The sequence below is a fragment of the Pinus tabuliformis genome, chromosome 1_2 (assembly GCF_031772625.1).
Source record: "Pinus tabuliformis cultivar Carrire ecotype Pingquan chromosome 1_2, CPIR1, whole genome shotgun sequence".
NCBI lineage: Eukaryota > Viridiplantae > Streptophyta > Pinopsida > Pinales > Pinaceae > Pinus > Pinus tabuliformis.
This window is the reverse complement of record NC_142298.1, coordinates 591,174,464-591,318,642: the sequence shown is the minus strand read 5'-3', so window position 1 is coordinate 591,318,642 and position 144,179 is coordinate 591,174,464.

The following is a 144,179-nucleotide window of genomic DNA, read 5'->3' as shown; positions in this document are numbered from 1 at the left end:
CTTCATTCTCAATTCTCTGTTCTTTGCTGAGCGCCAGTCCCATATACATCCCAGAAGCTCGGTCACTTTCAAAAATCTTTTCCAAAATCATTTTTCACTTACTAGCCTAAGGTAAACATCGCATTGTAAGTCATCTCAGACCATTTTTCTTATCCATTCGCTGAGTGTGACTCGGAGAGAGCCCTCTCCTGCTCTCGTAGGGCTAGCTACGAGACTGAGCGTGGTTTGTGGTTACCCTAATTTTTGCCTTCCTTCAGCCTAAGGTAGATTTAGGTGCTAACATAGTGGCGACTCACATTGGGGACTAGTTGAAAATCAAATCCCCTTGTTTCATAAGAATTCTAGGCTTCTGGATGATGAGCTTAGGATTGGAAAGGCTGAGTAAGTTGGTTGTGTCCCGAAATTCCTCTCAATAGCACGTTGGATTCAAGACGATATACCAGAGTGAATCCGGACCCGGACCCTCCTCACATTTACGAAAATCCAAATTTGATCCCAAGATTCCATCGTCAAGAAAGCACCATAACCCTCGTGTTCAAATCCCTTTCATGTCCCACTATTTTTGAGTATCTTGAAGAGCTTGAGTTTGACAAACGATTTGAGATATCACTGTTTGAATCTAAATCCAAAAAGGCTGTTGATTACACTGTCCCCGATCCGCAATTTCTTGTAGATCTTGAGACGGAAAGAGCTAATAGATTAATCGATAACTACATTGCCACACAGCCCCAAACTCCAAGTGCAAGCCCCTTGCAAACTGTGCACACTTCTCCAACACCTCCAAGGCCAAATCCACCGAGAATGATGGCTGCCCGTTTCGCACCCCTTGTTCTGCCCCAAGTCCTAGATGACATGCCAAATGATTATCAAAGTAAAATCCCGTTTTTTGATGGCACTCCTAATAGTATTACAGCTCAACAACATGTGGATAAAATGGCAGATTTCTATGAACTTCATGAGATCGATGCGGAGAACGTGGCAATGAGGCTCTTTGTACAAACATTTGCAGGTGATGTGAGGAAATGGTTCAGAGGTTTGACGGCTGCAAGCATCACCACCTTGGCTGAGCTACAAAGGAAATTTTTGAACAGGTGGGAAGTCAAAAAGAATCCCCTTCAAATTCTGGCCGAGTATGAACAAATCAAGCGGAATGTCGGTGAGTCGGTCCAAGATTATTGTGTTAGATTTAATGCAGTCTACAACGACATCCCAGACCATCTAAAGCCACCTGTGGGACTAGCAATGATGAAGTTTCCGGATGGTTTTGATGCTAACATGGCGTACCAATTACGAGAGAGAGAACCGGCTACAATGGAAGATATGCAGAAAATTGCAGTCAGCGTTGAGGCTAACCTGCTGTCCAAAAGAGCAAGAGCGAAAGCAGAGAAGAAAACCACGGTGAAAGAAGAATCTTCTTCAATGGATCAGCTGCTCAAGAAGGTAGAATAGATGCTTGAAAGGGTAAAACTTGACAAGCCAGAGCCACAAGTTAGGAATCCTAACTTCCGTGGCCAACCGCAACCATAATATAGGATAAGACAAAGAGATCAGCGGACTCAAGAGCAGACAGCACAACAGCCGGTACAAACACCTTTGCAGCATAATTTTGTACCTGGACCGGAATCAGATGAGGACAGGAATGTAATAGGCGAAGAAAACCATATTTTTACTCCAGATGAGCTGCCTACTTACATCACCGAAGAAGAAGAATGTGCAGTGAATTCAGCTACACACCAAGACACTGATTTTATCCTAGCTAACGAAACCGTGTTGGAAGAAGAGTCAGAAGAATATCAAAGGGGGTATATGAATGCTTTGTCCACACAACAACAACGATATTCCCTTCGAAACAGAGATGTATCAGCTAAAAAAATTCAGAAAAAGAAGGAGGATGAAACAACAAAGAAAGATCTATCAACTACACAAAGAAAGGGAAAGGAGGCGGTTGTTCCGGAGAGCAGCAAATCGAAATCAGCAGAACAATCACAGCAACCGGCCACCTCAAAAGACAAGGAAAGGAAAGAGATCCCAGTCAAAGAGGTAGAAAGAACTCCCGCTTTCAGCCTAGAGAATGAGATTTCTAAGCTAAAGGTATCCATCCCTTTGACTGAAATCATGAAGAACAGCAGCTATAGAGGACAGATTTCTAAAATGTTGAATTTGGACCCAATGTCCGACATGGTAAACGTGGAAGATGATCAGCCTGAAATGATTTTTGGGCCAGCGACAAATGGTGAGTCTCCTGAGAGCGAAGTGCCACCCTTCTATATCAGTTTACGATTGCATGACTTTGTGCTACACAATGCCATGTTCGATTCCGGAGCCTCTCATAATCTCATGCCCAAGGCTATCATGGATAAGCTTGGTCTGGACATCACCCGCCAATATCATGATCTCTATTCATTCGACTCCAGCAGAGTAAGATGCATAGGGCTCATCAAAGACTTAGTTGTGAGTTTGGATCAGCTCCCTATGAAAAATGTTCTGATGGATGTAGTGGTAGCAGACATTCCTCCAAGGTTTGGCATGCTTCTTTCCAGGTCTTGGGTAGCAAAATTGAAGGGGACACTATAGCTGGATTTCTCCTATGCGACAATCCCGGTGTTTGGACAAATGAGGAAATTATATCGGGAACAAAAGATGAAGTATATGATCACAAGCAAGGAGAAACCGATAAATCATCCTATAAACTATGTACATACAGATTTAGAGTCTTTTGTTTTGTTTTCAGATAGTTTAAATGAAATAGATAGTCAGATAGTAGAAGCAGACGACATTCCAGAGATAACAGAAAATTTTAGAGAGATTTTGAAGAAAGAAAGACAAGAAAAGCAACAAAAGATTGGGAAATCAGTTGAAAACGATGGACAGCAAATAAACAATGGACAACAAACAAACGATGGACAACAAACAAACAATGGACAGCAAAAAGATTTTCAGCACTTGCAAGAGGAAGAAGAAGGCTTATGGACCATGGATTTTGATGGAGCAGTAGGGAATGATGGAGCTGGTATTGGTATTTGGGTACGCAGTCCTTTCTCTACCCCAAACAAAGTACCTAGCAGCGTGAGAGTTTGCTCCTACAAGCTGGCCTTCGAATGTTCCAACAATGAAGCCGAATATGAAGCTCTGATAGCTGGCCTGAAGATTCTTAGGAAGATGATTGCAAAGAGGATTTCAGTATATGGCGACTCCGAGTTGGTGATAAAACAGGTCAGAGGTGAGTACCAAGCAAAACATCCTAGGATGCAGGCCTATCGTAATGCAATTTTGGACATTTTGAAGCTATTTTCCGAATACACCTTGACATGTGTGCCACGAATACAAAATAGTATTATTGATGCTCTTGCCAAGGCAACGAGCAGCTTGAAGATCCCCATGAACTCCAGCAACAAATTTGAAATCCATGGCAAGCACCGTCCAACCATTCCAGACAATCAGCGACATTGGCAAGTGTTCCAAGATGATGAGGAGATTAAGGATTTTCTGCTCAACAAAGGCAAGTTCAAAGAAACCTTAATCGATGTGGAAAACGATGAGAACAAAGGGAATGGTACAGAAGAAGTACAAATCAATCAAATGGACATATTGCAGTTAAAGAACAACATCATTCCGAAAGGCTTGATACCCTTAGAAGAACTTTTCGATCAGGATGATGTAGCCCGCAAACCAACTTTGCAGCCCACGGAGAAAAGTGTAGAAGAAGTCAACATCGGTACAACAGCAAATCCAAAATTGGTAAAATTGTCCAAGACACTACTGCCAAAGATCAAGGACAAATATATTAGTTTGATGGCTTCATTTGCAGATGTATTTGCTTGGGATTATTCTGATTTAAAGACCTATGATACAAACATCATTCAGCACACCATACCTATCAAGCCCAATCAGAAACCATTTAGACAAAAGCTAAGAAGGATCAATCCAAATTTGCTACCATCCATCAAAAAAGAGGTAAATAGGTTGTACAATTCAGGTATCATTGTGCCTATCATATTTTCAGATTGGATATCTAACTTAGTGCCTGTACGAAAGAAGACCGGTGAGATCCGCCTATGCATTGATTTCAGAAATCTAAATAAGGTCTCATTAAAGGACAACTATCCGCTACCCAAGATGGACCATATACTTCAGCGAGTAGTGGGGGCATCTCGTATGTTGCTGCTTGATGGTTATTCCAGATATAACCAAATTTCAGTCCATGAAGATGATAGGGATAAGACAACATTCACAACTCCATGGGGGACATTTCACTATGCCAAAATGCCATTCTGTTTGAAGAATTCAAGTGCCACATTTCAGCATGCAATGGACTTGGCATTTGCAAATGAGAAGGATGTGTTTTTGGTGGTGTACTTGGATGACTTGACGGTGTTTTCAAAATCTGGTGAAGAGCACATGCATCACCTAAAAATTGTCTTTCAAAAGTGCAGGAAATATGACCTATTTCTGAATCCTAAGAAGAGCTTGTTCACCATGGAGGAAGGAAAACTACTTGGGCATATCATTTCAAAATATGGCATCCGCATAGATCCAGCACATGTTCAAGCAATTCAGCAAATCGATCTGCCTAGGAACAAAAAGGAGATACAGTCATTCAATGGTAAGATGAATTTTCTGCATCGCTTTGTGCCTAATCTTGCAGAACACTTGAAAGAAATGACCAACATGCTTAAGAAGGACAGCCAGGTGAAATGTACAGATGAGGCTGTAAAATCTTTCAACTTGGTCAAATTGGCCCTTTCTTCAGCTCGAGTTCTAGTCAACCCAGATTATACTCAAGATTTCATATTGTTTTCATTTTCTTCGGAGCACACTATGGCAGCGGTATTGTTACAGAAAAGGGATGATCATGAAAGACCCATTGCATTCTTCAGCAGGGCTATAAGGGATGCAGCTTTGAAGTACAGCATCATTGAGAAGCAAGCCCTGGCACTGGTGAAGGCACTGAAGGATTTCCGGGTGTATATCTTACATTCTCACATTTTGGCCTATGTTCCTAATACTACTGTGAAAGATGTTTTAGTGCAGACTGATCCGGAAGGGAGAAGAGGCAAATGGATCGCAGCTTTGCTAGAATACGATGTGGAGATAAAGCCTACAAAGCTGGTCAAAAGACAAGGATTGGCGAAACTAATGGTTGAATCAAATTTGCATGCATTGGACATAAATCTGATCGCTGCCATGTCCGATGAGAATGATGAAGGAACTTCAGTCCAAGTATCCGAAATGTTTGCTTTGTCCCCATGGTATTCTGATATAATCTATGTGCTGAAAAATCTATCACCACCGCCCGGCATGGCTAGAAACAAAGCGAGAACACTTAAATTGAAAGCTGCCAAGCTTTGTATCTTGAATTCTACACTGTATTGGAAATATCTCGGTGGCATTTCGCTAAATTTTCTGGTGGAAGAGGAGGCAAAGAAAGTCATGGAAGACTTCCACGGAGGAGAGTGTGGTGGACATCTTTTTTGGAAGTCAACAGCAAACAAAATCTTGAGAGAAGGGTACTACTGGCCTACTTTGTTTGCTGATGTGCATAAGATGGTAAAGCGCTGTCATAAGTGTCAAATTTTTGAAGGAAAACAGAAACTACAGCCTTTGCCACTCAAGCCTATCGAAGTGAGCGCTCCATTCTAGCAGTGGGGGTTGGATTTCATTGGGGAAATTCATCCCGCATCTTCCGGACAGCATAGGCGGATCCTTACAGCGATGGACTACTTCACAAAGTGGATTGAGGCAGCACCTACCAGAAAAGCGACGGACACGGTAATCATCTCATTTCTCGAAAATAACATCTTGTCTCGCTTTTGTTGTCAAAAAAAAATAATCATTGATAATGCAGCAGCCTTTAAATCGAAAAGGATGGTAGAATTTTGTCATAAATATCACATAATTTTGGGTCATTCAACTGCCTATCATCCGCAAGGCAATGGATTGGCGGAATCTTTGAATAAATATTTGGTCAGCATCATCAAGAAGCTACTGGATAAATAAGAAGAGTTGGAACAAGAGGCTAGTCCATGCACTTTGGGCAGACCGGATTAGTCAGAAAAAGTCTATTGGTATGTCACCGTTTGAGCTGGTTTATGGTGTGGACACAGTATTTCCCGCTTCCCTTGCTGCCCCGGTGGTCAAAATTCTTCAGGAGGCCGGAAGTGAGGAAGATCCCATGCAGAGAAGGCTGAATCAAATGATCCACTTGCAACAAACAAGAGAATAAGTTTTCAAAAACACATCCAAGTTACAGGAGAAGATAAAGAAAATCTATGACAGAAAAGAAAAAGCAGATAAATTTCAGTTGGATGATGTGGTGCTGAAGTGGGATGCAAGGAATGAGGAGAAAGGCAAGCACGAAAAGTTCGAAAATATGTGGTTAGGTCCTTTCAAGATCACATCATACAGGGGTCAAAATGCCTCTCTTCTTAAAGAAATGAATGGGGAAGACTGTCCCGGAGGGCCGATCAACGGTCAGCTGCTCAAGCGGTATCATTGCTGATTTATTAACGTTGCTTCCACTGTCATTGTAAATACCATTTTTTTTTCTTCCTTTCAGTATGTAAAGTCAGTTTTTGAGTTATTCCAATTGTCAAATTTGAGTCAATTTCTTAGTTATTCCAGTTTTGTAAATAGGTCAGAGTCTTGTGCTGTTTATCAAAATGATGACTCCATAGCCCAATGGATCAAGAGGCACTGTCTAGCTCCTCCAGAGACCTGCTGTTCTTGGCACCTCCAAGGAGCTGCCATCCCCCATTAGAGCCAATGTTAGAGTCAGTCTGTTCAGCCCTCCGTCAGAGATCAAATCTCTTTCTGCATTTCAATTTTAGGTGTCCCGCTCCATCCACTCAGCTGCATTTCGCTAGGGACATGTCATGATCTGATGGAGAAAGCCATGCTACTTATTTTCCCTCATGTTTGGCCCCTTCTGGTTCAGGTCTTGATCCAAAATCACTGAAATTCATGATAGCCAAGGTCTGGTCATATTACAGGTCAAAGTCCTTTTCATTGCTTGGTCTAGGAAATCATCAATGTGGTTTTAAAAAAAAAAAACATGTCCAGAACAAAGTCATGCAGGCCAGAAGGAGACCTTATACAGCTACAGTTCAGAAAGCTTCATCATCACCTGAAGAGACATCGACTCTTCTTCAAAACTCTGTTTTGAAGAAAAGTCAAACAAGGTCAACTATGACAAAATTTTCCAAAAATCGACAGTTGACATTTTTAGATGCAGTCATGGATTTCAAAGCCAGAGGCCTAGTCACACAGTCCTCGCAAAGAAATGCCGAAAATTTTATCATGAGAGTCAAAATTTCAAAGAAAAAGGGAAAAAGCAGAGTGTTTTAAAGTCAATAAAAAGTGCAAAACATAAACATTATAAAGTGGGTTTTCAAAGAGGTAAAAATTGAACCCAACTCTCTCAAAGCCTATATATATTTGTTTTGACCCAAAACTAAGTCATTGTGATAAGGAAAAGCTTGAGAGAGGCATTGTTGAAGAAAAGAGAGCTAAGGAGGAGGAATTCGAGTAAGGAGGGCAGATTTCCAGGTGGCGTGGCGCACACACCAGGGCGCGCGATGCACACGGAAGGCGCAACGCACCGGCAGCCAACCCACAGTGAAAAATCGACAAGGGCACGACGCACTCAGGGCGTGCGACGCACTGGGCTTGGCGCACGACGCACAGGGCCAGGGAGCTCAAAAACACTTGCAAACTCGTTCTATATCCCGGTTGAGGTCTAGCAAACAAGAGGTAGGCCCGAATGAAACCTCTTCTCTGTCAATTTGGTCAATAGCAGTGTTTCTAAGACGTCAAGTGAAGATCCAAAGCATATTGGCCATTCATGCGAATAATCACCAAAACAAAAATGATAAATGGGGTTTGTAAATTCGAAAGCACCACCAAGGTTTTGTTTCCCCTCCCCTTGTTCCCTCACTCCTCGTCATAGTCACCTCCATTCCACCTTGTCTCCTAAAGAAATCGCCCTAAATCACCCTAAAACCCTCTCCCCTGTTTTTCCAAACAAATGAATGCCATTTGAAAGCGCGCGGCGCACACACAAGGTGGCGCGGCGCACTGGGAGCCCGGCCACAGTGTTAACATTGCACTGGCGCGGCGCATACCCAGCGCGCGGCACACTGGGCAAAGCGCGCGGCACACAGGCCTGTGAGCCTAAAAAAGCACCAAATCACCCAAAAATTTTGGAATTGGCTCTCAACATTGCAAAAGTGGCCCTAGATACCTTCACCACTGATCCTAAACTCAAAGAAAAATATGATGTTGGTGACCATGAAATCAAAAGCAAACTTTTATTAAGCAAACACAAAAATGGCACAAAAAAGGGTAAAAAAGCTAGGGTTTTGCTACAGTAACTTGATTGCTAAATATGCTCCTACCCTACCTCTATCAGCTAATTCCCCTGGAGCATTTTCCCCTAATAGTTACCCTAGCTACATTGCAATCATATCCCTTTGTCCCCTTTACTCCTATAGCTCAAAAAGTCCTTAACCCTACCCCATCAAAACCATACCCCAAACACTCCCAAATCCCTGATAAATTTCTCCTTTAAACCCCTATTCCCCTTTTCATCATTCCCCTCCTAACACTCCCCTATTTTATTGTCCCCTTGGTAACAGATTTTCAGAGCATTCATCAATGTCATTGAATTCAAAGGGCAGCATTAAACTCAGGGTACAAGCAGCAGTGATGGCATCAGAAAATTCATCAGATTATGAGGGGGATACACACAGTGACACATCTTCAGGAGAGAGGGCCCATAGGAGACATCACCGGAGTGGCAGACATCTCAGAGATGAGCCCAACACCCTCACAGAGCTACAGGCATGCCCACTTGCCATGTCTTGTTTCCAGCACTTGGCATGTTATGAATTTTGCCAAAGGGTGGCAAATGTCAGAGTACATCATGAGTTGGCCCGCCTTTTCGCACTTCATCTACAGGGAGGCCAATATGTCCTGGCTGGGGTCACTTTCACCTTGACACCGGAGGCTATATCAGTGGCAACAGGGATACCTAACGTTGGGGAGCAGTGGCATAATAAAAATAAGGTGGAGAGGCATCACTATGAGCCTTACATCAAGAACAACTGCTTGAGCCAGCTCACCAGGGTTTTTCCATTCAGATTTTTGAGGGATGAGTATGCCCCACTCATGAGATTGATCATGAAATATTTCAGTTGCGAGGGGAGGTTTTCTCGCCTTTATGCCTACCACATCCGCTTGCTATGCACTTCACTAGGGTGAAGATGATGAGCCTCCCATTTTTCATCTGCAACAACATTAAGAAGATGAAAAACTTCATGCAACGCAAGACCCCACAACAGCAGCTAAACAATGTCTATCATTTTTCTCTCATCCGGATTTTAGTGGACCATCAGTTGGGATTGCAAGGTATTGCTTGGGAGGACTTCATTTCCCGTGATTTCTCCAGCGCTCCACCGGTGATATCAGAGGCAGAACATGAGGTGGGAGGTCCTTCACATCAGTTTGAGCCTGAGATGAATTCCTGCACATCCGTTTGAGAGACATGAGACTACCACCATGCCAGTTTTCATCACATATCAGAGAGGATATCCGAAAGGCACCAGACTGTTGTTTGCAGCAGCACAGCGAGTGTTATCTCCACCCGGGGTGGAAGGGGCCTCGCTTCCGCCATCGACATCACAGGAGTAGGGTAAGGGCAAGGAGCCAGTGCAGGAGGAGTGGCCATCAGGTGAGCAAGAGACCGAGATTGTTCTCCTCCAGGATGATGAGCCAAATGCAGAACCCACCAATGAGGAGCTTATAGAGATCATCAAGGAGCAACAATCAGAGATTGAAGACTTGACCATTGATCTAGAAAGGGCCAAGTGGAACATGAACTACCTAGAGTGGAGAAACAAACAGCTTGAGGACCAACAGACGATCATGGAGCTGCAGAACATCCGTGAGCAGTGCCAAGTTGCTCAAAGAAGAAGGGTTCCGCTCACATCTTTGGAGCAAGAAATCAATGAAGACCGGGAGTCCAACCTTGAGAGGGTCAACATGCATTTGGAGAGGCTGTTGAACAAAGAAAATAGGGAGAAGGACATGCTAAGGCATGACTTATCACTACCAGGCCCGCAACATGAGTTCCAAGGCAAGAATCAGGAGCCTAAAGGCAAAATTGAGCAAAGCGAGAAAAGAGGCAAAAGAGGCAAAGGAGGCAAAGGAGCAAGATCGGCTTCGAATCTTGGCTGAGGCTTCCTTGGCACAGCAAAGCACTTCATAGGGAACCTCCAGCCCAAATTCCAAAAAATTTGGGCAAATTTTGGTCACAGGCAAAATTTTTGGGCACAAAACAGGAAATTCCTCCCTGTGCGCCGCGCCACTGGCGCGACGCTAAAATTATAGCGCTCTAATCGAGGAATGGCTTGCATATTTAGATTCAGCATCGAAAAATACGTCTACTGGTGTCCGGGCAAGAAATTTTGACAAGTTTTGGGTCTCCTAAAGGTCAAAAAACACTAAAAAATGGCCTCTCTGCCACTTTTTGAACACACAGAAAGCAGTCTTGGGAGAATGAAGTTTTGGAGGGGAAAATAAGCTTCAAATTCAGAAATTCTAGTTGGGTTGGAAAGTAGATAGGACAGGATTTCCAGCAAGCCCACTTGGGCACATTTTGAACACCTACAAGTGCCCCAAAACAGGCTCCAAAGTGGCGCGACGCACAGGGAATTTGGCGCAGTGCACAGGGGAAAAAACTGCCAAATTGCTCCCCTTTCACGAAATTTCGGGTCGCGACTTCTCCAAGTGGGCCTGGTCATTTACTCTTTGGTTTTTTGGCACCAAGGGTGGCTTTTAAAGAATTTTATCTCCATGTGGGCATCTATCCAAGCAGCAAAAGAATGCAAAGGGTCACCATAGCCAAATGTCATGCTTGAGAGCGCTGCACCTGTAGCTGATGGTTGGCTCTCCATCTCCTTTTCGAAATGATTTGAGTAACTTCCCAACCCCTGGGTATTCCATCTCTTCTCTACACTTTCTATATATTCTATGCAAGTTATTTGCAAAGGGTTGGCTGGCTTGTAACTTCTGGGAGACTGTGGGAAAGAAACTCTGTTTCTGCATTGTGTATTTTTGACAGAGAGTTAATGAAAGGCAGCGGCTCTGTTTCATGAGATTCTTGTGGTTGTGAGTGTAGCAAATGTGTTCTTATGTTCCATATGTATCTTGTTATGTTTCATAATCCATTTCATGTTTCATTTTAGTGAAATTTTCTAAGTGAGATTAGGTAGAATTCAATTTATATTGCTCTGCCTGTGGGAAAATTTCATGTGCAGTGTTATTCTTCTGTTGAAAAGGATTCATGCGACCATGCCCTTTTCACTATCTTCGACAATCTTTCCATTCCGCGTTACCTTAAGTTGAAATTGCTGTGCTTCCTGCCTACCTTGCCTCACGGAATAATCTGTGCCTTCATTCTCAATTCTCTGTTCTTTGCTGAGCGCCAGTCCCATATACATCCCAGAAGCTCGGTCACTTTCAAAAATCTTTTCCAAAATCATTTTTCACTTACTAACCTAAGGTAAACATCGCATTGTAAGTCATCTCATACCATTTTTCTTATCCATTTGCTGAGTGTGACTCGGAGAGAGCCCTCTCCTACTCTCGTAGGGCTAGCTACGAGACTGAGCGTGGTTTGTGGTTACCCTAATTTTTGCCTTCCTTCAGCCTAAGGCAGATTTAGGTGCTAACAGGTGCCATGTCTTATGTCCTCTTATGTTGGCTTGTCTTCTACTATTACTATTTATGTTCTATCTACATTTTACTATCATGTTGATTTGATTGCTAAACTGGATATTGATATTGGGATAATAAATAAATTTAAGTAAAATTACTCTAAGCATAGAACATACCATTGTTATATAAAATTAACATGGTTTTAGAGCTGAGGTGAAGAGAAATCCCAAGCAAGAGTGAGAAGAGAAATCAATAAGAGGAGCAATCACTGATCAAGAACAAGATTCAATGGCCTCCACATCCTACTTCAAGTTTGATGATAAGCTTCATGATAAGTATGATTATCATGCATGGAAGATGTCTCTTGACTTGAATTTAAAAGAGCAAGATGTTATGGATTATGTGCAGGGAATGATTTCGGAACCTCCTTCAAATGCATCAGTTGCTACTAAGAAAAATTATAAGAAGGGTGAAGTCAAAGCCAAGAAGATCATTAGAGATTCTATTCATAAGATTTTTTTTTTATTACATCTCCAATTTGAATACATCAAAGGAGCTACATGACAGGTTGGTTAGCATGTTCAAATATAGCAATGAAAACTAAATTCTTTTCCTCAAGAACAAGCTGAATGATATAAAGAAGGGAAAAGGCGAAGATATTCAATCCTACTTTATGAGGATTACCAAGATAAAAAATGATCTTCTTTCAATTGGAGAAGCTATTGCTGACAGGGAGCTCACTCTCATTGCCTTGGAGGTCTTCCTCATGAATGGCATGTGTTCAACACTACTATTCTCAATAACGATAGGATTCCAGGTTTTGAATAATTGCTGATGTTCTCAAGAAGAAGCAAGGATCATATAAATGGACATGCCTTCGAATAGGAATGATCCTACTGAATTCTCTACTCATGCAAAGAAGAAGAACAATGCAGGTTTAAAGAAGCAAAGTCAAGGAAGATCGAGATCCAAAAATGGAAGGAAGGGAAGATGCTTTATTTGCAACAAGTTTGGTCACTATGCCTGGGAGTGTCCAAATAGAAGGGATACACCTCATGATGATGATCACAATCACTCTAGGGGCAACAACAATCAAAGGGATGGTAGGTTCAACAAAAAAGGAAAAAGGAATGCTTTCGCTACTCAACTTGGAAATGATTTAGCTTCTTAAAGAACAAGAAACTCTAGGTATGATGAGTCTAATGTTGTAAATACTAAGCAAAAGGAATTTTATCTTATATCTTCCCTCTCTACTGCCTCTCCTCCGATACTTTGGGAAATTGGTTGATTGATAGTGGTGCCTCAAGGCACTTCACTGGGTCCAAGGAAGTTCTTTCAAATCTGATAGAAAAGAATACAGACTTGGAAATTATCCTTGGAGATAATTCCATCTATCCCATGAAGGGAGTTGGGAATGTTACCCTTCAATTGAATCATGGTAACACCGTTCATCTTCAAGAAATACTATATGTACCTGATCTAAAGAAGAACTTAGTGTCTATCTCGATGATGGAAGACAAAGGATTCAAGGTAGCATTCATCGATGTAAAGGTATGTGTGTGGAAAAGAAATTTCAAATAAACATTTACTCTTGGATTCAGGGTTGATAAATTATATCAATTTGGAGGAAGTCCACTAGGAGCTATGCCTTGTGACACATCCCTTCAATCCGAACTATGGCACTGGAGGTTTGCTCATCTTCAGTATAAGGCTCTACCCAATGCAAGGAAGATGGTTACATGTATGCCCAATTCAAAATAGAGCATGAAGGTGTGTGTCAGGGATGTGTCGAAGGAAAACATACAAGGGGACCATTCCCCTCAAGTGATAGCAAGACCACTAACATTTTGCAATTGGTTCATTATGATCTATCTAGTATGTTGCTTGTGACATCAATGGGAGGATATTTATATTATGTTATCTTTGTGGATGACTTCTCTCACAAAACTTGGATATATTTCTTGAAGAAGAAGGATGAAGTATTCACATGGTTCCATGCCTTCAAAGCCTTGGTGGAAAATCAAATAGGGAAGAAGATTAATATATTGAGGACCAACAATGGAACCGAGTATGAATCAAATAAATTCAATGACTAATGCAGGGAAGCTGGCATTAAGAGGGATACTACTATTGCATGTACTCCTGAGAAAAATGGTGTTGCTAAAAGGAAGAATCGTTCCATTATAGAAGCCACTCGTGCCATGCTTCATGATCAAGACCTTCTAAAGTTCCAATGGGTGAAGCTGTCAACATTGCCGTGTACATTCAAAATCGATTCCCTCATCAAGCATTGGACTCCAAAATTCCCAAAGAAGTTTTCAGCGGTAAGAAACCTGATGTTTCTCATTTTATAATTTTTGGTAGTTTTGTATACTTTCATGTGTTGAAAGAAAAGAGAAGAAATTTGGAGGCATGAGGGAAGAAAGGAACATTTGTGGGCTACATTGAAACTTATAAGGCATATAAAATCTATGTACTTGGTCAAAGAGAAGTAGAGTTAATTCATGATGTCACCTTCAATGAAGATGATGCCCTTAGGAAGATTAGCAACCTTCCTATTCCAAGGAAGGACAAAGAAGAAGATACAGGAAATCAAGGAGAATCGCAGGATGAGAAAATGGTTGATGTTGAAGAACCAATGGATCCCATTGATCCACCCCCTCATGAGCCCTCCTCCTCCAAAAGGAGACCCTCATGGCTTAGGGAAACTCTCGAAGATGCTGAAGCCTGAGAGACATATTGCACCGAGGGGGACATTTCATGAAAGTAAGAAGTTAAATAGGTACCAAGGGTACTTAACTGCCATGAGCACCATTATTAAGTTTGAACCTTGCTCATTTGAAGAAGTTGTGAAGCAAAAAGTATGGAAGGATTCTATGAACGAAGAGTATGAGTTGATTACGAAGAATGATGTATGGGATGTGGTCGCTAGACCCCAGGACAAATCTTTTGTCACCTCTAAATGGCTCTACAAAATCAAGCATGGAACTGATGGAAGTTCTAAGAAGTTTAAGGACAAATTTGTTTCTCGAGACTTCTCTCAAAAGGAAGGTGTAGATTATGATGATATATTTGCACATCTTTCCCACTACACCACTATCCATTCAATTATAGCCATTTCTACCTCACAAGGAAGGAATCTATACTAGATGGATGTCAAGACTACCTTCTTGCATGGTTTACTTAAGGAGGAAGTCTATGTGGAACAACCTGAGGAGTTCGAAGTTCAAGATTGTCAAACACATGTATGCATGTTGAAGAAATACCTCTATGGGTTGAAGCAACCACCCTAGCTTGGTATGAGAGGATCCATAGCTATCTGATGAAGTCGGGATTTACAAGAAGTGAAGTTGTTCTGAACCTTTGCTTTAAGGTTGAGAATGATAGACCTCTCATCTTGGTACTCTATGTGGACGATCTCTTTCTAATAGGTGCAAACCCTCTTATTCATCAATGTAAGAGGGAGTTGGCTTCCGAATTTGACATGAAGGATATAGGATTGATGCATTACTTCCTAGGGTTGAAGGTCTAGGAAAAGTCGAGTGAGATTTTCCTTTCTCAAGGAAAAAATATTGTGAAGCTACTTGAAAGATTTGGGATGGTGGATTGCAAGTCCGTGACTACTCCGATGGAACTTAACTTCAAGAAGTTATGCAGAAGTGTTGTCAGGCCCGATTTGGGAAATCCTTCTAAGTATCGACAACTCGTAGGGGCCCTGATGTTCTTGGTGAACTCCTGTCTAGACATATGTTTTGCAATGAATATATTGAGTCAGTTTATGGTCGAGCCTCATCACATACATCAGATCGCTGCCAAGAATCTCTTGAGATATCTCTGGGGCACAATCACTTATGGACTGAGATACACTGCAAGGAATGTGAGGCTCCATGGTTAATCTGATGCAGACTGGGCTGGTAGTATGGTGGATCACAAAAGAACATAAGGATGTTTCTTCTCTCTAGGTTCTGCTTTGATATCATGGATGAGTAGGAAGCTGAAGTAGGTTGCATTGAGCACTGCTGAGGCTGAATACATTGCTGCTAGTTTGGCCTCCTGTGAAGCTATTTGGTTGAGGAAGATCTTCTGTGAGCTATTTGGATATGTGCTGGATACCACCATGATCTTCTATGACAACCAGAGTAGGATTCCTCTTTCTGGGAATCCCGTGTTTCATGACCGCTCCAAGCATATTTATATTAGCTACCACTTTATCCGGGATATGATACAACAGGGAGCGATAAGGCTCCATCATATTGGGACTAATGAACAAGTCGCAGATATTAGTACGAATCCCTTTAGAAGGGTCAAATTCTTAACCTTCCATGAATGACTTGGAGTCGTGGAGAGACCCTCTTATTAGGGCCCCGTATGAGATGGAAAATGAGCTTTGGGAGCTCCAGGGGGCTTGGGGTACTTCTTAGAGCGATGAGAAACCATAGGGTGAGTCACCCTCCTTTAGTGGTGCATTATGTACAAAGAAATTGATTCATATTCCCTTGTGATACCCTATGGTGACATATGCATAGGTTGAGTGGTTCACCCTCTCCTATGGCATATGAGTAGGATGATTGGTTCACCTTCTCCTGTTTGCACATCCTACCCATGCATTCCGGGACTCATGGGAAGTACCTCTCATCTGGCCAATGAGTAGGGAAATGAGGATAGGGACCATAGTACTACTGATGGACGCATTGTGTACTATCATACTCCCATGTTAGGATGTTGATATTGATATGGGATCAATGGAAACTGACTTCGGGTCAGTTAAGAGAGGTATGACACACTCTCTATCATTGGAGACTGACTTCGGGTCAATGAAAAATGGTATGATACGTTCTCTATCATTTATTCTTTCTTCATGGTTCAGCAGAGTAGAGCAGAGACAGGGATGGTGCAAATTTTCAGACAGTTTGGCATGTGATGTTCTCCCTAGTTGATAGGGAGTGTTAAATTTGGCAAATAGGGCCAACATCACATCAGATAGCTCATATGAGGCAGTTGATATTTTTATTGGATTCCTCTCTCTGAGAGGTGTAGGATTGATCGAAATATCATCCCATTCTGACATGTACAAATGAAATTATGAATTTATTTTGATTATGGACAAATTGTCAAGGTCGGCCAGCCATCAAATTAGCACCCTCAAGCCTTCACCGTTTCATATAAATACAAGGAACCTCCTCCTAATTTTGGCATCTCACACATTCATTCTTCTCTATCCTTCATTGTTTAGGTATGAATCTTCTAAGGCTTCTCTCTCTCCAAACATGCAAAGAAGGGACTATTCTTTTGTTGTCCCAACGTTGACCAATGTTGATCGAAAGTTACAGGAAGTTGTTTTCCAGCGTTGACCATATTTGACTACGATTTTGTGTGAGGAATTTCCATTTGGGTAGGCTGTAGTTCTGGGCATGAAATACAAGGTTGTTTGACCTGTGTTTGACCAACATTGACTGTGCTAGGGCTTGTTGCTGCATTGACTAGTTTTGACTGGATATTTTTAGACTGTTTTTTGGCTGATTTGACTTATTGTTGGAGGCTGAGTTGACCAAGTTTGACCGAGTTGTTTTGGAGGTCAAAATCTGACTTGTTGACCAGCATTGAATTTCTGGCTAGGGCTTTCCGTTTCTGTTGCTTGACTGATTATATTTCACTACAATTGAGCAAGTGAATATTGTACATTGTATTTTATTTCTCTGCTGAACTTTTGAAGAATTATAAGAAGAATTGATCAAGGGTTTCCCCACATTGGGGTTTGTCCCTGGCTGGTGCCATATCTTGTTTCTGCTTATGTTGGCTTGTCTTCTATTGTTATTGTTTATGTTCTATCTGCATTTTACTATCATGTTGATGTGATTGCTAAACTAGATATTGATATTGGGCTAGTAAAAAAATTGGAGTAAAATTTCTCTAAGCATAGAACATACCATTTTTATCTAAAATTAACAACTTTCCAATGGAATAACCAGGAATACGAATGCTTCAAAAATCTAAAAAAGGTAATGTAAACCACACCAGTACTGGCAAATCCATATTTCTCCAAACCATTCGTAGTCGAATGTGATGCTTCATGATTTGGAATTGGAGCAGTATTAATACAAAACAACCATCCTATAGCCTTTAAAATAAAGAAGCTTAACAAATGGAAAACTGGAAATAAACTTAGCAAAAGGATATTATTTCCATCATACATTCACTAACTAAATGGAAACAGTATTTGATCGGAAGTAAGTTCTCAATTCGAATTGACCACAATAGTCTTCAATTCCTACTTCAACAAAAAACATTATTATCAGAACAATAAAAATCAATGGAGAAGATTTCTACATTCGACCTAGAAATACTGCACAAAAAGGGAAAGTAACATTTCATCGCTAATGCACTCTCACACAAATATGATTACAACACAACATGCACTACCTTGGTAGTTGTTCCTGATTGGTTAGACAAATACAAGCTGAGTATGCCAAGGATTTGGATTATTGTTATATGATTGAAAATATCATTAAATATGCCAACTTTGAATGGAAAAATGACATATTTTGGTACAAAGGTAGAATTTATCTAACTCCATCATCCAAATTTAGAATGAAAATTCTAAAAGAATCTCACATTTCTCCTGCAACCGGACATGTTGGATTCTTCAAAACTTACTATAACATACGACAATAATTCTACTAGAAAGGTATGGGTAAGGAAATCCAAAAGCGTGTTGTTGAATGTGATATTTGTCAGAGAAATAAAAGTGAAAATATTCCAACCCTTGGGTTACTACATCCATTACATATTCCAAATAAAAAATGGGAGGAAATATCGATGGATTTCATTGAAGGACAACCTATGTCTGGTGGTAAGGACAAGATATTTCTCATAGTAGATAGACTCACTAAATATGCCCACTTCATGGAAATTAGAAAAATTGACGCAACCAAGCAAGTTGTGGAGGTTTTTTGTAAAAACATTTACAAACTACATGGTTTTCCCAAGGTTATTGTTAGTGATAGAGGCACAAAATTTAAAGGCAATGTTTGGAAGGATTTCTATCACTAAGTGGGAATATCCCTCAACAAGAGTTCATCTTATCATCCCCAGAGTGATGGTCAAACTGAAGTTGTAAATAAATGTTTGGAAACATATCTCCATTGTTTCGTTGTCGACAAAAAAAACAAATGGTATCAATGGCTACACCTAGTGGAATGGTGGTACAATACCACCTATCAGACTTCAACCAAAATGACTCCCTTCTAAGCCCTATATGGCTATGGACCAGCCAAGTGGAAGGATTTTTCATTACACAATTCTAAGGTTCAAGCAGTAAGGAACCACTTAGAGGAAAAGCAAAGAATTATTAACTTGTTAAAAGAAAATATAACAATGGCACGCAATAGAATGAAGCAACAATTCGACTAGCACCACATAGAAAGAGAATTCGAAGAAGGAGATTGGGTTTTCATCAAACTTCAAACTTACAAGAAGTTATCATTAAAACAACAAGGAAAAATAAATTAGCTCCTAAGTATTATGGGCCATATCAAATAACAAAAAAAGTAGGTAGGATAACTTATGGATTGAAGCTACGAGACAATTCTCAAATCCACAACAAATTTCATGTATCAAGTCTCAAAAAAGTACTCAGACAAAATCAAACAACTCAAACGGAGATACTTGAGACTGACAAAGAAGGAAGGATCATATTAGAACCTGAGGGCATACTCGCTACTAGAGAGAAAGTACTACGATACAAGATTATTAAAGAATACCTTATCAAATGGAAGAGACTTCTAGAAGAAGATTCATCATGGGAGACAAAGCGTTTTCATCAACAACACCCAACATTACCTATGATTTGAGGACAAAGAATTTTAAGGGAGAGGCAATGTTATGAACAAATATTCATAACTAAATATTAATTAAATAAATTCTTAAAATAATAAAATACTAATAATTAATAATTTAATTAATTAAATTCCCATTAATTATAAAATGGAAATAATGTTCCAAAGACATAACTTTTAAAAATCCTTGTGGCCTGTCAATTCCTAATAAGGTGAACAACCCAAGGAATTGTAAAACATCATTCAATATTCAATATTAATAAAAAAAATATTACAAATTACAGTGTGTAAATGTGAAGAGAATCCAATGCACATGTTTGGTTTTCCTAACAGACCCCTTGAGTATTTGAGGAAAAAGTTGGGAGTGATGTCTCCCTCATCTCTTCACTAATATCCTTCACAAGGAAAGAGGGAGGTTATCCATATATGTCAAGTATAGTTGTATGTTAGGATGTCGGAGAAAGAAAAGAGAGTAAACCTAGGAGGAGCTATAAGATTAATAAGAGTAGCACATGTTCATGGGTAGTAGAGTGCATTATAACAATGAAGAAATGAAAAGTTTTCATGTCTTATTGGTATCAATTGGTTTAAGTAGAAACAAAAATTATGTTAGTAGACTATTGTATCCAATTAGGGGGAGTAGCTAATTCCCTTTTCCATTTATTTCAAAGGGGAAGAACGATCAGAAATTAACACTTCAAAGGAAAGAGGAGAATGAGAAGACATTGACAACTCAAAGAAAGAGGGAGACTGAGTAGAAATTGGAACTTAATAGTCATCAGAGTTAGTGGGAGCTTTAGTAACCTGGTAGGGGGATACAAGCCTAAAGCCATCAATGACCAGTAATGCTTGGTGGTGTTGCCATCAATTCCAAAGGGGGACATTGTTGAGTATGTTGGCAGTGGTTTTCATTGATGTCAAGTGATTTCAAATTTAGGGGGTGGGATATTGATTTTATGAGAAGTGCGTTAAGTTTATGATGCCAGTTTTTACTTGGTTTCTTACTAAGTGTTGGTAGTCTAGTTTGTTTGTTGAATATTGGATGTGTACCCTAGTAGCCTATCTTTGAAGGAATTTTGGCTATCATTTCCTTATTCAAAAGAGCATGAAAACTTCTTGGTCAGAAAACCCACTCAAATAGATTTCCAACTATATACGGAAATTGGTCTAACTCGCCAAGAATGACGAATAACTTATGTTTGTATTGTTGGAGTATAGTTATGGTTCCAACAGGTCATGGTTCCAAATGGTCAATAAATATTTGGCCATCTGGGGTCGAGTCGGGAAAATTACTGATTGAGAAGGAGGATGGGTGGATTACTAGATTCATCCAAGCTTCGAGGTTGAGCCAAATGGATGGGCAGATAATCAGATTCATTTGGGCTTTTATGCTATTCATACATTCAAACCTTCGGGGTACCAACAAGCCAAGCCATGAGAAGGCTGCCAGATCTTAGATTTTCTAGATCCAAACCAAAGGTGGACCCTAATGTGATGTGGAAGCATACATGATGCCAAATAGAAGATACATGTGGCAGGATGATGACATGGCACCCTATGGTCATGACACATGATAGTTAGATTTGGTATTTTTGGATGACCAAGTGGCCCTTTTCTGAGTGACATGTGGCAGTCAAGTGGTGGTGATGTAGCATGATAGCTGGCATAGATTGACATGGTATTGATGTTGTATATGATATGGCATACCTCAAGATACTTTCTAGGACTCCTTTTATAAGGCCCTATAGTATTAAGAAATATGACAAATTTTCATGTTTTTTTTAGTCCAGAGGCACAAGGTCATCTTGGCATCTCGTGATCTAGAGGATACAAATATCCCAAGAGTGTTTACCATTTAGTGAGACCAAATGACATATATACCTTTATTACAACAACATGTGTCCCTCACTTGATAATGGTTTTAAACTAGAGGTGGATTGTGGATCCGATGATTCGGGATCCCAAAGCTACTTGGAGTGTAAACCCTTTTCTCTATCCAAATGGCTTGCAACCATATTACTGTATTGTGTCTCAGATATGGGGCCTACATCAAATACCTTTCAAACAAATGTTAATCCACCTATCTGAGGTTTGGTTATATCCTTTGTTGTTTGTGTTTTAGTCAAGTTAGATGGCAGAGGACCAAATTTCTTTAGTTGATGGATTTATTTAATAGAGAAAGCCTGAGTTGCAACAACCTAGGGCTAATAATATATTGTGCCTAATCCCTCGATCCATGCTCTCGGTCATATGTGTCGGGGAACCTAAAAATAAAGGGCTAAGCTCCAAATTTTGTGTTGTTTTGAAAGTGCTAGCTTGTGCGCCAAATTTAAAAAACAAAGGTGAAAAATTGGTGTGTTTTAAGGGACAACAAATGAAAAATGCCCAAAATATGAGATAGCTGCAAAAATAAAATGACAAGAATATAAAACTTCTTGTGTTCTCATGATTTAGAAGACGAAAAGGTTGCTGAAGACAAAAGGAATTGTGGCAGTTCGTGACAGGGGGTGAAGCTGCAAAAAATTATATAAGTTGAGTCTTGATTGGGTGGGAAAAAAATTACAAAAAGAGAGAGAGAGAGGACTGAGCATAGGTTGATGATCTAGGGGATCACAAATATGCTCAAAATATCCTGAAACTAGTGCCAAATCATAAATCTCATCATTCTGATTCCAATGATGCTTGAATCACCTCAATCTGACATCATATGAGGAAGTTATCTTGTTTTGAAGTTTTTGGCAAACAACTAAAAAGTCAACTTGCAGGGTTGACTAGATAATGTACGACTTCCATGTGACAGGCCATATGATGACATCATGTTGATGTTAGCAGGATGACTAGGTGGCATAGTGGTTAGATGGGCCAGTCCCAAGCTAACACGTGGCATTCAGAGATTGGATAGTGACAATGAATGAGGCTTGGAGACTTGGGCCAATGGACAGTTGACACATGGCCCAATCATGGGGCATTGCATGTCACCCTGGATTGGAACAAAAAATTTAAGTCGACCAATTTATTCTCCCTGTGGTTTAATCCCATAACCTATCATCAACTAACCCTCTGCCTTCCCACTACATCACACATTGGTTCTTGTTATGAATGGTGGGTTGGTTATTAATAAATTAATATAGTTGGCACGTCAAGGGGAGGGTCAGGTTATATGAAATATTGCATGACCATGGGAGAAGGTGAAAGGGGCAGGGCATATGGCCCTAGCCTCGAGTCTTGTTAATTCAAAATAACCATCGACAAAAACCTCACGAGGGGTGGGCACATGACACCCTTCCTGTGCCCAACCCATGGTTTTATCAATGGTTATGCGACCAAGAGCAGGGACCGGGTGCGCTTGGCCTCTAGCCCGCGCCCTGTGGTCACATTGTTTGCCACATGGTCAACCAAAGGGCAGAGAATACGAGCACAATGTAAAACTAATTGTTCGAAAAATCACACCCGACATGACGATGTTTGTGGCAGAACCCACGTGAAATTATTGCCTTGCATATCCGCGAAAGAGGAATTTCATTACCAGTTTTGAAAGGGGAATGAATTTGCAAAATAATTAGCAGAGAAATGAAGAAGGAGGTCTAACTTGGCCATTTTTCAGCCTTTTTGAACCCAAGAAGAGCCTACAAGGGGTTTTTTTGGTGCTTTCAACATAATGGCAGTGTTATTTTTGCAATTTGAGCATTGTATGTTGATATAATTTGACATTTGAGAATATAATTTAAAGGGACCAACATTGGAAGCTAGACCCAGAGATGTAGCCCAGGAGGGGTGAACTTCGTCATCAAATTTTTGTTTTGTGATGATGGCTGTTGTCTATTTTTCAATGTTAAAATATGCAAAATTTAACTTAGTTTGTGGGCTTTGGAAATATCGATCCATTTCCCATAAGACATAAACTAGCTTGCATAATTTTACAAGAAACCTTGAATTTTAATTTCAGATTAGTTTGGTATCAAAGTATGGTTGTTGTGAAGGTTTGATAGTTTTTGCAATTATTTCCTTGATTGATTACAAGGTCTAAATTGAGAAGAGGAGGATTTCTTGAAGAGCCAAACCTAAAATTGGTTCAAGGAGGTCACAAACTCCACCAGTCATGGCACATGAAGAAGGTCAGAAGTTGATGTCTGAGGATAAGAGAGCTTTTAGAAAGGATTCTATGATATCTCTGAGATGGTAAAAATGTTGTATAATGAGAGGAGAGCAAGGTTACAAGGAGAAAGTTCAAATGAAATAAAAGGTAATGGTGGTGATGAGATCAAGCCTCCACCTCCACCTCCTCCTTTACCTCCTTCATCTCATAGACCTACTCCTCCTCCATCTCCAAAAGGACATGTTAAGTCTCCTTTGATTAAGCTTGATGTCATGTTTGAATTGCATATGTACAATGAGGAGGTAAATGCTGAAAAGTTGGATAATTGGGTTCATCAAATTTAAGTCTACTGCATGATTCAAAAGATTGATGATGATTGTTACAAAGATCTAGCTTGCTTCTATTCGTTTGGAAAATGTAGCCCTCATCTGGGGGGAGGCTAGAACTCAAAAAGATTTGAAGAAAATTGGTAAAATTATCTCTTCTTGGGATAATTTTATAATTGCATTAAGAAGGCAATTTTATCCATTAGATTACATGCAAAAATAAATTATGTATTGGCAAAATTTTAGACAAGATAAAGGTCAGAGTGTCCAAAGTTACACACAAGAATTTATAAGAAGAGCTTTAATATTGGGTGTTGATTTTCTTCACAAGATACTCTCCTTAAATACGTAGGTGGATTACATAGTTATTTGAGACACCCTATACTTATGTTTAATCCCCCCAATCTAGATTATGTATGTGTTCAAGCAACTCATTAAGAATCAAGAGGTAAGAATGTTCCTAAAGAGACTAACAAGAAATCTTCCAAATATGGAGACGAAGGAAAGAGGATGTTTAAAGGCAAAGGAAAAAAGAATGTCACTATCAAGAAAGAGAGAGAGAAACTTACCTGTAAACATTTTTCAAAAGAAGGCCATGATGAAGACCACTGTTGGAAATTACATCTAGAAATGAGACCAAAGAAGTTCAATAACAAGGGGAAACAAAAGATTGTTGCTACAACTCAACAATATCTAGGATCTAATTCAGGCGATAAAACCAAAATCATATCCATGAGAATGAAAGGTATAACTTCTAATGCAAGTATTATAAGTTCTTCTAGTAAGCCTATAGAATCTCAAAATGATAAAGAAATAAGTGATATTTTTCATATCAAGGTCATTACAAAACATACAAAGGTTGATACATTATTTGATAGTGGATCCCAAGTCAATCTTATTTCTCATGAAATTGTCAAGAAACTAAATTTAGAAACTACACCTCATACTAAACCTTACCCTTTGGTTTGGTTATGTGATGATTCCAAATTACAAGTGACAAGAAAATTTAAAATCAAATTCCCCATCATTGCTAATTTTATAGATGAGGCAAAGCTTGATGTTGTACCACTTGATATTTACGTGATTTCTTTAAGGAGTCCATACTTGTATGACCGAAAATCCATATTCTATCGTCATGAGAACAAATATCATATTTTTAACGATGGAGTTGATTATATTGTTAGAGCACATTGCAAGAAGATGAACTTATCTCTTGTAAGTGATGGTCAAATGAAAATTCTTGTAAATTCTAGTAAGAATTTTGTGTTGTTGATGGTTAAAGCTAAAGATGTAACTATTGAATCTAAAACTTTCACAGGTTGTGATTCTAAACTCAAGCAGGAATTGGTTGAAGTTTTTAAAACTTATGACAAGATGTTTCAAGAACCTGAAGGGTTGCCTCCAAAAAGAGGAATCCAACATGAGATTCACTTGCAGCAAGATGCACCACTTCCAAATATTGGCATGTATAGAATGTCATTTTTGGAGAATGTAAAGATCAAGAATCAAATTCAAGAAATACTTGACAAAGGGGTCATCAGGCCTAACACATATCCTTGTGGGTCTCATATTGTCTTGGTTCGAAAGAAAGATGGTACAGGGTGCATGTATCTGGATTTACGAGATTTGAACAAGATCACGGTAAAGAATCACTATCCTCTTCCTCACATTGATGATTTGCTAGATCAGTTAAAGGAAATTGTTTACTTTACTAAGTTAGATTTGAGAAGTGGTTATCATCAGATAAGGGTTGCCAAATATGATATTTAGAAAACTGCTTTCAAGACAAAACAAGGTTTGTTTGAATGGTTAGTTATGTCGTTTGGGCTTTGCATTGCACTTGCAACATTCATGAGAGGTATGAATGATGTGTTTCAACCATTCCTTGATGATTTTGTCATAGACTACTTAGATGATATTATGATTTTTAGTAAGACTTGTGAAGAGAATGTCAAACACGTGAAACAAGTTTTATATGTCTTGAAAAAGGAAAATTTGTATTTGGAGATGTCTAAATATGAATTTTGGAAAACCTCTTTAGTTTATTTGGGTCATATTGTAGGAGGGGGTGAATTGAAGATTGATCCCTCAAAAGTTGATGTTATTGTGAATTGGCCTAAAACCAACAATGTAACAAAAGTTAGAAGTTTTTGGGAGCAACCCAATATTGGAGAAAATTTATTGCTAACTTCTCACTCATTGCAACAACATTACATGCTTTGACAAGTGTGAAACATGTCTTTAAGTGGGGAGATAAGAAGCAAAAATCCTTTGACACTTTGAAAGAGAAAATCGGTACAAGACTAGTTCTAGCACTTCTAGGTCTTAAGCAACCATTTGAAATTCAAACCGATGCAAGTGAATATGCTATGACAATAGTTTTGATGCAGCATGGTAAACCAATATGTTACATTTTGAAACCTTTATGAAGGTAGTAATTAATTGTCCAACTTATGATAAAGAGTTGTATGTTTTGGTACAAAGTGTGAAGAAATGGAAACATTATTGGATGGGTAAAAAACGATTATTCATACTAACCATCGACCTTTGCAATATTTACAATCGCAAACCAAAACAATGTAAACTTTGAAACGAGAACTGATACAATTACCTGTTTCGTTGAGGTAGCAAAAAAGTCAACTGATTTTGAAAAGTGGTGATATATATATATATATATATATATATATATATATATATATATATATTATGTACATTAGTTTTTAGAATGTGAGTGATTTACATGCTAATTTTAAAAGGTGTTGATTCTGCAGGCCCTTTTTTTAAAAGACTTATTTTTTTACTTTAAATTTTTTAATGTCGTAAGTGTGAATAATTATTTTTTAAATTTAACAATTTTGTAAGTGGCCTTCTTCTACAAATTTTTTGTTTTTCTTTTAATTTTTTTTTTCATAGTTAAAGAAGGTAGATATTTTAAAGTTTTGATATTCTACATATTTATATATCGTTAATTAATTTTTCAATGCACATCAAATAATTGTCTCTAAAAAAACAATAATTTTTAACAATTTACATAAAAATAACCATTTTGAACATAAATATAACTAAAAATTACACATTTTTATAATTTTTTGCTAGAAATGACATGTCAAAATCACAATTTTTATAGGAAAATTTTAACAAAAAATGGTTAAATAATAGTTTTTTTTATGAATTTCATGTCAAAAATAATAATAATCACTGTTTTTTCAAAAAATAATGATTCACATAAAAATTAAAGATAAAACCACATAATACAAATATTGAAAATATAACAACATTAATTGAATGCTTATTCTTCTCATAAAATGTCAAAGTCAAAACATTACAAGTATAACTAATTAATAGTTACAAAAAATGAGCTTGATTTCTAAGCATAACTTAAATTTAATCAACAATATCACGTAATCCAAACTCTTCATCCTCTAGAGTTTCATCATTGTCTTCTTCCACAATATTTTCTGCTTCATTTTGCTCATTTTCCTCTTCTAATGGATCTTTGATGTTTGTGAATCTCCCAATGTATGCCTTTCCAATCATTCCATGTAATGGTGGTTGAGGTTCCTTTTCCTTTTTTGCCACACGTGATTCACTAAAATCCCCTTTCTTCAACCCAATTTCTTGCATTGCATCTGGAAGAAATTGAAGAGCATTAATTCTTTGCTGAATAAATTTGCATTGTACTGGATCTTTTTCAATGGCAATGCAATTTCTTCCTTTTTGTAGGCAACATGCTAGTGTTGTACCTAATTATCAAGCACAAAAGAAATAATGAAGTAAATTAGTATAATGACATATAAATTAAGAAAGAAGATATTGAAACTCAATTCTATATAATAAAACTTACCTGAGCCAGAAAATAGATCCAAAACCCAATCTCATTCATTTGAACATAAGTCTATAAGATAGTTAATCAATGAATGTGGCTTTTGATAAATGTTAACTATCTCTCCTTTTGCTTCTTTATCTTCGTATGTTAGTTTTTTTACAACAACATCATAAACTAGTACTTAGCTATGACTCTTTCCATCTACCCGATTAAAAAGCATAGACATATAGCTATCATCTTTTGTCCAACTATCAATATGGATGAACTCACATTCATTTATAATTTGTTGATCTTCATGGTTAAGAAGATTTGACTTTTGCCGGTAACATGAAATAGTAAAAGTTAAATTAACTTGTACATAAATGGTTTTTTTAACATTAATCAAACATACTTACCATGTAAGTTGCATCCTTGAGTTTGTTTTCCCCTTAAAGCTTGTCAATAACATTTCCAATATTGTGTCTGAATGAAATGTCATAAATCTCCATAATGGTGATGATGTGACTTCTACAAATCCCACAACCACTTTACTAAGAGCTTGATAAGTATAAGGGTCACTATCATAGTCAATGTTTGGGATATTGAAACTATGGGGAATATCTGCAATAACTAGGGAATAATCCATTTTACATATGATTTTAGCAATGTCTTCATAGTCACCTTGTATTACTTGATATTTAATAGTTTCAAGCCCATTCCAAATGAAATGAGCAAGAGTTGGATCAAATTCAACATTCCTAAGACGTTTCTTTCTCAGTCTTTCAATCTTTAATTTTTCAATAAGGTTTTGAAACTATCTGGTGCTCCATTTGCATCCTTCCTCATATTTAATAAAATAAAAAAAAAATATGTACAAGTTATAAAATAAAAATAGTATACATATGAATAAAAATTAATGTATAAATCAACATACATTTTCAAATGTAAGATAAAAATCTTTTAGTGTTGATGTAGAACTTGAATCTGGATAGTTGCGTACAACATCATCCCAACTATCTTCATTCAACAATTTAACCATTTGTTCTTGTATTTTCATGTAAACTTTGTGATTGAATAGATAAAGTAAAAAAAGTTAATATAATGATATGTATAACAAATACTACCAAGAATAATATGTTATATTTAAAAGAAAATTATAATCTAGAAATAAGTAAAAATAATTCAACAAACTTACTTTTGAAATTCCTCAAACATTTCCTCCAATGATAATTCCCCTGACTTCACACGAGATAATATTGCTTTGAAAAGTTTTTCATCCTTCACTCCTTGCAATGCTTTCCAAGGTGTGATAGTCATATCTTCTGGAAGCTGTTTTCTTTTAGGACTTGATTAGTTGTTGCTACATATCAATGGTTTAGACCTTTTGATCTTCTGGTTTTTAATGCCAATGTTCTCCCACATGCTAAAAATATCATTAATAAATTCTCATATCTCTCCAATTCTAAATGCGAACTAGAAAAAGTTATCAATATTTCTGAATATATCAGAATTTATTTTGTCGCCTTTTGAACTGATTTTCACCTCAATTTGATAGCCTATTTCCATACAACACTCCTTTCAAAATTCTAGAGTAACATTTATCTTATTCCCACCACATTTTTCTTCAAATTCATTATGAATAAATCTAACCCTTTAGATGAAAGCCATAGACATCCTATATTCATTATCTGAATTGTGATCCCATGCCAGTAAATTTGCTTATGTATCTGATAAACTGGCATAAATGATACATTTCATTGTTTAAAAGCATGGCTTATTGGGATATTCCTCCATCATTTGCCTTTAAGCTTCTACGGAATGGTTCCCCCCAAGCACATAATAATTATATTCAAAACATTTTGACTTATCAAATGCTTCCTTGTTGGGAACTTGAACTAGATCAACAAGAAGCACATAATTAACAACATGAGCATATGGATTGTACATTATAAATGTATTCAAGTTGTGAACATGCAGGTGGTGTGGCTTTCTGATTTGATATCTAAATTTTCCTTCACTTGGCTTGTAGATTTGTCTCACATTAAGCTGAAATGTACGATCACCCTCAATTAAGTTTGTCTTTGTCAAGTTATGTCGAATGGCAATTTTGTTTTATTTTAATAATGCCATCCTCTAAATCAGCTCTTGGTGTAATGATTTGCTTGCTTTCTTTTGAATTTTCACTAGGATATTCACTGTTGGAAATGACTACTTGAGAATGTTCAACTTTCATTTTCTTCATCCTAACATTCTCATCATTAACTAGAACAGAGACATTCCTGGGCATTGTTACTTTTGGTCTTTTGTGGCTCTTCTCCTTTCTCACATTAGTTCTAATGTCATCCTCAACAATGGAAACATATTCTTTATCGTCAGTGTCCACTTCCTCCTCTTCAAAAGTAACCTGTCTACCTTTGTTAGATTTATCCGCTATAGATATTCTTTTCTAATCCCTTGGCTGTAGTTTTGTAGCATCATGAATTACTATTTTTTTCTTCTTTGTCATATCTTCTTCTGACCCTGAGTAGAAACTGTTGACAACATTCATAATATCTTGCTCTATGAAATGAATGCCTCCCAACATAATTGAAAGATTTTCAATAAAATTCTTTCAAACAAAATATCATATGTCAATAAAAACTAAGTTACAAAAATATAATGATACAGTTACAATAGCACAAAACACAAATATAAATAACAATACTTACCATATCTTATGCAATGTCATTTATAATTTGTTTACACAACTTTGTAGATTCCTCTGTCGTATCATACAATGACAATGATAACTGATATTTAATCATATCATGTGACTTGGGTGGTTTTGCAAGTACATAAAAAACTTCAGTGTCTGATATCAAACATATGACTATGACTTTTCCTAGCACCTCATAAATTCCATTGTCGTTCGGGATATCAATATATAGATATATCTGCACCTGTTGTTTGCCTTCTCTATCTTTCAAATACCATACATTTTCTGTAAGCTTCACTTCTTTTGATTTATTCCAATATGAAATCGTCTTCTTATCGTTTGAGGCACTTGATATATTTGTAGTTATTAGCTTAGATTTGGTTTGTTCAACAATGTTTTTTGAGGATCTGCCTTTAATCTTAGCATTTTTTGGTCCAGAAAGATTCACAAAAATCTTCTTTGATGTCATGTTATTGCAAAATATATACACATACATATTTTAGTAAATTACAAAAAAAACAATAGCTTAAATAAACGGAAAAATCTAAAAACAATGAATAATCATAAATCATAAATAATTTTGTAAAACTCAACCTTAAAAAAAATTAAAAAATGCAGCTCCCTCTTGCCCCACCCCATGGGCTCGTTGGGATGTGAGGGTGGGGTGGGAAGGGCTAGTGTAGCCCACTCCCACCCCACCCCCGTGGCCCAATAGGCCCGTGGGGGTCGAGGCTCGATTCTGTGCAGTCCCCTCTCGCCCCACCCATGCGACCCAATGGGCCCGTGGTGTTGGAGGCCCAATTATAAGAATCATCCCACACCCTTAGCGGGCTAGGCCGTGAGGGTGTGTGCCACCAGCGGGCACAACTGAGCCACCATGCCCACTGTGGACATAGTGGTCTTTTGCCTGCCATGGGGTTGTCGGGTAAGCTTGGATCATCTAAATTTTTAATTTGTAAAAAAAATATAAATTTTATTAATAAAAAATTAAGTATTATTTTACTGGAATATGTTTTTGTTCAAGTATTTTACACGAAAATAACAACCCAACTGACACATAACTACTAGTAAACCTATTGAATTTTAAAACTTGCACACAGCAAAAGGGAAACTAACCTTTCAAATGTGATAATCTTTCGTTGAATATGTTGTCGATAACAATGTAGCTGCTCCACAAAATCGCTCCAAGTCTTTTAACGAACCTCGAAAAGCCTTGATGTGATGTGAGGAATAGTGATAATGAAATTTATGATATAGCGGAAATTACATAATTGTTTTACCGCACAGTTAATGTGGGATTAATTTGTTTTTATAAAAACTTTAACATATAAATTTTGTTATGGCAATATAGGGAACTATGATAAGACAAATATTACAGAATTGTTTTACTGCATAGTGAATGTGGGATTAATTTGTTTTATAAAAAAATTAACATATAAATCTTGTTATGGTGATATAGTAAATTATGATAAAGCGAACATTAAGGAATTGTTTTACTACATGGTGAATGTGGTATTAATTTTTTATTTTTTAACTTAACATATAATCGTGTTATGGCGATATAGAAATTTATTTTAAATGTGTGATAGAAGATATAATAATAAAAAAAACCATTCAATTGTCTAGTAAATGTTATATAGTTTAAGTAAAAAATTAATTTAGGTAGAAGATTTAGTTTACAATTTTAATTTAAATATTTATTTTAAAGGATTAATTTCATAAGAAAAATTTAGTTAAAATTTTTCAATAAATTGTAGAAGAAAATTATGGAGGAAAATACATAAAACAAAACTTTTGGAGGGAAAAATTTCGGCAAAAAATTTTAGAGGGAAAACTTTGGAGGGAATTTTTCATTCTTTAAGCTATATATTATCATGAGGAGAGAGTTCATTTGTATCATTCAACCTCTTTTGTTTGAAAGGCATGGATACTTCTGATAGTGAAGTTTCGCTTTGTGAAGCATCAACATCTTCATCGCGTAACAACTCTATTCATATTGATGAATATAACGGAAATTATTCCACTATGAATAGAGATTCAAATCTTCCACTTAGTCCTAATGCTAAGGACTATGAGAGAAGCATTGATGAAGGGCGGGATGAATTTCAAATAAATAAAGAGTCACGGTTTCCACTTAGTCCTAATCCTATGGACCATGAGAGCAACAATGATGAGAGCATGATGAATATTTTAAAATAAATAAAGAGTCGCGGTTTCTACTTAGTCCTGATCCTATGGACTATGAGAGCAGCAATGACGAAGAGCACGATGAATAATTTCAAATGAATAGAAATTCATAGTGTCCACTTAGTCCTAATCCTATGGACTATGAGAGTAGCAGTGATGAAGAGCATGATGAAAAATTTCAAATGAATAGAGAGTCACGGTGTCCACTTAGTCCTAATCCTATGGACTATGAGAGCAACAATCATGAAGAGCATGATGAATAATTTCAAATGAATAGAGAGTCACGGTGTCCACTTAGTCCTAATCCTATGGAATACGAGAGCAACAATCATGAAGAGCATGATGAATAATTTCAAATGAATAGAGAGTCGTGGTTTCCACTTAGTCCTAATACTATGGACTATGGAAGAAACAGTGATGAAGAGCATGATGAAGAAGTTCAAATGAATAGAGAGTCACAGTGTCCACTTAGTCCTAATCCTATGGACTATGAGAGCAACAATGATGAAGTCCAGGATGAATAATTTCCAATAAACCAAGAGTCACATTTTCCACCTAGTCCTAATCATAAGGACTATGAGAGCAATAGTGACAAAGGACATGATGAAGCACTTAGTTCTAATCCTAAGGACTATGAGAGCAACAATGATGAAGGGCAGGATGAATAATTTCCAATAAGTAAAGAGTCACATTTTCCATGTAGTCCTAATCTTATGGACCATGAGAGCAGCACTGACAATTCACATGATGAAGAATATCCAATAAACATCGAGTCAAATTTTCCATTTAGTCCTAATTCTTAAGACTATGAGGGTAGCACTTAAGAAGGGAAAGATGAAGAATATCCTCCAAGTCAGTATTTCAAAAGCAAAGATGATCATAGTGAGGATAATATTCCTCATAATGATGATGAAAATGCTTATAGAGATGATGATTCAATGATGGAGATGTTGCCAACAAATATTGTATCGAGTAGGAGCAGACCTTTTCGTATCAATCCAAGATGTTCTATTTATACAAGGGGTAGAGTAGAGTATATGACGAGAATAAGTTCTATCAGTGCTCTCATTTCAAGTGAATGTTGTAAAAAATATTGTTTGAAACATATGGATTTCAAGTTTTCATTGGAGGAAAGGAGGAGATATTTGTCAATGAATAAAAGCATGCAAAATTCATATTTAGTGGGGTGCATGCAATCTACATTGTCAGGTTATGATTATCATATTGGGTCTTTATTTATCTATAGAAAGGCTTTCAAAATGTTTCATTCAATGGGTAATTTTCATCTGTCAAGAATCCAAGAAAATTTGGAAAAGGATCCCACATTTGATTTAGAAGTACGTCATAGACGACAGTTTGGACATTATCAAATACTGCAATGTCATGGATGAAATACTTATTTTCAAAGCATGGAGATTGTATTCCAAATAGAGAGACAATAGATATTCTAGATAATTTCTCAAGAGGAGAAATCTACAACTTATACAAAGAATATGCAGAAGGTGCCACAAGACATGGTCAATTTATTACATATCAATATTTTCTGAAGATATGGAAGAAAGAATTCAACAATGTCTATATTCCTAAGAAGACAAGGATGTGGATTTGCAATACATGTGATTTTCTTCAATAAAAAAGAGATGAGTTTGAAGGGGAAAAGCGAGGTAAGCATTCATAACATTAATTTTTAAAATTGTATAGTCATCAACTATGAAAACATATTTATTAATGACTCTTTTTTATGTTGCGTAGATTCCATTTTCAAAGTGCTTCAAAAGCATCACGAACAACAAACAAGTGAAAAGAAAAAGTTGTAAAATCATCGAAAGAAGTGTTATGGTAATCAAAATAAATATTTGTGTTTGATAATTGATGGTATGGACCAGAAGAAAACACTTCTACCACATTTTTTTCGCACGCCCAAAAATATAGAGGGGGAAAATTTTATTTAGTGTCACTTGGTCGGTTGTATGGTCTTCAATTGGAAAATGTTGCCAAAGGTATACTTTACAACTCCAAATATTCATAATGATGCAATTCTGACAATAACCATAATTCATGATGTGCTTTCTCATTGATTTGGTAATCTTCCTAAAGTTTTCTATCTACAATTGGACAACACTTGTCGTGAAAACAAAAATCAGATTGTTTTTGGATATCTAAACATCCTTGTTGAATTGAGAATTTTTCTGAAGGTAAAGGTTGGTTTCCTTCTTGTTGGGCACACTCATGACCATATTGATCAGATGTTCAGTCATTTTTTAGTCACATTAAGGCAGAAGGAAGTTCATAGCTTGCCATCATTAATTGAATGTATTAAGAAATCATACATTCCAGAGCCAATTTTTTATGCATTGGAAGAAACTTTTGACATGCGAAGGTTTATTCTAGGATTGCATGGTGAGGAGAAATGCACTGAAAAATCTTAATGATATTAGCTTCGAACATCAATTTCGTATCAAAAAATTGATGGGAAAACACTAATATGGGGCAAGAAGTATTCAACTACTACAGAATGGGCATCGTCATTAGGTTTGGCATTTTTTAAGTTCATTCCAGATCATCCAATATTTTCATCAAATATATTTTTATTACAATCAGTTATTGAAGTTCATCATGCACATAGGTAGAATAGAAATATAATTTATTCTGATTGCCTTGAAGAAATTAAAAAATGTATTAGATATACATATGAGTACTTTGATATTGTTGATTCATTTTGGTGGGAATCTTTTTTCAATAATCAAAGTGATATCATTTCAAGAACAACAAATGAAGATATACCTTTGAAAACTCCATTATTTTGCCACAAAATGTGTCAAATTAACATGAGGAAAGAAACATTGTTGAACAACAACAATCTCAAGGTATTATTGATTATTCACAGGTAGAGGAAAGAGAAATGTTTATTGGTTCCAGAAGATCTCGTGCACAACATGAAGCCATGGAAGACCTTTATAGGGTTTTATTACAAGATATTAAGGAGGGTTTCATGATCACAGTGCTAGTAGATGAAGATCCCAATGGCTGTCCATTATGGGTTGCTAAGGTTATAAAGGTCATTACAGAAAATGAAGATGTTGCAGGTGTTAAAGCACATTGGTATGCCACAAATACACACCCATTCAATGGCGTGTAGAAGCTAGAGATGGTAGTTGATAAAAAAATTGGTGGAAAGAGAAAAAGAAAGGGTACAAATATAAATCGTCACCACATAGACCTCTTAAAATTGGAGGATGTTGACATACTTGTTTATGAATTAAATTTAACAAAGAGAGGAAATATTCGCTTCAAGATGATAGAGATTCTGATGAGGTTGTTACCAGAAGGAACAATGTTGAGATGGGAGTTTGCTGAAACCAGTCGTAGATCCAGAAGAATTTTGAAACCTAAAATGGTGGGCATGCATGTGGACTTAGATGGGGCACTAGTTGATGAAAGAGAAGAATATGGAACATCTTCATCTGCATCCAGTCATTCATCTGAAGATGTGAATTCTAATGGTGTGAAATAAAATATGAGTGATTTTGAATAATTATCTAAGACAGTTTATATAACTGATGTTTGCATCGTATCTTGAAATAAAAATTTTGATTTCCATATGGTGTTAAATGAAGTTATGAGTCATTTTTATGTTTGTTGGATTATATGTTTTAATTATGATGATTTTTATTGTTTAGAATATCTACAATGCAACAATAACTTAGAGATATAATTTATGTTTCATTCAATCTACAAGTATTGACATTTTGATTAATTTAGTCATGTAATTTGTTCATAATGTGTTGAAAACTTAGAGTTTTTTAATTCTATGGTTGAAAATTTTCCAACTTTTTTTGTATCTTTAATGTTATGGTTGAAAACAATTAGAATTTTAACGATCTTTAGTGTCATTTTATTATATGTTTAACAACATGGATGAAAACTAATGAAATTTTAATGTGTTTCGGATCTCGTTATTTTATTTTTATCGTCATTACTAAAAAATGTTGAAATTATACCTAGAAAAGAAAAATGTTATTCTACCAAAAACATTAGTGTGTTTTTTCCTAAAAACAATAGTTTTTGAACAAAAAAAAATGGTTTTACTGCCATTTTTTAAAAATGTTGAAAATTAACCCTAAAAAAAAGCATCATTCCAATATACACACTTTTTGTTTTTAGAATTGTTTTTCATGTTTTTTTGGGGTTTTTTGGCTAGAGTTCCTGTTTTGAGTTTATAGTTCCCGTTTCAAAGTTTACATTGTTCCAAGCTAGACATTTCAGGTCGATGGAATTCCTACAACAATTTCCTTTGGTAATAAGGTATAAGAAAGGTATATACAACAAAGTTGTAGATATATTATCAAGGCATATTGTTAATGCATATGTCATTCTTAAGCATAACTCAATCATGCATGAAAGTTATATTGAACAATATGCCCAAGATGAATATTTTAAAGATGTTTATGCAACTTTGAGTCAAGGCAATCACATTGAAGAGTTGGATTATCATGTTCATAACAAGTTGTTTTATCATCTTGGCAAGTTATGTGTTCCACATGGTTAAATAGTCAATGTCATAAGGGAAGCACGTAGTTCTTTTATTGTTGGTCACTTTGGTGTAGGCAAAACAATTTATCAAATTTAGAGGTATTGTTATTGGCCTCGCATGAATTAAATTATTTCAAAATATGTAAAAGGATGTTCCATGTGTGCTAATAGCAAGCCAAGCAATAGTAAATTAGGTTTATATAATCCACTTCCTATTCCTTCTCGTCCATGGGAAAGTATTTCTATGTATTTTGTTGGAGGACTACCAATGTCTAGGTAAGGTCATGATTAATTATATTTCTTGTGGATCAGTTCAGCAAAATGTGTGTGGTGATGCCATGTAAGAAACAGGTTACAACTGAACATACCGCAAATATGTTCTTCCAAAATGTATGGGTTCATTTTGGGTTACCCACTTCTATTATTTATGATCGAGATTCTCAAATTGTTGGGAAGTTTTGGTCAAGTTTATGGGAACTCATGGACACAAAGTTGAAGAGCACCAAATTTCATCCACAAATCGATGGCCAAACAAAAGTAGTGAACATAGCAGTAGTGCATATCCTTCGAGGATATTTTGGTAAGAACCCTAAAATTTGGGATGGGCATTTGCATTACATTTAGCATGCCTTCAATCGTGCCAAGCATTCATATACACAAGTACCTCCATTTGATGCTTGTTTGGTTTATTTTCCAAAGTCTCCTTTGGATTTCATCTTTGGTAAAGATATTGTAGTAGATGGGCAGAGTGATGTGGGAAAAGCCAAACATTTCATTGAACAAATTTAGCTAGTGCATCAAAGGGTACAATAACATCTAGAGAAAAGCAAAGCCAAGTACAAATAAAGACATGAAAAGCATAGGGTTGATCATGATTTCCAAGTGGGATATCAATTTTGTTTGTACATCAACAAGGAAATACTAGAAGGTGAAGGTAAAAAGCTCAAGACAATCATATATGGTCCTTTAAAAATCTTGGATAAGATTGGTAACAATGCTTTCCGATTTGATTTTCCACCTTACATGAAAATTTATTCTATTGTGAATGTGGAAAACTTGAGATTGTGTGAGCCTCCAATGATTGATGACCATGAAGAGAAATTTCATATTTCATTTATAGAATATTTTGTGCCTAAATATTTAAATGAATTGCAGGAAGACTCAATTCTTAACACGAGGATAAGGACTTCACACAAAGGCAATGCGGAGTATCTTTGAGTGGGACTCAAAGGTATCAATACAAGTAAAGAAAGGTGGATTGAGATTGAAAAAGTGACGGATTTGTACCCTCACTTACTTGTTGAGTAACAAAAAACTTTTGGTAGTCCAAAAACTTCCAGTGGAGAGGAATGATCTAGGGGATCAAAAATATGCTCAAAAATCAAAGTGCTCAAAATCACCTGAAAATGGCACCAAATCATAGATCTCATTGTTTTGATTCCAACAATACTTGAATCACATCAATCTAGCATTATATGAGGAAGTTATCATGTTTTGAAGTTTTTGGTAAAAAACTAAAAATTCAACTTACAAGGTTGACTCGACAGTGTACAACTACCACATGGTAGTCTGTATGATGATGTCATGTTTACATTAGTAGGCTGACTAGGTAGTATGGTGGTCGGATGGGCCAATCCCAAGCTAACACGTGCCATTCAGAGATTGGATAGTGGTAATGAATGAGCCTTGGACACTTGGGCCAATGGATGATTGACACATGGCCCAATCATGGGGCACCACATGGTACCCTGGATTGGACCAAAATTTGTTAAGTCAATCAATTTATAATCCCCAGAGTTTGACCCCATGTCCTATCACCAACTAACAGTTCGCCTTACCACTACACCACGCATTGGTTCTTGTTATGAATGGTGGGTCGATTATTAATAAAGTAATATGATTGGCACATTGTGTTGAGGATCAGGCCAATGGGCTTGCCCGAATAGCCTATCCTTGAGTTATATGGAATATTGCATGACCGTGGGTGAAGGCGGAAGGGGTGGGTAATATGGCCCTAGCCCTGGGTCTTGTTAATTCAACAGAACCATCGGAGGAATCCTCGGGAGGGGTGGGCGCATTGCACCTTGCGGTCCACAATTCTATGAAGAGTTATGTGATTAGGAGTGGAGGCTGGAGGGTGCGTGGCCTCTGGCCCGCGCCCCTTATTCGCATTTTTTTCCACATGACCGACCAGAGGGTGGAGAATAAGGGCACGATGTTAAACTAACTGTCTGAAAATTTACACTCAACGCAACGAGATTTGTGGCCAAATCCGCGCGAAATTGTCGCCTTGCATATCTGCCAAAGATGAATCCCGTTGCCAGTTTTGACAAAGGGACAAATTCATAGAACTATTAGTAGAGAAATGAAGGAGGAGGCCTAACTTGGCCATTTTTCAGCGTTTTTGAGCCCAAGAAGAGTCTACACAGTGGTTTTTGGGCGTTCTAAACATAATGGCAGTGTTATTTTTGAAATTTGAGCATTATATGTTGATGTAATTTAACATTTGATCATATAATTTAAAGGGGACCAACATTGGAAGTTAGACCCAGAGATGTAGCCCAGGAGGGGTGAACTCCATCATCAAATTGTTTTTTTGTGATGTTTCTTGTTGTCTATTTTTCATTGTTAAAATACGTAAAATTTAACTTAGTTTATGTGCTTTTGCAACATCAATCCATTCCCCATAATGCTGATTTTTGTAGCTTGGGAGGTACTTCAATCCTTGAGGATGGAGGGTTTGGAGGAAGGAGCTCCAAAAGTGGCCTTGTGGGCTTGAAACCCAAGCTTGGGGTTTTGCACCCATCGAGATTTAGACCAAAACCATGAGCACATTTCAACATGTGATGGATGAGGATGATAACTCTCATCAAGACAAATCTGATGCAATGAAGATCATCTGATTCTGAGTTGTAGAAATGGAGTTATGAATTTTTGAAGTTATCTGTGGTTGTGGATTAATTTCGGAGAAAATATCAGGTCGAATTGTGTCCAAATTAGACTTGTTGACACCACATGTAGCCCTCATATTTGTGTATGAGGTGAGTGAGGATCATTTCAATACATCCAAAGTGAAAACAATAAAGGAATAATACCTCTAAGGTAGCTGCAATATTCTAGCCCTAGCATAGGAGAGAAATAGGGTTCTTTTGTGCCCTAGATTCATGTGACAGTAGAATGAAATTGTGGAGGAGACAATTGCGTGGAAGAGGAGAAATTCTGGGCAGTTTTCTTGTGGTTTCTGGGTGGTCACTCTCTTGCATGGGTAGTGGATTTGCTGCAGTCCTAAACTGTGGAATTTTTGGGTTAGGCTGAGGGTTTGAAGGAGCTAGAACAACACTTCATTGGAGGCCGAGTAGCAGCGTGGTAAAGTATTGTCAAGGGAGGACCTCAGTGCAATATTTGGAGGTTATTTGGTCATGTTTTTGGGGTTTCAACAATAGTTACAAACAGCCCTAGGAGGGCCGAAAATCTCAGAGTATAATCACAAGTATCGAAGACATGAAGTGTTGAAAGGTATGTTTCATCCTTCTTAGTTTGTTGCTTTGCTAGATGGATGGTAGCCTATAGAAGCCAAAGAGGAGGGGCTAGAGTTGATGCCCTAACTAGTGGGAAGATTCTACAGTGAAGGATCCATTAGAATAGTTTGAGAAGTAGCTTGTGGGAGACATTTGTCGGGGTTGTCTTGGGTGTGAAGAAACCATAACTAGGAGCAAATATTGTAGTGGAGTAATAAGTGTCCTAGGAGAAGACTGATTAGTGAAGTTTTTTAGCAGCCATGTCGAGGGGTTTCTTAGGTGTTGGATGCCCTAACTAGGAGTAGATGCTACAACAAGGATTGGTCACTTGTGGAATGTTGGAGGGAAGCATGAGAGTGGACCAAGTGTGGACGTGATTGGGAATTTATGGTCTTCTAGAGGACAATGTGCAAATAGCTCCCAAGCGGGAGCCCAGTGTGCACCATCTTCATGGACCTAGATGGTTGCTAGAGTGGAATTTGTTGAGCTTAAGGGTTGAAGAACCAAAGGAGAAGTGTGTGGAGTCCTCCTAGCCTTTGTTCATTGAGGGAGATGGACATCTTATAGTGATAGGTGGCAGCCCTCTGTGCCATATGTTGGTCTTGATTGGAGTAGCATAGGAAGACCATAGTGGGCTGAAGTCCTTGAGTAGTTGAGGAGTAGGAGTGGAGAGATTGAGAGTTGTTCACAAGTGGAGTTGTGAACAACTCGACAAGAATCTCAATGTGTTGTGCCCTTAATGGACTAAGATGCAACTAGTGAGCATATTGAAAACCGTGATTCAGTGGTCAGATGGACTTGGAGAATTGATAGAGGTAAGAGCTGCAAATCAGGGGCCAAAGGACTAGGCAGGTATAGGGTACGACCGAGAGGAGCTGAGAGAGCATGTGACATCCAGGTGGTCAGTGTATCTTTTTGAGGGCAGATTGGTCATCACCAAGCCCCAGTTTGTATTCTTGTGCTAGTGGATGTATGAGGGCCATTATCCCTAGTACGAGAGCCCTAGACTAGTGTATTATATGTTGTTTAATATAACGAAGTTGGGTTGAAAATTGTAAAACGTTGTCCATATTTTGTGCACTAGTATATTTACTGTTGTTTATATTCTGCTATGCAAAGTAGTTCTCTTGAGATTCTTGGTTTGGCAGCGTCAAAGAATCTAAGATTCTATCCTATACCCAAGATCATGGAAACTCAAAACATAAGACATAAACTAGCTTGCAAAATTTTACAAGAAACCCTAAATTTTAATTTTAGATTAGTTGAAACTATTGAATGCCATAAATTTGAAGTAGATAAGAGAAAAATTGTGTAGGGAAGAGTTGAGCATAGGCTCAAAGTGGACATTGATTGAAATTCAAAGCTGTTGTGTACATTAATATTGCTGAGAATAAGAGAAATCGAGGGTGCTAAAAATAAAATATCAGAGAATATCAATGGAACTAATATTAAAATTATCTATCTAGGTATTGGAGCCTCCTTCAAGTAGATTCTTAAAAACATCAACACATTGGTGTTTGCAAATAGTGAGAGTTGGTGCTTCCAACAAGTGGTGCTTGCGAAGAAAAGGGGGTTGGAGCCTCTTGTACGTTGGTACCTACATAATTTAATGTAAATTGAAGTTGGTGCTTGCATTTACACTTAAATTAAAATAAGATTTATGGTTTTCTCCCGTATCAGTTTCTAGGCAAATATCTTGTGTCCAATTCTTTGTGTTACTAATGCACTATTGTATTATTCAATGTTTTTAACTGACTAAATAATCATTTAAAATTTACATAATACTGATTCACCCCCCTCTCAGTATTATTCTGTTTTTTAACACCATGGACTATGTTCCTTTTCTCAATGCTTCTCTTGTGGCCTCCATTATTTTATTCATTGTTCTGTGGCTTGTCTATTTACATTTTTTTTAATAGAAATTGGTTTCATGACTCACAAAAAATTATTATATATCCCACCATGGTTTCTATTTGTTTTCTAGTTGATTTTCTCAAGCCAAGGGCATACGGAGTAGGTTATAGATTCCTACCATGCATTATCAAGTTTCTCCATTGTTATTGTGAATACACATTTTTTTCTAAGATTATTGATTGTTTTATAGGCTAATATGATCATATTGATATTTTGATTTAGTTGATCTTTTATCTTTACAAAGAAAATAACTACTATAATTTCCTCCAAATATAAAACATATTGATGTTTAAAGAATGAAAAGTTTGAAAATAATTTCAGTAAATCCATATTTCTTAGAATTATTGTGATACACATTTGCAAGAAAACATAACCATTAGAAATTTTATCTGGGTTCAATAGCCTAACAAATGAAATTACAGACCTGCATTCTCTTCTCATTGAAATAATTTTAATTAAAGATTGATGGGGTCTGAACTTTGTACAAACAATGTGGCTACTGCAATGCCAGGGAGTAGGTCAAGATTGATCCACAATTAACTGGAAGATTCTGTAATATTATGAGTTAATAAGAGAGTGACTAGTAGTTTTCTTTCAACTTTAAATATAATAATAGAAACTCAAAATCCAGTCTCAGAGTAACATCCCTTGGTTAACATTCCTCTTTTGTATATAATTGTAATTATTTTTAAACGGACAACAGAGGGACATAGATTACATTGCTTGAGGATGTGGGTTGCTTGCGGAAACATTTGTTCTTTAATAACAAACCTGGTTGGTGGAAAACAAATTAATGTACTAATTGTGCATTGAAGCCAATTGAAATGTAAGGGCTAGCCCAAGTGTCCTTTAGCCTAACAACAAGCAAAGAAAAGGAAAAAAATTAATAGCAACATGGGTTGCACTGTCAAGTGATGGGATGTTGCGCACACTATGAAGGGAACATGGTAGTTAATCAGTTTTGGAAGAAAAGAAGGGACATATTCATTTAGGCCTCACTCTAGACATGCACAAGAGAAGGGGAAGAAAACATCAGCCGAGAACACAATGTGGGGGCTCACTGGATAGTAACATAGAGAGAGTTGAAAAGGAAGAGGGATCTCAATGTTGAATTGATCCATGAAAAAGGGGGTACTAGTTGTGGAACCCTTTGAGGAGGTTTGTTGGCAATTGGTTTAGAGAGAAAGGCTTTCCTGTAAGGAAAAGAATCCACTGGAAGCTTATGGTTTGTGAACCGATTGGATTAGGGAGAATCACATAGGTGCTTGTGAGGGTTGTTGAACCACCATGATCTGAACTTAAACTTGAACGCAACAACTTACAGATATAATCATAAACACAAAGATGCGGCAGAAAAACACTTCATTTCATTAATAGAAAAATATTGAACTATGCTTACAAACAGAATGGAAATAAGATAGCTCGAGCGATGGTAGATTAACTCTGAGAAGATATGTGGAGGATACATGCCTCTAAACTGTGTTACAATTAGGCTTAAGGGCCTATTTATTATTGGAAAACATGAGAAAACCCTAAACAACCAAAACCCTAACCCCAGGAGATGTAACACCAAGAGTTTGTGGGCCCCATTGGGGTTAGTTGGGAAACCAACTTCCCAAGGTCGTAACTTAGTCATATTATCTTTGTTTAGAATGTATGATACCTTGTTAGAAAGGTCTTGCCGAGTACTACAAGTTTCAATGCAGGCCTGTGACTACGGATACGGGCCTACCACGGACCCCAAAAAAATAACTAGGGGGTAAAAAAAGCTTCGAAAGTTCAAGACCAGAAAAATTTCTAAAAATAATAAATGCTGAAATAAACAAGGAAACAGATGAAACTGATTGGGGGGTCTAGGTGGAATAGGTGAGTGGCCACCAATATCCACCTAGACCATTCATATCAACTTAGGAATCAATGGTCCCCATTGTGTGCAGAGCCTCCATGAGGTGAGGAAATTTCTGTTGAACATGGTCCCTAGTGAGCCACTTCCCCTAGTGAAGGAGTTGGCCTGCTTTGACAACTCAATATATTTGTGTCCTCTATTGGCGAGTGTTCTTGATCTGTGTGTCCATGATATGATCATTTTTGGCCTATTCCATGGCATCTGTATTGAGCTCTGTTGGTGTGAGTTGTTCTGCAATGTTAGATATGTCCAACAATGGTGGAAAGTATGGCCGAAGGCGATGTACATTGAACACTGGGTGCAGACCAAGGAACGGTGGGATGCTGAGCTTGAAGGAATTGTCACCGATGGCCTTGGTGATGGTGTATGGCCCATATCGGAGCAGGTGAAGCTTGCGGTGGGGTCCAGCAAGGTACTCCTTTTGCAAATGTAGCCAAACTTTGTTGCCCACCTCGAACTTGTGTGACACTCGATGTTGATCATGGCGCTGCTTGTAATTAGCATTGGCTTTGTGCAATATATCATGGACATATTGGCGGATGTGTTAAACGTGCTCAATGAAGTTGTTAGCCCTTTCAGCTTTAGACTGAACGTGAGTCAAATCTACCTAAGTGGCTGCAAATGGTATGGCCACATCAATGGGGCATAATGGTTGAAATCCCAGCCATACCTGAAAGCGATTGTGGCCTGTTGAACTGTGGAGAGCTTTGTTGTAGTTGTGTTGGACATAGGGGAGACTTTCTTCCCATGTGCATGGATGCTTCGAGTTGTACATGTGCAGAATGTGTATGATCATCATGTAACAACCTCTGTTTGGCCATCAGTTTGGGATGGAAAGTCATGGACTTAGTAAGTTTTGTATCCAACATCGATTAGAGACTTGACCAAAATTCACTCAGTAATCTATTTTCCCAATCTAAGACAATGGACTATGGGATCCCAAAGTGTACCCACACTCGCGAAAAGAAGAGCTTAGCATTGGCCTCTGTTGTGATACTCTTCTTGTAGGCTGCCATGATGGCCATCTTAGAGAATTTGTCGACAACCATGAAAACACAATCGTTATCGTTCTTATTAGAAGGAAGGCCCAACATGTAATCCATAGAGACAAATTCCCAAGGCCGGTAGGAGTAGGTAGAGGAGTATATAGGCCTTAATTTTTTATGGTTGGTTTGGAAATGGTGTAGGCAGTGCAAGATCTAATGTACTTCGCAACATCCTGACGAAGTTTCAGCCAATAAAAATACTTCTGCAATACTGCCACTATTTTCTCTACTCTGAAATGTCCAATGACCCGAGTAAAGTGCGCTTCCCAAATCATCTTGGAACACTTGCTTGAAGGAACAAAGATGTGTCCCAAGTGGCATAACTGTGCATCCTAAAGGTGAAAATTTGGAACTTTCTTCCCTTCCAAGAGTGTTTGGTATATGTTACTGAATTTTGGATCGCTCTTGTAAAGATGCGGCCACTATGATGTCTTGTGCCCATAGGAGTCGAGCACAGTGATCAGCGCCATGACCGCTGGTCAAGTGAGGCAATAAACAACGTTATTGGTGTTGCCCTTCTTATACTTAATGTTCAAATGGAATTGTTACATATAGGTGGACCATTTCTGATGGTGATCGTTCTGCAACTTCCCTTGTGTTTGTATGAATGGTAGAGGTTGGTGGTCTGTGTGGATGATCGTTTCCTTCCCAAGAATGTAATGCTTCCATTGATGGCAGGCCTACACAATAGAATACATTTCTTTTTCGTAAGTGGGGTACTTTTGGATTGTGTTTGAAAGTGTCTCACTATGGTAAGCCACTGGATGCCCATGCTAAGTAAGAATTGCACCAATAGCATAGTCGAAGGCATCTATCTCAATCTCAAATGGTTATTGCAGGTCTAGTAATGTGAGCACTGGTGCAGAACATAGGCAATTCTTCAACTCGGAGAAACCTTTTTGTTGGGTTTCCAACCAAAAAAACTTTGCTTCGCTCCGCCCTTGGTGACTTGACTTAAAGGCCAAGTGATATGAGAGAACCCCAACACGAAGCTACAGTAGAAATTGGCAAGACGAAAAAAGCTATGGAGATCTGTTAGAGTGCTTGGGGTTCGCCAATCCCGAATGACTTGTATCTTGTATGGATCAACATGTACACCCTGCTCATCAATGATGTATCCTAGATATTGAGCCTAGGTTAAGCCAAAGGTGCATTTCTCCAAGTTGGCACACAAATTGTGTTGTCGAAGGGTTTGAAGGACCTGCCAAATATGGTGGAGGTGATCTTCCCATTTCCGGCTGAAGATCAAGATGTCATCTAAATACACCACCATGAATGCATTAGTGAAGGGTCGCAATATGTCGTCCATCAGTCTCATGAACGTTGTAGGGTCATTCATTAATCTGAACAACATGACCAACCATTTGAAAAGGTCCTCCTTGGATTTGAAGGTAGGCTTCCACATAGTGGAGGGTTCGATAGGAACCTAGTGATAAATTGACTTCAAGTCAATCTTGCTGAAATATTTGGCCCCTTTGATCTGGTCCATAAGGTCATCAATCCAGGGGATTGGGTACCTATTCTGGACAGTGATCTTGTTCAACACCTGATAGTCAATACAGAGCCTTCAGGTCCCATCTTCTTCTATACCAATACAGTCGAGATCCCACAAGGTGATGAGCTTGGCATTTTGTTCCCTTTCTGCAATAGTTCTTGAATATGCCTCTTGATCTCATCATTCTACAGAACATAGCATCTATAGATCGGCCCATTGGGCAGTGGTGCACCCGGGGTCAAATCAATGGAGTTCTTGACCTGACAGTGGAAAGGTACCCCTATGAGTGAGGCAAAAATATCCCTGTACTCCTCCATGACCTTGTCCATCTGTTGTTGTTGTGCAGAGGATCCCTGCCTGGAAGCCGTGGCTACAACCTTCTTCTTTCCCTAGGGCTGAATCATAAGGAAAACAAATTTCCTGGTCTGGCAAATGATCTTACTGCATTTCTTTGCAGTGATCAAAGAGATGGCAGTAGGTGGGGCTACCTCCAATATCCTGTACAAATTATTATCCAAAGTAATAATCACAGAGCGAGGTCTAGACTCGTATACAACATGTCACTTCCACAAGTATGGCTGTCCTAATAATACATCACAAACTTCAAGAGGATAAATGTCACAAAGTACCTCATCTGTGAAGGGCTTAATGTTGTAGGGAAGGTGACACTACTGGCTAATGTGAAGATCTCGTCCTTGGTGAAGCCACCCAATGGTTTACGATTGTGGATGTATTGTAGTCTTTAGGCCCAATCGCTTCATGACCTCTACTCAAATGAGGCTCTTTTGGCTTTCGATGTCGACAACGAACTACATCGGAGAACCCTTCACCCACATTTGTGAGCAGAAGAGGTGTTCCCCCTCCTCTTGATATTCAGGTTCAATCTTCTAGATCTTGGTGGTGGCCATGATGGCACTAGGCTCCACATCAATGATGTGCTTCCCTTTGTCAGTTCCCTTATCGGGTTATGATTCAGAGTCAGAACCTACGTCTAATTCAAAAGCCTTCAACTCGACCACCAGTGACTGCTTGGCCCGACTCTCACTTGTATTGTGAGTGGAGCTCTTATGGAACACACACAATTTTCTGTGTCCTTCTTCGTCTTTATGGTGTTGTTCTTTGCTTGCGACTTCAAAGGGCTATCCTGGGTAGCCCCACTTTGGCTTGCTCCTTTTTTATTTGGTTTGGGGGCACCTTTTCCTTGCTTCGGATTTGCAGATCCAAAGTCCCACTTCTTATTTTTAAACTTCTACTCAATCTTGACAGCATACCAATACGTCGTTCCGAGAGAGGAAATGTCCAAGAACTCCATCTCGTCCTGTATGTATTTGTGTAGACAGTCATGGTACTTGAGCACCAAATTCCACTCAGTATCCTTGATAACCAACTTCGTGCGAAGGGTATGGAAAGTATTTGTGAACTCTAGCGCATCTTGGTCCCTTCCCTTCCGTAGCGTGGTCCACTTTATGTATTTTTCTTCATAGCTACCGACAGGGTAATATTGTTCATTAATGGCGTCTCGGAAATAATTCCAAGTGGGTGCGGCTGAAAACAGTGAGGGTTCACTCTCCACCTTTTGTTCATAGTAGGTTTCCCATCAATCCTTGACGTGTGGGGCAGCTTTGAGAAGTGAAAAAGTAATATTTTCCTGATTGGAAACGTCATGAACTGAAAAATATCCTTCCAACGGATTTAACCATTTATCTATGGCATCTGCATCTATCAAGCCTTCGAATATGGTAATATCAAAGTTAACTTGTACCTTAAAAGGAGTGCCACCTCCAGAGTGGCTGTGTTGTAGTGGCTACAACCACCCTCCAAAATTTTTCCTTAGCCTCGTTTTGGAGCCTCCCTTCCAACCTTCACAGTAGCTTGCCTTGCTTCGTCAAGTTCACAAGCTTCAGTGTCTTTCTTGCACAAAGGTAGCCTGTCGGTCACAGCTTGATCCATTCCCCTCATAGGTTGTTCACCCAGACTTGGTCCAGCTGCAGGTTGAGCAACTTCCCCTTGAAAATTGCTCATTTATGGAGGGAAACCAACCTTCCCTACATAAATTTTGCAATCCTCTCTAGCAACCTGTTGGGATCTAGGATTGCGCAATCCTTCCTGCAACACTCCCAGTAGGATTTGTACAAATTTCCCCAGCAAGGCTGCTCAGCCCAAAATTTGCACAAATCTGGGTAGCAGTTAGCTGCTCTGTCTAGAAATTTTGCAAATCTCCTAGGTACCCAGCCCAACTCCCAACCAGAAATGCACATTTTTCTCCAGTAGTCGAGTAGTCTCTTGAATGTGAATCTGAGTTAACCGGTTCCCTACGAGACTGACCAAAACATACTTGCATGCATGGGCTTCTTCTCCCAAGGCAGCATGCAAAGGCATCCCTTGTTTCAGGGATCTATGTTTAGCAGTTGGAAGTTACATGCAAGGAGAAATTCCAAAACCTCCCACCAAGTGTCGCTTCCCCTAGATTCGTGGCATGTGCGCCACAAACTCGATGTTATCAAAACTCATCAACCGGATGCTGCAGAGCTCATTCCTCACATCAACCTTGCATCTCTGAAATCCCACATCACATCTAGGAGCAGTCACCACATTCAGCTCAACTATTTTTGGGTAAGCCCACTTCCCATGCCTTATGTTGCATTTTTTTCGCTTTTTGTGTTTTCGCTTATGGGAGTACCGTTTGCTTGATTTTTTTGAATGTTTGATGTCGTTTACATATACTAGCTTGTCCTAGCTTTGTTTCAGTTTTCGTTGCTATATCACTGCTATCACATGCATGAATTGTTTTGCATAGACATTCGCACAACCAACGAACTACCTCACCCACATGCATGTTGATCTGTTTGTTAAATATTTCATTCATGTTTTGCATGCACTGTTGATGATTTCTACTATCACTTAGTGTCAACATGCATTTATTGTCTTAGTTACTTTCTGTTGCCCATCAGCAAGTCGGGTCAACCTTGGCCCTGACTCTACCTTCACCAAGGCTGCATTGCGCAACATGGGGAAGGAAGGCTCACCCTCCTCTCCAGATTTGTGCATTCCTACCAAACGCTGGCCTCCAGGACTGTTTTGCATATTCCTGGAGGACAGTGGCTACTTGGCCCAAGAAATTGCGCAAATATGTCCCTAGGCCAGCAATCCTTCCCAGCTGGAATTACACATTATGCAATCCCAGTAATCAGCAGCCTGACTAGACTGTGCATTGCACAGTTCCAGCAATCAGCCAGTTTCCCAATAGCCCAGACTGTGCCTTGTGTAGTCTTGGCAGTCGGTCTCCCGACATCTCGGCTAAAATTGTGCAACCTTCATGATCATGCACCCAGGTATGTTACAAGTTGGTTCTCATGTTCATTTTGGTTTTCAACTAAAAATTGCTTGCCATGAGTGTTTCCATGTCTCCAAGTATCCCAGGTGTTCATCCACCTCTCAGCAGTATAGGTACAATGGTTTCCAGGAGAGCAGAGACGAAGACACCATTCAGAGCACACTTGGGGATGCAGTAAATCAAGTGTCCATGGACTTTCCTACCCACAAAGACATCAAGTTGTTCGTAGACAAGGACATCAAGATATGAAGGCAGTAGCATCACAACGAGAAACATCATGAACAGCACCTGAAGACAAAATACCAAATGTAATGAATGCAAGAGTAGGGTTGTTGACAACACGGAGGTGGAACAAGGTTGCAAGCTCAAGCAGGTCTATTGATGATGACAACAACTTTGGAGACTCTGGCTATGAAGTGATGGCATGACATGAAGATCACGTGAAGGCAGAAGATGGAACAAAGAAGGAGTTGCATGTGCTGAAGCAGCAACTCAGGAAGAACATGAAGCTGCACAGACAAACGAATGAGTTGCAGCAGGAATAAGAACAACAGTGGGTGCAACATGCACTCATAGATGAAACTGCGCCCATACAAGTTAAGGATCCATCCCAGCAGCTGACATAGAGTAGACATGGTGAGAATTGTTGTTGATCACATGCAAGGGATTCAACAACATGCATGTCGTTGAGTGCACACATGTAATCCAACCCATTCAACACACTCACCAAGGTGAAGACAAGAAGCAAGTCCAAATGGGGCTGAACATGTACTTCGGAAAGTTGATGCACATGACCACCAGCACACACATGAAGATCAACACGGACACTGTGCATCAGTGTGTTGCCAGTTCAACCGTACCCAAGAAGACCATGCGCGTGTTAGCAGACGAGTTGGATGAAGGGGCCGAACTAATGCACCGGTTGCAATGGAGGCAATAGTTTGCTTTAGCAAGATGTCACCATGAGGTGAATGCACACCATCACAGATGATGAAGCTTGGCATCAGCTCACCACCTTCACCATCACAAGCATGTCAAAGAGCTGGTCTCATCACAGCAGACCGAGTGTCAGCGATGTCTTGCAAGACTTGCTCAAGCCATGTTGTCTCACATGAGTACATGTGCATTGTAATGTTGAGTCATGTGAAGTGTAAGTCAAGTGTCAATGGTTGGATTTAATAGTCATAGATTTGGTGAAGAGTCATGAGGGTAGTTGAACTGTCACAAAGGGGAATGTTAAGGGTCACCCCACCCTTTACTATAAATAGTCCCTCATAACTCATTGTAGAGGCTTTTTGGTCAGCCAAGCTTCTACTAAGACTATCTTGAAGAAGGCTTGGACAATATTGTAATGCGCCTTGACTTCTCCACTACACAAAGCTAGTACATCTCTTTGGAGGAGCAGGCGGATGTGGTTGTAACGTTTCACTGATGGGGCTAGAAGGTTTACATGGATGTCTTGTATGATTGGAACTTACACTTTTATATAATAAGAGCCAACACATTTTCATGCATATGTTGTTATTGTAGTTGGACTGCTCCAGTTGCCTTAATGATATATGTTGTTTAACTTACATATTTTTGTATGAACTGATTCACATGAAATTATATGAATCTTGTTGTTAATGTGTTGTATATGTTGTTAATGTTGTCACCGTCCATGTCAACTGCTCTGCTGGACACTAGACAGACCTTTCACATGAACCTTATTGTAACAATTGTTGCACTCGTTTAGACTGATCTGTGAGTATTGTATGTGTTATCTTACCTTGTATGTTGTGACTATCGCATTCGAGTGGACTGTTCAACCGGAAGCCATGTATATCCTTTTGTGTTGTGTGTTCCTAGCCGATTTGGGACTGATCCCTTTCAACCTGAAACTCACCTTCACCCTTTTCTCCCCTTTTGTGTTAGAACCTCTCATAAATCTTCCTTGACTCACTGCAACAGTCACACCCTTGCTACTAACAGAGTTATCCTACTTGCCACTGTGTGACATCACGGTCAAGGAATTACCTTATGACCCACTATTGGGACTCCTACAGCAAACAGTCTCACGTCTAATTGGGACTTCTTACTGGGGAGATCCCCTTGACATGTTGGCGGGTCCAGCACCGTCAACATTTTTGGTGCTAAAAGGGGGGCCTGATGATAAGATGTGTCCTCTCATCTAGTTTTGAACCTTTGCATATCTTTCATGAAGTCTTGCACTCTTCTTCCCCTGAGGTGTTTTTCAAATCATGAAGATGTCTCCACTCACACGTATGATGGTGAAGACGAAGTGGCCTCGCCTGAGCACTTACATAAATTTCTTTCCATGATTCATGAGGAAGATGAGTTTTTTGACGAAAAGGTTGGTTTTCTGCTTGCATACACACTTCGTGAATCTCTGTTTCGTTGGGTGCTCAACCTACCGACTAACACCATGCACTCATTTGAGTACTTCTGTGATCTTATTGAGGACACGTTCTATCATTTTGATCCAAACCATCTTGACTGGAAACTGTTATAGCAACGGAGGGCTCTACATGAATCCGTTATTGATTTTTGGCAGCACTTCCATGACTTGCAGTTTCAAGCTCCAAGGAGCCGTATGAAATTTTCATATCTTTGGGACTGTTTTGAGTACTGCCTTAAGAAATCTTCCCATCCCAAGAGAAAGTTTGAGATTAAGCCTTGCTCAACATTCTTCGTTGAGGGAGTTGTGAAATCTCATGTGGAAGTGGGCACTGTCTCAACTGACTCTCCACCTTCCTCTTATTCAACAGCTCCACCAGTGCCCAATGATTGAGGGTCATGCTCACACACTTGTTCATCCTTCACACCCTCCAAACATCACTTCACTCCATTTTCACACAGATTTGGTTGTGAGTCCTTCGAGTCCTCATATGCATTCTTTTCTACAACATCTTTCTTCGCACCCGGGTGTTCCTCCGGATGATTTTGTCTTGTGTTCGTCCATTTCGGACTCTTCACTTGTTGTGAATAAGGAAAAACCCACTAACAGAATTTGTGTTGCACAACCAACATGCGCTATCATTCATGAAGAATATGAGTGGGATCTTGAGCATCAACACTCAGCAAAGGATGACTACCTTTTTTCTGATCCCCCTCCATTCTTTCCTAACATCGTTGGTGAACCTACCATCCAGGATTTCACATGTGTGTCTTCATCCATGGATGCACCCATTGTTGATCTTTCATAGGACACACCATATGGTAGCCCATCATCCATGGAGAGGATCAACCATTCATTAGAAATCCACTTGAGCTTTCATCTTCTTTTTCTAGAAACGCAGAGGGTGAACATCCTTCCTCCTCATCTACCCCTCTGTGTGATTCATCAAACCATGAGGATGCCGACCAATATCCTGAATTTTCTGATCTTGGTTGTCGTGATATCTTCACCTCATCATCCGATCATGATGTTGATTCACTCGTTGTTAATCCGTCTAAGCCATTGGTCTAAGAAGATCCATTTGTCAATGAAGTTGAAATCCACATACCATCGAGGCACTTCACCTTGAGTTGATGGTTATGTTAGGCCCTCATTGTCCTGAGGTTGATTTCACTTACAATCAGGAAATTGTTCAAACACTCAAGGCTCCTCATCACTCATATATATGTACTCAATATCAATCTAACAATCAGATTTTCCTTCTTCCACTCGAATTACATGATCCCAATATTCATGCATTGGAGGAGTCTTACATTGCAAGCACTCATGTGCGACACAAGTTATCTTTGTTTCTTTTGTTTGCTTGCATGTCATAGTAAAAGGTTTGCTTATGCTTAAAAGTTGCACGTAGTGTCACACAACACCATGATAAGTCTGCGGACTGCCCGTCATGCACATGCACTCACTTATTTCCCATGGGCACTTTGAATCACAAAGTGTGGTTGTCTTCATTGTTATATCTTTCTTGCTTGTTGGTTCACACAACTAGGTTGCTTGCGGACCAAGCATTCACCAACATGGGTCTACCAATTTGCCGGTCGCTGCATTGGAAGTATCAATTCACGTGATCAGGCCCATGTACGTTAGTGTAGGAGTAGGAGTAGTGTTTGCTTTTAGTTGTTTGCTTGCATGCTTGTTTTCTTACGTTCTTTGTTTGCTTGCTTCTTTGTTTACTTGCTTCACTTTCATTTCTTCTTTTGCTCTTGATTTTCTTTGTTGATTGTTAGTTCATTCACTTGTTTTGTTCATAGGTTAGTTTTGCATGAAACCATGTATGACTCTTGAAGCGAACTGGGTAAAGTACAAGAGGGCTTGTACAACTATCACTACTTGGTTATCTATCACCCTACCTCTGTATGATGAGCTTGTTACTTTTAGTCCATGATACGTCGAAGGAAAATACGTATTATTCGAAGTGAACCTTGGTGTAAACACAACACTTGCGCGCTAACTAGTGTTAGCTTATTTAGTCCATTGCTTTTTGGTTAACCCTTGTCAGCTCAATTAAGTAGAGTAAGGTAAGGGGGAAAACCTTAACAGGCATGTCAGAGATACAATAAACTACTTCTCTATTGGAACAACCTCTTCTGCTCTCAATAATTCGGGATCCCTCTTCCGCCTTTGAAATGAATAAGTGTTATGCACAGTGAAAACTGAAAAAATGAAAAGTCAAAAATTCAAAATGAAAAATGAATAAGGCGAAAGAAGAGAAAGGCTTCCTATGCAGAGAGGTGAGGCAAGTAACTCCGCCAAGGTACTGACCAGGCTCGCTGGTAGCAGAGCCATGCTTGTGTTCCTATGTGACTCCACTGGGGTACTGTCCAGGGTTGCTGGCAATGGAGCAACACCAGAGATGAAACTAAGACTCTGATGACTATACTGCTTGTGCACCTATATACCCCTCAACCCCAATCGAAACAACTATGTTGTCTTGACTTGGAATGTGTGTCAATCAACCAAGGGTTTGGTAGATGCTACATCTTACAATCAAGTTAGTGTGAAACCAAGATGAGCTGAATATTGAACAATACTTCTGGAGGTGTTAGACTTGCAATTCACGAACAAGGTCCATTCAAAGAGCTTGAGTTCTACCAGTGTGTTGCCAAGTGTTGTATCGGCTACAACCACCCTCCAAAATTTTTCCTTAACCTCGTTTTGGAGCCTCCCTTCCAACCTTCACAACAACTTGCCTTGCTTCATCAAGTTCACAAGCTTCATTGTCTTTCTTGCACAAAGGCAACCTGTCGGTCACAGTCTGATCCATTCCCATCACAGGCTATTCACCCTGACTTGGTCCATCTGCAGGTTGAGAAGCTTCCTCCTGAAAATTACGCATTTCTGGAGGGCAACCAACCTTCCCTCCAAAAATTGCGTAATCCTCTCTGGTAGCTTGATGGGCTCCAGGATTGTGTAATCCTGCCTGCCAACACTCCCAGCAAGATTTAGGCCAATTTCCCCGGCAAGGCTGCTCAGCCCAAAATTTGGGCAAACCTGGGTGGCAGTCAGCTGCTCTACCCAGAAATTGCACAAATCTCCTGAGCAGCCAGCCCAAATCCCAGCCAAAAGTGCAGATTTTTCTCTAGCAATGAGCAGTCTCCTGCATGTGCAGCTGAGTTGACCGGTTCCCTCTGGGACTGAGCAAAATAGACTTGCATGCATGGGCTACTTCTTCCAAGGCATCATGCAAATGCATTCCTTGTTTCAAGGATCTATGTTTAGCAGTTGGAGGTTATATGCAAGGAGCAATTCCGAAACCTCCCACCAAGTGTCGCTTCCCCTAGATTTGTGGCATGCGCGTCAAAACCTCGATGTTATCAAAACTCATCAACCGGATGTTGTAGAGCTCATTCCTCACGTCAACCTTGCAGTGCTAACATCTGATATCACATCTATGAGAAATCAGCACATTCAGCTCAACTATTTTGGGGTAAGCCCGCTTCTCATGCCTTGTGTTGCATTTCTATCGCTTTTTGTGTTTTCTCTTGTGGGAGTATTTCTTGCTTGATTTCTTTGAACACTTGGTGTTGTTTACATATATACTAGCTTGTCCTAGCTATGTTTCAGTTTTCATTTCTATCTCACTGTTGTCGCATGCATGAAACTATTTTGCACGGATGTTCGCCCAACTGGCGAACTACCTCACACACATGCATGTTGATCTGTTTGTTGAATATTTCATTCATGTTTTTCATGCACTGTCAATGACTTCTGCTATCACTTAACGTCGACATGCATTTACTGTCTTAGTTGCTTTCAGTTTCCTGTCGGTGAGTCGGGCCAACCTTGGCCCGGACTCTACCTTCACCAAGGCTGCGTTGCACAATCTGGGGAAGGAAGGCTCACCTTCCTGTTCAGATTTGTGCATTCCTGCCAAACGCTGGCCTCTAGGACTGTTTTGCGTATTTCGGGAGGACAATGGCTACTTGGCCCAAGAAATTGCGCAAATCTGTCCCTAGGCCAGCAATCCTTCCCATCTGGAATTGCACATTGCGCAATCCCAGTAGTCAGCAGCTTGACTAGACTATGCATTGCACAGTTCCAACAATTAGCCAGTTTCCCAACAACCCAGACTGTGCATTGTGCAGTCTTGGCAGTCGGTCTCCCAACCTCTCAGCCGAAATTGTGCAACCTTCATGATCATGCACCTAGGTATGTTACAAGTCAGTTCTCATGTTCATTTTGGTTTTCGACTGAAAGATTTCTTTCCATGAGTGTTTCCACGTCTCCAAGTATCCAGGTGTTCATCCGCCTCTCAACAGTACAAGTACAATGGTTTCCAGGAGAGCAAAGACGAAGACATTGTTCAGAGCACACTTGGGGATGCACTCGATCAAGTGTCCATGGACTTCCCTACCCACAAAGACATCAAGTTGTTCTTAGACAAGGACATCAAGATATGATAACAGTAGCATCACAATGAACAACATCATGAACAACAATTGAAGACAACATACCAAATGCAATGAATGCAAGAGGAGGGTTATTGACAACGTGGAGGCAGAACAAGGTTGCAAGTTCATTGATGATGAAAGAAACTTTGGAGACTCCAGCTATGAAGTGATAGCGCGACATGAAGATTGCGCGAAGGCAGAAGATGGAACAAAGAAGGAGTTTCATGTGCTGAAGCAGCAACTCAGGAAGAAAATGAAGCTGCACAGATAGACGAATGAGTTGCAACAGGAATAGGAACAGTAGTGGGTGCAACATGCACTCAAAGATGAAACTGCGCCCATACAGGTTAAGGATCCATCCCAGCAGCTGACACAGAGTAGACATGGTGAGTATTGTTGTTGATTGCATGCAATGGATTCAACATCATTCATGTCACTGAGCGCACGCATGCAATCCAACCCATTCAACACACTCACCAAGGCGAAGAGAAGAAGCAAGTCCAACTAGGGCTGAACATGTACTTTGGCAAGTTGACGTGCATGACCACCAACACACAATTGAAGATCAACATGGACATTATGCATTAGTGTGTTGCCGATTCAACTGTACCCAAGAAGACCATGCACGTGTTAGTAAACGAGTTGGATGAAGGGGCCAAACCAATGCATCGGTTGCAATAGAGGCAAGAGTTCACTTCAACAAGATGTCACCATGAGGTGCATGCACACCATCATAGATGACCAAACTTGGCATCAGCTCACCACCTTCACCATCACAAGCATGTCAAAGAGTTGGTCTCATCACAGTGAACCGAGTGTCAATGATGTCTTGCAAGGCTTTCTCAAGCCATTTTGTCTCACATGAGTACATGTGCATTGTAATGTTGAGTCATTTCAAGTGTAAGTCAAGTGTCAATGGTTGGATGTAACAGTCATAGAGTAGGTGAAGAGTCATGAGGGTAGTTGAACTGTCACAAAGGGGAATGTCAAGGTTCAACCCACCCTTTGCTATAAATAGTCCATCATCACTCATTGTAGAGGCTTTTTGGTCAGCCAAGATTCTACTAAGACTATCTTGAAGAAGGCTTCGACAATATTGTAATGCGCCTTGGCTTCTCCACTGCACAGAGCTAGTACATCTCTTTGGAGGAGCAAGTGGATGTGGCTATAACATTTCACTGATGGGGCTAGCAGGTTTACATGGATGTATTGTATGATTAGAACTTACACTTTTATATAATAGGAGCCAACACATTTCCATGCATATGTTGTTATTGTAGTTGGACTGCTCTGGTTGCCTTAATGATATATGTTGTTTAACTTACATATTTGCGTATGAACTGATTCACATGCAATTATATGAATCTTGTTGTTAATATGTTGTATATGTTATTAATGATGTCACCATCCATGTTGACTTCTTTGCCGGACACTAGAAAAAACTTTCACATGAACCTTGTTGTAACAACCGTTGCACTCGTTCAGACTGATCTGTGGGTGTTGTACGTGTTATCTTACCTTGTATGTTGTGACTACCGCATCCGAGTGGACTGCTTCGCCATAAGCTGTGTATGTCATTTTTTGTTGTGTGTTCCTAACCGAGTTGGGACTAATCCCTTTCAACCTGGAACTCACCTTCACCCTTTTCTCTTCACCCTTTTCTCCCCTTTTGTGTTAGAACATCTCATACATCTTCCTTGACTCACTGCAGCAGTCACACCCTTGCTACTGACAGAGTTGTCCTATTTGTCTCTGTGCGACATCGCGGTCAAGGCATTACCTTACGACCCACTGCTGGGACTCCTACACCAAATGGTATGAGGTATAATTGGGACTTCTTACTTGAGAGATCCCCTTGACATGTTGGCGGGTCCAGAACCGTCAACAGGCTACTAGACGAAGATGCATCGCCTGTGGGTAGCCGTCGAAGGATCTGGGCAAAGCTATCCATCATCACGTCCCTCTGTCACTCGAGGGATTTCTCGAGCAACATTTTGAAAGGATATCCTACCCCCTCGTCTTTCTTTTCTTCTGCCATGGGAGGTCGTTGGGTTTTGCAAGGTTTATCTTGCAATGGTTCAACCAGATCAAACCCTAACTCCTTATACCCTGACCTCGTTGGGGACATGCAAAGAAAAACAAAGAAAGAGCAGAAGGCTTTGATACCACTAATCCAAACTTAAACAAGAACACAACAACTTATAGATATAATCATAAACGCAGAGATGTAGTAGAAAAACACTTCATTTCATTAATAGAAAAATATTGAACTATGCTTACAAACATAATAGAAATAAGATAGCTCGGGCGATGGTAGCTTATCTTTAAGAAGAGATGTGGTGGATACATGCCTCTGAACTATGGTACAATGAGGCTCAAGGGCCTATTTATTATTGGAAAACATGAGAAAACCCTAAACAGCCAAAACCCTAACCCCAGGAGATATAACACCAAGAGTTTGTGGGCCCCGTTGAGGTTAGTTGGGCAGCCAATTTCCTGGGGTCGTAACTTGGTCATATTATCTCTATTTTACGCATATGATACCTTGTAAGGTATTGCTGAGTACTATAGGTTTATCTATGGGCTTGCAACGGACCCCAAAAAACCGTCGTTTCGGGGGTCAAAACTGCTCTGGAAGTTCAGGACCTGAAAAAACTGCTAAAAATAGTAAATGCTTAAATGAACAAGGAAACAAAAGAAACTGACTGGGGGGGTCTAGGTGAAATAGGCGGGTGGACACCAATATCCACCTGGATCACACTAAGAGTGCCTTAGGGATAAAACTATGGTGCTTGAATTACTGTGTAACCCCCTAATAAAATGATTTTTCGCCCATAAACAACTTGAAAAATGTTGAAGCATCCTGATAGTGGGCTCTCTTCTCTTGAAAGTGAAATAAAGTTCTCTGCATTGTGAATTGTTGGCATGATTGTGAATCTACCTAAATTGTATGAGTTATAAAGAGCTTAGCTAGTGGATGAAGGTCGTGAGGGTCTTATGACATCATGTTTCAGTTGTGTTGGTTGACTGAAAATACTTAGAAGTACCCCACCTCAAGCTTTGGAATCTGGATCAGGGGTGATAATTACAAGAAAGACGTGGTTGTGGCTTGTCTATGGGTGGGTGGAGAGTTATATTCCTGACCTCAGTTGCCAAACTTCAATGTTAAATTAAGATAATTTTTTATATACTTCCATTGCTACTGAGTTCTCATTGAAATGTTGACTTGATATTCGCATGGTTTCTTATGGTTTCCTGTAATGGAAAGGAAATGATGTTGGGATGCATGTTATTATGTGCGATGTATTTTCATTGGTGCTTCCAGCTAGGAAATCTAAACATGAATACTCATTATAGCATTATTTGTAAGAAGATTAGTTGATCTTCCTGTGCTTGTCAACTTTAAATTTCTGAAGCATGTTCCCTTGGTGTTATGGCCTTATAATGATTCCTTCATAAATAACTTTATATGCATAAATTCCTTGATTAATGTTGTTGCATGGGGGATGATTGGTTCCCTAAGCTCAAGGGATTCAAAGTTTTGATGAATAGTCATGCTTGTATGCATTGGTCCTTGTGCTCTTATGTAGGGATCTTCAGACACTAATACACCTTGTGAGTGTAGGATGCCTTGTTAAGAAGTTTATGACCTATTAAATGCTTATATCCTTGTATGCTTGGTATAGGAATGGTTGACATCCCTGTGCACTGCAAGGATATTGGATGTAATGATTTTCTAATCAAAAGGGCTAAATAAGCCTCTGTGTATGTTTTAGAAGTTGACGGAATTGGTGATTGATATGCAATGTTGTCATCATTGTGTGTAAGTTATGCATATGACTATTAGCAACATGATTATGTGTTTTGAGATTTTCCTAAGGAGGTTGAATAGGTCTCCTGAACCTAGTAAAGTCGTCGAGGCGCCTCCTTCAATCCATTATGGTGTTAAGTGGTGGATCTTTTATAAACCATCAAATTCAAGTGCGAGCATGTCGCTCATAGCCCAATAATTGGGAAAAACCATCGTGGTCAAGATATGGTCGAGTCCCATTCACAAATGGAATAGGTTGAATCGTTATCCTTAGCCCTTTTAAACTTCATCCATAGTAGCGACGGGATTTATCGGGCTGAGTATGAGCTAGCTCCAAGGCCAGATCGCTAAGCTATACGGCCACTGCGCATTACCAAGTGTGAAGTATGCATAATGGTTGACAGAGAATTAACAAGAGAGATCAATGGCCGAGATTGATTGGGAGAGATCTACAATCGAAGGGAGACCTAAGATGACGTAATCCCAGAGGGGCCACATCCTCGAAGCCCATAGAAAGTTGCACAAAGGGATTAGTTGGAAAGGTTGTTAGCTTGACGTCGATGATGGACCGATCAAAAGGAGTTGTGTGCTGATCAGTTTTGCCCCATGTTACACTTAAGCCCAGAGGCTATTCCTCGAAAATATAGAGAGGAGCGAATTTTAATGAGGAGAGGGATGATGTGAGCTCGATCTGCGATGGCATACACATGTGCTCGACATGCCACTCATTAGAGATATGAGGACCCATAGATGGATCAGCCTAGAGGTTCAACCCCAGAGTAGTCTGTGAAAGTGCAAAGGGAGAGGAGTCGGGGTAACGGGCATGGGAGATGGGAAGGATGATGGAAAATAACGAACCTTCACATCGGTTAGAGTGATATGTTTATATGTATAGGCATATATGAATATGCTATGCATATTATTGCATAGCGTGGGGTCGTGTAACCCAAATCCATGAATGAGTCGGTAGCCAATAATTAATTTCAAAGTGGCCCGGGGAGATTAGCCACATGGCCAAGACGTTAATGTGGCACTCTCTAATTCGTCAGAATTGTAACGATCACATCTCTTGATCGGAAGGTCAGATTGAGGTAAAATTTTATATCATTGGAATCATCTTGACGAGACGAACACAATGGTGATATCAAACTAAGGCTTTAAGTGAGTTGAAAAGATCGAAATTTTTAGACCCCATTTCTATAACGACATTGGATCTTGGGTCAATATAGTATCTTCCTCTTAATCAACGTTATGATGAGGATAAGGAGAGGGGTTGTTACATAGTCTCCTCTCCTCTCCCGACATTGAAAGTTTCCTACCAACTGGTTAAGTTTGTTGTGGGCTAATCTTCTCCACTCCATATATTAAAAAGTTTCCAAGTAGCTAGTTTAGTTTCCAATTTGGTACAAAAGCATAATAAAAAGAATCTGGTATAGCCAAAATGCTCTTGAATGTTGTGTATTTTTGTTGTGACTAGAAACTTGAACTTTAAAAATTAAAATATGATCTTCTCTCCTCTCCCAACATTGAAAATGTTTCCAGCTCCAAGTGTCAAAAGCATTCTAGCAGCTAGTAGAGATTCCATATTGCTACCGATTAATTAAAAACAAGGGCCTTTGAATAAAAAATTATATAACTCTCCAAACGCTTGAAATATTTCTCTCCCCAGGCACTGAAAGGGTTCCACCAACGTCTATTTCTAAGTTTATTCTTTATGAAAGGTAAACAGTTGGGTACACCATTTTGGATCTAGGACTAGCTATTATAGACTAAATATTATGTCATTGGAATTTAATTTCCTCTCTTCTCTCTCTTTTTCTTCATTCTCTACATTGCATTGAAAATTCTTCAAATTCGATATCGATAATTGTCTTTTAACATTAAGAACAAGTTGAATTACTTTTTCTCTATATCTAATGCATAAATCTCAAAACGATTTCTACATTTATATTATGTACAATTCTTCTATGCCTCTTCTCTAGGGTTGGTATTTGATTTTCAATCAAAATTCAAATTATATGTGTGTGTGCGCGTTTGTGTGTCAGACAAACTTAGCTCATCACAAAATGCCAATTTCTATAACTATGAGATGTAATACTTAAAAAATAAAAAATAAATAAATAAATAAAAAAAAATCAATGAATAAATAAAAAAGCACCTACACATTTACCCAATGAGATATGAGGATGATTTTTAAGTCCTCCATTAAATTGAGACCTGGGTTACCAGAAATATGATGCCTTGGTGAAATTGATCCTTTGCTTTTATGTCAAATTGGATATGAAATGACATGTTATATCCTAAATAAGTTTTTGATTTTCTTGGTTTTTCTTTTTGTTATTTGCATTTAGTATGTAGCATTGTTTGACTATTCTATGTTTTGGGTCTTTTGACCCAAAATTTGGCAGTGCATTGTGATTTTTGGTTGTTTAAAATGTGTTTTTGATTACATAAATGAATTCAGCGCCCCAAAAAACCCTTGAATCGCTTGGATTGTGTAGATTATACAACTCAAACTTGTAATCATTACAAATATATACCGAATTTCCCTGCAAAATTGATTGGAAATTATGCCTATAAAAACTCAAAAACATAAAATATTTAAACTGAAACTTAGCTTTTTATCTTATATATCTTATTTATAAGGATAATTGAGTTTTTTTTAATGATGTGTACGGTGCAATAGAAGTAAACACTAGATTATAGAATATTTAATATTCAATGTGTTGTATGTTTGGATGCATAGGTCAATCATACATAGTATAATTGGGTGTTTATTATTTATATGTAAAAATATACATTTAAATACATAATAGATTACCTTACAACTAGTATGAGAGAGATGTTGTAAAGTCATATAAAGTTATGTAATATAATTTTATGTTATATCGTTTCAAAAATTATAAAATTATAATAATTAAAAATTATAATTAAAAATGTTAAATATGAGATAATCTAAGAAAAAAAAGGTTGTTGGAATAAAAATATACATGACTCAGCTTGGATCTGAATCTTCAACTTGTTGATGAATCACACTTGTTGGTTTGAAATGCGTTGACAAATGCATTCGAACATGATTTACATTGAAAATCTTCTCAAAAAATAAAAATTCGTTGGAATAAAAGTTGAGGGTTCTAGTAATATGATTGCTAGTGCATTGTCAGCGGCAATCGACAAGCCAGTCGTGGTGATTTTGTCTCCACTCAATTCGCATAAGGAGCGTGGGTGCTTACGCAACATGTTGGAGCTAGCATCCATGCTGGATTTTATACACATGCGCTAATTTTCTCTGAACTTGAGCGAGGAACTTTATGTGGTGTCGATTTTTTTAGGGTTTGTTAATGGAGATTTTGGTGGTTTTGCAGGTATTTAGACAGGTGTTAAATATAAATATGAAATTTTTAGTAGACATTACCATTAGAGGCAAGCACATAGCCACATAGGCGTCAGGGTTTTGTTTAGTTTTGAACCAAAGTTTGTGCAATTTATTGGGGTTTTTGAGATTTTTAAAGTCGATGCCAGAGGAATTTCAAATTTTTATTGGTTTGAATTTCATGTCCAATCAAACATATTTTACTTTCTTTCTATCGATTCAATAAATTATTAATATTATATGTTTATATTTTTTTTTAATTTTAGATCTATCAAGTATTGAGAGGGATTAAAATTCTTGAGATGCGATTTTTTTTTTGATATCGAGATATTTGATCTCTCTGGGCACTTGATAGATCTAGAGTTAAGATGGATCTAGGTTGGTTAGGTGTTTAATAATACTAGTGTAGATTAATCTTAACTCCAGATTGATTAAATGTTGAGAGGGGTCAAATCTCTTGGAATGTAAACCTATTTTAGAATGCAAAACTTAAAGAAAGCTTTGCATTTCAAGAGATTTGATCCCTTTAAGTGCTTGATAGATTTGTGTTTCAAATGGATCTAAGCTAGTTACACACACATGCACACTCTCACATACACCATGTATTAGCTCCCTGGAAGCAATTGCAAATCTCCTTCATTTTGAGCAATGCACCAATAAAATGTTCCAACGATACAATTTTTTGTGAGATTGTAATTTTTCATTGTTTAAGTTGCATTTTTGAATGCATAAATGGATTCAACCCCTTGAAAATCCACTTAGCCACTATGAGTGTGTAGAGTACAACTTAAACTTGCAATTCCAACAAATCTTTGTTGGATTTCAAGTCAAATTGATTGAAAAATATACTTGAAAAGGGACCAAAACATAAAATAAGAGTTTTTTTAGTTTCCACTACTATATATATATATATATATATATATATATATATATATATATAGATATATATATATAGATATATATATATATATATATGACATTTTAATATTTTATTTTATTTTTTTGACAGAAACGGTTAGTTGATGTATTAATTCTCGGCAGAAAATGCCTCATTGCAAGTTACAATAAATAGGCAAAACTCAGTTTTCTCTTCGGATAGGAACCAGATGGATTCCCCCTAGTGAGTCTACCAATTCTTTGGACTATCATACGATTGGTCTTCTCTATCTTTCCTGATTTACATAAGAAAACAAACTGCTCCAGTAAAAGACAGTAAAATATTTTAAGCTAATAGTTAAGGGATGGGATCCCAGTCTTCGTCTTCATTTCTTAGCAGGACTTCGGGTGGGAGGGGAGCTGCTTTGTTGGCTTCAGCATCGGCTTCTTTATTGTTGTCTCTCTTTACATGAAGGAATTCCAGATTCTGAAAGGAGTTTATAAGAGTTCTAATTCTGTTCATCAATCTTGATAGCCTTAGATCAGTAGGAAGGAAGTTGTCTACAATGATCTTTATGATGGATTGGGAGTCCCCAAAAATAATTGCATCTTTGATGCCCAGGGAAATGAGCTGTTTGAGACCCTAAAAGAGAGCCAGAGCTTCGGCTTGGATGCTTGTATTGAAACCCACTCCCCAGGAAAATCTTAGTTCAACTCTGCTCTCTGCATTTTTTATTACTCCACCTGCACCGGATCTGCCAGGGTTACCTTTTGCTGCCCCATCAAAAAAGAGAGTGTATCTTGCCTTCTTGCTGCAAAACTCAGAAAATTCTACAGCCTCAAGTCGAATTTGCCAATTTTTTTGGAGAGGAGGGAGTCTGACAATATCAGTGAAACTGAGATTAAGGTAAGCGCCCCATACAACTTCTTGGCCACTTAAATCTTCTCTGTCAAGATGATCACCCAGACAGTCCCTTAGATGGCATTTGATTTTTTCCCATATGATCTTAAGGTCACTTTTTTTGTCTCTGAAAATTCGTTGGTTCCTTTCCAGCCATATATGCCAGCAGATGAGTTTAGGGAGGACGAGCCAGGCATCTTTAATGTGGACGTTCTAGGGGGAACCACCTGGATACCTTGACTTCCAATTTGCAAACAGATCTGTGCAGCGATTTGGCAAGGCAAAGTTGACATTCCAAGGTTTTAAGGCCTTGGTCCAAAGATCATAGGAGAATTTGCAGCAGAGCATAAGGTGGGGGGCATTCTCCTCATCAATCTCACATAACGAGCAGCGGGATGGCCCTCTGTATCCTCTTCTACGCAGCCTGTCATCTATCAAAATATTTTGATGGCATAAGAGCCAACTGAATACGTCAATTTTTGGAATTGAGGTCCGCGACCATATCCCTTGCCAAGGCTTCGGATCAGGGGGGACGTGAGGTTGAAGGGAGAGGAGTTTATAACCTTGCGCCACTGTATAGCGACCCGATGGACCCCATCCCCTGATGTCGGGCTTCCTGGAATTTAAAGGCGCTTTGCCTGCTAAGAGGGATCGGAGGGAGACGAGATCTCTGGAGAGGTTATGAGGTACCTCGATATCAATCCAGTTCTGCCATTTGCCGTTTTCCCATTGAGAGATATCCCATAACGTTTTAAGGCCCGCTCTGTCCATCCATTCTCTCAACATAAGCAGAGAGCGGTCTTCAGAGAGGGGCTCACTGTCCATGATTCGGTCATCCCAAATGTTGATGCGCTTACCATTTCCAGGAATCTAGTGCGTGTGAAGATTGATCAAGGGGGCCGCTTTGATGCACAGTTTGTGAACCAACGTTCCAATTTTTGGTTTGGGTTTGTCAAGGCAGCGGGTTCTCTGTCCATCGAAATATTTTCTCCACATCGCAACCTGAGCCCAACCCGACTTTGGAGCTATTATCCTCCACAAAATCTTTGCGCCCAAGGCAATGTTTTGCTTGCTGAAATTCTTGAAATTGAGACCTCCTTCCATTCTGGGCAGGGAGACCGTGTCCCAGTTAATAAGGGGAATTTTTTTCTCATTATCTTTTCCGCCTTTCCAGAAGAAATTCCTGATATAATCCTCCATTTTTCTCATAATACCTATAGGTGCCATCATGACTGCAGCTTGGTAAATAGGAAGCCTGTTCAAGACAGCTTTGACTAGCACTGTCTTTCCAGCCAGATTGAGCCAGTTGAAGCCCCAGGTGTGAATTTTAAGCTTAAATTTTTCCAATAACAGCATCCAATCTTTGCTGAGGGCCCTTTCTTAGAAAACAGGGAGCCCCAAATATTTGAAAGAGGTCCAAGAAGAGGAGGCTGCGAAACCAAAGCAGTTGGAGATAGCTTGGAGGAATCTGGGAGAAGAGTTCCAACAGTAAATGTGACATTTGCCTTTGTTAATTCTGCTTCCTGAGCCTTCACAGTAAGCATCCAACACTTCTTTGAAATGATTAGCAGTGGACAAGGAGGAAGCACCCAACAGAAGAGAGTCATCTGTAAATAGGGCATGGTTTATGTTTTTTACACCTCTTGCAATGCTCAGCCCCATTATTTCTTGGTCATTCTGCTTTTTGATTAGAAGGAAACTTAAGACATAAGATTGGAGGACAAAGAGCAAGGGGGAAAGGGGGCACCCTTGTCTCAGCCCTCTAGTGGCTTTAAAAAAGTCAGTTGCCCTCCCATTTACCAAAGGGGCAATCCAGGGCTCACTAATACAAGCTTTGATCCAATTGATGAATTTGAGTCCAAAGCCAAATTTGTGGAGGACCTCGAACAAGAATCTGTGTCTTACCCTGTCAAAGGCACTTTCAAGGTCTAGTTTAATAACCATTCCTTTCTCTTTCCGATTCAGACTTGAATGAATCACCTCTTGGACCAGAATAAAATTGTCGACAATCTGTCTTCCCTGGATGAAGCCTCCTTGATTCTCGGGGATGATGTCAGGAAGAATGGTTTTTAATCTGTTGGAAATTACTTTTGTTATCAACTTATAGCCTATATTGCAAAGGGAAATAGGGCAAAATCTGGAGAAGGAGTTGGCACCTTTTCCCTTAGGAATGAGGGCCAGGAAAGCTGAGTTGGTGCTTCCCCCAATTTTCTGACATGCTTGAGATTTCCTCACCATTCTGCATAAGTCTTTTTCCACTATCTGCCAACAGCTTTGCAAGAATCTCACTGTGAAGCCATCCGGCCCCAGGACCTTATCTGGCTCCATTGCAAAGAAAGCGATTTTTATTTCATTGGTAGTGAATTCTGCTTCCAAATACTGCTTCTTTCTGGTAGTGATCAGAGAAGGTACCTCGTCCACAGAATTTAATGCAAACCCCTGTCCCTCTTCTTCATTATACAGCTTTTTGAAATGGAGGTATGCAACCTTTTTTATACTTTGCATGTCTTTGTGGCTTATATTCTCTTAATTTCTGAGATGGAGTTGAAGCTTTTTCAGGCTTGGGCTTGCTTGTGGAAGAAGGAGGAGTTTCTGTCTCCAGCCTTGAGCCAAAGCCTACGGGATTTGATCCTCCAGTACTCTTCCTCAGCCAGACTTGCCTTGAGAAATTTTCCTTGTAGCTCGGCTTCCTTATCTAGAGTTTCTTTTGTGATTTCTTCATTTTCCGACTTCATATGGTGAATCTCAAGGCATTCTTGGATCTTTTTCCTTTCCACTGCTGGGTTAGGAAGGGATTTGACCCAGGATTTCAAAGCAACTTTCACTCTCCTGAGCTTTTCCTCCCATACAAAGAAGGCAGAACCGTTGACTGGTTGCTTCCAAGTATCTTTTACTAGTTGCATGAAGGTCTGTTCTTTAACCCAGAGGGGACTGAATTTAAATGGAATAGGGCCTTAATTCATGTGTGCCAGTAGATCGAGCTTGATGGGTCTGTGGTCAGATACACTACATGGAAGAATATGCATTCTAGAATCTAATCCAAGGAGAAGAAAAGAACTTTAAACAAAAAAACGATCTAACCTTGCAGAAATGTGCCCCGGACCGAGTCTTTTGTTGGACCAGGTGTATTTGCCCGACGAGGGTTTTATGTCAATCAGGTCCTAGTCCTGAAGCAGATCCTCAACCCATTCTCGTGTCGGATCCCTTACAATGCTTCCTCCATGCTTTTCAGCCAGAGAGAGGGTTAGATTAAGGTCCCCTGTGATGATGAAATTCTTTAAATCTTCTGAATCTGCCATATTTCTGATGGAATCCTGACAGCTCTTTTTCTCACCTGCGCTGGTTGGAACATACACATTGAAGAGGCAGAAGGTCTCATTTGAATCCATGTGTTGCAGCTTGGTGAGCAACCAATTGGTGTTGGTGACATCTTTGATCTTTGAAACTTTATTTTCATTCCAAAGGGTGCCCAGTCCTCCTGACGCACCGCGGGCTGAAACAGCTTGCCCTTCACTTCTTTTCCACAGATTTCTGACTGTATGGCGGAAGGACTGATCCTCCATTTTAGTCTCCTGTATGAGGAGATATCAGGAGATTCAGTTCTTATCAGGCTTTTGACAGCTTCTTCTTTTGTTCTGCTCCCCATACCCCTACAGTTCCAGGAGACGATCTTCATCACTTGATTTTTGAGTGGGGAGCTCCTTTAGAGCTCTGGTACTGGTTTCTAGTCATCTTCGGAGTTTTTGCCAAGAGTTTCTCAAGGGTTGGTTGGCTTCCTTGTAGTTTGTCTTTATAAGTCTCCTGTTCTCTTTTCTCGCGAGCTGATTTGCGGCCTCTCAATGATCTTCTAGCCGAGGTGTGTGAATCCCCTATTTCACCTTCCTCTTCTGAATCCTTCGATCCTTGCTCTTCCTCGGCCTCTTCTGTGGGTATGTCATTCTGCTTGTCTGAGTTAGGTTCAGCTTACTTTGATCCCGAGGGGACCTCCTTGTGGGGCGATGCTTCCTTTTGAATCTTTGTTTCTTGAGGGTCTTCTGATGCTGAGCTTAACAACGTAAATTTGTTACCTTGATCTTCCATGGGGGAAGCTTGAGTCGCAGGGCCTAGCTGGGGAGCCTTATCGTTTTTATTTCCGTATCTAGGGTTTTTATGAGCATTTTTTGTCCTTTTGACCTGTGTCCATCCTTCCTCCTTGTTTTTCTCCCCTTCACTATTCTTTGGGCAGCCACGGGCAAAGTGACCATAGACATGGCACTTTCTGCACTTAAACGGAAGCTGCTCATAATCCAACTTTTGGAGATGCACCCAATTTCCAACCTTTATCTTTATTGCCTCAAGCAATCCCACCTCAAGATCCACTTCGACGCATATTCGAGCGAAATCAAATTGATCTTTGTTGTTGGCTCGATCTATAAACTTGCCCAATGTATTCCCAATGTGTTTGAGGGACTCCCAGTTCCAGCAGTGCATTGGCAGGTTGGGCAGTCTAACCCACACTGGGATGGATGTGGGAATGTCGACTGCTGGATCGAAGTCAGGCGTCCACTTGTTGAGATACAGCCCTTGAGGACCCATGAAATAGGGTCCATTATGGAATATCAGTTCCTTATCCTCCTTTTCAGCGAATTCAAAGAGGAAGAAACCCTTCCCTAGAAAGTATGAAGTGACTCTGTTGTTGATCAGCAGTTCCCAATTCCTTGCTACCCAGCTCTCCATGGTTTTAGGGGAGGGCCAGAGTCCAGTGAACTGCCCAACCAAAGCTCTCTCTGCCAATGAGAGGGCAACCTGAATCGGCCCCTCAGGAGGGAGCTCAATCTCAGGAATATCATCTAGACGCTTGACAAACTTCACGGCTTCAGTTGCTTTCTTCTTTGGGAGAGATTCCAGCAGTTTTATGAACGCCTCTGCAACAGAACGGTGAGGCGATGACGGATCCATATCACCGACGGCTTAGCTCGGGCGGGGCGAGCTTGCCCAGGCTTCAGCTCTCATAGTCCTCGGTCCAACCCAGAGAAAGGAGGGACACCGCGCAGGTTGGGGGATAAATCGGGGAGGGATCGTCAGAAAGGAACACCGCGCAGAGACGGATCCGCGCAGGGAGCCACCGAGGCGGCCACAGGGCCGAGGCTGGACTCGAGCGCAGCGAATGCAGAGTAGGTCTCCTCGCGAGCCAAAAAACTTTTGCAACCAAAAACTTGACATTTTAATATTTTATTAACAGAGAGGTTGAGATATTTTATTTATGATCGACATTGTTCACATTAAAATATTTTTCTTGTTATTATTGAAATATTTTATTTATGATGATATTTTTTATTATTAATATTTTTTACCTTCAATTACTTTTTTAGAATGTTAAAGTTATTTTATTTAAAGTTAATTTTTTAAATTGTTAAAATTATTTTTTTTAAGTGGGTATTGAAATGTTTTATTTATAGACAACATTATTATAATATATTACTTAACATAAATCTTCAAATAATTTATTCAAATTGCAAAAAAAAAAAACATCTTCCTTTTATATATAAACTACTTTATATAATTTTTTAATATAAAGTTGATACAATATTATGTTATCACATTAAAATATTTTAGTTAAAATTGAGACTGAAATATATTTTTATTATTTTTAAAATACTACATGACAACTTCATGTAAAACACTAAAGGAATTGTAGGTCTCTTTCATATTAGCTTGTAATATCTACAAGACAATAAGCAAACATAATGAGAATAAGATTATTAATGTTTTATAATGCTTTTAATCAACTAATCACACACACATATATATAATTAATTTAACAATTTTATTTTTTTATTTTTTTTAAGATATATATAAATTTTAAGTCAAACAGGAAAGGAATTACATATCTCTCTCAATGTTTCTTTCATTATAATTAATACATATAACACATTAAAACATATTTAAATATAGCTAGTGAATTAGGATTATCTTGAGTGGTGGGTGAAATGGTTGTTATCTTCCCCACTAGTGACATAATGAGCTAGAATGCCTTGTTAATTATTGTTGTAATAGATTTAGTACCTATTATTAACCCTTTGAACTCTTACCAACCACAAAATAGAACCGTAATGGTATTTGAAATCTAATATTTTTCTAAAAAAATAATATAATACCAACAATATCACTCTAACCTTTAAAATCTTTTTTTTTCCCAATAAAATATTAAAAAAAATGCTTACATAAATATGTATAATCTAAAATTATATAATCTAAAAGACAAAGTATGTACTTATCCTCCAATAAAACTATAAACCATCATTTCCTCGATATATTTCTCATATATCTTGATTACTCCGATGACCCAAATAGTATGTTCACTAAAGAAGTGTAACAAAACCAGTTATATAAAAGCACATTCTAAAACCAAAAACCACCATGCTTGAAAGCTGGTTTATGACAACTTAATTGTGAGTGACACCATGCTTGAAAGCTGGTTTATGACAACTTAATTCTCAGGGACACCATGCTACCGTGATTACTTGAATTACAAGTTGATAAATAGCATCGGATGGAGCGTAGGTTGTGGGCTAATCTTCTCCACTCCATGTATTAAAAAGTTTCCAAGTAGCTAGTTTAGTTTCCAATTTGCTACAGAAGTATAATAAAAAAAATCTAGTATAGCCAAAATGCTCTTGTATGTTGTGTGTTTTTGTTGTGACTAGAAACTTGAACTTTAAACCTTAAAATATGATCTTCTCTCCTCTTCAATGCCTTCAATTGAAGATTTATGGTTCGGATCGTAAGAAATCCCTGCACATTGTTGGAAACATGAGTTGTAGCACCAGTATCAAGCCACCATGTATTAATAGGAACTTCAACTAAATTTGATTCAAAACATACGAAAGATAGATAATCACCTCTCTTTTCGAACCAAGCTTTCCTTTTCGGACATTCACTTTGATAATGTCCTTTCTTTTTACAGAAATGACATTGAACATCCTTTAGTTCCTTCTTTTCCTCATCCTGCCCATTCTTAGCAGGTGCCTTTTTCTTCTTGAAATGACTTGATTTTCCTTTCTTTTCTTTACCAGCTTTATTACTCACAAAACTTACTGAGTGATTCACTTGATTTTTCAAATGTCCTTCTTCCTGAACAAGTCTACTGGCCAATTCATTAACATTCCACTTATCCTTTATAGTGTTATAGTTAATCTGAAAAGGTCCATATTCAGAAGGTAGCGAGTTCAGGATGAACTGGACAAGAAAAGAATCCTCTACTGTAAGTCCCAGGGAGTTTAACCTTGCTGCAATATTAGTCATCTCTATAATGTGCTCTTGCATAGTTCGCGACCCATCAAACTTCATGGTCGTGAGTTCTGCCATAAGAGTACCAGCGAGTGACTTATCAGCTGAACGAAAACGCTCTTCCACAGACTGCATATATTCCTTAGCACTTTCTGTTTGTGGAATTGTTGACTTGATGTTGTTAGCAACAGTCATCTTAATAAACATAAGGCTCAATCTGTTACTGCGTTCCCATGCTTTATGGTGTGATTTTTCTGCCTCAGTACTATCTCTTGTAAGAGCAGCAGGCTTATCCACAAGGAGTGCCAAGTCAAGATCCTGAATACCTAAATGGAAATTGACTTGTTCTTTCCATTCAGAAAATTAACACCAGTGAACAATGTAACAGATGAAGCATGTGTATTCATGGTAACTCCTTGAAATTAAAAATGAAATCACTATAAGCTCATAACTAACGCGATTCAGATGTAGACATAATAGTATAATATAGCACTCCTTTGGGTAGATACTATCTTATACTTAACATAATTAAATACCAAAACATAAGCAGGTAATAAATATATTCAATCAAATAGAACTGACATCTTTGGATGATCAATATTTATTTAATCAAAATATCTATTAAACCTCATCATGTCAACTAGTTATAGAACAAGACTTTCCTTTGGGTAAGTTCTCAGGTTCTATCATTAGTGACGCCAGTTTTAATTGGTATTTTTATAGCTGGCAATTTCTATCAATAATCATTATGTCACTTATGCATTAAATGATTATTCTGATTTTGACCACTTTGGTGATTAACAAAATCATAAATCTCATGTGCATAAATGATTTATAACACATACTTGATGCGAAACAATCAGTCAAAGAACAATTACTATAGAGATCCATCATTATATGGATCCATCATTATATGGCAAAACAATTAAACGTCAATAACTTCTATTATCAACGCAATTACTCTTGTGGAAAAAAAAAAAAAATTCCAACACATTATTCTATAGAGCATGTTCTTGTACAAAATATATAATGGATTATATCAAGATATTTATATGCTGTTATTGATTCCACTATGGGCCAAAATCTTACGCCTCAAGCTAGCAGCAACCAAAACCTTGATTTTTACCACTCAACCACCACGGAACAACTTAGAGTTTCGCAAATTCCATTACAGCAAATACAAAATGATGAAAAAATCACAATACGGCAGTTGAGACAGGATGGCAAGTAATAACGATGGTCACGATGAATTTATTCACCATATCGGCCCCATATCGCATTACTTTAGCTTTAGTATTATTGTTTGGGTGGGCATAAAATTCAATACAGTCAATACCCTTATGTGATTATAGTATACATTTCGATATTGAGGGGATTCATAGTTATTCTCCAGAGAAGCCCAAATTTCAAACAATGCCAAAAGTGCATAAATCTTTCCCTTGAAATCCAAAAAAACATTCTAAGAATTCAGTCTTGGGTTATACAAATACTGATATTAATTTTTAAATATCATACAATATGACGCATTCAAAACAGAATTAATCCAATAAGGAAAGACGTCACTCCAAACTATATGCCCAGGCACAGAATGTATGATTCGAAGCTGGCAATACGATGAACTTTTGACAGCGCTGGAAAATTCAGTGGTAGCCTGAGTTTCTCGTGAGCACACCTATCATTCTCAGGAGCTGTCAAAACAGGAGGGGTCGGATTTGATTCTTAGTACAAAGGCCGAGCATATTTTTCAGAATTAAAAGCTGGTGGCTGCAGAAGGACGTATTCAAAAGGGCCGACTACTATTTTTCTTCTCAAGTCGAATAGCCAGTGTGGGGATTCGATCCTTCAGTTTGAGGCTATTCTTCAGATCAACGGTTTCATGTTGTCACAGTACCCACCAGCAAGGAAATCGATCTTTCCAAGGGAGGATGGACTCGTCATTGCCATTTTCATAAATGATATTTGGGAATGTTAAACCTCCAGGATTTCCCAAAACTTAATGGATGATCGCAGGGCATATAAAACGCTAGATAAAACGATGAAACTTAGGGATATTGCGTTTAAACTAGTAAAAATCTTAAGGAAAAGCACAGTAATATGTCGGTTTGCGCGCTTCTGCCGAAAGTAAAATTAAAAAAAAAAAAAAAACACAGAGGTCCAGAATCCCCTTCGGCATCGACATGCACAGCTACAAAATCTCTTGATTAATCAAATTTCCATTATATTCATTCGCAAGGGCAATCATAGGAAATATTCAGTTATTGATTTTGGCTCTGATACCAAATGTAAAATATAGCTACTAACTTACAGCCCAAAGATTATCAATACAAAATATTTCACTGACAAACTTAATATGATCTTTGTTTAAGATGACATACCTTGATTAACAGCGGAAGAAGTAATGGCTGCCATCTTCTGTCTTCTGTCTTCTGTCTTCTTCTCAGAATTCGGTTTCTCTCCTCTTGCCCTCACTTCCTTTATGCGTTTCTTGATGGAGAAGAATACAACTCTTGTGTGTGGGAGAGAGAGGACCCAATCCTTTATATATTATTTAACTCTAATCTGGTACGTCCATCATATACCAATTCAACGCTTAAGATCTAATGCTTTAATGCTTTAATGCTTTAATGCTTTTAACGCTTTTAACGCTTTAATGCTTTAATCGGGTCACATTAAGATTTAGAAACTGCAGATTTCTAACAAATGTTTCCAGCTCCAAGTGTCAAAAGCATTCTAGCAGCTGGTTGAGATTCCATATTGCTACCGATTAATAAAAAACAAGGGCCTTTGAATAAAAATTATATAACTCTCCAAACACTTGAAATATTTATCTCCCCAGGCACTGAAAGGGTTCCGCCAATGTCTATTTCTAAGTTGATTCTTTATGAAAGGCACACCATTTGGGATCTAGGACTAGCTATTATAGACTAAATATTATGTCATTGGAATTTAATTTCCTCTCCTCTCTCTCTTTTTCTTCATTCTCTACATTGCATTGAAAAATCTTCAAATTCGATATCGATAATTGTCTGTTAGCTTTAAAACCAAGTTGAATTACTTTTTCTCTATATCTAATGCCTAAATATCAAAACACTTTCTACATTTATATTATGTACAATTCTTCTATGCCTTTTCTCTAGGGTTGGTCTTTGTTGTTCAATCAAAATTCAAATTATGTGTCTGTGTGTGCGCGTTTGTGTGTGTGTCAGACAAACTTAGCTCATCACAAAATGCCAATTTCTATAACTATGAGATGTAATACTATAAAAAAAAAAATCAATGAATAATAAAAAAGCACCTACACATTTACCCAATGAGATATGAGGATTATTTGTAAGTCCTCCATTAAATTGAGACCTGAGTTACTAGAAATATGATGCCTTGGTGAAATTGATCCTTTGCACTTATGTCAAATTAGATATGAAATGACATGTTATATCCTAAATAAGTTTTTGATTTTCTTGGTTTTTCTTTTCGTTATTTGTGTTTAGTATGTAGCATTGTTTGACTATTCTATGTTTTGGGTTTTTTACCCAAAATTTGGCAGTACATTGTGATTTTTGGTTGTTTAAAATGTGTTTTTGATTACATAAATGAATTCAGCGCCCCAAAAAACCCTTGAATCACTTGGATTGTGTAGATTATACAACTCAAACTTGTAATCTTTACAAATATATACCGAATTTCCCTGCAAAAATGATTGGAAATTATGCCTATAAAAACTCAAAAACATAAAATATTTAAACTGAAACTTAGCTTTTTATCTTATATATCTTATTTATAAGGACAATTGAGTTTTTTTTAATGATGTGTAGGGTGCTAATAAAAGTAAACACTAGATTATAGAATATTTAATATTTGATGTGTTGTATGTTTGGGTGCATACGTCAATCATACATAGTATAATTGGGTGTTTATTATTTATATGTAAAAATATACATTTAAATACATAATAGATTACCTTACAACTAGTATGAGAGAGATGTTGTAAATTCATATAAAGCTATGTAATATAACTTTATGTTATATCGTTTCAAAAATTATAAAATTATAATAATTAAAAATGTTAAATATCAGATAATGGAAGAAAAAAGGTTGTTGGAATAAAAATATACATGACTCAGCTTGCATCTGAATCTTCAACTTGTCGTAACGATGAACCACACTTGTTGGTTCGAAATGCGTTGACAAATGTATTCAAATGTAATTTATGCCGAAAAATCTTCTCAAAAAATAAAAATTCGTTAAAATAAAAGTTGAGGGTTCTAGTAATATGATTGCTAGTGCATTGTCAACGGCAACCGACAAGCTGGTCGTGGTGATTTCATCTCCTCTCAATCCGCATAAGGAGCGTGGGTGCTTACGCAACATGTTGGAGCTGGCATCCATGTTGGATTTATACACGTGCACTAATTTTCTCTGAACTTGAGCGAGGAACTTTATGTGGTGTCGATTGTTTTAGGGTTTTGTTAATGGAGATTGTGGTGGTTTTGCAGGTATTTAAACTGGTGTTAAATATAAGTATGAAATTTTCAGTAGACATTACCATGAGAGGCAAGCACATAGCCACATAGGTGTTAGGGTTTTGTTTAGTTTTGAACCAAATTTTGCGCAATTTATTGGGGTTTTTGAGATTTTTAAAGTTGATCCCAGAGGCATTTCAAATTTTTATTGGTTTGAATTTCATGTGCAACTAAACGTATTTTACTTTCTTCGTATAGATTTAATATATATTAACAATAAATTATTAATATTACATGTTTATATTTTTTTAATTTTAGATCTATCAAGTATTGAGAGGGATTAAAATTCTCGAGATGCAATTTTTTTTTTGATATCGAGATATTTGATCCCTCTGGGCACTTGATAGATCTAGAGTTAAGATAGATCTAGGTTGGTTAGGTGTTTACTAATACTAGTGTAGATTAATCTTAACTCCAGATTGATTAAATGTTGAGAGGCATCAAATCTCTTGGAATGTAAAACTATTTTAGAATGCAAAACTTAAAGAAAGCTTTGCATTTCAAGAGATTTGATCCCTTTAAGTGCTTGATAGATTTGTGTTTCAAATGGATCTAAGCTAGTTACACACACATGCACACTCTCACATACACCATGTATTAACTCCCTGGAAGCAATTGCAAATCTCCTTCATTTTGAGCAATGCACCAATAAAATGTTCCAACGATACAATTTTTTGTGAGATTGTAATTTTTCATTGTTTAAGTTGCATTTGTGAATGCATAAATGGATTCAGCACCTTGAAAATCCACTTGGCCACTATGAGTGTGTAGAGTACAACTTAAACTTGCAATTCCAACAAATCTTTGTTGGATTTCAAATCAAATTGATTGAAAAATATACTTGAAAAGGGACCAAAACATAAAATAAGAGTTTTTTTTAGTTTCCACTACTTTTTATATATATATATATATATATATATATGACATTTTAATATTTTATTAATAGAGAGGTTGAGATATTTTATTTATGATGGTATTTTTTTATTATTAACATTTTTTATATGTCATATACTAATAATTGAAATTATTACACATCTCCTTCTTATTAAAAAATTATTAATATTTTTTACTTTCACTTACTCTTTTAAATTGTTAAAATTATTTTATTTAAAGTTACTTTTGTAAATTGTTAAAATTATTCTTTTAAAGTGGGTATTGAAATGTTTTATTTGTAGACAACATTATTATAATATATTACTTAAAATCAATATTCAAATAATTTATTCAAATTGCAATATTTAAGAAAAAAAAAAACAAAAAAACAACATCTTCCTCGTATATATATGTATCAACAACTTTATATTAAAATACTTTATATAATTTTTTAATATAAAGTTGATACAATATTATGTTATCACATTAAAATATTTTAGTTAAAATTGGGACTGAAATATTTTTTTATTATTAATATATATTTTTAAAATACTATATGACAATTTTATGTAAAAAACTAACGGAATTGTAGGTCTCTTTCATATTAGCTTGTAATATCAACAACACAATAAGCAAACATAATGAGAATAAGATTATTAATGTTTTATAATGCTTTTAATCAACTAATCTCACACACATATATATAATTAATTTAACTTTTTTTTTTCTTTTTTATGTTTAAAAAAATATATATATATCTATATATCTATATATATATATATATATATATATTTTAACTCAAACATGAAAGAAATTACATGTCTTTCTCAATGTTTCTTTCATTATAATTAATACATATAACACATTAAAACAGATTTAAATATAGCTAGTGAATTAGGATTATCTTGAGTGGTTGGGTGAAATGATTGTTATTTTCCCCACTAGTGACATAATGAGCTAAAATACCTTGTTAATTGTTGTAATAATATATTTAATAAAATAATATATTTGATATTTATTGTTAACCTTTTAAACTCTTACCAACCACAAAATAAAGCTTGAAAGCCGGTTTATGACAACTTAATTGTGAGTGACACCATGCTTGAAAGCTTGTTTATGACAACTTAATTCTCAGGGACACCATGCTACCGTGATTACTTGAATTACACGTTGATAAATAGCATCGGATGGAGTGTAGGTTGTGATCATCATCATCATTGATTACATAGCTCTAACATAAAATTGATTCAAAATTGTTTATTCTGGGGCAAAGTTTTGAGTAAACATTTAAATATTTCATGCGATTCAACCATATTTTTTATAAAAAGCATTTAAAAGTGATTCAAAATTTTAAAATAACGTGAAACTAGTTTGTTTTATTTTCTTTAATTAAAATAAAGTCATATAATTAGTGTTTTTTATCATTTAGTTTAATAAAATATTTTAATGTCATAATGTGTTGTATGTACTCCAAACAATAATAAAATTATAAAATAAGTTATATGAATATTTATTTAACATTTTTTTATTAATTTTTTTAATATAATTAAACATTTTTTTTTGTAAATAAAAGTTATATATATATATATATATATATATATATATATATATATATAAAATTGACATTGAAAAGAATGATAACAAGTTAATTTTTATTTCTTTAATATTGAATGATGACAATTTTTTTATATAATGCTCATATTATAGTACATATGTCATGTCATTGGAGTATAGATTGATATAAGGAGAGTTGTACAAGTTGTACACATGTTATTTTTACATATTTTTTCAAATTTATATTTTTTAAACTATATTTTTATAAATTAAAAAATAAAACCCATAAAAATGGTCTATTCACCACTATACACCAATGAGAAAATGGAATTCTTGAGTTTAATTACAAACCATTTGTGTTTATGGTACTTAGTAATTAATATATAATGTTATTTTTCAAATTATTTATATTTATTGTATATAGTAATTAGTGATATAGTACATAATAATTAATAATAGAGTACACAAAAGTCAATTCTCACATCATTACACAATGAGAGGGGAGACATTTCAACCAATCATATTTGAGATAAATAGAAATAAATTTAATTTAAAAATAATAAATTTAATTTCGAAACGTTAAACTTTGGATGGATTTTAAATTTTTTTAGTCAAAGCAAAACTAATAGCAAATCAATGAAAAATTGAATGTGTTATATCGTGCTAGCGCCTTCCATAATTAAAATAAGTTTTGGAAACATAGAATGTAAACATGATTTTGTTTATGCTTTATTAAAAAAAAAAAATTGAAATTGAAATTGAAAATATTTGAATATTTTTTTAATCGCTGAAATAGATTCAATATCTTTAAATTTTTTTAAAATATCTAAAATTTTAAAACTTGATCGTTATAACTTGAATTTTTAAAAATTTCCGCCAAATTTCATTAAAATGGTGTCAGAAAAGCTATTTTTTTCAAGCAAAATCATCGCCTATCTAGACTAAGAAAACCAACATCATGTGTCCACGCAATAAAGAGAACTTTTTAGAATAATGGCTTGAGTGGGCCTAATGGTTAAGAGCATGTGTTTCCACCTAAAAAGTCTCAAAACCAAAAGAGATAAAATATGCATGCCTTCATCGTGCGGAGATGGGTCCATTGTCCCACAAATAAAAAAGTCTCATGCATATTGTGAGTTGTTTACACCTTTTTCAAATTTTAATGAATTTAGATAATAATAATAATGATAATAATTCTTCTATATAAATACCTTAAAATTAGATAATAATAATAATAATAAAAATAATTCTACACAAACGCCATAAAAAGACATACTGTAACTTGTTTATAGTTTTCAAATTTATAGTTTTCAAATTTCAGAGGTCGCCGTGACAAATTACCCTCTTTGTCTCTCTTTATCTCTTTATTAGAAAAACATTGGTTTGTAGGCATATATATTATAATATTTCTAATAAAAAAATGAATATATTTTTTGTAAGTTAATTAAAAAAAAAAATTATTAAGCTTTTCTGGGGTCATTCATTTATAAGTATCATCTTTAAATAAAAAGTATATTTTGTATCATTATGGGTACACTGAAATCCCAAACGCGGAAGTTCACATGCTTTGACATGCCGTTACTATTTTTATTGAAAGGTTGGGCCAGTCATCAGTTGATAGAAGAGAGTGGGGGTGTGTGATGGGAATTAGTTAAACGTGTACATCACTCAATAAAGAGCATTTGTGATATATTGTACCACACAGGTTATCAACGTTATTTTTGTTATTTTTCTTGAGGCCAAAGGTACTTTTCTTTGAAGCTTTTTCTTTCCCCACGGGAAGGAATTTTCTTTTCTTTTTATTGTGCAAAACTATACCCAACCTTTTATTAAACACGTTGAGTTCACATTCATTGATTTTGTTGGTGTTTATTGAAATGGATGTTTATAGAGTCATAGGTCCTTTTTATTGATATAGTGGTTGATTCACTAAATTTTCCTTCACTTGACTTATAGATATGTCTCACATTAAGCTGAAATGTACAATCACCTTCAATTAAGTTTGTCTTTGTCAAGTTATGTCAAATGACAATTTTGTTTTATTTTAATAATGCTATCTTTTAAATTAGTTCCTGGTGTAATGATTTCCTTGCTTTCTTTTGAATTTTTACTAGGATTTTCACTCTTGGAAATGACTAGTTGAGAATGTTCAACTTTCATTTTCTTCCTCCTAACATTCTCATCATTAACTAGAACAGAGACAATCCTGGGCATTGTTACTTTTGGTCTTTTATGGCTCTTCTCCTTTCTCACATCAGTTCTAATGTCATCCTCAGTAATGGCAACATATTCTTTAGCGTCAATGTCCACTTCCTCATCTTCAAAAGTAACCTGTCTACCTTTGCTAGTGTAGGTTTTAACCCCGTACAAAAATTACCTGCATACGAATTCTAAAACACAGAAAATAAACAATGCGAGAGCATAACACATAAAACACATATACACAGAGATTTTCCCCTGGATCCCAAAACCGAGACTACCAGCTTAATTTTTCATTATGTTCCTTTCAATGTTACAATACATATTTATACATGCTGAAGCATCCAATACCATGGACTGAAAACCATCGCGTCCAAAACCATGGACCGAAAACCATCACGTCCAAAAAACATGTGCAAAAATCATACACAAAACCATAGGTGGGTCCGCCCAAGCTAACATAGGGTCCAAAACCAAAATTTTCCAGGGCGTTGCCCCAGACCCCATAAAGTGGGGTTACGGGTACATCTCAAACCCCCTGTGACCTCGCCCCCTCTAACCTCCGGTTAACTACATGGGCTAGTCATGGAAATAATATAACACAACCCAACAGCTAGTTTTATCCGCTATAGAGATTCTTTGCTAATCCCTTGGCTGTAGTTTTGTAGCATCATGAATTATTATTTTTTACTTCTTTGTCATATCTTCTTCTGACCCTCAGTAAAAACTGTTGACAACATTCATAATATCTTGCTCTATGAAATGAATGCCTCCCAACATAATTGAAATTTTTTCAATAAAATTCTTTCAAACAAAATATCATATGTCAATAAAAACTAAGTTATAAAAATATAATGATACAGTTACAATAGCACAAAACACAAATATAAATAACAATACTTACCATATCTTGTGCAATGTCATTTATAATTTGTTTACACAACTTTGTAGATTCCTCTGTTGTGTCATACAATAACAATGATAACTGATATTTAATCATATCATGTGACTTGGGTGGTTTTGCAAATAGATTAAAAACTTTAGTGTCTGATATCAAACAGATGACTATGACTTTTCCTAACACCTCATAAATTCCATTATCATTAGGGATATCAACATATAGATATATTTGCACTTGTTGTTTGCCTTCTCTATCTTTCAAATACCATACATTTTCTGTAAGCTTCATTTCTTTTGATTTCTTCCAATATGAAATCATCTTCTTATCATTTGAGGCACTTGATATATTTGTAGTTATTAGCTTAGGTTTGGTTTTTTCAACAATGTTTTTTTAGGATCCGCCTTTAATTTTAGCAGTTTTTGGTCCAAAAAGATTCACAAAAATCTTCTTTGATGCCATTTTACTACAAAAGATATACACAAACATAAATCAGTAAATTACAAAAAAAATAGCTTAAATAAACAAAAGAAATCTAAAAACAATGAATAATTATATATCATAAATAATTTTGTAAAACTTAACCTTAAAAAAATTTAAAAATGCAGCTGCCTCCTGCCCCACCCCATGGGTTCGCTGGGATGCGGGGTTTGGGTAGGAAGGGCTAGTGTAGCCCACTCCTACCCCACCCCCGTGGCCCAATGGGCCCATGGGGGTGAAGGCACGATTCCATGCAGTCCATTCTCGCCCCACCCACGCGACCCAATGGGCCCGTGGTGGTGGAGGCCCAATTATAAGAATCATCCCCACACCCTTAGCGGGCTAGGCCATAAGGGTGTGTGCCGCCAGCAGGCACAACTGAGCCCACCACGCCCACTGCAGACATAGTGGTCTTTTGCCTGCCATGGGGCTATCAGGTAAGCCTGGATCATCTAAATTTTTAATTTGTAAAAAAAATATAAATTTTATTAATAAAAAATTAAGTATTATTTTACTGGAATATGTTTTTGTTCAAGTATTTTATACGAAAATAACAACCCAACTGACACATAACTACTAGTAAACTTATTGATTTTAAAACTTGCACACAACAAAAGGGAAACTAACCTTTCAAATGTGATAATCTTTCGTTAAATATGTTGTCGATAACAATGTAGTTGCTCCACAAAATCGCTCCAAGTCTTTTAACGAACTTCGAAAAGACTTAACGTGATGTGAAGAATAGTGATAATGAAATTTATGATATAGCAGAAATTACAAAATTGTTTTACTACATGGTTAATGTGAGATTAATTTGTTTTTATAAAAACTTTAACATATACATTTTGTTATGGCAATATAGGGAACTATGATAAAACAAATATTACGGAATTGTTCTACTACACAATGAATGTGGGATTAATTTGTTTTTATAAAAAAATTAACATATAAATCTTGTTATGGTGATATAGTAAATTATGATAAAGCGAACATTAAGGAATTGTTTTACCGCATGGTGAATGTGGTATTAATTTTTTAATTTTTAAAGTTAACATATAATCGTGTTATGGCGATATAGCAATTTATTATAAATGTGTGATAGAAAATATAATAATAAAAAAAACATTCAATTGTCTAATAAATGTTATATAGTTTAAGTAAAAAATTTATTTAGGTAAAATATTTAGTTTACAATTATAATTTAAAGATTTATTTTAAAAGATTAATTTCATAAGAAAAATTTAATTAAAATTTTTCAATAAATTGTAGAAGAAAATTATGGAGGAAAATACATAAAACAAAATTTTTGGAGGCAAAAATGTCAGCAAAAAATTTTAGAGGGAAATTTTCGTTCTTTAAGATATATATTATCATTAGGAGAGAGTTCATTTGTATCATTCAACCTCTTTTGTTTGAAAGGAATGGATACTTATGATAGTGAAGTTTTGCTTTGTGAAGCATCAACATTTTCATCGCGTAACAACTCTATTCATATTGATGAATATAACAGAAATTATTCCACTATGAATAGAGATTCAAATCTTCCACTTAGTCCTAATGCTAAGGACTATGAGAGCAGCATTGATGAAGGGCGGGATGAATTTCAAATAAATAAAGAGTCACGGTTTCCACTTAGTCCTAATCCTATGGACCATGAGAGCAGTAGTGATGACAGCATGATGAAGATTTTCAAATAAACAAAGAGTCGCGGTTTCCACTTAGTCCTAATCCTATGGACTATAAGAGCAGTAGTGACGAAAAGCACGATGAATAATTTCAAATGAATATAAAGTCACAGTGTCTACTTAGTCCTAATCCTATGGACTATGAGAGTAGCAGTGATGAAGAGCATGATGAAGAATTTCAAATGAATAGAGAGTCATGGTGTCCACTTAGTCCTAATCCTATGGACAATGAGAGCAATAATCATGAAGAGCATGATGAATAATTTCAAATGAATAGAGAGTCACGGTGTCCACTTAGTCCTAATCCTATGGACTATGAGAGCAACTATCATGAAGAGCATGATGAATAATTTCAAATGAATAGAGAGTCGTGGTTTCCACTTAGTCCTAATACTATGGACTATGGGAGCAACAGTGATGAAGAGCATGATGAAGAAGTTCAAATGAATAGAGAGTCATGGTATCCACTTAGTCCTAATCCTATGGGCTATGAGAGCAACAATGATGAAGTCTAGGATGAAGAATTTCCAATAAATCGAGAGTCACATTTTCCACCTAGTCCTAATCCTAAGGACTATGAGAGCAATAGTGACAAAGGACAAGATGAACCACTTAGTGCTAATCCTAAGGACTATGAGAGCAACAATGACGAAGGGCAGGATGAATAATTTCCAGTAAGTAAAGAGTCACATTTTCCATGTAGTCCTAATCTTATGGACTATGAGAACAACACTGACAATTCACATGAAGAATATTCAATAAACATCGAGTCAAATTTTCCATTTAGTCCTAATTCTTAAGACTATGAGGATAACGCTGAAGAAGGGAAAGATGAAGAATATCCTTCAAGTCAGTGTTTCAAAAGCAAATATGATCATAGTGAGGATAATATTCCTCATAATGATGATGAAAATGCTTATAGAGATGATGATCCAATGATGGAGATGTTGCCAACAAATATTGTATCGAGTAGGAGCAGACCTTTTCGTATCAATCCAAGATGTTCTATTTATACAAGGAGTAGAGCAGAATATATGACGAGAATAAGTTTTATCAGTTCTCTCATTTCAAGTGAATGTTGTCAAAAAGATTGTTTGGAACATATGGATTTCAAGTTTTCATTGGAGAAAAGGAGGAGATATTTGTCAATGAATAAAAGCATGCAAAATTCATATTTAGTGGGGTGCATGCAATCTACATTGTCAAGTTATGATTATTATATTGGGTCTTTATTTATCTGTAAAAAGGCTTTCAAAATGTTTCATTCAATGGGTAATTTTTTTCTATCAAGAATCCAAGAAAATTTGGAAAATGATCCCACATTTTATTTAGAAGTACGTGATAGACGATAGTTTGGACATTATCAAATACTGCAATGTCATGGATGAAAGACTTATTTTCAAAGCATGGAGAGTGTATTCCAAATAGAGAGACAATAGATATTCCAGATAATTTCTCAAGACGAGAAATCTACAACTTATACAAAGAATATGCAGAAGGTGCCACAAGACATGGTCGATTTATTACATATCAATATTTTGTGAAGATATGGAAGAAAGAATTCAACAATGTCTTTATTCCTAAGAAGACAAGGATGGGGATTTTCATTTCATGTGCTTTTCTTAAATAAAAATGAGATAAATTTGAAGGGGAAAAGCGAGGTAAGCATTCATAACATTAATTTTTAAAATTGTATAGTCATCAATTATGAAAACATATTTATTAATGACTTTTTTTTTTATGTTGTGTAGATTCCATTTTCAAAGTGCTTCAAGAGCATCGCGAACAACAAACAAGTGAAAGGAAAAAGTTGTAAAATCATCGAAAGAAGTGTTATGGTAATCCAAATAAATATTTTTGTTTGATAATTGATGGTATGGACCAGAAGAAAACATTTCTACAACATTTTTCCGTACGCCTAAAAATTTAGAGGGGAAACTTTTATTCAGTATCACATGGTCGGTTGTATGATCTTCAATTGGAAAATGTTGCCAAGGGTATACTTTACAAATCCAAATATTCATAATGATGCAATTCTGACAATAACCATAATTCATGATGTGCTTTCTCATTGGTTTGGTAATCTTCCTGAAGTTTTCTATCTACAATTGGACAATGCTTGTCGTGAAAACAAAAATCAGATTGTTTTTGTATATCTAAACATCCTTGTTGAATTGAGAATTTTTCAGAAGGTAAAGTTTGGTTTCCTTCTTGTTGTGCACACTCATTACCATATTGATCAGATGTTTAGTCATTTTTTAGTCACATTGAGGCAGAAGGAAGTTGGTAGCTTGCCATCATTAATTGAATGTATTAAGAAATCATACATGCCAGAGCCAATTTTTTATGCATTGGAAGAAACTTTTGACATGCGAAGGTTTATTCTAGGATTGCATGGTGAGGAGAAATGCACTGAAAAAACCTTAATGAAATTAGCTTCCAACATCAATTTCGTATCAAAAAATTGATGGGAAAACACTAATATGGGGCAAGAAGTATTCAACTACTACAGAATGGGCATCGTCATCAGGTTTGGCATTTTTGAAGTTCATTTTAGATCATCCAATATTTTCATCAAATATATTTTTATTACAATCAGTTGTTGAAGTTCATAATGCACATAGGTAGAATCGAGATATAAATTATTCTGATTGCCTGGAAGAAATTAAAAATTATTAAATATACATATGAGTACTTTGATATTGCTGATTCAGTTTGGTGGGAATCTTTTTTCAATAATCAAAGTGATATCATTTCAACAACAACAAATGAAGATATACCTTTGAAAACTCCATTTATTTTGCCACAAAATGTGTCAAATGAACATGAGGAAAGAAACATTGTTGAACAACAACAATCTCAAGGTATTATTAATTATTCACAGGTAGAGGAAAGAGAAATGTATATTGGTTCCAGAAGGTCTCGTGCACAACGTGAAGCCATGGAAGACCTTTACAGGGTTTTAGTACAGGATATTAAGGAGGGTTTCATGATCACAGTGCTAGTAGATGGAGATCCCAATGGCGATCCATTATGGGTTGCTAAGGTTATAAAGGTCATTACAGAAAATGAAGATGTTGCAGGTGTTGAAGCACATTGGTATGCCACAAATACACACCCATTCAATGGCGTGTAGAAGCTAGAGATGGTAGTTGATAAAAAAATTGGTGGAAAGAGAAAAAGAAAGGGTACAAATATAAATCGTCACCACATAGACCTCTTAAAATTGGAGGATGTTGACATACTTGTTTATGAATTCAATCTAACAAAGAGAGGAAATATTCGCTTCAAGATGATAGAGATTCTGAAGAGGTTGTTACCAGAAGGAATAATGTTGAAATGGGAGTTTGCTGAAACCAGTCGTAGATCCAGAAGAATTTTGAAACCTAAAATGGTGGGCATGCATCTGGACTCAGATGGGGCACTAGTTGATGAAGGAGAGGAATATGGAACATCTTCATTTGCATCCAGTGATTCATCTGAAGATGTGAATTCTGATGGTGTGAAATAAAATATGAGTGATTTTGAATAATTATCTAAGACATTTTATATAACTGATGTTTGCATCATATCTTGAAATAAAAATTTTGATTTCCATATGGTGTTAAATGAAGTTATGAGTCATTTTTATGTTTGTTGGATTATATGTTTTAATTATGATGATTTTAATTGTTTAGAATATCTACAATGCAAAAATAATTTAGAGATATAATTTATGTTTCATTCAATCTACAAGTATTGACATTTTGATTAATTTAGTCATGTAATTTGTTCATAAAGTGTTGAAAACTTAGAGTTTTTTAATTCTATGGTTGAAAATTTTCAATTTTTTTGTATCTTTAATGTTATGGTTGAAAACAATTAGATTTTTAGCGATCTTTAGTGTCATTTTATTATATATTTAACAACATAGATGAAAACTAATGAAATTTTAATGTGTTTCAAATCCCATTATTTTATTTTTATCGTCATTACTAAAAAATGCTGAAATTATACCTAGAAAAGAAAAATGTTATTCTACCAAAAACATTATGGTGTTTTTTCCTCAAAAACAATAGTTTTTTGAACAAAAAAAACAGTTTTATAGCCATTTTTTAAAAATGTAAAAAATTAACCCTAAAAAAAAGCATCGTTCCAATATACACACTTTTTGTTTTTAGAATTGTTTTTCATGTTTTTTTGGGGTTTTTTTGCTAGAGTTCCTGTTTTGAGTTTATAGTTCCCATTTCAAAGTTTACATTGTTCCAAACTAGACATTTCAGGTTGATGGAATTCCTAAAACAATTTCCTTTGGTAATAAGTTATAAGAAAGGTATATACAACAAAGTTGTAGATATATTATCAAGGCATATTATTAATGCATATGTCATTCTTAAGCATAACTCAATCATGCATGAAAGTTATATTGAACAATATGCTCAAGATGAATATTTTAAAGATGTTTATGCAACTTTGAGTCAAGGCAGTCATGTTGAAGAGTTGGATTATCATGTTCATAACAAGTTGTTTTATCATCTTGGAAAGTTATGTGTTCCACAAGGTTAAATAGTCAACGTCATAAGGGAAGCACGTAGTTCTTTTATTGTTGGTCACTTTGGTGTAGGCAAAACAATTTCTCAAATTTAGAGGTATTGTTCTTGGCCTCGCATGAATTAAATTGTTTCAAAATATGTAAAAGGATGTTCCATGTGTGCTACTACCAAGCCAAGAAATAATAAATTAGGTTTATATAATCCACTTCCTATTCCTTCTTGTCCTTGGGAAAGTATTTCTATGTATTTTGTTGGAGGACTACCAATGTGTAGGAAAGGTCATGATTAATTATATTTCATGTGGATCATTTCAGCAAAATGTGTGTGTTGATGCCATGTAAGAAACAGGTTACAACTGAACATACCACAAAGATGTTCTTCCAAAATGTATGGGTTCATTTTGGGTTACCCACTTCTATTATTTTTTATCGAGATTCTCGATTTGTCAGGAAGTTTTGGTCAAGTTTATGGGAACTCATGGACACAAAGTTGAAGAGCACCAAATTTCATCCACAAATCGATGGCCAAACAAAAGTAGTAAACATAGGAGTAGTGCATATCCTTCGAGGATATTGTGGTAAGCATCCTATTAACTTTGGGATGGGCATTTGCATTACATTTATCATGCCTACAATCGTGCCAAGAATTCATCTACACAAGTACCTCCATTTGATGCTTGTTTGGTTTATTTTCCAAAGTATCCTTTGGATTTCATCTTTGGTAAAGATATTGCAGTAGATGGGCAGAGTGATGTGGGAAAAGCGAAGCATTTCATTAAACAAATTTAGCTAGTGCATCAAAAGGTACAATAACATCTAGAGAAAAGCAAAGCCAAGTACAAATAAAGACATGAAAAGCATAGGGTTGATCATGATTTCCAAGTGGGATATCAATTTTGTTTGTACATCAACAAGGAAATACTACAAGGTGAAGGTAAAAAGCTCAAGACAATCATATATGGTCCTTTCAAAATCTTGGATAATATTGGTAACAATGCTTTCCGATTTGATTTTTCACCTTACATGCAAATTTATTCTATTGTGAATGTGGAAAACTTGAGATTGTGTGAACCTACAATGATTGATGATCATGAAGAGAAATTTCATATTTCATTTATAGAATATTTTGTGCCTAAATATTTAAATGAATTGCAGGAAGACTCAATTCTTAACACGAGGATAAGGACTTCACACAGAGGAAATGTGGAGTATCTTTGAGTGGGACTCAAAGGTATCAATCCAAGTAAAGCAAGGTGGATTGAGATCAAAAAAGTGAGGGATTTGTACCCTCACTTACTTGTTGAGTAAAAAAAAACTTTTGGTAGTCCAAAAACTTCCAGTGGAGAGGAATGATCTAGGGGATCAAAAATATGCTCAAAAATCAAAGTGTTCAAAATCACCTGAAAAATGGCACCAAATCATAGATCTCATTGTTTTGATTCCAACAATACTTGAATCACATCAATATGGCATTATATGAGGAAGTTATCATGTTTTGAATATTTTGGTAAAAAACTGAAATTTCAACTTGCAAGGTTGACTCGACAGTGTACAACTGCCACATGGTAGTCTGTATGATGATTCCATGTTTACATCAGTAGGCTGACTAGGTAGTATGGTGGTCGGATGGGCCAATCCCAAGCTAACATGTGCCATTCAGAGATTGGATAGCGGTAATGAATGAGCCTTGGACACTTGGGCCAATGGATGATTGACACATGGCCCAATCATGGGGCACCATATGGTACCCTAGATTGGACCAAAATTTGTTAAGTCAATCAATTTATAATCCCCAGAGTTTGACCCCATGACCTATCACCAACTAAAAATTCGCCTTACCACTACACCATGCACTGGTTCTTGTTATGAATATTGGGTCGATTATTAATAAAGTAATATGATTGGCACATTGGGTTGAGGATCAGGCCAGCGGGCTTGCTTGATTGGCCTATCCTTGAGTTATATGGAATATTGCATGACCGTGGGTGAAGGCAGAAGGGGCGGGTAATATGGCCCTAGCCCTGGGTCTTGTTAATTCAACAAAACCACCGGAGGAATCCTTGGGAGGGGTGTGCGCATTGCACCCTGCGACCCACAATTCTATCAAGAGTTATGATATTAGGAGTGGAGGTCGGAGGGTGCGTGGCCTCTAGTCCGCACCCCTTGTTCGCATTTTTTTCCAAATGATCGACCGGAGGGTGGAGAATAAGGGCATGGTGTCAAACTAACTATCTAAAAAATTACACTCAACGCAACGAGCTTTGTGGCCAAACTCGCGCGAAATTGTCACCTTGCATATCTGGCAAAGAGGAATTCCATTGCTAGTTTTGACAAAGGGACAAATTCATAGAACTGTTAGCAAACAAATGAAGGAGGAGGCCTAACTTGGCCATTTTTCAGCGTTTTTGAGCCCAAGAAGAGTCTACACAGTGGTTTTTGGGTGTTCTAAATATAATGGAAGTGTTATTTTTGCAATTTGAGCATTATATGTTGATGTAATTTTACATTTGATCATATAATTTAAAGGGGATCAACATTGGAAGTTGGACCTAGAGATGTAGCCCAGGAGGGGTGAACTCCATCATCAAATTGTTTTTTTTGTGATGTTTCTTGTTGTCTATTTTTCATTGTTAAAATACGTAAAATTTAACTTAGTTTATGTGTTTTTGCAATATCGATCCATTTCCCATAATGCTGATTTTTGTAGCTTAGGAGGTACTTTAGTCCTTGAGGATCAAGGGTTTGGAGGAAGAAGCTCCACAAGTGGCCTTGTGGGCTTGAAACCCAAGCTTGGGGTTTTGCACCCATCGAGATTTAGACCAAAACCATGAACACATTTCAACATGTGATGGATGAGGATGATAACTCTCATCAAGACGAATCTGATGCAATGGAGATCATCTGATTATGAGTTGTAGAAATGGAGTTATGAATTTTTGAAGTTATATGTGGCTGTGGATTAATTTGGGAGAAAATATTAGGTCGGATTGTGTCAAAATTAGACTTGTTGACACCACATGTAGCCCTCATATTTGTGTATGAGGTGAGTGAGGATCATTTCAATACATCCAAAGTGAAAACAATAAAGGAATAATACCTCTGAGGTAGCCGCAATCTTCTAGCCCTACCGTAGGAGAGAAATAGGGTTGTTTTGTGCCCTAGATTCATGTGACAATAGAACGAAATTGTGGAGGAGACAATTGCATGGAAGAGGAGAAATTCTGGGCAATTTTATTGTGGTTTCTGGGTGGTCACTCTCTTGCATGGGTAGTGGATTTGTTGCAGTCCTGAACTGTGGAATTTTTGGGTTAGGCTGAGGGTTTGAAGGAGCTAGAAAAACACTTCATTAGAGGCTGAGTAGCAGTGTGGTAAAGTATTGTCAAGGGAGGACCTCAGTGCAATATTTGGAGGTTATTTGGTCATGTTTTTGGGGTTGCAACAATAGTTACAATCAACCCTAGGAGGGCCGAAAATATCAGAGTATAATCACAAGAATCCAAGGACACGAAGTGTTGAAAGGTATGTTTTAGCCTTCTTAGTTTGTTGCTTTGCTAGATGGATGGTAGCCTATAGAAGCCAAAGAGGAGGGGCTAGAGTTGATGCCATAACTAGTGGGAAGATTCTACAGTGAAGGATTAGTTGGTACAGTTTGAGAAGTAGCTTGTGGGAGACATTTGTCGGGGTTGTCTTGGGTGTGAAGAAACCATAACTAGGAGCAAATATTGTAGTGGAGTAATAAGTGTCCTAGGAGAGGACTGATTAGTGAAGTTTTTTAGCAGCCATGTGGAGGGGTTTCTTAGGTGTTGGATGCCCTAACTAGGAGTAGATGCTACAAAGAGGATTGGTCACTCGTGGAATGTTGGAGGGAAGTGTGAGAGTGGACCAAGTGTAGACGTGATTGGGCATTTATGGTCTTTTGGAGGACAACGTGCAAATAGCTCCCAAGTGGGAGCCTGGTGTGCACCATCTTCATGGACCTAGATGGTTGCTAGAGTGGAAGTTGTTGAGCTTAAGGGTTGAAGAACCAAAGGAGCAGTGTGTGGAGCCCTAGACTTGTGTGCGAAGTCCTCCTAGCCTTTGTTCATTGAGAGAGATGGACATTTGTAGTGATAGGTGGCAGCCCTCTGTGTTGTATGTTAGTCTTCATTGGAGTAGCATATGAAGACCATAGTGGGCTGAAGTCCTTGAGTAGTTGAGGAGCAGGAGTGGGGAGATTGAGAGTTGTTCACAAGTGGGGTTGTGAACAACTCGACAAGAGTATCGATGTGTTGTGCCCTTAATGGACTAAGATGCAACTAGTGAGCATATTGAAAATCGCGATTCAATGGTTAGATGGACTTGGAGAATTGATAGAGGAAAGAGCTACAAATTAGGGGTCGAAGGACTAGGCAAGTATAGGGTACGACCGAGAGGAGCTGAGAGAGCATGTGACATCCAGGTGGTCAGTGTATCTTTTTGAGCGCAGATTGGTCATCACCAAGCCTCAGTTTGTATTCTTGTTCTAGTGGATGTATGAGGGCCATTATCCCTGGTACGAGAGCCCTAGACTGGTCAATTATATGTTGTTTAATATAATGAAGTTGGGTTGAAACTTGTAAAACGTTGTCCATATTTTGTCCACTAGTAGATTTACTGTTGTTTATATTCCGCTATGCAAAGTAGTTCTCTTGAGATTCTTGGTTTGGTAACGTCAAAGATTCTAAGATTCTATCCTAGACCCAAGAACATGGAAACTCAAAACATAAGACATAAACTAGCTTGCAAAATTTTACAAGAAACCTTCAATTTTAATTTTAGATTAGTTGAAACTATTGAATGCCATAAATTTGAAGTAGATAAGAGAAAAATTGTCCAAGGACGAGTTGAGCATAGGCTCAAAGTGGAGATTGACTGAGATTCAAAGTTGTTGTGTACATTAATATTGCTGAGAATAAGAGAAATCGAGGGTGCTAAAAATAAAATATCAGAGAATCTCGACGGAACTAATATTAAAATTATCTATCTAGGTATTGGAGCCTCCTTCAAGTAGATTCTTAAGAATATCAACACATTGGTGTTTGCAAATAGTGAGAGTTGGTGCTTCCAACAAGTGGGTGCTTGCAAAGAACAAGGGGTTGGAGCCTCTTGTACATTGGTACCTACATAATTTGACGTAAATTGAAGTTGGTGCTTGCATTTACACTTATATTAAAAGAAGATTTATGGTTTTCTCTCGTATGAGTTTCCAGGAAAATATCTTGTGTCCAATTCTTTGTGTTATTGATGCACTATTGTATTATTGAATGTTTTTAATTGACTAAATAATCGTTTAAAATTTACATAATACTGATTCACCCCCATCTCAGTATTATTCTGGTTTTTAACACCATGGACTTTGTTCCTTTTCTCAATGCTTCTCTTGTGGCCTCCATTATTTTATTCATTGTTCTGTGGCTTGTCTATTTACATTTTTTTTAACATAAATTGGTTTCATTACTGACAAAAATTTATTATATATCCTACTATGGTTTCTATTTGTTTTCTAGTTGATTCTCTCAAGCCAAGGGTACACGAAGTAGGTTATAGATTCCTACCGTGCATTATCAAGTCTGTCCATTATTATTGTGAATACACATTCTCTTCTAAGATTATTAATTGTTTTATAGGCTAATATGATCATATTGATATTTTAATTTAGTTGATCTTTCATCTTTACAAAGAAAATAATTACTAGAATTTCCTCCAAATATAAAACATATTGATGTTTAAAGAATGAAAAGTTTGAAAAGAATTTCAGTAAATCCATATTTCTTAGAATTATTGTGATACACATTTGCAATAAAACATAACCATTAGAAATTTTATCTGGGTTCAATAGCCTAACAAATGAAATTATAGACCTACATTCTCTTCTCATTGAAATAATTTTAATTAAAGATTGATGGGGTCTGAACTTTGTACAAACAATGTGGCATTTGCAATGCTAGGGAGTAGGTCAAGATTGATCCACAATTAATTGGAAGATTCCGTAATATTATGAGTTAATAAGAGAGTGACTAGTAGTTTTATTTCAACTTTAAATATAATAATAGAAACTCAAAATTTAGTCTCAGAGTAACATCCCTTGGTTAACATTCCTCTTTTGCATATAATTGTAATTATTTTTAAACGGACGAGAGAGGGACATAGATTACATTGCTTGAGGATGTGGGTTGCTTGAGGAAACAATTGTTCTTTAATAACAAACCTGGTTGGTGGAAAACAACTTAATGTACTGATTGTGCATTGAATCCAATTGAAATATAAGGACTAGCCCAAGTGTCCTTTAGCCCAACAATAAGAAAAGAAAAGGAAAAAAATTAATAGCAACATGAGTTGCACTGTCAAGTGATGGGATGTTGTGCACACCGTGAAGGGAACATGGTAGTTAATCAGTTTTGGAAGAAAAGGAGGGACATATTCATTTATGCCTCACTCTAGACATGCAGAAGAGAAGGGGAAGAAAACATCATCCGAGAACACAACGTGGGGGCTCGCTGGATAGTAACATAGAGAGAGCCGAAAAGGAAGAGGGATCTTAACGTTGAATTGATCCCTGAAAAAGGGGGTACTAGTTGTGGAACCCTTTGAGGAGGTTTGTTGGTGATTGGTTTAGAGAGAAAGGCTTTCTTGTAAGGAAAAGGATCCACTGGAAGCTTATGGTTTGTGAACCTATTGGATTGGGGAGAATCACATAGGTTCTTATGAGGGTTGTTGAACCACCATGATCCGAACTTAAACATGAATGCAACAAATTATAGATATAATCATAAACACAGAGATGCGGTAGAAAAACACTTCATTTCATTAATAGAAAAATATTGCACTATGCTTACAAACAAAATGGAAATAAGATAGCTCGAGCAATGGTAGATTAACTCTAAGAAGAGATGTGGAGGATACATGCCTCTAAACTGTGTTACAATTAGGCTCAATGGCCTATTTATTGTTGGAAAACATGAGAAAATCCTAAACAACCAAAACCCTAACCCCAGGAGATGTAACACCAAGAATTTGTGGGCCTCGTTGGGATTAGTTGGGAAACCAACTTCCCGAGGTCGTAACTTGGTCATATTATCTCTGTTTGGAACGTACGATACCTTGTTAGAAAGGTCTTGCTGAGTAATACAAGTTTCAGTGCAGGCCTATGACTACGACAACGGGCCTGCTGTGGACCCCAAAAAAATGACTAGGGGGTCAAAAATGCTTCAAATATTCAGGACCAGAAAAACTCCTAAAAATAGTAAATTCTAAAATAAACAAGGAAACAGATGAAACTGATTGGTGGGTCTAGGTGGAATAGGTGAGTGGCCACCAATATCCACCTAGATCATTCCTCTCCCATGAGGAATAAATGGTCCCCATTGCATGCAGAGCCTCCATGAGGTGAGGAAATTTTTGTTGAACATGGTCCCTAGTGAGCCACTTCCCCTAGTGAAGATATTTTTGTCCTCTGTTGGCGAGTGTTCTTGATCTGTGTGTCCATGATATGATCATTTGTGGCCTATTCCATGGCATCTGTATTGAGCTCTGATGGTGTGATTTGTTTTGCAATGTTAGATGTGTCCAACAATGGTGGAAAGTATGGCCGAAGGCGATGTAAATTGAACACTGGGTGCAGACCAAGGAACGATGGGATGCTGAGCTTGAAGGCATTGTAACCGATGGCCTTGGTGATGGTGTATGGCCGATATCGGAGTGGGTGAAGCATGCAGTGGGGTCCAACAAGGCACTCCTTTTGCAAATGTAGCCAAACATTGTTGCCCACCTCGAACTTGTGCGACACTCGATGTTGATCATGGTGCTGCTTGTAATTAGAATTGGCTTTGTCCAATATATCATGGACATGTTGGCGAATGTGTTGAATGTGCTCAATGAAGTTGTTAGCCCTTTCAACTTCAGACTGAACGTGAGTTAAATCTACCTAAGTGGTTGAAAATGGTATGGCCACATCGATGGGGCATAGTGGTTGAAATCCTAGCCCTACCTGAAAGTGGTTGTGGCCTGTTGAACTGTAGAGAGCTCTGTTGTAGTTGTGTTGGACATAGGGGATACTTTCATCCCACATGCATGGATGCTTTGAGTTGTACATGTGCATAATGTGTATAATCATCGTGTTAACAACCTATGTTTGGCCATCAGTTTGGGGATGGAAAGTCATGGACTTAGTAAGTTTTGTATCCACTATTGATTAGAGACTTGAACAAAATGCACTCAGTAATCTATTTTCCCAATTTGATACAATGGACTATGGGATCCCAAAGTGTACCCACATTCGCTCAAAGAAGGGCTTAGCATTGGCCTCTGTTGTGATACTCTTCTTGTAGGCTGCCATGATGGCCATCTTAGAGAATTTTTCAATGACCATGAAAACACAATTGTTACCATTCTTAGTAGAAGGAAGACACGACATGTAATCCATGGAGACAAATTCCCAAGGCCGGTAGGAGTAGGTAGAGGAGTATATAGGCCTTACTTTTTGATGGTTGGTTTGGAAATGGTGCATGAAATGCAAGATCTAATGTAATTCACAACCTCCTGGCGAAGTTTCGACCAATAAAAATACTATTTTCTCTACTCTGAAATGTCCAATGACCTGACTGTAGTGCGCTTCCCAAATCATCTTGGCACACTCACTTGAAGGAACAAAGATGTGTCCCAGGTGGCATAATAGTGCATCCTAAAGGTGAAGATTTGGAACTTGCTTCCCTTCCAGGAGTGTCTGGTATATGTTACCGAATTCTAGATCGTTGTTGTAAAGATGTGGCCACCGTGATGTCTCGTGCCCACAGGAGTCGAGCACAGTGATCAGCGCCATGACTGTTGGTCAGGTGAGGCAATCAATGACGTTATTGGTGTTGCCCTTATTATACTTAATGTTCAAATGGAATTGTTACATATAGGTGAACCATTTCTAATGGTGATCATTCTGCAACTTCCCTTGTGTTTGTATGAACGGTAGAGGTCGGTTATCTGTGTGGATGATCGTTTCCTTCCCAAGAATGTAATGCTTCCACTAACGGCAAGCCTGCACAATAGAATACATTTATTTTTCATAAGTGGGGTACTTTTGGATTGTGTTTGAAAGTGTCTCATTGTGGTAAGCCACTGGATTCCCATGCTAAGTAAGAACTGCACCAATAGCATAGTCAAAGGCATCTATCTCAATCTCAAATGGTTATTACAGGTTTGGTAATGTGAGCACTGGTGCAGAACAGAGGAAATTATTCAACTCGGAGAACCCTTTTTGTTGGGTTTCTGACCAAAAAAACTTTGCTTCGCTCCACCCTTGGTGACTTGACTTAAAGGCCAAGTGATATGAGAGAACCACAACACGAAGCTACAATAGAAATTGGCAAGACCCAAAAATCTATGGAGATCTGTTAGAGTGGTTGGGGTTGGCCAATCCCAAATGACTTGTATCTTGGATGGATCCACATGTACACCTTGCTCATCAATGATGTATCCCAGATATTGAACCTAGGTCAAGCCAAAGGTGCATTTCTCCAAGTTGGCACAAAATTGTATTGTCGAAGGGTTTGAAGGACTTGTCGAATATGGTGGAGGTGATCTTCCCATCTCTAGCTGAAGATCAAGATGTCATCTAAATACACCACCATGAATGCATTAGTGAAGGGTCGCAATATGTCATCCATTAGTCTGATGAACGTTTTAGGATCATTCGATAATCTGAACGGCATGACCAACCATTCGAAAAGGTCCTCCTTGGATTTGAAGGTAGGCTTCCACACATTGAAGGGTTCGATAGGAACCTGGTGATAAATTGACTTCAAGTCAATCTTGCTGAAATATTTGACCCCTTTAAGCTGGTCCAAAAGGTCATCAATCCACGGGATTGGGTACCTATTCTGGACAGTGATCTTGTTCAGCGCCCGATAGTCAATACAAAGCCTTCAGGTCCCATTCATCTTCTATACCAATACAATCGAGATCCCACAAGGTGATGAGCTTGGCCTTATGTTCCCTTTCTACATTAGTTCCTGAATATGCCTCTTGATCTCATCATTCTACAGAAAAAAGCATCTATAGATCGGCCCATTGGGTAGTGGTGCACCTAGGGTCAAATCGACGGAGTTCTTAACCTGACAGTGGAAAGGTACCCCTATGAGTGAGGTGAAAATATCCTTGTACTCCTCCACAACCTTGTCCATCTGTTGTTATGTAGAGGATCCCTGCCTGGAAGTCGTGGCCACAAACTTCTTCTTTCCCTGGGGGTGAATCATAAGGAAAACAAATTTGTTGGTCTTGGAAATGATCTTATTGCATTTCTTTGCAGTGATCAAAGAGATGGTGGTAGGTGGGGCTACCTCCAATATCCTGTACAACTTATTAGCCAAAGTAATAATCACAGAGCGAGGTCTAGACCCATATACAACATGTCACTTCCACAAGTATGGTTGTCCTAATAATACATCACAAACTTCAAGAGGAGCAATGTCACAAAGTACCTCATCTGTGAAGGGCTTAATGTTGTAGGGAAGGTGACACCACTGGCTAATGCGAAGATCTCGTCCTTGGTGAAGCCACCTAATGGTGTATGGTTGTGGATGTGTTGTAGTCTTTAGGCTCAGTCGCTTCACGACCTCTACTCAAATGAGGTTCTTTTGGCTTCCGATGTCGACAATGAACTGCATTGAAGAACCCTTCACCCACATTTGTGAGTGGAAGAGGTGTTCCCCCTCCTCTAGATATTCAGGTTCAATCTTCTAGATCTTGGTGGTGGCCATGGTGGCACTAGGCTCTGCATCAATGATGTGCTTCCCATTGTCAGTTCCCTTATCGGGTTCTGGTTCAGAGTCAGAACCTACATCTAATTCAAAAGCCTTCAACTCGACCACTAGTGACTGCTTGGACCGACTCTCACTTGTATTGTGAGTGGAGCTCTTATGGAACTCACACAATTTTCCGTGTCCTTCTTCGTCTTTGTGGTGTTGTTCTTTGCTTGTGACTTTAAAGGGTTGTCCTAGGTAGCCCTGCCTTGGTTTGGTCCTTTGTTATTTGGTTTGGGGGCGCCTTTTCCTTGCTTTGGATTTGCAGATCCAAAGTCCCACTTCTTCTTTTTAAACTTCTACTCAATCTTGACAGCATACCGACACGTCGTTTCGAGTGAGGAAATGTCCAAGAATTCTATCTCGTCCTGGATGTATTTGTGTAGACAGTCATGGTACTTGAGCACCAAATGTCGCTCAGTATCCTTGATACCTAGCTTCATGCAAAGGGTATGGAAAATATTTGTGAGCTCTAGCGCATCTTGGTCCCTTCCCTGCCGTAGCGTGGTCCACTTTATGTATTTATCTTCATAGCTACGGATAGGGTAATATTGTTCCTTGATGGCGTCTCAGAAATAATTCCAAGTGGATGCGACTGAAAACAACGAGGGTTCACTCTCCTCCTTTTGTTCACAGTAGGTTTCCCATCAATCCTTGACGTGTGGGGCAGCTTTGAGAAGTGAAAAAGTAATATTTTCCCGATTGGAAATGTCATGAACTGAAAAATATCCTTCCAATGGATTTAACCATTTATCTATGGCATCTGCATCTATCAAGCCTTTGAATATGAGAATATCAAATTTAACTTGTACCTTAAAAGGAGTGGCACCTCCAGAGTGGTTGTGTTGTAGTGGCTACAACCACCCTCCAAAATTTTGCCTTAGCCTCATTTTGGAGCTTTCCTTCCAACCTTCACATTAGCTTGCCTTGCTTCATCAAGTTCACAAGCTTCAGTGTCTTTCTTGCACAAAGGCAGCATGTTGGTCACAGCCTGATCCATTCCCCTCATAGGTTGTTCACCCGGACTTGGTCCAGCTGTAGGTTGAGCAACTTCCCCTTGAAAACTGCTCATTTTTGGAGGGAAACCAACCTTCCCTAAAGAAATTGCGCAATCCTCTCTTGCAACCTGTTGGGCTCCAGGATTGCGCAATCCTTCCTGCCAACACTCCTAGCAGGATTTGTGCAAATTTCCCCAGCAAGGCTGCTCAACCCAAAATTTGCACAAATCTGGGCAGCAGTTAGCTACTCTGCCTAGAAATTGTGCAAATCTCCTAGGTACCCAGCCCAGCTCCCAACCAGAAATGCACATTTTTCTCCAGTAGTCGAGTAGTCTCTTGCATGTGAATCTGAGTTAACCGGTTCCCTACGAGACTAACCAAAACATACTTGCATGCATGGGCTTCTTCTCCCAAGGCAACATGCAAAGGCATCCCTTGTTTCAGGGATCTATGTTTAGCAGTTGGAAGTTACATGCAAGGAGAAATTTCGAAACCTCCCACCAAGTGTTGCTTCCCCTAGAGTCATGGCATGCGCGTCACAACCTCGATGTTATCAAAACTCATCAACCAGACACTGCAGAGCTCATTCCTCACATCAACCTTGAATCTCTGACATCCCAAATCACATCTAGTAGCAGTCGTCACATTCAGCTCAACTATTTAGGGGTAAGCCCGCTTCCCATGCCTTGTGTTGCATTTCTATCGCTTTTTGTGTTTTCGCTTGTGGGAGTACTATTTTCTTGATTCCTTTGAATGCTTGATGTCGTTTACATATATACTAGCTTGTCGTAGCTCTGTTTCATTTTTTGTTGCTATATCACTGCTATCGCATGCATGAACTGTTTTGCACAGACATTCATACAACCGATGAACTACCTCACCCACATGCATGTTGATCTGTTTGCTTAATATTTCATTCATGTTTTGCATGCACTGTCGATGACTTCTACTATCACTTAGTGTCAACATGCATTTATTGTCTTAGTTACTTTATGTTGCCCATCAGGGAGTCGAGCCAACCTTGGCCCTGACTCTGCCTTCATCAAGGCTGCATTGCGAAATATGGGAAAGGAAGGCTCACCTTCCTCTCCAGATTTGCACATTCCTACCTAACACTGGCCTCGAAAATTGTTTTGCGCATTTCTGGAGGACAATGGCTACTTGGCCTAAGAAATTGTGCAAACATTTCCCTAGGCTAGCAGTCCTTCCCAGCTAGAATTGTGCATTATGCAATCCCAGTAGTTAGCAGACAGACTGGACTGTGCATTACGTAGTTCCAACAGAAATCTAGTCTCCAAATAGCCCAGACTGTGCCATGTGTAGTCTTGGCAGTCATTCTCCCGACCTCCTGGCCGAAATTGTGCAACCTTCATGATCATGCACCTAGGTATGTTGCAAGTCAGTTCTCATGTTCATTTTGGTTTTCGACTAACAAATTGCTTGCCATGAGTGTTTCCATGTCTCCAGGTATCCCAGGTGTTCATCTACCTCTCAGCAGTATAGGTACAATGGTTTCTAGGAGAGCAGAGACGAAGACACCATTCAAAGCACACTTGGGGATGCAGTCGATCAAGTGTCCATGGACTTGCCTACCCACGAAGACATCAAGTTTTTCGTAGACAAGGACATCAAGATATGACAGCAGTAGCATCACAACGAGAAACATCATGAACAACAGTTGAAGACAGCATACCAAATGCAATGAATGCAAGAGGAGGGTTGTTGACAACATGGAGGCGGAACAAGGTTGCAAGCTCAAGTATGTCCATTGATGATGAAAACAACTTTGGAGACTCTGGCTATGAAGTGATGGCATGACATGAAGATCGTGTGAAGGTAGAAGATGGAAAAAAGAAGGAGTTACATGTGTTGAAGCAGCAACTCAGGAAGAACATGAAGCTGCACAGACAGACGAATGAGTTGCAACAGGAACAAGAACAACAGTGGGTGCAACATGCACTCACGGATGAAACTGTGCCCATACAAGTTAAGGATCCATCCAAGCAGCTGACACAGAGCAGACATGATCAGCATTGTTGTCGATCACATGCAAGTCCAAATGGGGTTGAACATGTACTTTGGAAAGTTGATGCACATGACCACCAGCACACACTTGAAGATCAACACGGACACTATGCATCAGTGTTTTGCCAGTTCAACCGTACCCAAGAAGACCATGTGTGTGTTAGCAGACAAGTTGGATGAAGGGGCCGAACTAATGCACCGGTTGCAACGGAGGCAAGATTTCGCTTCAGCAAGATGTCACCATGAGGCGAATGCACACCATCACAGATGACCAAGCTTGGCATCATCTCACCACCTTCACCATCACAAGCATGTCAAAGAGTTGGTCTCATCACAGCAGACTGAGTGTCAATGATGTCTTGCAAGACTTGCTCAAGCCATGTTGTCTCACATGAGTACATGTGCATTGTAATGTTGAGTCATGTCAAGTGTAAGTCAAGTGTCAATGGTTGGATTTAATAGTCATGGAGTAGGTAAAGATTCATGAGGGTAGTTGAACTGTCACAAAGGGGAATGTCAAGGGTCACCTCCCCCTTTGCTATAAATAGTCCCTCATAACTCATTGTAGAGGCTTTTTGGTCAGCCAAGCTTCTACTAAGACTATCTTGAAGAAGTCTTGGACAATATTGTAATGCGCCTTGGCTTCTCCACTACACGAAGCTAGTACATCGCTTTGGAGGAGCAGGGGGATGTGGCTGTAACGTTTCACTGATGGGGCTAGAAGGTTTACATGGATTTGGAACTTACACTTTTATATAATAAGAGCCAACACATTTTCATGCATATGTTGTTATTGTAGTTGGACTGCTCCAGTTGCCTTGATGATATATGTTGTTTAACTTACATATTTGTGTATGAACTAATTCACATGCAATTATATGAATCTTGTAGTTAATGTGTTGTTTATGTTGTTAATGTTGTCACCATCTGTGTCAACTGCTTTGCTGGACACCAGACAGACCTTTCACATGAACCTTGTTGTAACAATTGTTGCACTCATTTATACTGATCCATGAGTACTATACGTGTTATCTTACCTTGTATTTTGTGACTATCGCATTTGAGTGGACTACTCCACCGGAAGCTGTGTATATCCTTTTGTTTGTGTGTTCCAAGTCGAGTTGGGACTGATCCCTTTCAACCTGGAACTCACCTTCACCCTTTTCTCCCCTTTTGTGTTAGAACCTCTCATACATCTTCCTTGACTCACTACAACAGTCACACCCTTACTACTAATAGAGTTATCCTACTTGCCTCTGTGTGACATCGCGGTCAAGGCATTACCTTACGACCCACTGTTGGGAATCCTACACCAAACAGTCTGAGGTCTAATTCAGGCTTCTTACTGGGGATATCCCCTTGACATGTTGGTGGGTCCAGCACCGTCAACATTTCTAGCGCTAGAATGAGGACTTGATGACAAGATGTGTCCTCTCATCTAGTTTTGAACCTTTTCATATCTTTCATGGAGTCTTTCACTCTTCTTCCACCGAGGTGTTTTTCAAATCATGAAGATGTCTCCATCTCGGGGAAGCTTTTCGATCTCTTGTCCACTCACACATATGATGGTGAAGGCGAAGTGGCCTGGCCTGAGCACTTACATAAATTTCTTTCCATGATTCATGAGGAAGATGAGTTTTCTGATGAACAGGTCGGTTTGCTGCTTGCATACACACTTCGCGAATCTCCATTTCGTTGGGTGCTCAACCTACCAGCTGACACCATGCACTCATTTGAGCACTTCTGTGATCTTATTGAAGACATGTTCTATCATTTTGATCCAGACCATCTTGACCGGAAACTGTTACAGCAACGGAGGGCTCCGCATGAATCTGTTATTGATTTTTGGCAGCGCTTCCGTGACTTGCAGTTTCAAGCTCCGAGGAGCCAGATGAAATTTTCTTATCTTTGGGATCAGTTTGAGTACTGCCTTAAGAAATCTTCCCATCCCAAGAGAAAGTTTGAGATCAAGTCTTTCTCAACATTATTCATTGATGGAGTTGTGAAATCTCATGTGGAAGTGGGCACTATCTCAACTGACTCTCCGCCTTCCTCTTATTCAACAGCTCCACCACTGCCCAGTGATTGAGGGTCATGCTCACACACCTGTTCATCCTTCACACCCTCCGAACATCACTTCACTCCATTTTCACATAGATTTGGTTGTGAGTCCTTCGAGTCCTCATATGCACTCTTTCCTACGAACTCCGTCTTCGCACCCGAGTGTTCCTCCAGATGATTTTGTCTTGGGTGCGTCCATTTCGAACTCTTCACTTGTTGTGAACAAGGAAAAACTCACTGACGGAGTTTGTTTTGCACAACCAACATGTGCTATCATTCATGATGAATATGAGTGGGATGTTGAGCATCAACACTTGGCAAAGGATGACTACCGTCTGTCTGAGCCCCCTCCGTTCTTTCCTAACATCGTTGGTGAACCTGCCATCAAGGATTTCACATGTGTGTCTTCATCCATGGATGCACCTATTGTTGATCTCTCACAGGACACACTGTATGGTAGCCCATCATCCAACAATGGAGAGGATCAATCATTCATTGGAAATCCACTTGAGCTTTCATCTTCTTTTTCCAGAAACGTAGAGGGTGAACATCCTTCCTCCTCATCTACCCCTCTGTGTGATACATCAAACCATGAGGATGCCGACCAACATCCTGAATTTTCTGATCTTTGTTGTCGTGATATCTTCACCTCATCATCCGATCACGATGTTGATTCACTCATTTTTAATCCATCTAATCCATTGGTATACAAAGATCCATCTATCAACGAAGTCAAAATCCCACAGACCGTCGAGGCACTTCACCCCGAGCTGATGGTTATGTTAGGCCCTCGTTGTCCTGAGGTTGGTTTCGATTCCAATTAGGAAATTGTTCAAACACTCAAGGCTCCTCATCAATCATATATATGCACTCAATATCAATCTAACAATCAGATTTTACTTCTTCCACTCGAACTACATGATCCCAATATTCATGCATTGGAGGAGTCTTACATTGTAAGCACTCATGTGCGACACAAGTTATCTTTGTTTCTTTTGTTTGCTTGCATGTCATAGTAAAGAGTTTTCTTATGCTTCAAAGTTGCACGTAGTGTCACATAACACCATGATAAGTCCGCAAACTGCCCGTCATGCACATGCACTCACTTATGTCCCATGGGCACTTTGAATCACGAAGTGTGGTTGTCTTCATTGTTATATCTTTCTTGCTTGCTGGTTCGCATAACTGGGTTGCTCGCAGACCAAGCATTCACCAACATGGGTCTACCAATGCACCGGTGGCTACATTGGAAGTATCAATTCATGTGATCAGGCCCATGTACGTTAGTTTAGGAGTAGGAGTAGTGTTTGCTTTCAGTTGTTTGCTTGCATGCTTGTTTTCTTACGTTCTTTGTTTTCTTGTTTGTTTGCTTGCTTCTTTGTTTACTTGCGTCACTTTCATTTTTTCTTTTGCTCTTGCTTTTCTTTATTGATTTTTAGTTCATTCACTTGTTTTGTTCATAGGTTAGTTTTGCACAAAACCATGTATGACTCTTGAAGCGAGCTGTGTAAAGTAAAAGAGGGCTTGTACAACTATCACTACTTGGTTATTTGTCACCCTACCTCTGTATGATGAGCTTGTTACTTTTAGTCCATGATACGTCGAAGGAAAATATGTATTGTTCGAAGTGAACCTTGGTGTAAACACAACGCTTGCGTGCTAACTAGTGTCAGCTTCTCTAGTCGATTGCTTTTGGTTAACCCTTATCAGCTCAGTTAAGTAGAGTAAGGTAAAGGGGAAAACCTTAACAAGCATGTCAGAGATACAATAAACTACTTCTTTATTGGAACAACCTCTTCTGCTCTCAATAAGATGGGATCCCTCTTCTGCCTCTGAAATGAATAAGTGTTATGCACAGTGAAAAATGAAAAAATTAAAAGTCAAAAATTCAAAATGAAAAATGAATAAGGCGAAAGAAGAGAAAGGCTTCCTACGCAAAGAGGTGAGGCAAGTAACTCTGCTGAGGTACTGACCAGGCTCACTGGTAGCGGAGCCATGCTTGTGTTCCTATGTGACTCCACCGGGGTACTGTCCAGGCTTGCTAGCAGTGGAGCAACACCAGAGATGAAACTAAGACTCTGACGACTATACTGCTTGTGCACCTATATACCCCTCAACCCCAATCGAAAAAACTGTGTTGTCTTGGCTTGGAATGTGTGTCAATCAACCAAGGGTTTGGCAGATGCTACATCTTACAATCAAGTTAGTGTGAAACCAAGATGAGCTAAAATTGAACAATACTTCTGGAGGTGTTAGACTTTCTTTTCACGAACAAGGTCCATTTAGAGAGTTGGAGTTCTACCGGTGTGTCGCCAAGTGTTGTAGCGGCTACAACAACCCTCCAAAATTTTTCCTTAACCTCGTTTTGGAGCCTCCCTTCCAACCTTCACAACAATTTGCCTTGCTTCATCAAGTTCAGAAGCTTCAGTGTATTTCTTGCATAAAGGTAGCCTGTCGGTCACAGCCTGATCCATTCCCCTCACAGGCTGTTCACCCGGACTTGGTCCAGCTGCAGGCTGAGCAGCTTCCCCTTGAAAATTATGCATTTCTGGAGGGAAACCAACCTTCCCTCCAGAAACTGCGCAATCCTCTTTGGAAGCTTGATGGGCTCCAGGATTGCGCAATCCTGCCTGCCAACACTCCCAGCAGGATTTAGGAAAATTTCCCCAACAAGGCTGCTCAGCCCAGAATTTGTGCAAACCTAGGTAGCAATCAACTGCTCTACCCAGAAATTACAAAAATCTCCTGGGCAGCCAACCCAGCTCCCAGCCAGAAATGCACATTTTTCTCAAACCCTAAGTAGTCTCTTGCATGTGCAGCTGAGTTGACCGGTTCCCTCCGGGACTGAGCAAAACAAACTTGCATGCATGGGAGGCTTCTCCCAAGGCATCATGCAAAGACATTCCTTGTTTCAAGGATCTATGTTTAGCAGTTGGAGGTTACATGCAAGGAGTAATTCCAAAACCTCCCACCAAGTGTCGCTTCCCTTAGATTTGTGGCATGCGCGTCACAACCTCGATGTTATCAAAACTCATCAACCGGACGTTGTAGAGCTCATTCCTCACATCAACCTTGCAGAACTAAGATCTAACATCACATCTAGGAGCAATCAGCAGATTCAACTCAACTACTTTGGGGTAAGCCCGCTTCCCATGCCTTGTGCTACATTTCTATTGCTTTTTGTGTTTTCGCTTGTGGGAGAATTGTTTTCTTGATTTGTTTGAACGCTTGGTGTCATTTACATATATACTAGCTTGTCCTAGCTATGTTTCAGTTTTCATTGCTATCTCACTGCTGTCGCATGCATGAAACTATTTTGCACGGATGTTCGCCCAATTGGCGAACTACCTCACCCACATGCATGTTGATCTGTTTGCTGAATATTTCTTTCATGTTTTGCATGAACTGTCAATGACTTATGCTATCACTTAATTTCGACATGCATTTACTGTCTTAGTTGCTTTCAGCTTCCCTTCGGTGAGTCGGGCCAACCTTGGCCCAGACTCTACCTTCACCAAGGCTGCATTGCACAATCTGGGGAAGGGAGGCTCACCTTCCTCTCCAGATTTGCGCATTCCTGCCAAACACTAGCCTCCAATATTGTTTTGTGCATTTTTGGAGGACAGTGGCTGCTTGGACCAAGAAATTGTGCAAATCTATCCCTAGGCCAGCAATCCTTCCCAGCTGGAATTGCGCATTGTGCAATCCCAGTATTCAGCAGCCAAACTAGACTGTGCATTGCACAGTTCCAACAATCAGCCAGTTTGCCAACAGCCTAGACTGTGCCTTGTGTAGTCTTGGCAGTCGGTCTCCTGACCTCCCGGCCGAAATTGCGCAACCTTCATGATCATGCACCCAGGTATGTTACAAGTCAGCTCTCATGTTCATTTTGGTTTTCGACTGAAAGATTTCTATCAATGAGTGTTTCCATGTCTCCAAGTATCCCAGGTGTTCATCCGCCTCTCAACAGTACATGTACAATGGTTTCCAGGAGAGCAGAGACGAAGACACTGTTTAGAGCACACTTGGGGATGCACTCGATCAAGTGTCCATGGACTTACCTACCCATAAAGACATCAAGTTGTTCTTAGACAAGGACATCAAGATATGATAGCAATAGCATCACAACGAGGAGCATCATGAACAACGACTGAAGACAACATACCAAATGCAATGAATGCAAGAGGAGGGTTGTTGACAACATGAAGGCCGAACAAGGTTGCAAACTCAAGTAGGTCCATTGATAATGAAAGAAACTTTGGAGACTCTAGCTATGAAGTGACAGCGCGCCATGAAGATTGCACAAAGGCAGAAGATGGAACAAAGAAGGAGTTGCATGTGTTGAAGCAGCAACTCAGGAAGAAAATGAAGTTGCACAGATAGACGAATGAGTTGCAACAGGAACAAGAACAGTAGTGGGTGCAACATGCACTCATAGATGAAACTACGCCTGTACAAGTTAAGGATCCATCCCAGCAACGGACATAGAGCATACATGGTGAGTATTGTTGTTGATTGCACGCAATGGATTCAACAACATTCATGTCGTTGAGTGCACGCGTGCAATCCAACCCATTCAACACACTCACCAAGGCGAAGAGAAGAAGCAAGTCCAACTGGGGCTAAACATGTACTTTTGCAAGTTGACGCGCATGACCACCAACACGCAATTGAAGATCAACATTGAAATTATGCATCAGTGTTGTTGGTTCAACTGTACCCAAGAAGACCATGCACATGTTAGTAAACGAGTTGGATGAAGGCGTTGAACCAATGCACCGGTTGCAACAAAGGCAAGAGTTCGCTTCAACAAGATGTCACCATGAGGTGCATGCACACCATCATGGACGACCAAGCTTGGCATCAGCTCACCACCTTCACCATCACAAGCATGTCAAAGAGTTGGTCTCATCATAGTGGACCAAGTGTCAGTGATGTCTTGCAAGGCTTGCTCAAGCCATGTTGTCTCACATGAGTACATGTGCATTGTAATGTTGAGTCAATTTAAGTGTAAGTCAAGTGTCAATGGTTGGATGTAATAGTCATAGAGTAGGTGAAGAGTCATGAGGGTAGTTGAACTATCACAAAGGGGAATATTAAGGGTCACCCCACCCTTTGCTATAAATAGTACATCATCACTCATTGTAGAGGCTTTTTGGTCAACCAAGATTCTACTAAGACTATCCTGAAGAAGGCTTGGATAATATTGTAACGCACCTTGGCTTCTCCACTGCACAGAGCTAGTACATATCTTTGGAGGAGCAGGCGGATGTGGTTGTAACATTTCACTGATGGGGCTAGCAGGTTTACATGGATGTATTGTATGATTGGAACTTACACTTTTATATAATAAGAGCCAACACATTTTCATGCATATGTTGTTATTGTAGTTGGACTGCTCGGTTGCCTTAATGATATATGTTGTTTAACTTACATATTTGTGTATGAACTGATTCACATGAAATTATATGAATCTTGTTGTTAATGTGTTGTATATGTTATTAATGATGTCACCGTCCATGTTGACTTCTTTGCCAGACACCAAAAAAACCTTTCACATGACCCTTGTTGTAACAACCGTTGCACTCGTTCAGACTGATCTGTGAGTGTTGTACATGTTATCTTACCTTGTATGTTGTGACTGCCGCATCCGAGTGGACTACTCCGCCATAAGCTGTGTATGTCCTTTTTTGTTGTGTGTTCCTAGTCGAGTTGGGACTAATCCCTTTCAACCTGGAACTCACCTTCACCCTTTTCTCCCCTTTTGTGTTAGAACCTCTCATACATCTTCCTTGACTTACTGCAATAGTCTCACCCTTGCTACTAACAAAGTTATCCTACTTGTATCTGTGCGACATCGTGGTCAAGGCATTACCTTACGACCCACTACTGGGACTCCTACACCAAATGGTCTGAGGTCTAATTGGGACTTCTTATTTGGGAGATCCCCTTGACATGTTGGCAGGTCCAGAACAGTCAACAGGCTACTGGATGAAGATGCATCGCATGTGGGTAGTTGTCGAAGGATCTGGGCAAAGCTATCCATCATCGCGTCCCTCTATCGCTCGAGGGATTCCTCGAGCAACATTTTTAAAGGATCTCCTGCCCCCTCATCTTTATTTTCTTCCGCCATGGGAGTTCGTTGAGTTTGGGAGGTTGATCTTGCAATGGTTCAACTAGATCAAGCCCTAACTCCTTATACCCTGACCTCGTTGGGGACATGCAAAGAAAAACAAAGAAAGAGAAGAAGGTTCTGATACCACTAATTCAAACTTAAACAAGAACACAACAACTTAAAAATATAATCATAAACACAGAGATGTAGTAGAAAAGCACTTCATTTCATTAATAGAAAAATATTGAACTATGCTTACAAACATAATGGAAATAAGATAGCTCAAGCAATGGTAGCTTATCTTTGAGAAGAGATGTGGTGGATACATGCCTCTGAACTATGTTACAATGAGGCTCAAGGGCCTATTTATTATTGGAAAACATGAGAAAACCCTAAACAACCAAAACCCTAACCCCAAGAGATATAACACCAAGAGTTTGTGGGCCCTGTTGGGGTTAGTTGGGCAGCCAATTTTTCGGGGTCGTAACTTGGTCATATTATCTCTGTTTTGCACGTAGGATACCTTGTTGGAAAGGTATTGCTGAGTACTAAAGGTTTATCTATGGGCTTGCCATGGACCCCAAAAACCCATCGTTTAGGGGGTCAAAACTGCTATGGAAGTTCAGGATCTGAAAAAACTGCTAAAAATAGTAAATGCTTAAATGAACAAGGAAACAGATGAAACTGACTGGGGGGGACTAGGTGAAATAGGCAGGTGGACACCAATATCCACCTGGATCACACCATGAGTGCCTTGGGGCTAAAAATATGGTGCTTGAATTACTGTGTAACCACCTAATAAAATGATTTCTCGCCCATAAACAACTTGAACAATGTTGAACCATCCTGATAGTGGGCTCTCTTCTCTTGAAAGTGAAATAAAGTTCTCTGCATTGTGAATTGTTGGCATGATTGTGAATCTACATAAATTGTATGAGCTATAAAGAGCTTAGCTAGTGGATGAAGGTTGTGAGGGTCTTGTGACATCATGTTTCAGTTGTGTCGGTTGATTGAAAATACTTAGAAGCACCCCACCTCAAGCTTTAGAATCTGGATCAGGGGTGATAATTGCAAGAAAGACTTGGTTGTGGCTTGTCTATGGTTGGGTGGAGAGTTATAGTCCCGACCCCAGTTGCCCAACTTCAATGTTAAATTAAGATAATTTTTTATATACTTCCATTGCTACCGAGTTCTCATTGAAATGTTGACTTGATATTCGCATGGTTGCTTATGGTTTCTGTAATGGCAAGGAAATGATGTTTGGATGCGCATTATTATGTGTGATGTATTTTCATTGGTGCTTCTAGCTAGGAAATTTGAACATGAATACTCATTATAGCATTATTTGTAAGAAGATTAGTTGATCTTCCTGTGCTTGTCAACTTTAAATTTCTGAAGCATGTTCCCTTGGTGTTATGGCCTTACAATGATTCCTTCATACATAACTTTATATGCACAAATTCCTTGATTAATGTTGTTGCGTGAGGGATGATTGGTTCACTAAGCTCAAAGGATTTAAAGTTCTGATGAATAGTCATGCTTGTATGCATTGGTCCTTGTGCTCTTATGCAGGGATCTTCAGACACTAATACACCTTGCGAGTGTAGGATGCACTTGTTAAGAAGTTTATGACCTATTAAATGCTTATTTCCTTGTATGCTTGGTATAGGAATGGTTGACATCCCTGTGCACTACAAGGATATTGGGTGTAATGATTTTCTAATCAAAAGGGCTAAATAAGCCTCTATGTATGTTTGAGAAGTTGATGGAATTGGTGATTGATATGCAATGTTCTCATGACTGTGTGTAAGTTATGCATATGACTATTAGCAACATGATTATGTGTTTTGAGATCTTCCTAAGGAGGTTGAATAGGTCTCCTGAGCCTGGTAAAGTCGTCAAGGCGCCTCCTTCAATCCATTATGGTGTTAATTCCAGTGGTGGATCTTTTATAAACCACCAGATTCAAGTTCGAGCATGTCACTCATGGCCCAATATTTGGGAAAAGCCACCGTGGTCAAGATATGGTTGAGTCCCATTCACAAATGCCATAGGTCAAATCCTTATCCTTAGCCCTTTTAAACTTCATCCATAGTCGCAACGAGATTTATCGGGCCGAGTATGAGCTAGCTCCAAGGCCAGATTGCTAAGCCATACAACCATTGCGCATTACCAAGTGTGAAGTATGCATAATGGTAGACAGAGAATTAACAAGAGAGATCAATGGCCGAGATTGATTTGGAGAGATCTACAGTCGAAGGAGACCTGAGATGACGTAATCCCAGAGGGGCCACATCCCGTAGCCCATAGAAAGTTGCATAAAGGGATTAGTTGGAAAGGTTGTTAGCTTGACGTCGATGATGGACCAATCACAAGGAGTTGTGCGCTGAGCAATTTTGCCCCATGTTGCACTTAAGCCCAGAGGCTATTCCTCAAAAATATAGAGAGGAGCGAACTTTAATGAGGAGAGGGATGACGTGAGCCTGATCTGCGGTGGCATACACATGTGCTTGACATGTCGCTCATTAGAGATATGAGGACCCATATATGGGTCAGCCTAGAGGTTCAACCCTAGAGTAGTCTGTGAAAGTTCAAAGGGAGAGGAGTTGGGGTAACGGGCATGGGAGATGGGAAGGATGATGGAAAATAACGAACCTTCACATCGGTTAGAGTGATATGTTTATATGTATAGGCATATATGAATATGTTATGCATATTATTGCATAGCTCGGGGTCGTGTAACCCAAATCCATGAATGAGTCGGTAGCCAATAGTTAATTTCAAAGTGGCCCGGGGAGATTAGCCATGTGGCCAAGACGTTAATGTGGCACTCTCTAATTCGTCATAATTGTAACGGTCACATCTCTTGATCGAAAGGTTAGATTGAGGTAAAGTTTTGTATCATTGGAATCATCTCAATGAGATGAACACAATGGTGATATCAAACTAAGGCTTTAAGTGAGTTGAAAAGACCGAAATTTTTAGACCCCATTTCTATAACGACATCTCGGATCTTGGGTCAACATAGTATTTGCCTCCTCTTAATCAACGTTATGATGAAGATTAGGAGAGGGGTTGTTACATAGTCTGCTCTCCTCTCCTGACATTGGAAGTGTCCTACCAACTGGTTAAGTTTGTTGTGGGCTAATCTTCTCCACTCCATGTATCAGAAAGTTTCCAAGTAGCTAGTTTAGTTTCCAATTTGCTACAGAAGTATAATAAACAAAATCTAGTATAGCTAAAATTCTCTTGTATGTTGTGTATTTTTGTTGTGACTAGAAACTTGAACTTTAAACCTTAAAATATGATCTTCTCTCCTCTCCAAACATTGAAAATGTTTCCAGCTCCAAGTGTCAAAAGCATCTTAGCAGCTGGTTGAGATTCCATATTGCTACCGATTAATAAAAAACAAGGGCCTTTGAATAAAAATTATATAACTCTCCAAACACTTGAAATATTTCTCTCCCTAGGCACTGAAAGGGTTCCGCCAATGTCTATTTCTAAGTTTATTCTTTATGAAAGGCAAACAGTTGGGTACACCATTTGGGATCTAGGACTAGCTATTATAGACTAAATATTATGTCATTGGAATTTAATTTCCTCTCTTCTCTCTCTTTTTCTTCATTCTCTAAATTGCATTGAAAAATCTTCAAATTCAATATCGATAATTGTCTTTTAGCATTAAGACCAAGTTGAATTACTTTTTCTCTATATCTAATGCATAAATATCAAAACGCTTTCTACATTTATATTATGTACAATTCTTCTATGCCTCTTCTCTAGGGTTGGTCTTTGTTGTTCAATCAAAATTCAAATTATATGTGTGTGTGTGTGCGCATTTGTGTGTGTGTGTGTGTGTGTGTCAGACAAACTTAGCTCATCACGAAACACCAATTTCTATAACTATGAGATGTAGTACTATAAAAAAAAAATCAATGAATAATAAAAAAGCACCTACACATTTACCCAATGAGATATGAGGATGATTTGTAAGTCCTCCATTAAATTGAGACCTGAGTTACTAGAAATATGATGCCTTGGAGAAATTGATCCTTTGCACTTATGTCAAATTGGATATGAAATGACATGTTATATCCTAAATAAGTTTTTGATTTTCTTGGTTTTTCTTTTCGTTATTTGTGTTTAGTATGTAGCATTGTTTGACTATTCTATGTTTTGGGTTTTTTGACCCAAAATTTGGCAGTACATTGTGATTTTTGGTTGTTTAAAATGTGTTTTTGATTACATAAATGAATTCAGCGCCCCAAAAAACCCTTGAATCACTTGGATTGTGTAGATTATACAACTCAAACTTGTAATCTTTACAAATATATACCGAATTTCCCTGCAAAATTGATTGGAAATTATGCCTATAAAAACTCAAAAACATAAAATATTTAAACAGAAACTTAGCTTTTTATCTTATATATCTTATTTATAAGGACAATTGAGTTTTTTTAATGATGTGTAGGGTGCTAATAAAAGTAAACACTAGATTATAGAATATTTAATATTTGATGTGTTGTATGTTTGGGTGCATACGTCAATCATACATAGTATAATTGGGTGTTTATTATTTATATGTAAAAATATACATTTAAATACATAATAGATTACCTTACAACTAGTATGAGAGAGATGTTGTAAAGTCATATAAAGTTATGTAATATAATTTTATGTTATATCGTTTCAAAAATTATAAAATTATAATAATTAAAAATTATAATTAAAAATGTTAAATATCAGATAATGGAAGGAAAAAGGTTGTTGGAATAAAAATATACATGACTCAGCTTGCATCTGAATCTATCAACTTGTCATGACGATGAACCACACTTGTTGGTTCGAAATGCGTTGAAAAATGTATTCTAATGTGATTTATGTATAAAAATTCGTTGGAATAAAAGTTGAGGGTTCTAGTAATATGATTGCTAGTGCATTGTCAACGGCAACTGACAAGCTGGTCGTGGTGATTTCATCTCCTCTCAATCCGCATAAGGAGCATGGCTGCTTACGCAACATGTTGGAGCTGGCATCCATGCTGGATTTATACACGTGCACTAATTTTCTCTGAACTTGAGCGAGGGACTTTATGTGGTGTCGATTGTTTTAGGGTTTGTTAATGGAGATTGTGGTGGTTTTGCAGGTATTTAAACTGGTGTTAAATATAAATATGAAATTTTCAGTAGACATTACCAAGAGAGGCAAGCACATAGCCACATAGGTGTTAGGGTTTTGTTTAGTTTTGAACCAAATTTTGCGCAATTTATTGGGGTTTTTGAGATTTTTAAAGTCGATGCCAGAGGCATTTCAAATTTTTATTTGTATGAATTTCATGTGCAACCAAACATATTTTACTTTCTTCGTATAGATTCAATATCTATTAACAATAAATTATTAATATTACATGTTTATATTTTTTTAATTTTAGATCTATCAAGTATTGAGATGGATTAAAATTCTCGAGATGCGATTTTTTTTTTTGATATCGAGATATTTGATCCCTCAAGGCACTTGATAGATCTAGAGTTAAGATGGATCTAGGTTGGTTAGGTGTTTAATAATACTAGTGTAGATTAATCTTAACTCCAGATTGATTAAATGTTGGGAGGGATCAAATCTCTTGGAATGTAAACCTATTTTAGAATGCAAAACTTAAAGAAAGCTTTGCATTTCAAGAGATTTGATCCCTTTAAGTGCTTGATAGATTTGTGTTTCAAATGGATCTAAGCTAGTTACACACACATGCACACTCTCACATACACCATGTATTAACTCCCTGGAAGCAATTGCAAATCTCCTTCATTTTGAGCAATGCACCAATAAATGTTCCAACGATACAATTTTTTGTGAGATTGTAATTTTTCATTGTTTAAGTTGCATTTGTGAATGCATAAATGGATTCAGCGCCTTGAAAATCCACTTGGCCACTATGAGTGTGTAGAGTACAACTTAAACTTGCAATTCCAACAAATCTTTGTTGGATTTCAAATCAAATTGATTGAAAAATATACTTGAAAAGGGACCAAAACATAAAATAAGAGTTTTTTTAGTTTCCACTACTATATATATATATATATATATATATATATATATATATATATATATAACATTTTAATATTTTATTAACAGAGAGGTTGAGATATTTTATTTATGATGATATTTTTTTATTATTAATATTTTTTACTTTCAATTACTTTTTTAAATTGTTAAAATTATTTTTTTAAAGTAGGTATTGAAATGTTTTATTTATAGACAACATTATTATAATATATTACTTAACATAAATCTTCAAATAATTTATTCAAATTGCAAAAAAAAAAAAAAAAACATCTTCCTTTTATATATAAACTATTTTATATAATTTTTTAATATAAAGTTGATACAATATTATGTTACCACATTAAAATATTTTAGTTAAAATTGAGACTGAAATATTTTTTTATTATTTTTAAAATACGACATGACAACTTTATGTAAAACACTAAAGGAATTATAGGTCTCTTTCATATTAGCTTGTAATATCAACAACACAATAAACAAACGTAATGAGAATAAGATTATTAATGTTTTATAATGCTTTTAATCAACTAATCACACATATATATAATTAATTTAACAATTTTATTTTTTATTTTTTTTAAGATATATATAAATTTTAAGTCAAACATGAAAGGATTACATATCTCTCTCAATGTTTCTTTCATTATAATTAATACATATAACACATTAAAACAGATTTAAATATAGCTAGTGAATTAGGATTATCTTGAGTGGTTGGGTGAAATGGTTGTTATCTTCCCCACTAGTGACATAATGAGCTAGAATGCCTTGTTAATTATTATTGTAATAAATTTAGTACCTATTGTTAACCTTTTGAACTCTTACCAACCACAAAATAAAACCGTAATAGTATTTGAAATCTAATATTTTTCTAAAAAAATAACATAATACCAACAATATCACTCTAACCTTTAAAATCTTATTTTTTTCTCAATAAAATATTAAAAAAAATGCTTACATAAATATGTATAATCTAAAATTATATAATCTAAAAGACAAAGTAGGTACTTATCCTCCAATAAAACTATAAACCATCATCTCCTCAATTATATTTCTCATATATCTTAATTACTCCGATGACCCAAATAGTATGTTCACTAAAGAAGTGTAACAAAACCAGTTATATAAAAGCACATTCTAAAACCAAAAACCACCATGCTTGAAAGCTGGTTTATAACAACTTAATTGTGAGTGACACCATGTTTGAAAGCTTGTTTATGACAACTTAATTCTCAGGGACACCATGCTACCGTGATTACTTGAATTACACGTTGATAAATAGCATCGGATGGAACGTAGGTTGTGATCATCATCATTGATTACATAGCTCTAACATAAAATTGATTCAAAATTGGTTATTCGAGGGCAAAGTTTTGAGTAAACATTTAAATATTTCATGTGCTTAACAATATTTTTTATAAAAAACGTTTAAAAGTGATTCAAAATTTTAAAATAACGTGAAACTATGTTATTTATAAATATTTTTGTTTTATTTTCTTTAATTAAAATAAAGTCATATAATTAGCATTTTTTATCATTTAGTTTAATAGCATATTTTAATATCATAATATGTTGTATCTACTCCAAACAATAATAAAATTATAAAATAAGCTATATGTATATTTATTTAACATTTATTTATTAATTTTTTTAATATAATTAAACATTTTTTTTTTAAATAAAGGTTATATATATATATAATTGACATTGAAAAGAATGATAACAAGTTAATTTTTATTTATTTAATATTGAATGATGACAATTTTTTATATAATGCTCATATTATAATACATTTGTCATGTCATTAGAGTATAGATTGATATAATGAGAGTTGTACAAGTTGTACACATGTTATTTTTTATATTTTTTCAAATTTATATTTTTTAAACCATATTTTTGTAAATTAAAAAATAAAACTCATAAAAATGGTCTATTCACCACTATACACCAATGAGAAAATGGAAATTTTGAGTTTAATTACAAACTATTTTTTCAGAAAGAAAAGCATCGATATTTATATTAAGGAAATATATTTTACATCATAAAACTGATGGGTCTTTTTTAAAGAAGACCGCGATAGGGAAAGTCTTTGATATGAAGATAACAGCATAGCCTTGATATCAGAAACATTACATAGAAAGATAATGTGGCAAAAAGACTCATTGCTGGAAAAAAGCTTATCACTAATAGGACATATAGCACCTCTGATCAGAGTCTACAAAAACAAAATTGAAAACTTTATACCCAAAACAAACAAGAAGCTGTCATGTGGGAGGAGGATAGAGTGCCAATACTGAAGATAGGACGAAATTGGAGGAGATGTTTGAGTCTTCAAAAACTTTTAGATTCCTCCATTTCCAGAGGCACCAGATTGTTGTGGGAAGGATTGGGTGAATGTTTGCATTCTGTCCTCCCCATTCTGTCCTCCCCACTAGGTGAAAGTTGGAGACGAAGCCCGAGCGCCCAGCACGTTCAGTCCATGAAGACCATACTTCCATCGTCCATACAACAAGAAAATAAAGGGGAGAAAATTCAGGATGAGAGTTCAGTAGGTAAAACGCCGAGGGAGAGCGCGTGCCGAGGAATCAAGCTTTGAAACTATTTAAACAGAAGGCCAGAAGTACAACGAAGTCCAAAAGACTGTAGGTGGCAAGATAATGAAAAAGGTGGCGAAGGCACCGCTCGGACAAGAGTAAAAACAGACAAAAGCAAGGCTGCCAGACTGCCAGACCGAAAAAAACGTAATACAGACAATGAGGGAGGATAATAGCTTGTGCAGCCCGTTACCACTTACCGCATGTTGCGTTACGGATGAGTGAAAGGTGGCGTCAGGGAAAATATAACTCGTCGCAGCTCCGCATTGGTTGCAAGAGACGCATGGAAGCAGAGGGTTTCAGAGAGTGACACGCTACAGACGCTGAGACGCTGGCTTCGCTCCTCCGAAATCACCCAGTTTCCTAATTGATCTCAATAGAGACGCTTAAAATCAATTTGTGTTTATGGTACTTAGTAATTAATATATAATGTTATTTTTCAAATTATTTATATTTATTGTATATAGTAATTAGTGATATAGTACATAATAATTAATAATAGAGTACACAAAAGTCAATTCTCGCATCATTACACAATGAGAGGGGAGACATTTCAACCAATCATATTTGAGATAAATAGAAATAAATTTAATTTAAAAATAATAAATTTAATTTCGTAATGTTAAACTTTGGATAGATTTTAAATTTTTTTAGTCAAAGCAAAACTAATAGCAAATCAATGAAAATTTGAATACGTTATATCCTGCTAACGCCACCCATAATTAAAATAAGTTTTGGAAACATAGAATGTAAAGATGATTTTTTTTATGCTTTATTAAAAAAATAAAAAAATTGAAATTGAAATTGAAAATATTTGAATATATTTTTAATCGCTGAAATAGATTCAATATCTTTAAATTTTTTTAAAATATCTAGAATTTTAAAACTTGATCGTTGTAACTTGAATTTTTACAAATTTCCACCAAATTTCATTAAAATGGTGTCAGAAAAGCTATTTTTTTCAAGCAAAATCATCGCCTATCTAGACTAAGAAAACCAACATCATGTGTCCATGCAATAAAGAGAACTTTTTGGAATAATGGCTTGAGTGGGCCTAATGGTTAAGAGCATGTGTTTCCACCTAAAAAGTCTCAAAACCAAAAGAGATAGAATATGCATGCCTTCATTGTGCGGAGATGGGTCCCTTGTCCCACAAATAAAAAAGTCTCATGAATATTGTGACTTGTTTACACTTTTTTCAAATTTCAAAGAATTTAGATAATAATAATAATGATAATAAGTCTTCTAAACAAACACCTTAAAATTAGATAATAATAATAATAATAATAATTCTACACAAGCGCCATAAAAAGACATACTGTAACTTGTTTATAGTTTTCAAATTTCAGACGTGCGCGCGTGACGAATCATTGTCTTTGTCTCTTTATTAGAAAGACATTGGTTTGTAGGCATATATATTATAATATTCCTAATAAAAAAATGATTATACTTTTTTTCAAGTTAATTTTAGAAAAAAAAAAATTATTAAGCTTTTCTGGGGTCATTCATTTATAATTATCATCTTTAAATAAAAAGTATATTTTGTATCGGTATGGGTACGCTGAAATCCCAAACGCAGAAGTTCACATGCTTTGACATGCCGCTACTATTTTTATTGAAAGGTTGGGCCAGTCATCGGTTGATAGAAGAGAGTGGGGGTGTGTGATGGGAATTAGTTAAACGTGTACATCACTTAATAAAGAGCATCTGTGATATATTGTACCCCACAGGTTATCAACGTTATTTTTGTTAATTTTCTTGATGCCAAAGGTACTTTTCTTTTAAGCTTTTTCTTTCCCCACGGGAAGGAATTTTCTTTTCTTTTTATTGTGCAAAACTATACCCAACCTTTTATTAAAGACGTGGAGAGTTCACACTCATTGATTTTGTTGGTGTTTATTGAAATTGATGTTTATAGAGTCATAGGTCCTTTTTATTGATATAGTGGTTGATTCACTAAATTTTCCTTCAAGTACTTCACTTGACTTATAGATATGTCTCACATTAAGCTGAAATGTACAATCACCCTCAATTAAGTTTGTCTTTGTCAAGTTATGTCAAATGAAAATTTTCTTTTATTTTAATAATGCCATCCTTTAAATTAGTTCCTGGTGTAATGATTTCCTTGCTTTCTTTTGAATTTTCACTAGGATCTTCACTGTTGGAAATGACTACTTGAGAATGTTCAACTTTCATTTTCTTCCTCCTAACATTCTCATCATTAACTAGAACAGAGACAATCCTGGGCATTGTTACTTTTGGTCTTTTATGGCTCTTCTCCTTTCTCACATCAGTTCTAATGTCATCCTCAGTAATGGCAACATATTCTTTAGCGTCAGTGTCCACTTCCTCATCTTCAAAAGTAACATGTCTACCTTTGCTAGTGTAGGTTTTAACCCCGTACAGAAATTACCTGCATACGAATTCTAAAACACAGAAAATAAACAATGCGAGAGCATAACACATAAAACACATATACACAGAGATTTTCCCCTGGATCCCAAAACCGGACTACCAGCTTGATTTTTCATTACGTTCCTTTCAATGTTACAATACATATTTATACATGCCGAAGCATCCAATACCATGGACTGAAAACCATCGCGTCCAAAACCATGGACCGAAAACCATCACGTCCAAAAAACATGTGCCAAAATCATGCACAAAACCATAGGTGGGTCCGCCCAACCTAACATAGGGTCCAAAACCAAAATTTTCCAGGGCGTTGCCCTGGACTCCATAAAGTGGGATTACAGGTACACCTCAAACTTCCTGTGACCTCGCCCCCTCTAACCCCCGGTTAACTATATGGGCTAGTCGTGGAAAGAATATAACACAACCCAATAGCTAGTTTTATCCGCTATAGAGATTCTTTGCTAATCCCTTGGCTGTAGTTTTGTAGCATCATGAATTACTATTTTTTGCTTCTTTGTCATATCTTCTTCTGACCCTCAGTAGAAACTGTTGACAAAATTCATAATATCTTGCTCTATGAAATGAATGCCTCCCAACATAATTGAAAATTTTTCAATAAAAGTCTTTCAAACAAAATATCATATGTCAATAAAAACTAAGTTATAAAAATATAATGATACAGTTACAATAGCACAAAACACAAATATAAATAACAATACTTACCATATCTTGTGCAATGTCATTTATAATTTGTTTACACAACTTTGTAGATTCCTCTGTCGTGTCATACAATAACAATGATAACTGATATTTAATCATATCATGTGACTTGGGTGGTTTTGCAAGTAGATAAAAAACTTCAGTGTCTGATATCAAACAGATGACTATGACTTTTCCCAACACCTCATAAATTCCATTATCGTTAAGGATATCAACATATAGATATATTTGCACCTGTTGTTTGCCTTCTCTATCTTTCAAATACCATACATTTTCTGTAAGCTTCACTTCTTTTGATTTCTTCCAATATGAAATCATCTTCTTATCATTTGAGGCACTTGATATATTTGTAGTTATTAGCTTAGGTTTGGTTTGTTCAACAATGTTTTTTTAGGATCCGCCTTTAATTTTAGCAGTTTTTGGTCCAAAAAGATTCACAAAAATCTTCTTCGATGCCATTTTACTACAAAAGATATACACAAACATAAATCAGTAAATTACAACAAAAAAATAGCTTAAATAAACAAAAGAAATCTGAAAACAATGAATAATTATAAATCATAAATAATTTTGTAAAATTTAACCTTAAAAAAATAAAAAAATGCAGCTCCCTCCTGTCCCACCCCATGGGCTCGCTGGGATGCGAGGGTTGGGTAGGAAGGGCTAGTGTAGCCCACTCTTGCCCCACCCCCGTGGCCCAATGGGCCCGTGGGGGTGGAGGCCCGATTCCATGCAGTCCCTTCTCGCCCCACTCACGCGACCCAATGCGCCCGTGGTGGTGGAGGCCCAATTATAAGAATCATCCCCACACCCTTAGCGGGCTAGGCCATAAGTGTGTGTGTCGCCAGCAGGCACCACTGAGCCCACCACGCCCACTGCGAACATAGTGGTCTTTTGCCTGCCATGGGGCTGTCAGGTAAGCCTGGAGCATCTAAATTTTTAATTTGTAAAAAAAATATAAATTTTATTAATAAAAAATTAAGTATTATTTTACTGGAATATGTTTTTGTTCAAGTATTTTACACGAAAATAACAACCCAACTGATACACAACTACTAGTAAACCTATTGATTTTAAAACTTGCACACAGCAAAAGGGAAACTAACCTTTCAAATGTGATAATCTTTCGTTAAATATGTTGTCGATAACAATGTAGTTGCTCCACAAAATCGCTCCAAGTCTTTTAACGAACTTCGAAAAGCCTTAATGTGATGTGAAGAATAGTGATAATGAAATTTATGATATAGCGGAAATTACAAAATTGTTTTACCACATGGTTAATGTGAGATTAATTTGTTTTTATAAAAACTTTAACATATACATTTTGTTATGGCGATATAGGGAACTATGATAAAACAAATATTACGGAATTATTTTACTACACAGTGAATGTGGGATTAATTTGTTTTTATAAAAAAATTAACATATAAATCTTGTTAGGGTGATATAGTAAATTATGATAAAGCGAACATTAAGGAATTGTTTTACCACATGGTGAATGTGGTATTAATTTTTTTATTTTTAAACTTAACATATAATCGTGTTATGACGATATAGAAATTTATTTTAAATGTGTGATAGAAAATATAATAATAATAAAAAAAACATTCAATTGTCTAGTAAATGTTATATAGTTTAAGTAAAAAATTAATTTAGGTAAAAGATTTAGTTTACAATTATAATTTAAAGATTTATTTTAAAAGATTAATTTCATAAGAAAAATTTAGTTAAAATTTTTCAATAAATTGTAGAAGAAAATTATGGAGGAAAATACATAAAACAAAATTTTTGGAGGCAAAAATTTCAGCAAAAAATTTTAGAGGGAAAACTTTGGAGGGAATTTTTTGTTCTTTAAGCTATATATTATCATCAGGAGAGAGTTCATTTGTATCATTCAACCTATTTTGTTTGAAAGGCATGGATACTTATGATAGTGAGGTTTTTCTTTGTGAAGCATCAACATCTTCATCGCGTAAAAACTCTATTCATATTGATGAATATAACGGAAATTATTCCACTATGAATAGATTCAAATCTTCCACTTAGTCCTAATGCTAAGGACTATGAGAGCAGCATTGATGAAGGGCGGGATGAATTTCAAATAAATAAAGAGTCACGGTTTCCACTTAGTCCTAACCTTATGGACCATGAGAGCAACAGTGATGACAACATGATGAAGATTTTCAAATAAATAAAGGGTCGCGGTTTTCACTTAGTCCTAATCCTATGGACTATAAGAGCAGCAGTGACGAAAAGCACGATGAATAATTTCAAATGAATATAAATTCACAGTGTCTACTTAGTCCTAATCCTATGGACTATGAGAGTAGTAGTGATGAAGAGCATGATGAAGAATTTCAAATGAATAGAGAGTCACGGTGTCCACTTAGTCTTAATCCTATAGACAATGAGAGAAACAATCATGAAGAGCATGATGAATAATTTCAAATGAATAGAGAGTCACAGTTTCCACTTAGTCCTAATCCTATGGACTATGAGAGCAACTATCATGAAGAGCATGATGAATAATTTCAAATGAATAGAGAGTCGTGGTTTCCACTTAGTCCTAATACTATGGACTATGGGAGCAACAGTGATGAAGAGCATGATGAAGAAGTTCAAATGAATAGAGAATCATGGTATCCACTTAGTCCTAATCCTATGGACTATGAGAGCAACAATGATGAAGTATAGGATGAAGAATTTCCAATAAATCGAGAGTAACATTTTCCACCTAGTCCTAATCCTAAGGAATATGAGAGAAATAGTGACAAAGGACAAGATGAACCACTTAGTGCTAATCCTAAGGACTATGAGAGCAACAACGACGAAGAGCAGGATGAATAATTTCCAGTAAGTAAAGAGTCACATTTTCCATGTAGTCCTAATCTTATGGACTATGAGAACAGCACTGACAATTCACATGATGAAGAATATTCAATAAACATCGAGTCAAATTTTTCATTTAGTCCTAATTCTTAAGACTATGAGGGTAGCACTGAAGAAGGGAAAGATGAAGAATATCCTCCAAGTCAGTGTTTCAAAAGCAAAGATGATCATAGTGAGGATAATATTCCTCATAATTATGATGAAAATGCTTATAGAAATGATGATCCAATGATGGAGATGTTGCCAACAAATATTGTATCGAGTAGGAGCAGACCTTTTCGTATCAATCCAAGATGTTCCATTTATACAAGGAGTAGAGCAGAATATATGACGAGAATAAGTTCTATCAGTGCTCTCATTTCAAGTGAATGTTGTCAAAAAGATTGTTTGAAACATATGGATTTCAAGTTTTCATTGGAGAAAAGGAGGAGATATTTGTCAATGAATAAAAGCATGCAAAAATCATATTTAGTGGGGTGCATGCAATCTACATTGTCAAGTTATGATTATTATATTGGGTCTTTATTTATCTGTAAAAAAGCTTTCAAAATGTTTCATTCAATGGGTAATTTTTTTCTGTCAATAATACAAGAAAATTTGGAAAAGGATCCCACATTTTATTTAGAAGTACGTGATAGACGACAGTTTGGACATTATCAAATGCTGCAATTTCATGGATGAAAGACTTATTTTCAAAGCATGGAGAGTGTATTCCAAATACAGAGACAATAGATATTCCAGATAATTTCTCAAGACAAGAAATCTACAACCTATACAAAGAATATGTAGAAGGTGCCGCAAGACATGGTCGATTTATTACATATCAATATTTTGTGAAGATATGGAAGAAAGAATTCAACAATGTCTTTATTCCTAAGAAGACAAGGATGGGGATTTGCAATACATGTGCTTTTCTTAAATAAAAAAGAGATAAATTTGAAGGGGAAAAGCGAGGTAAGCATTCATAACATTAATTTTTAAAATTGTATAGTCATCAATTATGAAAACGTATTTATTAATGACTTTTTTTTTATGTTGTGTAGATTCCATTTTCAAAGTGCTTCAAGAGAATCGTGAACAACAAACAAGTGAAAGGAAAAAGTTGTAAAATCATCGAAAGAAGTGTTATGGTAATCCAAATAAATATTTGTGTTCGATAATTGATGGTATGGACCAGAAGAAAACACTTCTACCACATTTTTTTCGAATGCCCAAAAATTTAGAGGGGAAACTTTTATTCAGTATCACATGGTCGGTTGTATGGTCTTCAATTGGAAAATGTTGCCAAGGGTATACTTTACAAATCCAAATATTCATAATGATGCAATTCTGACAATAACCATAATTCATGATGTGCTTTCTCATTGGTTTGGTAATCTTCCTGAAGTTTTCTATCTACAATTGGACAATGCTTGTCGTGAAAACAAAAATCAGATTTTTTTTGGATATCTAAACATCCTTGTTGAATTGAGAATTTTTCAGAAGGTAAAGGTTGGTTTCCTTCTTGTTGGGCACACTCATTACCATATTGATCAGATGTTCAGTCATTTTTCAGTCACATTGAGGCAGAAGGAAGTTGGTAGCATGCCATCATTAATTGAATGTATTAAGAAATCATACATGCCAGAGCCAATTTTTTATGCGTTGGAAGAAACTTTTGACATGCGAAGGTTTATTCTAGGATTGCATGGTGAGGAGAAATGCACTGAAAAAACCTTAATGACATTAGCTTCCAACATCAATTTCGTATCAAAAAATTGATGGGAAAACACTAATATGGGGCAAGAAGTATTCAACTACTACAGAATGGGCATCGTCATCGGGTTTGGCATTTTTGAAGTTCATTTTAGATCATCCAATATTTTCATCAAATATATTTTTATTACAATCAGTTGTTGAAGTTCATAATGCACATAGGTAGAATAGAGATATAAATTATTTTGATTACCTGGAAGAAATTAAAAAATGTACAATTAAATATACATATGAGTACTTTGATATTGTTGATTCAGTTTGGTGGGAATCTTTTTTCAATAATCAAAGTGATATCATTTCAAGAACAACAAATGAAGATATACCTTTGAAAACTCCATTTATTTTGCCACAAAATGTATCAAATGAACATGAGGAAAGAAACATTGTTGAACAACAACAATCTCAAGGTATTATTAATTATTCACAGGTATAGGAAAGAGAAATGTATATTGGTTCTAGAAGATCTCATGCACAACGTGAAGCCATGGAAGACCTTTACAGGGTTTTAGTACAGGATATTAAGGAGAGTTTCATGATCACAGTGCTAGTAGATGGAGATCCCAATGGCTATCCATTATGGGTTGCTAAGGTTATAAAGGTCATTAGAGAAAATGAAGATGTTGCAGGTGTTGAAGCACATTGGTATGCCACAAATACACACCCATTCAATGGCATGTAGAAGCTAGAGATGGTAGTTGATAAAAAAATTGGTGGAAAGAGAAAAAGAAAGAGTACAAATATAAATTGTCACCACATAGACCTCTTAAAATTGGAGGATGTTGACATACTTGTTTATGAATTCAATTTAACAAAGAGAGGAAATATTTGCTTCAAGATGATAGAGATTCTCAAGAGGTTGTTACCAGAAGGAACAATGTTGAGATGGGAGTTTGCTGAAACCAATCGTAGATCCAGAAGAATTTTGAAACCTAAAATGGTGGGCATGCATCTGGACTCAGATGGGGCACTAGTTGATGAAAGAGAGGAATATGGAACATCTTCATCTGCATCCAGTCATTCATCTGAAGATGTGAATTCTGATGGTGTGAAATAAAATATGAGTGATTTTGAATAATTATCTAAGACATTTTATATCATTGATGTTTGCATCGTATCTTGAAATAAAAATTTTGATTTTCAGATGGTGTTAAATGAAGTTATGAGTCATTTTTATGTTTGTTGGATTATATGTTTTAATTATGATTATTTTAATTGTTTAGAATATCTACAATGCAACAATAACTTAGAGATATAATTTATGTTTCATTCAATCTACAAGTATTGACATTTTGATTAATTTTGTCATGTAATTTGTTCATAAAGTGTTGAAAACTTAGAGTTTTTTAATTCTATGGTTGAAAATTTTCCAATTTTTTTTGTATCTTTAATGTTATGGTTGAAAACAATTAGAATTTTAGCGATCTTTAGTGTCATGTTATTATATATTTAACAACATAGATGAAAACTAATGAAATTTTAATGTGTTTCAGATCCCATTATTTTATTTTTATCGTCATTACTAAAAAATGCTGAAATTATACCTAGAAAAGAAAAATGTTATTCTACCAAAAACATTAGAGTGTTTTTTCCTCAAAAACAATAGTTTTTTGAACAAAAAAAACAGTTTTACAACCATTTTTTAAAAATGTTAAAAATTAACCCTAAAAAAACGCATCGTTCCAATATACACACTTTTTGTTTTTAGAATTGTTTCTCATGTTTTTTGGGGTTTTTTTGCTAGAGTTTTTGTTTTGAGTTTATAGTTCCCGTTTCAAAGTTTACATTGTTCCAAACTAGACATTTCAGGTTGATGGAATTCCTACAACAATTTCCTTTGGTAATAAGTTATAAGAAAGGTATATACAACAAAGTTGTAGATATATTATCAAGGCATATTATTAATGCATATGTCATTCTTAACCATAACTCAATCATGCATGAAAGTTATATTGAACAATATGCTCAAGATGAATATTTTAAAGATGTTTATGCAACTTTGAGTCAAGGCAGTCATGTTGAAGAGTTGGATTATCATGTTTATAACAAGTTGTTTTATCATCTTGGAAAGTTATGTGTTCCACAAGGTTAAATAGTCAACGTCATAAGGGAAGCACATAGTTCTTTTATTGCTGGTCACTTTGGTGTAGGCAAAACAATTTCTCAAATTTAGAGGTATTGTTCTTGGCCTCGCATGAATTAAATTGTTTCAAAATATGTAAAATGATGTTCCATGTGTGCTACTAGCAAGCCAAGCAATAGTAAATTAGGTTTATATAATCCACTTCCTATTCCTTCTCGTCCTTGGGAAAGTATTTCTATGTATTTTTTTGGAGGACTACCAATGTCTAGGAAAGGTCATGATTAATTATATTTCATGTGGATCATTTCAGCAAAATGTGTGTGTTGATGCCATGTAAGAAACATATTACAACTGAACATACCGCAAATATGTTCTTCCAAAATGTATGGGTTCATTTTGGGTTACCCACTTCTATTATTTTTTATCGAGATTCTCGATTTGTCGGGAAGTTTTGGTCAAGTTTATGTGAACTCATGGACACAAAGTTGAAGAGAACCAAATTTCATCCACAAATCGATGGCCAAACAAAAGTAGTGAACATAGGAGTAGTGCATATCCTTCGAGGATATTGTGGTAAGCATCCTAAACTTTGGGATGGGCATTTGCATTACATTTATCATGCCTACAATCGTGCCAAGAATTCATCTACACAAGTACCTCCATTTGATGCTTGTTTGGTTTATTTTCCAAAGTCTCCTTTGGATTTCATCTTTGGTAAAGATATTGCAGTAGATGGGTAGAGTGATGTGGGAAAAGCGAAGCATTTCATTAAACAAATATATCTAGTGCATCAAAGGGTACAATAACATCTAGAGAAAAGCAAAGCCAAGTACAAATAAAGACATGAAAAGCATAGGGTTGATCATGATTTCCAAGTGGGATATCAATTTTGTTTGTACATCAACAAGGAAATACTACAAGGTGAAGGTAAAAAGCTCAAGACAATCATATATGGTCCTTTCAAAATCTTGGATAAGATTGGTAACAATTCTTTCCGATTTGATTTTCCACCTTACATGCAAATTTATTCTATTGTGAATGTGGAAAACTTGAGATTGTGTGAGCCTCCAATGATTGATGATCATGAAGAGAAATTTCATATTTCATTTATAGAATATTTTGTGCCTAAATATTTAAATGAATTGCAGGAAGACTCCATTCTTAACACGAGGATAAGGACTTCACACAGAGGAAATGTGGAGTATCTTTGAGTGGGACTCAAAGGTATCAATCCAAGTAAATCAAGGTGGATTGAGATCGAAAAAGTGAGAGATTTGTACCCTCACTTACTTGTTGAGTAAAAAAAACTTTTGGTAGTCCAAAAACTTCCAGTGGAGAGGAATGATTTAGGGGATCAAAAATATGCTCAAAAATCAAAGTGTTCAAAATCACCTGAAAAATGGCACCAAATCATAGATCTCATTGTTTTGATTCCAACAATACTTGAATCACATCAATCTAGAATTATATGAGGAAGTTATCAAGTTTTGAAGTTTTTGGTAAAAAACTAAAATTTCAACTTGCAAGGTTGACTCGAGAGTGTACAACTGCCACATGGTAGTATGTATGATGATGTCATGTTTACATCAATAGGCTGACTAGGTAGTATGGTGGTCGGATGGGCCAATCCCAAGCTAACATGTGCCATTCAGAGATTGGATAGCAGTAATGAATGAGCCTTGGACACTTGGGCCAATGGATTATTGACACATGGCCCAATCATGGGGCACCACATGGTACCCTGGATTGGACCAAAATTTGTTAAGTCAATCAATTTATAATCCCCAGAGTTTGACCCCATGACCTATCACCAACTAACAATTTGCCTTACCACTACACCATGCATTGGTTCTTGTTATGAATGATGGGTCGATTATTAATAAAGTAATATGATTGGCACATTGGGTTGAGGATCAGGCCAGCGGGCTTGCCTGATTGGCCTATCCTTGAGTTATATGGAATATTGCATGACCGTGAGTGAAGGCAGAAGGGGTGGGTAATATGGCCCTAGCCCTGGGTCTTGTTAATTCAACAAAACCACCGGAGGAATCCTTGGGAGGGGTGGACGCATTGCACCCTGCGACCCACAATTATTTCAAGAGTTATGTGATTAGGAGTGGAGGTCGGAGGGTGCGTGGCCTCTGGTCCACACCCCTTGTTCGCATTTTTTTCCACACGATCGACTGGAGGGTGGAGAATACGGGCACGGTGTCAAACTAACTGTCTAAAAAATTACACTCAACGCAATGAGCTTTGTGGCCAAACTCGCGTGAAATTGTCGCCTTGCATATTTGCCAAAGAGGAATTCCATTGCCAGTTTTGACAAAGGGACAAATTCATAGAACTGTTAGCAGACAAATGAAGGAGGAGGCCTAACTTGGCCATTTTTCAGCGTTTTTGAGCCCAAGAAGAGTCTACACAGTGGTTTTTGGGTGTTCTAAATATAATGGCAGTGTTATTTTTGCAATTTGAGCATTATATGTTGATGTAATTTAACATTTGATCATATAATTTAAAGGGGATCAACATTGGAAGTTGGACCCAGAGATGTAGCCCAGGAGGGGTGAACTCCATCATCAAATTGTTTTTTTTTGTGATGTTTCTTGTTGTCTATTTTTCATTGTTAAAATACGTAGAATTTAACTTAGTTTATGTGCTTTTGCAATATCGATCCATTTCCCATAATGCTGATTTTTTTAGCTTGGGAGGTACTTCAATCCTTGAGGATCAAGGGTTTGGAGGAAGAAGCTCCACAAGTGGCCTTGTGGGCTTGAAACCCAAGCTTGGGGTTTTGCACCCATCGAGATTTAGACCAAAACCATGAGCACATTTCAACATGAGATGGATGAGGATGATAACTCTCATCAAGACGAATCTGATGCAATGGAGATCATCTGATTATGAGTTGTAGAAATGGAGTTATGAATTTTTGAAGTTATATGTGGCTGTGTATTAATTTGGGAGAAAAGATCAGGTTTGATTGTGTCCAAATTAGACTTGTTGACACCACATGTCGCCCTCATATTTGTGTATGAGGTGAGTGAGGATCATTTCAATACATCCAAAGTGAAAACAATAAAGGAATAATACCTCTGAGGTAGCCGCAATCTTCTAGCCCTAGTGTAGGAGAGAAATAGGGTTGTTTTGTGCCCTAGATTCGTGTGATAGTAGAACGAAATTGTGGAGGAGACAATTGCATGGAAGAGGAGAAATTCTGGGCAGTTTTCTTGTGGTTTCTGGGTGGTCACTCTCTTGCATGGGTAGTGGATTTGTTGCAGTCCTGAACTGTGGAATTTTTGGGTTAGGCTGAGGGTTTGAAGGAGCTAGAACAACACTTCATTAGAGGCCGAGTAGCAGCGTGGTAAAGTATTGTCAAGGGAGGACCTCAGTGCAATATTTGGAGGTTATTTGGTCATGTTTTTGGGGTTGCAACAATAGTTACAATCAACCCTAGGAGGGCCGAAAATCTCAGAGTATAATCACAAGAATCCAAGGACACGAAGTGTTGAAAGGTATGTTTTAGCCTTCTTAGTTTGTTGCTTTGCTAGATGGATGGTAGCCTATAGAAGCCAAAGAGGAGGGGCTAGAGTTGATGCCCTAACTAGTGGGAAGATTCTACAGTGAAGGATTAGTTGGAATAGTTTGAGAAGTAGCTTGTGGGAGACATTTGTCGGGGTTGTCTTGGGTGTGAAGAAACCATAACTAGGAGCAAATATTGTAGTGGAGTAATAAGTGTCATAGGAGAGGACTGATTAGTGAAGTTTTTTAGCAACCATGTGGAGGGGTTTCTTAGGTGTTGGATGCCCTAACTAGGAGTAGATGCTACAACGAGGATTGGTCACTCATGGAATGTTGGAGGGAAGTGTGAGAGTGGACCAAGTGTAGACGTGATTGGGAATTTATGGTCTTCTGGAGGACAACGTGCAAATAGCTCCAAGTGGGAGCCTGGTGTGCACCATCTTCATGGACCTAGATGGTTGCTAGAGTGGAAGTTGTTGAGCTTAAGGGTTGAAGAACCAAAGGAGCAGTGTGTGGAGCCCTAGACTTGTGTGCGGAGTCCTCCTAGCCTTTGTTCATTGAGGGAGATGGACATCTTGTAGTGATAGGTGGCAGCCCTCTGTGCTGTATGTTGGTCTTCATTGGAGTAGCATAGGAAGTCCATAGTGGGCTGAAGTCCTTGAGTAGTTGAGGAGCAGGAGTGGAGAGATTGAGAGTTGTTCACAAGTGTAGTTGTGAACAACTCGACAAGAGTCTTGATGTGTTGTGCCCTTAATGGACTAAGATGCAACCAGTGAGCATATTGAAAATCGCGATTCAATGGTTAGATGGACTTGGAGAATTGATAGAGGCAAGAGCTGCAAATTAGGGGTCGAAGGACTAGGCAAGTATAGGGTACGACTGAGAGGAGCTGAGAGAGCATGTGACATCCAGGTGGTCAGTGTATCTTTTTGAGCGCAGATTGGTCATCACCAAGCCCCAGTTTGTATTCTTGTGCTAGTGGATGTATGAGGGCCATTATCCCTAGTACGAGAGCCCTAGACTGGTGTATTATTGATCCGGATTTAAACAGGAACGCAACAAATTACAGAGATAACCATATACACAAAGATGCAGCGGAAATAATGCTTCATTTCATTAATGGAAAATACTGAAATATGCTTACAAACAGAAATGGCAATAAACTAGCTAGGGCGATGGTAGTAGCTTATCTCTGAGAAGAGATGTGATGGCTACATGCCTCTGAGCTGTGTTACAATGAGGCTCGAAGGCCTATTTATTGTTGAGAAACAATGGAAAAACCCTTAACATTCCAAAACCTAACCCTAGGAGATGAAACGCCAAACTGTGGGCCCCGTTTGGGGGTAAGTTGGTACATCAACTTCCCGGGGTCGTAACTTTGGCATATGATCTCCGTTTGACGCGTACAATAGCTCATTAGAAAGATCTATCCGAGCACTATCATTGTTGGAATGGGCAACACAGTCCATTCCATGGACTCGTGTTGCCCTCGATTTCCCAAAAAAACATCGTTTAGGGCCTCAAAACGGCTCCGGAAGTTCAGGACCCGAAAAACTGCTAAAAATAGTAAGTTGTGCTACAATTAAGGAAACTGAAAATGCTGAGAAAGACAATGGTGGGGGTCCAGGTGGACTTGGCAGGTGGCCACCAATATCCACCTGGATCATTCCTCCCCCTTAGGAAGCAATGGTCCCCATTGCGTTGAGCTCCTCCATGAGATGAGGAAACTTCTGCTGAACTTGTTCCCTGGTGAGCCACTTGCCCTGCTGAAGGAGTTGGCCCGCTTTGACAACTCGATACAGTTGGATATTCTGTTGGCGAGTGTTCTTGATCTGTGCGTCCATGATCCGATCAGTTGCAGCTTGTTCCATGCAATCTGGATTTAATTCTGTGGGTTTGAGCTGTTCTGCAATGTCGGATGTGTCTAGCAATGGTGGAAAGTATGGCCGAAGGCGGTCCACATTAAATACTGGGTGCAGGCCAAGGAATGGGGGAATGCTGAGCTCAAATGCATTGTCTCCCATGGCCTTAGTAATGGTGTAAGGACCATATCGGAGTGGTCTCAATTTCCGACAGGCTCCAGTAAGGCGTTCCTTTTGCAAATGCAACCAGACTTTGTCGCCCACCTGAAACTTGTGTGGCACCCGATGTTGATCATGTCGCTGCTTGTACTTGGCATTTGATTTCTCAAGAATGTCATGGACCTGCTGGCGAATATGTTGGATGCGCTCAATGAAGCTGGTGGCCTTATCTGTTTCGGACTGGACATGAGCTGAATTCATGTGAGTAGCTGCAAGTGGCATGGCCACATCAATGGGGCATAGTGGCTGGAATCCCAAACCCACCTGAAAAGGGCTATGGCCAGTGGAGCTGTGAAGAGCTCGGTTGTAGCTGTGCTGAACGTAGGGGAGGCTCTCGTCCCATGTGCATGGATGCTTTGAGTTATACATGCGCAGAATGTGCACAATCATCCTATTGACAACCTCTGTCTGGCCATCAGTTTGAGGATGGAAGGCTGTGGACTTCGTGAGTTTGGTGTCCAGCATTGACCAGAGACTGGACCAAAAGGTGCTGAGAAACCGACTGTCCCGATCTGAGATGATAGACTGTGGGATCCCAAAGTGCACCCACACTCGTTCAAAGAAGAGTTTAGCAGTGGCTTCTGCTGTGATATTCTTCTTGCAGGCCATCATAATGGCCATCTTTGAGAACCTGTCGACGACCACAAAAACACAGTCATTTCCATGCTTAGTGGAAGGAAGGCCTGACATGTAATCCATGGAGATGGATTCCCAAGGTCGACTAGGGGTAGGCAACGGGGTATAGAGGCCTTGCTTCTTAATGGTCGGTTTGGCAATGGCACAGGCAGTACATGATCGGATGTACTTCCCAACATCCTGTCGAAGATTCGGCCAATAGAAATAGCTTTGCAGTACTGCCACTGTTTTCTCGACCCCGAAATGCCCAGCAGCCCGACTGTAGTGTGCTTCCCAAATCATCTTGGCACGCTCGCTTGAAGGAACACAAAGGTGACCGAGGTGGCATAATAGGGCATCCTGGAGGTGAAAATCTGCAACCTGCCGACCCTCCAAGAGTGTCTGGTATGTGTGGCTGAATTCTGGGTCGCTTTTGTAGAGAAGTGGCCAATCAGAAGTCTCGTGCCCGCAAGAGTTGAGCACGGTGGTTAGCGCCATGATCGGTGGTCGACTGAGGCAATCTGCAACATTATTGGTGCTGCCCTTTTTATACTTGATATTCAAGTGAAACTGTTGCAGGTATGTAGACCACTTCTGATGGCGATCATTCTGCAATTTCCCTTGGGTCTGTATGAACTGTAGAGGTCGGTGGTCTGTGTGGATGACCGTTTCCTTCCCCAAAATGTAATGCTTCCATTGTCGGCAGGCCTGTACAATGGAATACATCTCTTTATCATAAGTGGGGTACTTCCGGACTGTGTCTGAAAGTGTTTCACTGTGATATGCCACTGGATGTCCATGTTGAGTAAGGACTGCCCCAATAGCATAGTCAGAGGCATCTGTCTCGACCTCAAATGGTTGTTGTAAATCTGGTAACGCGAGCACTGGTGCCGTGCAGAGGCGATCCTTCAACTCCCTGAATGCCTTCTGTTGAGATTCAGACAAAAGAATTTTGCTTTCGCCCCGCCCTTGGTGACTTGACTCAAGGGCCAAGAAATATGAGAAAATCCCAACACAAACCTGCGGTAGAAGTTGGCAAGACCTAGAAAGCTGCGGAGCTCTGTTAGAGTGGTTGGAGAGGGCCAATCCCGAATGACTTGGACCTTGGCTGGATCGACATGCACCCCCTGTTCATCAATGATGTATCCCAGATACTGAACCTCGGTCATGCCAAAAGTGCATTTCTCCAAATTGGCACATAGCTTGTGTTGCCGCAGTGTTTGGAGAACCTGTCGGATGTGGTGGAGGTGCTCTTCCCAACTCTGGCTGAAGATCAGAATGTCATCCAAGTATACTACTACAAAGGAGTTGGTGAATGGCCGCAAGATGTCATCCATTAGCCTCATAAAGGTTGCAGGAGCATTTGTCAATCCGAAAGGCATGACCAACCATTCGAAGAGGCCCTCCTTGGATTTGAAGGCAGTCTTCCACACATCTGAGGGTTCAATTGGTACCTGGTGATATCCTGACTTCAGATCGATCTTGCTGAAATATTTCGCCCCCTTTAGTTGGTCTAGGAGGTCATCAATCCGCGGGATCGGGTACCTATTACGGATAGTGATCTTGTTCAGCGCCCGATAGTCAATACAGAGTCTCCACGTCCCATCCTTCTTCTGTACCAACACTATCGGGCTCCCACAGGGCGAAGAACTCGGACGGATGTGACCTTTTTGCAGGAGCTCCTGAATCTGCCTCTTGATTTCATTGTTCTCCAGAACGGAGCGCCGATAAATTGGTCCATTGGGTAGCGGCGCACCTGGGGTCAGATCGATGGAGTGCTTGACTTGACAGTGCAGAGGAACCCCTGCCGGGGAGGTGAAGATGTCTTCGTACTCCTCCACAATCTTGTCCATCTGTAGCTGCCGTGCAGAGGGACCCCGTTTGGAGGCCGCGGCCACTGTCTTCTTCTTCCCTTGAGGGCGTATCATCAGGAAAACAAATTTCCTGGTTTTGGAAATGATCTTACTGCATTGTTTTGCAGTAATCAAAGAGATGGCAGCAGGTGGTGCTACCTCTGGTATCCTGAACAACTTATTTTCCAATGTAATAATAACAGCACGGGGCCTTGATTCATACACAGCATGTCGCTTCCACAAGTATGGTTGTCCTAGTAATACATCACAAACTTCAAGGGGAGCAAGGTCACACAATACCTCATCCGTGAAGGGCTTGATGTTGTATGGAAGGCGACACTGCTGGCTCACGCGAAGATCTCGCCCTTGGTGAAGCCACCCAATGGTGTATGGTTGTGGATGTGCTGTGGTCGGTAAGCCCAACCGCTTCACGACCTCTGCCGAAATGAGGTTCTTTTGACTCCCGCTATCAACAATGAACTGTATCGGGGAGCCCTTTACCCACATCTGGGAGTGGAAGAGACGCTCCTCCTCCTCTGGATCTTCGGGTTCATTTTTCTGGATCTTTGCGGTAGCAACATGGCGCTGGGATCCACATCAATGATCTGCTTCCCTTTTTCATACCCCTTATCGGGTTCTGACTCAGAGTCGGAACATGCATCTGATTCTGAAACCTTTAGCTCAGCCACCAGTGACTGCTTGGCCCGACACTCACTTGTGTTGTGAGTGGAGCTCTTATGGAACTCGCACCATTTTCCAGTGTCCTTTCTCGGCTTCGCGGCGTTGCTCTTTGCTTGCAGCTTCGGCTAGTTGTCTTGGGCTGTCTCGCCTTGGCTTTGTCCTTTGTTCTGTGGTTTAGGGGCACCTTTCCCCTGCTTTGGATTCGCAGATCCAAAGTCTCGCTTCTTTTGTTTAAACTTCTGCTCGACCTTGACGGCATACGGTATGCTGCGCCGAGCGAGGGGATGTTTAGGAACTGTATTTCTTCCTGGATGTACTTGTGCAGGCAGCCACGGTATTTGAGTATCAAATGTTGCTCTGAATCCTTGATACCCAACTTTGTGCGAAGGGTATGGAAAAGATTGGTGAACTCCGGCACGTCTTGGTCCCTTCCCTGCCGCAGCGTGGTCCACTTTATGTATTCATCCTCATAGCTTCCGACAGGGTAGTACTGCTCCTTGATGGCATCCCGAAACGAATCCCAGGTGGGTGCGGCTGAAAATAGTGAGCCAGTACTTTCATCCTTCTACTCGCAGTAGGTTTCCCACCAGTCCTTGACGTGGGGGGTTGCTTTGAGAAGAGCAAAAACAATCTTTTCCCGACTCGAAAATTCATGAACAGAAAAATAACCCTCTAGCAGATTTAACCATTTATCTACGGCATCGGCGTCTATCTGACCCTCGAATATGGGGATTTCAAAATTAACTTGTACCTTAAAGGGTGTGGCGTTTCCAGAGGAGCTGCTGGAAGCCGATGCACCACTTCTGGGTAGCCGCTGAAGGATCTGCGCAAAGCTGTCCATCATCGTGTTCCGTTGTCGCTCGAGCGCTTCTTCGAGCAAGATTTTGATGGGATCTCCTGCCCCCTCATCTTTCTTCTCGTCCGCCATGGGAGGCCGTCGGGATTTGCGAGGCTGGTCTTGCAAAGGTTCAACCAGTTCAAGCCCTAACTCCTTATATCCCGACCTTGTTGGGGACATGCAAAGAAAAACAGAGAAAAAGCAGACCGCTCTGATACCACTGATCCAGATTTAAACAGGAACGCAACAAATTACAGAGATAACCATATACACAAAGATGCAGCGGAAATAATGCTTCATTTCATTAATGGAAAATACTGAAATATGCTTACAAACAGAAATGGCAATAAACTAGCTAGGGCGATGGTAGCTTATCTCTGAGAAGAGATGTGATGGCTACATGCCTCTGAACTGTGTTACAATGAGGCTCGAAGGCCTATTTATTGTTGAGAAACAATGGAAAAACCCTTAACATTCCAAAACCTAACCCTAGGAGATGAAACGCCACTGTGGGCCCCGTTTGGGGTAAGTTGGTACATCAACTTCCCGGGGTCGTAACTTTGGCATATGATCTCCGTTTGACGCGTACAATAGCTCATTAGAAAGATCTATCCGAGCACTATCATTGTTGGAACGGGCAACACCAATCCATTCCATGGACTCGTGTTGCCCTCGGGTTCCCAAAAAAACGTCGTTTAGGGCCTCAAAACGGCTCCGGAAGTTCAGGACCCGAAAAACTGCTAAAAATAGTAAGTTGTGCTACAATTAAGGAAACTGAAAATGCTGAGAAAGACAATGGTGGGGGTCCAGGTGGACTTGGCAGGTGGCCACCAATATCCACTTGGATCAATTATATGTTGTTTAATATAATGAAGTTGGGTTGAAAATTGTAAAACGTTGTCCATATTTTGTGTAGTAGTAGATTTACTGCTGTTTATATTCCGCTATGCAAAGTACTTCTCTTGAGATTCTTGGTTTGGTAACGTCAAAGATTCTAAGAATCTATCTAGACCCAAGAACATGGAAACTCAAAACATAAGACATAAACTAGCTTACAAAATTTTACAAGAAACCTTCAATTTTAATTTTAGATTAGTTGAAACTATTGAATGCCATAAATTTGTAGATAAGAGAAAAATTGTCCAGGAAGAGTTGAGCATAGGCTCAAAGTGGAGATTGACTGAGATTCAAAGTTGTTGTGTACATTAATATTGTTGAGAATAAGAGAAATCGAGGGTGCTAAAAATAAAATATTAGAGAATCTCGACGGAACTAATATTAAAATTATCTATCTAGGTATTGGAGCCTCCTTCAAGTAGATTCTAAAAATATCAACACATTGGTGTTTGCAAATAGTGAGAGTTGGTGCTTCCAACAAGTGGGTGCTTGCAAAGAACAAGGGGTTGGAGCGTTCTTGTACATTGGTACCTACATAATTTGATGTAAATTGAATTTGGTGCTTGCATTTACACTTATATTAAAAGAAGATTTATGGTTTTCTCTCGTATGAGTTTCCAGGAAAATATCTTGTGTCCAATTCTTTGTGTTATTGATGCACTATTGTATTATTGAATGTTTTTAACTGACTAAATAATTGTTTAAAATTTACATAATATTGATTCACCCCGTCTCAGTATTATTCTGGTTTTTAACACCATGGACTTTGTTCCTTTTCTCAATGCTTCTCTTGTGGCTTCATTATTTTATTCATTGTTCTGTGGCTTGTGTATTTACTTTTTTTTAACATAAATTGGCTTCATTACTGACAACAATTTATTATATATCCTACTATGGTTTCTATTTGTTTTCTAGTTTATTCTCTCAAGCCAAGGGTACACGGAGTAGGTTATAGATTCCTTGTGCATTATCAAGTCTGTCCATTGTTATTGTGAATACACATTTTTTTCTAAGATTATTGATTGTTTTATAGGCTAATATGATCATATTGATATTTTAATTTAGTTGATCTTTTATCTTTACAAAGAAAATAATTACTAGAATTTCCTCCAAATATAAAACATATTGATGTTTAAAGAATGAAAAGTTTGAAAATAATTTCAGTAGTAAATCCATATTTCTTAGAATTATTGGGATACACATTTGCAATAAAACATAACCATTAGAAATTTTATCTGGGTTCAATAGCCTAACAAATGAAATTACAAACCTACATTCTCTTCTCATTGAAATAATTTTAATTAAAGATTGATGGGGTCTGAACTTTGTACAAACAATGTGGCTATTGCAATGCCAGGGAGTAGGTCAAGATTGATCCACAATTAATTGGAAGATTCCGTAATATTATGAGTTAATAAGAGAGTGACTACTAGTTTTCTTTCAACTTTAAATATAATAATAGAAACTCAAAATCCAGTCTCAGAGTAACATCCCTTGGTTAACATTCCTCTTTTGCATATAATTGTAATTATTTCTAAACGGACGAGAGAGGGACATAGATTACATTGCTTGAGGATGTGGGTTTCTTGAGGAAACAATTATTCTTTAATAACAAACCTGGTTGGTGGAAAACAACTTAATGTACTGATTGTGCATTGAATCCAATTGAAATGTAAGGACTAGCCCAAGTGTCCTTTAGCCCAACAATAAGCAAAGAAAAGGAAAAAAATTAATAGCAACATGAGTTGCATTGTCAAGTGATGGGATGTTGTGCACACCGTGAAGGGAACATGGTAGTTAATCGGTTTTGGAAGAAAAGGAGGGACATATTCATTTAGGCCTCACTCTAGACATGCAGAAGAGAAGGGGAAGAAAACATCAGCCGAGAACACAACGTGGGGGCTCGCTGGATAGTAACATAGAGAGAGCCGAAAAGGAAGAGGGATCTTAATGTTGAATTGATCCCTGAAAAAGGGGGTACTAGTTGTGGAACCCTTTGAGGAGGTTTTTTGGTGATTGGTTTAGAGAGAAAGGCTTTCCTGTAAGGTAAAGGATCCACTGGAAGCTTATGGTTTGTGAACCTATTAGATTGGGGAGAATCACATAGGTGCTTGTGAGGGTTGTTGAACCACCATGATCCGAACTTAAACATGAATGCAACAAATTACAGATATAATCATAAACACAGAGATGTAGTAGAAAAACACTTCATTTCATTAATAGAAAAATATTGCACTATGCTTACAAACAAAATGGAAATAAGATAGCTCGAGCGATGGTAGATTAACTCTAAGAAGAGATGTGGAGGATACATGCCTCTAAACTATGTTACAAATAGGCTCAAGGGCCTATTTATTGTTGGAAAACATGAGAAAACCCTAAACAACCAAAACCCTAACCCCAGGAGATGTAACACCAAGAATTTGTGGGCCCCGTTGGGGTTAGTTGGGAAACCAACTTCCCGAGGTCGTAACTTGGTCATATTATCTCTGTTTGGAACGTACGATACCTTGTTAGAAAGGTCTTGCCGAGTAATACAAGTTTCAGTGCAGGCCTATGACTACGGCAACGGGCCTGCTGCAGACCCCAAAAAAATGACTAGGGGGTCAAAAATGCTTCGAAAGTTCAGGACCAGAAAAATTGCTAAAAATAGTAAATTCAAAATAAACAAGGAAACAGATGAAACTGATGGGTGGTCTAGGTGGAATAGGTGAGTGGCCACAAATATCTACCTAGATCATTCCTCTCCCTTAGGAATCAATGGTCCCCATTGCGTGCAGAGCCTCCATGAGGTGAGGAAATTTCTGTTGAACATGGTCCCTAGTGAGTCACTTCCCCTAGTGAAGGAGTTGGTCTGCTTTGACAACTCGATATTGTGTCCTATGTTGGCGAGTGTTCTTGATCTGTGTGTCCATGATATGATCATTTGTGGCCTGTTCCATGGCATC